Here is a 144,179-nt window from a genome sequence, read left to right as displayed (position 1 = left end):
ATAATAACGCTGTGGCCAGTAGCTGCAACGCAAAAGCAGAATTTGTTGGTATACCATGTCATGGTCCCTTTAATTAAGTCACATGGATATTGATGCGGAGTTGCGTCCTAAAAGTAAAACATCCGCTTAGCATTCAGAAAATTCATAAAGGAGAGGAAAGCCTTAACGTTCTTTGCCAACATTTTGATAACATGACTTGTCTTGGTCTGGGCGAGGCGTTCATAATCGGCGGTGTTTAAAAGGACCTTAACTCAGAGGAGGAAGGCTCGCTGAGGGGAACGAGGGGGCGAAGCCGGAAGAGTGTTAGGATGAGGAGCTTGAGCGTTGTCTAGGCATGATGGTTGCTAAAGAGGATTAACCGTTTGGCCTACAAAAATGTTCAGCAGAAAGGAATCCGGGGTTGTGGAGCGTGCAGAGAAAGCGAACATGGGCTTGAAAGGCTTTGTGTTTATCTGCTACAATTGGCATGGTATGAATGGCTGAGTTCACCTGAAAAACTGCGATAAACAAATTAACCAGCACGGCAGAACGAAATGCGGGGTTGGGGGTCAGAGAAAGAAAATTAAAAAGGAAAATCGAGTGGAGTGCGGAGAAAGCGAGAAAGGAATGGGCTGGCGAAGGGAGTGTGGAAGGCAAAGGTTCCTGAGAAATGTTTGCAGGAAGCGCAGAGCATAAGGTAAAAGATAAAAGTAACTAAAAATTGAAGGAAATCGGAAAAGCCTATTCGAGGGAGAAGATGAGAGACTCAGCACAGTGATGGTGTAGAGGTAGAGCATCCGCCTCGCGTGGGGTTCAGCAGCACGTCTACAACGGGCATCGCTAACACTCCTCACTTGTTCGCTGTTCAGTGGCTCGGAGTCTGGAGGCTTCGCGTCGTGTTTTCCTTCAGTGGACAAGTCGCCAGTCTGGTCCCTGTGATCAGACTGCTGCGCAACGTCCCGCCTGGCGCATGGAGCTCATTGGCGTGCGCTCCAACTTCACGCCCGGACGATCAGTTCCCTCCGCAGATCTACACCTCCTGGACTCTGCTTCATCACCTGCCCTTTGCACATCCCAGTGTGCGCAACCCTATCTCCTGCCTCTGTATGAGCAGCCCTTGCTACATTCGTATCTGGCCACCGCAACAGCGACTACGCTATCAGCAGCACGAAAGGCCCGTATATGCGACTCGCGCAGCGCGGCTAACGCTAACGTACGTACCTCGCTTCTTCGTTGCGCAGGTAACGAACTGTTATTCCCTCTTTTCTAAGCTTACTAGCAGCTGTTGTTTACTTGTGCTGCCGTGCCCAGCAGCTCCCGTCTGACGACGTATGACTCTGCCTGCACGCTATGTACTTTGCCTTTGCTAGCTGTGGACGTAGAGGCCAGCCCTGGCCCTCCCGATGAGTCTTGCTCAAATGGTACAGGGGATACGCGAAACCAAGCGCGTACTTGCAGCCATCTGTTCGCTGCACTTGAACAGAACACGAAATAACCTTCAATGAACTGAAACCGCGACTAAGGAAAACTCAAATGGATTAAGAGTGCTTCAATGCTAGAAAATGCGAAGTAGAAAGCCCAAGGTTGTGGGGATACACATGAATACCCTGCCCCATTGTAACGGCCGCGCGTAATTATCACGCGATGCTATGCGCGCGCCGTTCGGGAGGTTTTGCGACGGAGGGCACTCACGCCACCCCCGCTTCCTTTCGCTCCCCGCTGCGACGCCGCCGCGGAGCCTTTCCCTCTTTCCCCTCTTACAACGGAGAGACCTCCTCTCCACAGCCCGGGAGGAGACGCGTTTCTCCCGAGGCTCGCTTGTCTTCTGTCGGGAGCCGTGCACACGCACGGATCAGAGATCTGCCACGGAGACCGCTGCCCTTATCGCCCGGCCACCGTGTGTGACTTGACCGCCGCGGGCCGTGAGCGAGGAGCCACGCGACGTGAGCGGAACCTTCTTCCCCCACATTTTTGCGTGCGTTCTGCCCTTTGTGTTTTTCACCCCCGTACGCGAGCGGAACACTCTCCCTCGTTACGGCGGTTGTATTGTTGCTGCTGCATTGTATTGCTCGGGAGCAATAAACGCTCCTCCGAGTAGCATACTCGTGTTTGTCCCCTCTGGCCCGAACCCGCCGTGGTTGCGACTCACCGCACCGCGGGTTGGGGGTCACAGCTCTGACTGCTAGGGCTGGCACGCTGGTGCTAGAGAGCGACAACTGCTTCTATCCCTTTGAGCGTTACTACAAGAATAACCCCCATAAGGTCACGAGTAATGAATGTCGGGATTTTGTCTCGACGCTCTTTGCCCGGATCGGCAACGCGGAAAACACATCACGGCGCTATTTTTTGACATTTTATGGCTTGGAAGGTAATGTGTCATGGCTTCGGTGATTACGCCAGGCCATCACCAAGTCATGGCAATGAGGGGGTGGCCGTTCGATGCCCGGCGAAGCCGGTAAGCTAACGTAGTGAATGAGGCAAGAGGCGTATTAAGAGGTAACCACAACAAAACAAGGTTTATAAATTCACTAAAAAGAATACGACCATTCACAGAGGCGTTATGCACATCCCTACAAAAGAAACGCGGGAAAACACATCAAATTAAATGCACACTGAATTAAGTTACTCAAATGAAATAAACACTAGTCTACGCAGGTGAAAACAAAAGCGAGAGGCCAACTAGCTACAGTCGATGAAAGTTGAGAAGGGGAAGAGACATACAGTTAACCGTGGAGCACGGCTGCAGTCCATCCACAAACACGCAGTCAGTGCGGCCCCCGAAGGCGACGGTCCTTTGAGAGCAGCTTGCGGTTTCGAGGATGCGGTGCGGCAGCTCGGATTCCCGGGAGTTCGCGGCGGCAGCGTCTCCACCGACGAGCGGACTGAAGTTCGTGCCCATACGGCCCATTTTAAATTCATCGGGCGCTAGCGGACGAGGCATTCGCGGCGCGCACAGAGTCGGTGTCGAAAAAGCAAACACCAAAAAGCGCACCAAGTAGTTCACACACAAACGCGGCAACACGTAGGCACCTCACTTGCACACTGCATGGCCGCCATTTTCGAGAAGGAAAAATTAACGGATAGCTGAAAAGAAGCCCTAGGCTTCGACTCTAAATTAGGTGATCTTGAAGCAGCAGAAAGTAAAACACAACCAAAAAGGGAGTCACGTACGCCCACAACTTCTTTCCAGCTAATGGTCGCCCTGCATACGAGAAAAATTTACGAATACACAAAAGCAGGTCAAGACTTAGGCAGTATCGGGGGCGACCTTGAGCCGGGAAAAATTAAGAGATACACAAAACAAGCAGCACGCACGCCTCCGTTTGCGCAATACGAAAGGGTTGGCTAACTAACCGAACAGCGTGCATGTATTCGTGTTCTTCCGCATACCCAAACAGGCTACATAGACACACAGACATAAAGAAACGCGGACGCATCAGTTTTATGTAAATGTAAGCCATTCACAGCATACCGCCCCTTCTCTGACATAATGGCGATGAAAAATGGGAAGAATTTGAGAAACAGGTTGTCGATCTTCGTAATGAGCGGTTGGACGAGTATGTGCAACCTAAAGATATCCAGCGCACTCATCGGCAAGGTGCCCTTCATGACGGCAAGATTACGCCCATCACAGTTAAATTCGCGCTTTTTGAGGACAAACAGCTAGTAATCTTGGCGTCTGGCGAACTGAGGAACAGTGTTTCAGTACTGTCGAGAATTTCTAGCCCAAACATGCTTTGCTCGCAAACGCCTCGTAGTGTTTGGAATATAGGTATATACCAATTTTAAATTTTGTTCCGACAGGCTTCTCGTGGGAAACAATATTTATGTATTTGAGCATGTTTGTGACGATGTTTTTGAGCTGAAGAAAAAATGGAACCAGTTGCGCCTCACCGCCAAATGAGCCCGTGTACCGTGCGCTGTGTAGAGGCCCGTGTACCGTGCGCTGTCAGTGCACGTTAAAGAACCACAGGTGGTCGAAATTTCCGGAGCCCTCCACTACGGCGTCCCGCATAGCCAGAGTCGCTTGAGGACATTAAACTGCCATAAATCTGTATTGCATTGTGCTCGCGTAGGTGTTCCATCTCCGCTTGAAATGTTATGGCTTCTTGGCACGGCAACTTACCCAAACGTCTTTTTTCGTGTTCGCTATCATCCGCCCAGGAACGAGAGTACGTTTGTACTCCTCTTTCATGAAGCACTTAGTACCATAACAAATACATGCCAAAACTCACATATCATGCTTTTTTGCGATTGTCAACTTACCATCGATGAACTAGTCCGATACCGCGCCAACGTTAAGCAAATGCACTCCATCAAGCGAGTTCCTAAACAAGTGCTCTGCCTTCGGTTTAACGCAGATAGCTGCCACTCCTTATAGTGTCACAGATCACACTGCCATAATTTTCCTTGTTACCTTGTTCCAACTACTCATCTTGACAACTTCGACAACTTCTATTCATGACCTCCGCGATCGCCTGCCAGTTCACTCTACTTTTTGATGCATCTAGCTGCATCACAATATAATTAAAAAGAGAATTGCCCTTTGTGATAACGGTGTTTATGCAAGCATAAATAGCAGACTAATTACTTCAGGCTTTTTCGATAACTTCGGGCCAAGTTTTCCGCTTCGCTACGTATAATGACACTATCCAACAGGATAGCTAAGCGGGCGAGTTGGTGATGCATTATGCAAAAAATAGCGCGAACAAACTTTTTGGCAGGCCGAAAACTTCTTCAGCGCTTGTTCCTGTGTATTCTTCCTTTCGTACCCGTTTGTTCGCGGTGTTGTTTGCATAATGACACTATCCTGACCTGAAAGCAACCACACATTCTACTGAGTATCTTCATCATTAGCCTCACTACACTCACTGTAGGGCAAATACCACTCCCGTATCTCTTCAAATAACCCTGTCCTGTTACAGATGGGTTCACCGTATCCCCGAGAACTTCTTGATCTCATCCATCTCATCCACACATCCAACTTTCTGCCACCCACAGCTACGCTTGCGTTCTCTTGGTATCCAGTCCGTTTCCCTTAAGGACTATCCGTTATCTTGCCTTCGCACTGCATGCCCAGACCAAGCCCATTTTTTTCTATTTATTTTGACTAAGAAGTCATTAACGCGAGTTTGAGCCCTGGAACACTTTGTCCTCTTCCTGGCCTTTGACGTTACGCCTATCATTTCGCTTCCATAGCACATTGCGATGTCTTTACCTTATGTTGAGCCCATTTGAGATCACGCGACGTTGTACGAAAGGGCACTGGCCAGCGAACGCCCAGAAGCCGCAACTTGCCCCCCCCCCCCCCCCCTTTACCCCCTCTCCGTTTTTTTGAAGGTTTTTGTCGGGGTTCCTCTAGCGGCCGCCACCTCGGCGCCATTCAAAGCGGTTTGTTTCAAAAGAAATGTGGTAAAGTGCATGCGAGAATGGCAGTTAGCCGACTGCGTTCGGGCAGCAAGACGCAGCAGACGAGCGAACAGCTGGGGCCTCGAAGAGCTGCGTGTAAATTTATTGGTTTCGACGGCACAGAGCACGACAGAGCGCATGTCCCAGAGGCGAGAAGGGAAGAGTGGGAGCGCGAGGAGCAGTGCGAGTTGTTCGCACTATTTCTTCACCTTCCCTTTCTTTGGCTGTTTGTTTTTGTGTGCTTGGTGGTGGTGGTGGAAACTTTTATTGCCAATGATGTAAATCGTGGGGGCGAAGCCACCTACATGGCACTTGGATGCCTCCTCAATGTGAGGAGGAGGCACCCTTACAACGCGAAGGATAGCCCCTGGAGCGCAATCCTTCTGTGAGCGCTGGAGATGATCCGGCGCTGGTCTTGAGCGGACGAGCTGGTCAGAAGAGACTCCCAGTAAGACTCCGCCGCGGTTGGTGATGGGGGATGAGGGAAGGTGGGGCATGTGAGGAGGGTGTGTAAGAAGTCTCCTGGTTTGCCGCAAAGTTTGCATGATGACGGGAATTGGTCTGGGTATCGGGCATGCAGCAGTATTGGGTATGGAGCAGTTCGGGTTTGTAGTCGTCGCCAATGTGCAGCCTGCGGTATGGTGAGGGATGGAGCTGGGGGTGCGTATTCCCTTCGTTTGTCTCGGTAGTACGAGAGAATATCACGGAAGGAGAGCAGGCGCTCCGAGGCTCGTAGAGGGGGCTCGACTCCTGCCCGGAATGTGAGACCTCGGGCTAGGGAATGAGCCTCCTCGTTGCCAGGGAGGCCAGCATGTGCTGGCGTCCAGATGAGGGTGATGAGGCGCCGGGGCTGCCAGAAACGTAGTAAACGAGCAGCGGTGCTGGATATGTAGCCCTTCGCATAATTTAAAATTGCAGATTTGGAATCGGAGATGATTTTTGTGGCAGATGTAGAAATGAGAGCAAGCGCGATGGCTGCCTCTTCTGCCTCTGTGGTCGAATTGGTAATGATTGAGCTGGAGGTTAGAAGCTTTGCATTATTGTCGGCTACCGCCAGGGCCATACGGGAGCCTGTCGTAAAATCCGCTGCGTCCACGTAGACCACCTCATGGTCCTCGCTATACTGTTTGTGAAGGACCCGAGCCCTTGCTACTCTGCGTTCCCTGTCTCGCTCAGGGTGCATGTTCTTGGGGATGGGGGTTACGTTGAGGTTAGAGCGGAGGGTAGCAGAAAGGGGGACCCCCTCGGTAGGCTCTGTAATTGGGGTCAGGCTCAACTGGGACAACAAAGTACGACCAGCCTCTGAGCTGGATAGACGGGAGAGTTGTGCCATAAAGGTAGCTTCTTTCAGCTCCTCAAAGGTGTTGTGTACACCGAGTTTGAGGAGTCGGTCGTTGGATGTGCTGGGGGGGAACACGTAGAGCCGTTCTCGTGCAACTACGTAGGAGCGCATTAACCCGGTCTCTCTCCTTCTGTTTGAGGGGTAAGTATGGAAGGGCATATGTTGTGCGGCTTAAGATGTAAGCCTGGGTGAGGCGAGTCGTGTTTCGCTCGCGTAGGCCAGCCCTGCGGTTCGCTATGCGGCGAATCAGTCGAGTGGTGTGTTGAGCGTGTGTTTGAAGTGTCTTTATGACTTCTCCGTGCGCACCGTGGGAGTGGAGAACCAGTCCTAGCACGCGGATTTTGTGTACTAGTGGGATGGGATGGGTACCTATAGCGAGGGAGATGGGTGCATTGACTGAATCGTGTTGCTTGGGCCGGTAGAGGAAAAGCTCCGATTTTGAAGGGGAGCAGGTCAGGCCACGCTCCCGTACATATGCGTCGATGGTGGTTAGTGCCAATTGTAGGTGTTCTTCTATTTCGGCATCGCTGCCATGGTTTGCCCAGACAGTGATGTCGTCGGCGTAGAGGCTGAAATGGATGTCAGGAATTTGAGCTAGCTGTTGTGGTAGGTGAAGAAGTGCTATGTTGAATAAAATAGGGGAGAGCACGGCTCAATGGGGCGTACCTCGTGCTCCCAGCGTGATCCCTGGTAGGCTGTGATCGCCGAAGGTAAGCGTGGCTGTGCGGTGGCTGAGGAAGTCTCGGATGTAGTTGTACATCCTGGCGCCGACTCCCAGGGTCGTAAGGTTTTCTAGGATAGCTGAGTGTGTAACGTTATCAAATGCCTTAGTGAGATCCACCCCTAGGATAGCTTTAGTGTCGGCGGCCTGTGAGTCGAGAATGTGATCTTTTAGCTGCAAGAAGGTGTCGTGTGTAAAGCCCTGGTCGAAATCCAAACATGCTAGTGGGCATGAGATTGTTGCTTTCTAGGTATTGGCAAAGCCTGCGCTGGAGTACATGCTCCATGAGTTTGCCAACAGAAGATGTGAGGGAGATGGGTCTGAGGTTAGAAGTAAGCAGTGGTTTGCCAGGTTTGGGTATGAAAATGACTCTCGCCTCTTTCCATTGTGGTGGGAGGGTGCCCAGTCGCCAGCACTCATTAAAGTATGCTGTAAGTGCAGCAATGGATTGTGCGTCGAGATTCCTGAGAGCCTTGTTATGTATCCCGTCTGGGCCGGGGGCTGAGGACGTGTTAAGCTTCTGGAGTTCAGCCTGGACCTCTGCTTCTGTAATGGGTTGGTCAAGCTGGTCGTTAAGGGGACCTGCATAATCAGGGCGGTGTGCAGGAGGGTATGTGGGGAAGTATTGATTTCGAAGGTCTTGGAGGAGGTCTGGTGGAGGTATATCTGAAGTATGTATGAGTTTGGTGAGGGCGTGTCTCTGTGCAGTCTTAGAGTGAGTGGAGTCTATTAAGTGCCGAAAAAGGTTCCAGGTCTGAGGCACACTCATATTGCCATCAAGCTTGTTGCAGATAGATTCCCAGTTCTGACGTGAAAGATTCGCTCCGTGTGCTTCTATCTCTTTGTTAAGGCGGGCGAGGCGACGCTTAAGTGTCCGATTCCATCGCTGCCTTTGCCAGCGGCGCTCTAGGCCTGTTTTAGCCTCCCATAAATGTAGGAGGCGGGAGTCAATTGTGTCGCTTGGGCACTCTTCGGGTAGAGTACAAGTTACGGATCGGACATCGCTTTTAAGCTGCTCGGTCCATGCGGTGATGTCCGTGATGGGAACGAAAGTGCGTGCTGTTCTACATGAGCGGAAAGAGTCCCACTTTGTAAGAGTGGAGCCTCTGGGAGGCCTGCGATGTAGTTGAATGTGTAAGAGAATCTCGATGATGAAATGGTCGCTACCAAGATTCTCTTGTGTGTTGCACCATGTGGCGTGAGGGAGGCGATGTGCGAACGTAAGGTCTGGCGTAGTGTCTTTACAGACACTGTTTCCCGTGCGTGTAGGAGAGGTGGGGTCTGTGAGAAGGGAGAGACCGGCTTGTTGCGCGGCTAACCATACCCGACGTCCTTTCGGTGTGTCGTGTGGGTAACCCCAGGCTGTATGTGGGGCGTTAAAGTCTCCCACGACGAGTAAGGGGCACTTGTTGGCTATGCGCTTCGCGAGGGTAAAGAGGCGCTCGAAGTTACCTTGAAGGCACTTAGGGTGGCTATATACATTTAGGATGAAGACACTGTTCGCTCGAGTGTGTTGCGGCACAAGCTCAATAAGAAGGTAATCAATGTCTTCAACCACTATGGAATGGGAGATGGTGGTGAGTGAACGACGAACCAGAAATGCTACCCGAGGGGGTGTGGGGGATATGGGAAGAACAGGAGCATAGCCGGGTAGGGTGAGTGGGTTTGAGGGTTCCTGCAGGGCAAGGATGTCGGGTCCTGTAGCGCAGGACAGCAGTTGGTGGATTACGTGACGCTTGTGACCAAATCCCCGGCAGTTCCACTGCCAGAGTGTAAGATTACGGAGTGGAACTGCCATCATGACAATCTATAGAGGAGGGAGCTGTAACGGGGGGTTGGGAGCCCTGAACTATGGTAGGGATAGGGTTGGCCTGTTCCTCCGGTGCTTTGGGCTTCTTGCGTCTGTTTGGTGTGGGGTCACGCTTTGGGAGTCGCGACTCAAGATCGTTACAGCGTTCAGAGAATCCTTGAGTTAGCACATCGAATCGGTGGTTAAGAGTAGCGTTGTCTTGTGTTATGCGGATTACTGCGTCTTTGATGGGTGTGTATTCCTCGTTGATGCGAGTTAAAGCGTCCTGCAGTTTTGCCTGAAAGCGAGCTGTAAATGATTCAAGCAGGGCAACCCTGCTTGTGTGCTTGTGTCGGTGTGCCTAACTACAAATGGAAATGTGCAATGTCTTTACGGAATTCACGCGGTGCTTGAGAATCACTAGCTCTGTGAGCACCGACGTGCTATTGGCTCCTTCGGTTTGAACGAAATGCTCCTGATTGGCTCGAGCAAGCGAATCTCCAAAGGGAAGTTTTCACGAGCCGCTACTTTTCAACTTGTTTTTTAATGAACTTTCCTTTTCTCCTTTTGAATCCTTTTCTCAAAAATCAAAATTTGTAACGTACCCAAAAGGACACAAGCATTTTCTTCTTGTCTTAGAATTACAGAAATTATGGGAATGCCAAATCAAATCAAATCAAATTTATTCATTTTCATTTAGTACATGAGTTTTCCCGTCCAACCTAAGCACAGCGTGCTTGTTGGTTGTTCAGGCAGTACAGTGAATCACCGAATGTGTACAAAAAATTATGCACAAAACAATAAATTTGAGAACACTAATGCATGCATATTATACAAAAATTATGTATGCATATTGAGCAAATAGGAATGCAACTCGAGAAAAACGAAAACAAACATGAACAGACGTCATCACAACTTGAAATGAGCCATCTAAACAACTGAACAAATCTAAAAATATCTAAACAACTCTAAAATCTGAAGCAAAAGGGAAAGTAGATTATAGCAAAAACAGAGAAAGTAGATTATAACATGTAAGAGGCCATCAGTGATTTATCTGCAAGGATATGCACCATTTTCTTATTGCTTTAGTCATTTTACGTTTTGTTTTGAAATTGTAAAATTCTTCACCAAGTGTATTGAATACCTGTGGCACGTAATATCTCCGTATCTTTTTCCCATAATGCGTGAAGCAGCGCGGCTTAATATAAGCTTCTGTCTTTCTTAAGGCAGCGTTTTTCTTGACGGGTATTTTGAAAGCATTTGTAAAGTAATGACGTGTGAGCACTGTGTAATAAAATAGTTCCCGCATTTCCAGTACACCTAGTATACTGTATTTTTCCTCCTTATCAACCTCCTGCAGCATAGTACCATAAGTTATACTGTTTACAATTCTTTTAATTATGCGATTTATGGATCCCATTTTGTGATCAGAGCAGGTGCCATATAATGTAATGCCGTAGGTTATAATAGATTCAGCTAGTGCCTTGAATATGACGCGCCTTAAGTGCATCGAAGTCTTACCTCTGAGGTTGTACATCATCGCGGACACGGCTCTAAGCCTGTTACATATATACTGCACATGATTAGTCCATGCCATATGCTCATCAAATATTATTCCGAGATATTTTACTGAAGGTTCAAATGGTATGACATTACATGTGCACGAATCACAATGCGAGCCATGTAAAAAAAGTGACTCATTTAGGAGTACTCGCTTGTGCGGGTTTCTAAAACAGAGAAGTTTCGTTTTTTGCTGGTTTAAATAAATTGAGTTTTGAGCAAGCCAGTCTATTACCTTGCATATATCCTGCTGAAAGCTTTTGCTTGCAAAATGAAGATCAGTGAATTCTAGTGCTAGTGCTGTGTCGTCTGCATACTGAAAGATTCTCGACGTTAATTTCAAAAAACCGAGTTCAGAGACGTACATATTGAATAGTAATGGGCCCAGTGTACTTCCTTGTGGAACACCAAATTTGATCGCCCTAAATTCACTGTATTTATCATCAATTCTAACGCACTGTGCTCTGTCTGTGAAATAGCCCTGAAAGAATTGATGAAATCGTCCCCGGAAACCCATGTTTTCTAACTTTTGCAACATTAATGCGTGATCAATAGTGTCAAAGGCTTTCGATAGGTCTAAAAATAGTGCTAATGTAAGATGATTGTTTTCAATGGCGGTGTTAACGTAATCCGAGAATTCTTCTAAGAGCGTAGTTGTGTTCCGGTCCTTTGTAAAGCCGTATTGTGCCGGGTTATTTAAAGAAAACTTCTCGCAAAAAGACTGCATAACTAATCCCACGTGTTTTTCCAAAATATGCGCAAGAGCAGATATAATAGAAATCGGTCTGTAGTTTGCGCAGTCATTTCTTTTTCCGCTTTTATACACAGGCCTCACTATCGATATTTTCAATTGTCTGGGCATTATTCCGGTTTCTAATATGCCGTTTAGTATTTTGAGGATCACACCTTTTAATATGTTAAAGTTGCAGTACAGATCGCGCACACGGATCTTATCAAAACCTGGCGGCTTGAACATCTTCATTCTACGTATGATGTTCCACAACTCAGTCTCTGTTAACTCGGGAAGGTACGCTGTTTGTGCGCATGTAAGTATTGGCTTGTATTCTAGACGTTTTGTTCCATGAGCGACGCGCAGCTTATCTGTTGCGTGAATGAATGTGTCGTTAAACAGTTCACACAATGACTGTGTTTCTTCCTTCGGAAAGTTTTCTTCGATCGTCTCCTCAATCGTAGACTGTTTGACCCGGCCCATTAAACTGTTTGCTAATTTCCATGTCTTTTTTCCGTCGTTCTTGTTCAGTGCAAACTGCTGGGATAGGTATCTTCTTTTAGCCAGTCGCGTTTTGGCTGTTACAAGATTTCGCAATGTGCGAAATTGCTGTCTAAGTGCAGTGTTTTCAGGGTCCTTCCTACAGTTTTGCCAGGCTTTATCCTTTAAGTAACACAACTCCATAATTTCCTGCGTTATCCAGTGGTTGTCTGGTTTTCTTTGTTTAATTTTGACAGATTTGTATGATGTCGAGTATATTAGGTGCAACTTTGCAAGAAATGTATTATACAAAGTCATGTGATCCAGAGATAACATCGCATCCCAGTTTGTTTGCTGAATTGCATTGTCTACACTCCTGTCGTCTAAAATTTTCCTAGCTATAGGTCTTATGTTCGCACTACCTTCGTAGTTGGAAGTTTCTGTCATGGTTACTAGTGCCACAAAGTAGTGATCTGCGAGTTTCAGCTTAATTACTCCTGAAGAGCAGTGTTTGTCTGCCATGCGAACAACTATATGGTCGATGCACGATGTCGTTATCTTGGAACCTAAAAATTCCTCTCTAGTACATTTATTAATAAGGTTAGCTAAGCCAAACTCTGCCAGTAGATCAAGATAGTCCCTGACTACCCTCTTTGACTCTTGCATTATATCTATATTTATATCTCCGGCTAAAATAAAATGCTTCTCGTTCATATATGTTTTTACTAGTGAGCTAAGTTCTTCCAGGAATAAAGTGGTGTTCTTGCTGGGTGGTCTGTATATTGCACACACAGTGTAAGTTACATTCAATTTGTTAAGAGAAACAACAACCATTTCTGCGTTGTCTATGGATACCTGAATTTCGTATGACAGCCAGGTATCATTAACAAACACGATCACACCTCCTCCTTTTCTGTTTTCTCGACACCAAGTGTAATGAGAGTAACCAACAAGGCTGTAAATGTTTTGTTGTGTTGCGTCTAGATTAACCTCGGTTAGGACAATTACATCTTCTTTCTTCTGCCGGCTATTCACATAAGCACATAGCTGATCCCAGTTTTTTTTTATGCTACGTATGTTTACATGCAATAAACTTAGTTCCTGAATCAACCCTTCTTCTTTTGCAACCTGTTTTACATGAGAATCCCACTCAAAAAAAGACATGAACTCAGCCATTAATTCATTTTTTCCAAATCACTTTCCGTTGCAATGTTGATAGCAGTACTTCCTTCTTCCCGCCTTGCAAAGATTTTGCCATTGCGCATCCAGACAAACTTGTAGCCCTGCTGTTTGCCCCTCTGTTTACTCTGCCAAAATAACTTCTTTTGTGCTCGTGTCAGATTTTCATTTATGTAAATGTCATCAGACTTCAGTGCATACTTCTTCGAAATCCAAAGGTCACGATCAGCCAAGTCCTTAAATCTGACAATGATTGGGGGTATCTTATCTTTCTGCTCTTTTAACCTGTGAACGGCTTCTAGTGAGTGACGCTCGACTGTCGCTATTTCTAGCTTTGCGCTCAGTTCCGCTAGAACTTTGTACAGATCTTCGCCCTGCTTATAGGGAACGCCATGCAGCTCGACGTTTTTCCGCCTTGAGTACTGTTCAGCACTCTCAACGTTTTCCTTCAGTCGTGCGATTTCAGTGTCCTTTTCTGAAATCCTTTGCATCAGCTCTGCTGAAGTGGTTTTTAGTTCAGCAATATCCTTTTCTTGCCTTGCCATGGTGGCGATAACTTCGTCATATTTATGCGACAGGAGTTCCATCGATGCTTCTATTCCTGCTGTTGTCGTGCACTGGCTGTCTACCTTTGTTTCCAGCGCTTCCAGCCGAACCAAGACTGCAGCCATCTTTTGGCTAATCTCCTCAATCAGTTTTGCTACATGCCTCATTCGACTTTTCTTTTCTCCCCTTCGTTCTGTACTTAGTTCTGTGTCACTGGTTTCTGATGTTTCTTCCTCTGTGTCCTTCTTTTTACAGCTCTCACACATCCAGCGGTCGATTTCGCGTGCTGTCATGTTTTTGAAAGTTTTTTTAGTCATTCCCGCACATTTACCTGCATGGTATACTTTTTTGCATTTAGCACATGATACACTCTCTTGACCGTTTTCAAGCAACTTTGAACATTTCATGCAATCTCGCGGCGGCATGGTTCAATACAGGAATGCAGTCCAGTGGAGCAAAGAAAGACGTCTGAACTCAGCTGAAAGGCCTCTTACCTAGAAGTAAGCAGCAAGATCAGCACGTAGCTCGGTGCTCCACCGGACTGCACCCCAGCATCGTTTGGCTCTTCCTTTTGTAGGCTTCAGCTCCTTCCAGGCCCCTGACGTCACCGCTGCCGTTGAACATCAAGCGATGATGTTATCGCTGGCCCGCCCACGCTCTTGGCTTAGATGTTGCGCCGTGCGTATTCCGTTGCTCGCTCGTTGATCAGCCGGCAAGTAGCCGGCAGGCGGCAAAGTGAACGGGGGCAGCAGGCGATCGCAAAAACAGGACCTAGAAGTAAGCAGCAAGATCAGCACGTAGCTCGGTGCTCCACCGGACTGCACCCCAGCATCGTTTGGCTCTTCCTTTTGTAGGCTTCAGCTCCTTCCAGGCCCCTGACGTCACCGCTGCCGTTGAACATCAAGCGATGATGTTATCGCTGGCCCGCCCACGCTCTTGGCTTAGATGTTGCGCCGTGCGTATTCCGTTGCTCGCTCGTTGATCAGCCGGCAAGTAGCCGGCAGGCGGCAAAGTGAACGGGGGCAGCAGGCGATCGCAAAAACAGGACCTAGAAGTAAGCAGCAAGATCAGCACGTAGCTCGGTGCTACTCGGGTGGCTTTCTATTTGTACAAAAAAAAATTAGTGCAACCTACTTCACCAACTTACAACGCGATGACCACAAAGGCTCAGTCCTCAAGAACCTCAGCAGAACAGTTGGTATTTTAATCCGCAATAGACATATTTCTGCTACTTCTGTAAAAATACTACTATATAATGCTTTTTTGCCTCACCCATTAATCACGTTAATTTAGTATGAGGAACAGAGCAACCAAATCTTAATTATTAGACATGCAGAAAACGGCGCTACATATTATTTATTGCCAATGCATCCTACACTGAACACAATGACCATCTCTTCTAGAGGTACTACATCAGAGAAATCATGACCTGCACATATATCGACTAATACGGGAGTTTTGCTTTAGTACAAATAAACATAATTTTCCTTTTAGTGAAAATCGCCAATTTACACCACACTGCATCCGCTTCCAGTACACGTCCAACAGAAATGTGCAACATTATAAATCATAGCAAAAACTATAGCAAAAAATTCTAGACAATTATTTGCCGATGTATTAAATTCATTAAATAAAATAGACGCTGATACCCGAAATACCGGCCCTTAAAAATTTAAGATTTTCAGCAGTTCCTGAAAGTATAACTGTATCAAATACACTGTATTTTCTGTTCATTATCGCTTCTATATGTTTCTATTATCTTTTCTGGCAAAGGCACCCTGGGCACACCTCAAGTTGTTTGCTTTTTCAACTTATCTGGGCGTGGCATTTGTCTGCGAAATTGCCACAGATACTTTGTTTGCCATGTTTTTCCCAGCTGCCACATGCAAACGGGGCCGAGGGCCTCTCGAGCTGCGTACTAGAGGCTTTTATCTCTGTTTACTCTAATATTTTAATAGAACTAGATAAAGAAAGAAAGAAAAGCAATGCGCCACTGTCCTGCGATGGCAGGTGCTGCCACCGGTGGGACTTGTGCGACCCAGGCGCCTTTTCCAGAGCAACCTCTAGCGACCAGAAATAATTTAACTCTCACCTGCCGCGGTGTGCAGCTTGCTCACAATCCGGTGGGCAGGTCATGATGACGCCGCAAGGTTACGTCACCTAGGTGGTCCTCTTGCCTCCTAGGTTGCTCTTCTGTAGATTTTTCTCATGGTTAACGGCGACGCTGGCGACGACGCCGGCATTTCTGTAGCACGAGCTCCTTAATGCTGACGCGTTAAAAACCGCAACGCCGTTCGTAGATGAAGGCGGCAAAAATGGCGGCGAGCACGACGTCCTGGAGACTGCGGCGCGCAGCATACTTCCAATACTGCTCTCTATTGAGTCGTGGCTGGGCAGCAATAAAAAAAAAAAAACAACCAAGCCAGGTGGCGCATTCGTGGGCGGAAAGTAGCCCTGAAGTGTAACCTTGAATTGCTCTGTTCACTTTGGCTTGCGAGTTGGGAGAGAAATCAGGAGGATCGTTTTTATACGGCGATATCTTCCTTTTCTTCCCTGTCTTCTTGCGCGCCGTCTCCGGGCCCTGGCGGTAGCCCGAGCGTTAGGCAGTACTGCCTGCTAAGAGTTGCCGCAGTTCTTAGCAGGAGTGTTTTTGGATGGGCCTTTCTGGGTCGGAGACGGAAGACAGTTGATTGCACCGGAGGCTTAAAATCCATCAGACGAGTCAACTCCTTGGGCCGCCACTCCGCACTGCGGACGTTTGCGGCACTGCGAAGTGCGCTGGGTCGTTGCTATTAGCGCTTTTCCGCGAAGATATGCGCTAATGATTGCGCTAGCTGATTACCATCAGCGACCACTAGTATAGCATAGATATGCGCTAGCTGATTGCTATTAGCGATCACTAGGTCACTAATGGTAATCAGCTTTTGGTAATAACTGCTCTAAGCAACTGTGCTTATTTCAGCGATTTTTTTTGTGATTTGGAAACATACACAAATGAAGGTGAAACGATGTTGTTCCCCAGAAAAGCTTCAAGACGCAAGAAGATTAATGTTCGTTTTTACCTCCAAAAGTGCGACCGCCACGGCTTGAATAGCACACCGAGACCATGGGTAAGCAGCAGAAATTCGAAGACAGAGAGCCACGCCGGCGGGTCAAGAGTTGGATGCGTTTCACCGCATTCAATGCCGCAGCATATCACTCTAGCTTCGCGAGCGTTTTCTGCTATAAGCCCTGCCGTGTAAAACAGCATAGAATGAATATGGATCACGTGTTTAACAAGAATGATCAATCGCTTGTACCAGCAAGAAATCACAGAGGGATTGAAAAAAGAGATTATTTGAAAATGTCGGTCGTTTCCACCGTGGTAGTCGGTTGGACAGCCCACAGGCGACCGGGGCTAAAATTTTGTAACGGTGGAGTCGACCCGGATAGCCTGCGCCCAAGGCCAGAAGTGTTGACCGACCTGCGTCAGAAGAAAGAGACTATGTTCCACTCTGGAAATGCCCCTAAGGCGGCCTGTTTCAACTGCGCGCAACACTGAAAACAAGACAACCTTACTATACTTCCCAGCACTTCCTAGTTCAAGTCCAATTGCCCTAACGAGATGTACCTCTCAAGCTAAGACAAAGCTCGCCAGGTTCGACTTTCTAAACCTGTGAACATTGACACTGACAGGGACATTGTACCTGACACGAACGCTTTCGGACAGAAAGTCGATAAAACTATTCTTTAAATTTGGGCGGTCACAGACTGATGAAGCAGGCACACAGACAGCACCCTTCCGTGCACTTAACGCACTTGGAACCAGTACAGCGAGCATGTACATGACCCACAACTGACTAGAAAAAAGTGCTGTGAAAGCAAAAGAAAAGTGCGCGTACGTGATGTGGCTCCCAAGCCTGCCGTCAGATAAATAGTCTCAACTCCAGAAAGCTTTGCACCGTTCAAAATTATCGTTCAGAAGGAAATGCATGCCGCTATTGAATATTTGCGGTTCATAAACGGAAACCAGTGATCTTATAATATGTAGCACACTAAAAGCAATGGTACGTATTTATTATTACAAAGCCATTTCATTCTGCAATTGTCCGCGACAAAATCTCCACTGACGTTTCGCACATACGACCATACGTCGGACTTGTTTCCTTCAGCCGAAGCAGGGGTCGTATGTATTTTGTTCATACAGCAGTAAACTCGCTGATTCGCAATCATCATTGTCATATTAAGCCTGACTGCAAACACTGCAAGGCAAAGACATCTTCCACGTCTCTCGAATTAATTCTGTCCTTCGCCAGCTGCGGCCAACGGACCCCCACAAACTCCCTAATCTCATCCGGCCACCTTACTTTGCTTTTTGCCGCCCCCTGCTACGATTTCGTTTTCGTGAAATCCACTCCGTTACCCTTAAAGACCAGCTCTTATCTTGCCTACGCATTAGAACCCCTACCCAAGCCTATTTCTTCCTCTTATTTTGACCAGAATATCATCAACCCGCGTTTGTTCCCTTATCCCCTCTGGCCTCTTCCAGTCTCTTAACGTTAAACCTATAATTTTTGTTTTCATAGCTCACTGCATTGTCTCTAAATTGAGCTGAACCCTGTTTCGTTAGCCTCCACGTTTCTGCCCTATACGAGAGCAGCGGTAAGATACATGTGTTTTATACTTTTCTCTTGGTGGATGTTGGTAAATTGCCCTTCATGATCTGAAAGAGCCTGCCATATGCGCTCCGCCCCATCTTACTCTTCCGGATACTTCCGTCTCATGAAACAGATCAGCGGTCTCTACTTGCCCTCAGTAGACATATATGACTACTTTGAGCACCTCGCTGCCAATTGTGAACTACTGTTGCCTTGCGAGACTGTTCAGCATTACTTTTCTTTTCTACATGTTAATTTTTAGACTTCCTTCCTGACTAACTTATTGATCATGCTTTGCAGTTCACCTCCTTAGTGACTTAGGAAGGCAATGCCATCAGCGAATTGCAGATTACTTGGTCTTCTGTATAAACTCTTTCCCCAAAAAGTTCCCCATCTAGGCCTCGGAGTACCTCCAGCAAACAGGCGGTGAACATCATTGGGGAGATCGTGTCCCTCTGCCTTACACTCTTTCTTATTGGAATTTTATTGCTCAATTCATGGAGGACTACGGCAGCCGTGCGGTCCTTATAGATATCTTCCAGCATTTTCACACAACACTCTTATGCTCACTTATTGCGCAGTGCCTGGAACAGTGCTGAGGTTTCCACTGAGTCAAATGCGTTCTCGTAATCAATGAAAGTTCTATATAGGGATTGGTCATATTCTGAACATTTATATATCACCTGAATGATAGCCTGAATATGGTCCATTGTCGAGTACACTTTACGAAGACATAACTGAATGTTTGGTCGATGAAAAGCTAAGAATCTCCTGACTCTATTCGCAATTACCTCTGCAGATACCTTGTAGATAACGGACCGTACTCTGATCGGTCTGTAATTTTTCAACTCCTTCAGGCCTGCTTTCTCATGAACTTAGATAATGTTAGTGTTCTTCCAAGCTTCTGATACCTTGAGGTCACATGGCATTCTGTCTGTGAACAGATCTGTCCTTCAACACAGCTGTTGAAGGACAGATCAGGTAACAGCAGATCAGGTAACAGCAGCAGATAACAGCAGCTGCTGTTACCTGATCCACACCAGAGTATTTCGTAATAGAAATACGGAAATATGAATCAGGCTCCTGAAGGGCGTGAAAACGCAGAAAACATGTTTAGGGGCGCTATGCCGGAAGGCCCGAGTTTGGCGCTCGCCCGAGTTTCATCCGAGTTTGCGATGACGGCAGTCAGTGAACGAAGATAGCGCGGAACGTGCGCAGGCAGCGGACAATAAAATGTAGAGATAAAGCCACGTAAAGGCGATACAAGCACACCCTGCGTGCCTGTTTCACACTTCAAACACAATACACTGTGCAATACCAGGCCGCAGCGCTACCTGAAGTTATCAGCGCCATATCAGCAATCGCGAAATCGTGACTTCTCTGCTATCTATCTGCACACTCGCCGCTAGCTGTTTGAAACGCCTTTTAGGGCGCGTCAAAGGCGTGTCTTCTCTTTCAGGCTCTATCTGTCTCTCCATTTCCGAAGACGAACAGTGCGCACTAGGTGCACTCTTGTATCAACCCTTTCTCTTCTCTGGAATACGTTAAAAGGCAACAGATAATATTATGAACATTTTGTTCATTTCCAAAAGTATTTTAAAATCTGAATCCAATGAAGCGTTGTTGAAAAGCATAGCTTTAGGCAATTAAGAAAGATTTGACACTTTCTGCCGCTAGAGGCGATAGTGAGGCCATTGCTTGCAGCGTGGCTTGCATACAAACTAGAGCGGCAGCCCACCGTGCCGAAAACGAGAGAGCTCCTGCGCTGATACGCCGCCGGTAGCGCTGTCTTCGACTGGAAAGACTGGGCAACTACTACACGCTGAATCATTCTTATTTTTCGGCCATTGCGATAATATATTTATTGTGTCGTACATCAAAATATAACAGTCATACATCTTCTGGCTTGCATAATAAACAAAAGCAAAAAACTGAACTTCAGTACACCCCCGCGTCACTGCTGCTCTCTGCAGTGACCTCAGGTGGAGCTCTCCGCTGCTACGGCCGCTGCCGCACCCCGCTATGGCCAACCATTGCTTTCAGTACGCTCTTGCCCAATCTCAGCGGTATTAATTGGCCGTGCGAGCGGTTGTGATGCGGTGTGAGAAAAAAAATTGCTGTTTGGCTGTATTCAATGATTCATTACGTATGCCGGTTGTGTGTGACGCCTCTTGCGAATGCGGATGCGAAGAGCGTGCTACCCAGCGACACAACTCATCCTATGTCATCAGACGCTGACTAAAAGCTGTGAAGGGGGTGGCGCGCGTATCTGCGTAGTATTTGTTAACGTCACGATCTTCAAGGTATTGCGGACTGGTTTGGTCCCTAACGTCGATAGCCGTTGTATACCGCAGGGACATCGCATTATTATCATTCGGGCAGGTGAGGGAACCTGTTTGTAATTAAGGAAATCGGTCTTATAACAGAGAAAGGTGTTACGGTTGTGAAGTACGCAGTGCTTGCGTGCTGGAAATTACAAACACTTTATTGCACTGGGTCTGGAGCAGCGATCGTTTGTCGATCTCAGATGTGTTTGACACGTTGATGCTGAGCTTTATCACCGATGAAAGGACGGCCAAGCCAAACACCTGTAATGCGATGTTATTGTAGTAGGACGTGTTCCAAGCACCGGTTCGTCGTCGTGCTCCGTGTTTGACGCCGTGCAAGCAGGTGTGACGCGCCTTCACCGTTGTGCTGTGTCTTACGTGGTTGCAACAGGCTATAGTGTTGTGCAATATTGGTATGCGAGCGAAGAAATCGGCGGCTTTCGCCACGTTGCGTGTCCTTCGCAGAGGTGCTTAGATTTATCAGCGATGACGTCCGTTTTGCCTGTTATATTTCGATGGTCAACATCGTCGATGTCTGTCAGCAATCAGCACAGCCGCGCAGCATACCTGTAGCCGGGAGGGATGTTGGGAGTGGCCCACCCATAGCGCGTACGCTTATATTTTATGTACGGCACACCGGGGGCGTGACCAATGGTTTTGACTGACAGGTGAACTCGGAGCTAAACTCGTGAACGGTGAAGTGCCCCGAATTCATCTCGGGACTGTCATGGCGGCAGCAGCAGCAGCCTGGGTAATCGCTTCCTCCGACGGCAAATGTCAGTACGGCCGGCTGGACCCGTTTACTGCCTTGGCCGACGACGAATTCCAGCGACATTTTCGCCTCTCCAAAAAATCGGTACGATGGTTGTGTAAATAGTTAGGCGACGACCCACGCCTGCGGAGAGTGCGTACGGGCTTCATTCGCTTTCGGTCGAAGAGCAAGTCCTCTGCACCCTCCGGTTCTTCGCGACCGCGAGCTTCCAGGGGAGCGTCGGCGCAGACCGCTTTATTGAACGCCAATAAAGCACTGTGAGCCGCAGTGTGAGGGACGTCTCCAACGCGCTCATCGACGCGGCTGTGCAGAAGCGGTGGCTCGCTTTGCCCACGACTGCGGCCGAGCGTGCGTATGTTGAGGAGCGTTTCCTTCTGCGCGGCGGCATCACAGACGTCGTGGGATGCGTCCACAGGACCTACATTGGCGTAAAGGCCCCTTCGAAGTCCAGCCCTGACATGGTGAAGGCCAACTATTTCACGAGGAAGGCACATTATGCATTGAACATTGCAATCAGTAAAAAATAATTGTTCTCGCCAAGTCCTTTGGGCTACTCTACAGCACAGTGCCAAAGTCGGTCCCAGACTCTTTTGGCGAAGACTGGATCAGCCGCTAACCGGTTCCACAGAACAATTCATAACATGCCAGGTACCTTAAAAGAGGCCCACAAAAAAAAAGTGGGCTCCTCGGCAACGGCGAAATCGAAAGTTGCAGATGGCCACTTGTTAATCGGGCCACTGCAGAGCACTCACCACTGTGCTAATTAATTAAACCCGACGAATGAATGTCATCTTTCACACAAACCTCTTACTTGCATCTAAAAAGTATAGTCACAATGCTGCAGAATCGGGAAGATAACCGCCACTGCTGACCAAAAGCCGGAGCGAGCTCATTGACAACGAATTTAGGACAGCTCACATTAACGCGGTATGCATGGAATGAACAGATGCATGCAGTTCATTTCAGAACACGGCATAATATTCAAGCGATTCTGAACAAAAGTTTTCTCATTCAAGTGACGCGAAATTCAACTTGCGATGAAAAAAAATATGTTAGATAAAAAAGTTTCACCGTGCGGGATTTGAACCCACGCGATCCCATTGCCTGTCGACTCTCCGGAGCAACGCGTTAGACCACACGGCCACAGAACCGCGCGGAGTGACACACCTCTATTTTTTTTTTGCGGACCACTTCCGTAGCCTTCACAGCGTTGCACATGTACCTCGTCGCCATTGGCGGTCAGCTGATGACGGGCGTTGGTAGCGTTCCCTCGCGGTACAAAGCAAAATTTAATAATGCATAAATCACTCCAAAGCGCTTTAAATCCAAATCTTGCACACTATAAAATGCTTATGAAGGTGTATTAAGGGCATTATAAAATTCAACAAACCTCGTTTGTCTAATTGCACACGCAGTGCACTTGGTGGAGCGACACACAAATGAAAAGTGCACCGGCGGTTGGCTCACGTGACCCGTTCTTTGTAGACCGCCCAAGAAGCCGATGCGGTGGCGCCGATGTGATGATAAAGCACGGAATATACCCAGATAACCCAATGAAGTTTGAAGCGTGGCGAGGGTGGGATTTTGTCTTGCTACCATTAGTTCACTCATCTGAGGGCGTCGCCAGAGCTCGGGAAGATTCCGAGTTTCAGCAAACTCGGGCCTTCCAGCATAGCGCCCTAGGTCGGTAAATTCGCCATAATATTCCCAGAAAGCCAAAAGAGCTACTACTAGGGCAGTTGGAAATACATACTTGAAGGAATTGGTGAGCGCTGAAAAAAAAAAACACGGAAAAGGGACGAACACATAGGACGAAGCGCTTTCTAACAACAAGAAGAACTAAGAAAGCGCAGAAACCAGCAGACACGTGCGCTCAAACTTTGATACGCTTTTGTATGCCGTCATTGAACGGCACTTACTCTGTGCGTCCGCTAGGCACTTACGGCACTTACTCTGTGCGCATAACGATAACGTATAGTTTTGGTTGCTCACCGCCAAGGCTGGCGGTGAGCAACCAAAACTGTACGCTATCATTATTGTTAATAATAAACTAAACCAACAAATCACATTTTTATTGATGCATATGAAGAATGGATAATATATCTGATATGTTACATAGGTGATTAAGCTGCTATTACGGCGAAGACTGTTCTCAATCCTGCCGTAGCAGTCGCGTCACGACCTTTAAGCCCCGCAGATTCCATCTGAGGAACAAGGTGCTGTATAGCGCTCAAAGTGGAGAACCTGCTAGTCAAAAAAGGTGGTTCAGAGGACGCTTCTTGTTGACTCACGACCACAGTGGAGACATCTATCACATAATGCTGCCTCCTTTGGAGTAGACAATCTCAAAGCCTATGCGTGCTGTGAGAAGGTGCGAATGAAGGTCATTTCATTTAATTCATTTAAGCCTTAAGGGCGCGGTGACTTTCCATAAGGTAAATTCTTGAGTCCAAAGCCTTGTTTTCATTTCTTTCCCATCATTGTGCCAATGTCCATTGCTCAATGTCAGAATGTAGAGAAGGCAAAGATACATTGAACTTACTGAAGAATAAGTTCCGATAGAAGCAACTCGCCTGCAGGCGCCCAATCATCCTCGACGCCGGTCGAAGTGTGGTCGGGGTGGCGGCCCCAAATGCAGGGCCTGCTGCATAATTTCCGGCAGCTGGGGCGCCGGGAAAATCATATCTGCCAGCATCAGGCCTAAGAGAACGAGCCATAGGACAGCAACGACCACGTCGGACGCGAACTTGAATGACAGCTGGCAGCACTCACGGACCCGTGCCTGCAAACAGGGTTATCCTAGTTATCACATGACTGAGTTGTAAATAACTTTCGTACCTGTGCTCTAATAAGTTTTTGGCATAGTCCACTACCCCTGACTGCTTCATCGAAGACAAAAGGTGGTTCTCCGGACCGGCACAGGCGTCTGTGCTTGATCCTTCAAACTCCGACACCGCAGTAGGGGGCATAACAAAGCTGATAGGGAACACTAGTTCTATGCTAGCTCGTTTATTTGTGCGCCTCAAACATTGAATTGCTGAAAACATGCTGTTACCTTTCTATATTTCTGTCGCATGTCATCAGAATGCAAAGCAAAGCGAGCTATGAAGTGTTGATGAGCATTGCGCCGTGGTTTTCATTAAACAGAACTCTTTGTACATGCCCATGAACAGTTTGAGTTCATTGCTTCCCTCGAACTAAACGTATAACCTGCCAGCGCGGTGGCCACTTGGGTGCTGTTAAGTCCAGTGGAGAAGCAACGGGTTTCGCCTTCAGGGCCTGGTCTTTACCCTGTTCTTCGCCGTCCCGGAAGAAGGTGTCAGGCAGTAGGCTTGCACCACGATGGCGTTGTCCAGGGTCCTGTTGTCCAGTGAGCAGCTCAGCTGCGTGTCGTTCGAGTACCGGCACTGGCCAGATGTCAGGTGGCGGCACCCTGTCTCCGGCTACACATAAAAATTGAAGGGCGCTTCTTTTCGTTTAACAGGTTATAAGGTTTTCGTTGTCTTTAATCTCGAACAGATGAAGAAAGATGACAGCCAAGGTGATAATCTCTTGTTTAGTGCACTCGACGCACCAAAGTTCACTTTTGCCATGCAGTTTTGCTGTTTTCCATTCGCCATTTTAAAAACCGCCTTTTTCTTTTATTTATCTGCATACAATCAGAACCATGCAGCCTTAAAAGGCGGTAGAAGGGGCTGTGAACGCAGTAGGCAAGACCTCCAGGTCATGCGTGAACGTACGCAACAAAAGGAAAAAAAAAATGTGGGGACAGTTAAGCTCGGCTTTATTGATATCACGCGATACCGTTAATGGGTTCCTTCAGCGGCTTGGGGTCCTCGTTTCGTATCACATCGCCGACACACACACTGTTCTTTCTTGCACTATCTCTTAACTATGAACCTACGCGTACAAGAGCACAATGCCATCGCACTGTGCTCTCACTCTCACTCGCACATGACCATATATGCGGAATTGGTCATTCTCTGCTTTATATTCGTAGATCGCGGCAGTCGGCGCATTGGTGCTGCTGTCAAATGATGGGTCACTGTCTCACCGACTGGCTGTTTCCTGCAGCCACCGGTGGGCTTTGTGAGATCCACGTTGGTCTTCGCGAGCAACTTCTCGCGGCGGTTCATTAATTATACTGGCCCCTGCCACAGTGGCCAGCTTGCTCACCATCAGCAGATTGGCACCTGCCGCGGTGGACATATTGTGATGACGTAACTAGGTGAGATGACCTAGGCAGCCGGTGGGCCACCTGTTTTTCCATACACGCCGACGACACCGGGGTTGCTACTCGACAGAACCCTTAATGATATCGCGTTCAAAAGTGCACAGCAGGGATACTGATAGAAAGATATGTAATCATACTAAGAGCATCATGATTAGGTCGGCGTGACAAAAAAGAAAAATTCACCTCTGCAAACAGTGTAATCGTATCTTAAAAGAATTGAAATCGCTACCATGAAAATTTTTCTTACAAAATTTACATTTCTGAATATATCACTAATGTAGCCTTGCTGCAGCAAATTCGCAATAACACCTAAATTTGCTCAGCGTACCATCCATTAATTTTATGATATACGAGAATTTGACAGCCCGCCATGACGGCACGGAAGGGAAGAGTAGTTTACGAATGACATACGTTGGCACATATGGTCTCCAGGCTCGGAAGTCGGCCACAGAAGGTCGCGTCGAACATTGTAGTCCCCACCGTCAAGAGTGTGTCAGTGAAGAGCATGGCGACCAGGATCCTAGCTGGCACCAGGTACGCCACCGACCCCATGAGTACGACGTAAAGAAGACCATACGCTAACAGCAGCGCCATTCATTCAAATAGCGTTGGCTGGGCAGCCGACTTTGTTGAAAGTGCGTCTTTTCTGTCCGCTGGGAGCTGATGCCAGCTCCTGTCGAGAAAAAAAGGCTTGTTTTGAGTATAAAGCATCAGTACGTCAAGAACGAGAGGAAAACAAGAATGTAGATGAGTAGGAAGTACGAGTGTCCCAACTTACGGAAAGTGCTGCTTTTGAGGTCGTCGGTGCGCTGATGTGCGTGGAAACGGTTGGTTACCTTCTTCATTTCCCTCTTCTTCGATTATGCTGTTAGTAAGGCTGCGATGTATATTTCGGTGATACCCCAATTTCATCGCAAATCACAGAGCCACACCTGTTTCAAGAAGCTTTGTGTTAGCAGCAGCCAAGGTAGATTTTGTTTCTCATATGGGCTTGAAGAAGGGAAGGATATCGATGTGAACAACGGGCTCAGTTCTCCCGAAAGGTAGACAAAGTTATTGTTGCAAAGTTATGATCACGATGATGATGCATTTTATTGGCGCGAGTGCAGCTGTGGCCAAAAAGTGCCAATGCATTAAGCAGGATCAAAAATTCATTTTCTAAGCATTTCACTTTAGTGAAGTCGAGCACCAGGCCAGAGAAAAGCTTATACCCATTGCATCATCCGCTGGAACGCGGGGACACTGGGGATAGAACCGCGCATCTTCTGCAGACGAGACAGATGCTCAAACTATAGGTTTAGTTTGGTTAATGGGGTTTAGCGTCCCAAATTGACCCAGGCTATGAGCACGCCGTAGTGGAGGGCTCCGGAAATTTCGACCACCTGGGGTTCTAAACGTGCACTGACATCGCACAGAACACGGGCCTATAGAATTTTGCCGCCACCGAAATTCGACAGCCGCGGCCGGGAGCGAACCCGGGTAAAAATATTATGCCACAGCTAAGGTATGTTGCAAAGATACGAAGGAGCATAGGCAGCTTGCATCGCGCGCTTCCTACCGGGAAGTACTGTGAAAAAATTGTTTCGAGAGCCACGGCAATTACAATTACGATTAGATACAGCTGGTTTTTGAATAAAGGAAATGACGCAGTAATTGTCCCGGATTTCTGTGGACACCAAAACGGCGCCGTGAGGAAAAGGAGGAAGGTGGAAGTGAAAGAAAAAAAGAGAAGTAGGTGCTGTGTCTTGGCTACTCCCCCGTAGTGGGTATGTGCGATTTTATTTGAGGTCAACCAACCAATTAACACCATCTAGAGACCTTCAGCGTGCACTGATATCGCACAGCACACGGGTGCCTTTTGCCTTTCGCCTCCAACGAAACGCGGCCGCCGCGGCCGGATTCGGACCCACGAACTCCAGCTGAGTGGCCGAGTGCTCTAACCACTAAGCCACTGTGGCCGGTTGGCGTTTTTTTCTGTTTAGATTTAGATACTCACCTTGTAAAGCACTTTACTTCACAACTATTTATTTGACCTAATTTGTTTTGTTGCATTCCTAGGGCTGTGCACTGCAGGTATTGAAGTTTTGTTTTTCAAACGGGTAATTTTAAATTTTTTTGATGAAATTTTCTCCTCACTGTTAATAAGTCAATGGACACTGCATTACAAAAATTCAAAACTAAACTTTCTGGTTTGCCAAAATAAATCTGAATATGTTTTGACCTGTACCGCTCCTGAACAAATTTCGCAATGAATAATGAACCGGCCTTCAGTGGTATTTTATTAAGAAGGCTCAAACGAAAATACATCTTACGAAGAATTTTTCTGGTGATTAAGAGCGAAATTTCGCGAGAGTAGTCATTCAATTATTCTTCATATGATCAAAGCGTTTCATGTCAATGCACCCAGAAATGAAAAAAAGCTGCGTACCGGTCTAATTGTGTGATGTGTGAAGGTAGTGGTGTTGAAAATATTTTATTGACGCGTTTAGGAGGACCATTTGACGTGGTCGGATTTTTAGTCCGGGAGTCCATTGCCAGATGCTGCCGCCATTGCTCGGTCGAGGAGTCTGACTTGGTCCTCCAGCTCCGAGCCCCCTCTCAGCCGCCGGTAGTTGGCTGACAAATGCGCAATGACCAGACCCCGGCCTTATGATATCAAAAGATCAACTTGCCACAGAAGCGTCAGTCTCGATTATAGGAGCTCGGGTCTATGTGAAGATTTAAAAAAAAAAACACGCAAACTGACACAATTTTCTGTCTGGTTCATAACTCGCAGTAAACTGCGAGACATCTCCATCGAAACTCTTTTTAAATTTATAAGTCCTGACGTTTCGGACTCACCTCAGCTCCTTCCTCAGGGGCGACAGCGGGCCGATGTCTTGGGCCTTAAAGGGAAACTGCATAAGTTTTAGAAATCAAAGAAGGTCAAATGCGTGAAACTGGCAGGTAAAGCAAGCGAAGTCTTTTTGGCCTAGCACTTAAAATAGTGAAGTAATCGCCCATTCAATTCCGGACGCCCTTCAAGCTTCTCCGCAGAGCACAACGCCAAGCGGGGGGCGCATGACGACGTCATCGAAGATATCGGTCCATTTACAACGCACAAACGCCTGCTTTGAAGGAAAAAGCCAACGCCACCGAAGGCAAACCCTGCCGACAGTTGTTTGACACTGTCTAACGACAGTTTGACTGTCTAACGAGTCAGGGCACGATGCGGCTGACGACAGCGGTAGTGTGAAATCATACCTTCCGTGACGTCCCGCTGAATTTATCTGCACTCCTCTGGTGCATTGAGAAGAAGCGCAACATTCAAGTGTTGATTACATCACTATTTTAAATGCTAGCGCAAAAACACTTGGCATGCTTTACCTACAGCCTATATTGATTTGAGTCCTTCAATACCGTGAAATTCGCAAAAAAGTGCTGCAGTTGCCCTTTAAAGGGCAACTGCAGTATCATTTCACTGTAAGTAGAGCGCCCCCTATGAACAAGCTTGCACTCATAAAACTGGTGCATCCACAACGGTGCTGAGATTCAAGCCCTGCTAATGTTTTCCGCGTCCAAGGCGCACGCTCCGGTGATCGCCTAGTTTTAACTCAGCGGCACTGGAGACCTGAACTCCAGTACCGTCAGCAACAATGTGTTTCGATTAAGAGTAAACATTCGTTAGCCAAATGTTTTACTTTGCAAGGTGTGAAAGAGGTGAATGGCAAGGCAGGGACATTAACCTGAGATTAAGAGTAAACATTTGTTGGCCAAATATTCTACTTTACAAAGTGAGAAAGAGGTGAATGGCAAGGCAGGGACATTAACCTGACAGTGTCGGGCTGGACACCCTACACCTCGAGCGGGAGACAATGGAAGCAAAACAGAAGACAGGAAATTAAGTTCCTTGGACAGATTGAACGTATCCGTCGCTTTTGGTCTTTCGTGATCAGTAAAATCAAAAAGCATCAGCACTGTGTCACTCACGGTCGCTGAAGCTTCTTGCTCTTTGATGCCTAAACATCGAACTGACGTTCTTCTTTACAGGTTAAATTCGAAGCCTCAGGCCCTAAACGTCAATTTACATTATTGGACGGGAGTCCAAAAGAGCACTGCGCTGCATTTTTTCAGAAAGGGGGCAGTGACAGTGATATTCCGCAATATTTTCTACACATCTACAGTGCTACGTAACGACTAACATATTCCAGTGAAGGAGAATTGTGTGTTCGTTTATGCTACCCCCAACAGAGGCGACATCGCCCAGTTATTTAGCAGTGATATAGAGAAGGTGGCAACGATAGCTCCCTAAAGTTTGGATTGATGGAGGGCAGACATTTCACGAGCCCCTCATGAAGCTGCAGTTTTGTTGCGTGTGTTTCCATGAAGCTCCTCTGCTGCCTCGACAGCTGACATTGGAATGCGCTCGTTTTGCTTTAGCATGGGCAGACCGAACAGCTGTCTCAGCAATGTAATCACTACTATGCCCCTGCCTCCTGTGAACAAATGTAATATTATGCTTGACCTTCGCAATAAATGCACGATATTTAAAATGTTTGGCCTCTGCCAGCAATGGCTCAAGATCCTTCTGTTGGTATAGTGTTTTCTAAGATTTCTAAGATTTGGAGTCAAAGAATACCACCCATATTTGGCATGATTCCTACATATAATAAGCAGCTACTCAAAGTGTCCCGAGTCAGGATCCGGTGGTGATTCTAACGTGTGAAAGTTCCAGTCTAATCCTGACTTGATTTCAAGGGCGACCCCGACATCTCAGGTAGCAAGGAAACGTTAAGAGAATGTAGCTTTCTTGTTTTAGTTGAATGTTCACTCCATTGTTGTGTACATGCTTTTGTTCAAGAATTTCAAAAACATTAGATGCGCTTCACAATAAAAATTTTCTTGCCTCAATTAAAACCTTAAACACCGTATAACAGAGTGCCAGTGCGTTGCTGGTGAATTCGCTTGTATGTGACTCGAGGCCGGACTGAAAAACTTGTATTACTAGTACGTAGGACCGTGGAATCATCTATCCAACTGCGACAAGAGGCACTGAGAGGTCAACTTTGCTGATTTCTTCGTAACAAATCACACCTCTTCCTCAATAACCAGAGATGCGTTGGCTGCTGATATAAGTTATTTGTTGCCTGCTTGTACGATAGCAAAAGCGACTCCTTCAAAAGAAAGAAAACTGAAGATTTCAGGACTTGAAACGTAAATCTAGACTGCTTTAAAAACTCCTTCCAGGACCTTACATGGGAACACATATATGCATACACTGACACTGTTGAGGCAAACTAACCTTTTCTAACTACACTAAAAGCTGCTAATACCGAGATTTTTCGTCTGAAAGCTGCCAAAAAGGTAAACCTAATTCGAAAGCATCGGATAAGGAAATATAGAAGAACGGCAGATTGGGCGAGTTGGTGTTCCATGGCGACAAGTACATATAAACAGCGCTAAAGAACAGGAGGAGATAGAGGAGTAGACAAACACGGCGCTGAACTTACAACTGAATTTATTGGAAGGAAAAAATTCAATATATACATACAAAAATGCGCACACGTGCGCACAGTCATACATCAATGTGGAGATAAAATCAACAAGCCACAATGGTCACACGTGTTGTACCTGCCTTGTACCTGCCGAAAGGCAAAAAAAGAACACCAGCAGAAGGAAAGCTGTTGGTCCTCGGGGACGTTGTTTTGGACTCGAGGCACGAGAAGACCTTGAGCCTGGACCTAAGTTCTTCCTCGACCCTGGCCTGAGAACCGTTGAAAAGTTGGCCTTCGCCCATAACGTGTCATCCAAGGCTCAGGCTGAGGACAGACCAAGGTGTGTATCGGAGTGTGCTGATGCCGTAGCCAGTAGCAAGTGCCTTAAAAAGCGTGACCATAGGTTACGTTCGTTGGTGGATTTCTTGTGTGAGAGGCGCTTGCGCGTCGTCCAGTCCGACAAAGAAGGCTTCTTTGTTGTACTTTCTGCGAAGCAATTTTCAGGTAAAGCATGTGATGCCATAAGGAAACATTTTAGAGGGACTAGAAAGGATCCGGTTCAGAATAAGAAAAATGCCGTTTCATTATTGAAAGGCTTTGGGCTTCAAAGTTTGGCAAATAAAGTTAAGGTTGCAGAGTGTTCTATGCTTGAAATCTTTTTTTCGGCTAAAACGCATAAGCCTGACGTTCCGTTTCGAGCAATAGTCTCAGAGCGTCAAACTTGGCAAGTAGAGGTTTCGTCATACCTTAATAAGCATTTGTCATCACTCTCCGTTCTTGACCCGTTTGTTGTTCTTAATTCGGAGGAAATTGTGAACTTTCTCATGAAAGAGAACCCGGCTTCGTGCTCTGGTTTAAGCATAGACGTGGTTGATTTATTTTATTCTCTTCCCCATAATCAACTTTTGCAATGTGTTCAGAATTGCATCTCAGAACAGATTGATGAGTGCGTATTTCAAAATGATTGTGGCATTTCCGTTGGGTCCTTCCTGGAACTTTTATCCTTTTATTTAGAGAATACCTATGTAACGTGGGAAGGAAAAGTTTTTAAGCAAAAGTCGGGAGTGTGTATTGGCGCCAAAATTGCGCCAATTCTTAGCAGCATTTTTCTCAGTTATGTTGACAGAGCAATAGAACGTGACTTAAATGGAAAGTGCATTAGAATTTTTCGGTATGTGGATGACTTCCTGGTTCTAGTTAGGTCTTTGGGTACTGAGTGTGTGTCTGAGGTACTTGATGTTTTTTCACAGCATGGGTCCGGACTGCGGTTTACGCATGAGATCCCCCAGGGGAACGCCTTGCAGTTCCTAGATCTGAGCTTGTCCTTCTTTCCGAACCATGTATGCTGGCGCTATGCTCCCAGGAGTGAAAAGCCTCTTGTTAATTACGCGTGTTTCCATTCCAAGCTTGTGAAATTCGGAATTGTGACAGGATGTATTGGTATGTCCGTGAAAAAATCTTGTATGTATCAAATGTTTGCTAGTCTTGCAGTCCAAGCCCAGAGATGTAGGGAGGCTGGGTACCCTGATTCCGTACTAGTGGCTTGTGCAGACAAGGTTCTTAGAACACTGAAATGTTCGGGTCAGCCTAAAGAAAATGCTGAGGGGAAGAAAATAGTTGTCATGCCTTAGGTGCACGCGTTGTCACATCGTTTTAAAAGGGTAGGGGCCAAGTATGGCGTGAGGGTGGTGTTTTCTGCTCCTAATAAGCTGGGTAAGTTAGGAGCAGCAGTTCAGAGAAAGCAGGAAGGTGCCAAACGTAAGTCTGTCTGCAAAGTGAACCATGTGAACAAGTTCGTTAATTGCAAGATGGGGGTAGTTTACCAGATTCCATTATCATGTGGTCGCACTTACATAGGCCAGACAGGCCGGTGCATTAATGTTAGGCTTATGGAGCATGCCAATTCGTTGCGGAAAAAAAGATACTAACTTGGCAAGTCATTGCAGTGTATGTAAATGCGTGCCGTTCTTTGACGACACAGAATTGTTATTTTTTCATACTGACAAGATTACAAGAGAAGTCGCCGAAGCATTCTATATCACTAGAAAATCAAAAGGTTGCGTTAGTAATACTTCTTTAGCTTTGTCAAAGAAAGAAATGACATTGCTGCACAAAGGGTAGCTTGAAGGCAGGTACAACACGCGTGACCATCGTGGCTTGTTGATTTTATCTCCACATTGATGTATGACTGTGCGCACGTGTGCCCATTTTTGTAAGTATATATTGAAATTTTTTCCTTCCAATAAATTCAGTTGTAAGTTCAGCGCCGTGTTTGTCTACTCCTCTATCTCGTCCTGTTGTTTAGCGCTGTTTATTTGTACTTGTCGCTAAGGAAATATATCTTATAAATAAAGCGTATCAGCCTCGGTTTTGAAAAATTTTTCGAAACAAAAGGTGAAAATGTGTTTACTGAATTTAAAAGGCATCGAAGCGAGCTTGTCCACATTTCCCCAATCTGAATCAGCCTACTAATCGAATCTCTTTTCGCATAATGCAAAAGGGATCTTACTAAACCTGGAAGAAATTGAATGCTGTGCTGCGTCGTTGTCATGGCTGTAATGAAAGTCGGTCAGTGTCTCATGACGGGATAGGAGTTCCAGAAAGCAGCCTAGCCAACCTATTTAAAGACTTCTTGGGAAACATTTTTGATTTCCTTTGAGATATTTTCTTTAAAGATGCAGACCTAGGAATGTTATATATTTCGCTAAACGAAAGCACCAAGTTATTTTCTTATTCTCTTATTCTAACTTCTGTTTCTCCGTTACTGCTACTCACTTCATCGACAAAACAAGGCTCGTTATTTATAAATACAGAAGAAAGAAAAGCAATCCTTTTCAAGCCCCAAAAAATTAGTTTCCTCGCTTAAAGTTGCGCTCACCGAAGCCCAATTTAAATTGTTCAGAGCGTGAAGCTGAAGAACCTACAGGTTTGCACAGCTACTCGCATAACAAATGTAAGGCATGTGTTGCCTGAGAATATTACACTACTGCTGTCCAACGTGTGTAAATTTGGTATTGAAATTTACCAAAACAAGCTGAGATCAGTTATAGTTGTCACTAGAGAATTAATAAGAATAATAGGCAACGTAACGTGCGGTTCCCAATCTCAACTTTCTAGAATATTTGTAGTTATCAAGGTTGGTCATTGGTAAAATTACCACTTTACTCTTTCAAACTGCGCCGACGTAAAAAAAAATAATGCTTGTTTTAACACCGCTCCGATTTGAAGAAAACCGTTTTCACATAAACACGTCTCCCAGATGTGCGCCACATAGCACAACGAATGCCCTTCAATTATTAACCGACAGTCTTCCATTTCTCAATAACTATAGCCATGAGTCTTGATATATCTGAGCTGCAGAAATTTTTTATAAATGTGTTCTAGTGATGTCAATAATATGGCAGTATAAATATATAGTGAGGCAACATTTTTGCATTCGGTGTGTTGCTTTCCATTCTGTAGTGTAAACCTGTCATTGCCTTTTCTTCCTTGTTACACGCATTTAAGCTTTTGGTTTGTCGTCTTGTGAATGAGGCCGTTTGAATTTTGCCAGCGCTGCTTTCATATGTCGGTGCAGTCGCTTCGCCTAGCTGCTGGTAGCAGCAGCTTTTGGCAACTTTTCCATCCCTGTACCTTGTCTAAGGCAAAATAAGACTAGATTGAAGTGGACTGTGTAATTTACGGTCGTCATATTGCGGTCATGTGCTCAGAGCAAGTAAGGGGTCTGGGCTCAGTTCGAGTTTGCACTACCTTGAACACACGTCAGTGATGAGGCTTAAATGCAGATATCGCCGGCGAGTACGGACATGTTGCCGCCTTCACATTAAGCATTGTACGGATGAGAGCCCCAACATGCCAAATTTAAAAGCAAAACACTTAAAACAACATATCAGTAGCATTTTACCAAAATTTAGCCTCTTTAAACACACAATTTTAAGCCGCTTTCTCTACTATGGAGCCTACTCCAACCTTCTGTGCTTCGTTGAATACCCGACATCAGGGATAAGGTCGTTTATCGTCGAACGAATTAAGACAAGTCACGCTTGAACATTTCCATGAACACCATGCAAACCGGCTGCATGCGTACATCGATGGCTGAGTGAACCTCATCAGTTCTTCAGGCGCTGCGGTCATCTCCGCAAGGACTACAGATACCAGACTTAGGACATCTCACCAGACTTCTTCGACTGGTGCAGAACCAAAGGCTCTCCGTGTCGCCGTTGTGCATATCAGTCACCACAGTCTTAGCACTGGCCTATTTTCACTGCTTTCAAACCAGCCCTCCAAGGCTTACAAGCTGCTCTTCACACTGGAGCCCATGAACAATTAGTCGCGCAAATCTATAGCAATATATTATCTGGTTTGGTTTGGTTTGGTTTATGGGGTTTAACGTCCCAAAGCGACTCAGGCTATGACAGACGCCGTAGTGAAAGGCTCCGGAAATTTCGACCACCTGGGGTTTTTTAACGTGCACTGACATAGCACAGTACACGGGCCTCTAGAATTTCTCCTCCAAAGAAATTCTAGCAGCCGCGGCCGGGATCGAACCCGCGTCTTTTGGGTCAGCAGCCGAGCACCATAACGACTGAGCCACCGCGGCGGCAAATATATTATCTATCAATGTCTATCAGGGCGCAGCAGCAGAGCAGGCAATGAACGCGCAGACGAGGCCTATACGAGGGGGTACCCAAAAGAAACCGGACTAATTTTTTGAATCGGCACAGCTTCTGTGGTACCGCGTTTTGCCGCTAGGAGTGCATAGAACGAACATTCCAGAGTCAGTAAGCCGAATGCCGTCGCTGAAGGAGGTCAGACTAGTTTAGGCAGAGTTTTAGAGTGACGACTGTTTTGTGTGAGTGTCGTTTTTGCAATGGCTGATTTTCGTGAACAGCGTGCGCCGGTGAAATTCTGATTTTTTCTCGGAAAAAGTGGAACGGAAACTCTTGAAATATTCAGAAAGACGTTCAAGGACGATGCTATGGGGACAACTCAAGTGTTCCTGAATTAAATCCTGAATCAAAGCAACAGTCATGTAAATGGAAAACTTCAAATTCATCCCGCCTCAAGAAAGATCGTCAGGTGAAACCAAACCTCAAAACAATGCTGATTTGTTTTTTCGACTTGAGACGAGTCGTCCATTCAGAAATTGTTCCGCAGAATAAGGCAGTTAACCAGGCTTTCTGCTTGGATGTTTTGAAAAGATTGGGCAACAGTGTTCGGTGCAAGCGGCCTGATTTGTGGCAGACGGGTGACTGGTTTTTCCACTATGGCAATGCCCCTGCTCACACAGCCCTGTCTCTGCGACAAATTCGAACCAAAAAATGGCATGACCTCTGTTCCTCAACCCTCATACTCACCCGACCTTGCCACGTGCTACTTTCTTTATTTCGTAGAATGAAAAGACAGGTGAATGGAAAGCGTTTTGCTGATGTTGCTGAGGTGAAGAAAAAAACGACGGAGGGACTGTCAAGTATCACAAAAGATGAATTTAAACAATGTTTTGAAAAATGGAATGAAAGATTCGACAAACGTACCATTGTAAGTGGAGAGTGCTTTGAAGGATATTGAAGGTCTGTGCTGAAAATGTGAACAAGTAAGTTCAAACAAAAATAAGTCCGGTTTCTTTTGGGTACCCCCTCGTATAAGGCCTGTTCACTTGACGCAGCGACGTGGGTACGGGGAAGGTACCTTAGCCTTTGGAATAACATATCGGCCAGTCAGATTAAAACCATTCTCATGGATTAGGGCAAGGCGTCAAGACGAGAAAGGAGACAGAGATTCTGAGCGATAATTTCTTTACGAGATTCAGACTTCGTGCTGGCTGCCGTTCTAATAATCCAATATCACCACGCGGTGGTCCAACGGCTTCCACTGTAAAAGCACCAAAAAGATTACATAGGCATGATATAGTACCAAATACATCGAGCTTTCTCCTTTCTATTTACATATTTAAAAGACATTGGACATCTTGATAAGCTCTAAATTCACTTGCAGGTTACCTTCATGCATTCTTCATGCAGTGAACTTCGTCGGCCCATTTGTCGGACTATGCACTCCATCATTCCATAGGTTACATCAATGGTCGCCGTTGCATCCTTAATACCCATTTCATGGCTGGATTTTATCTTCGTTTTTTCTAGCCTCTTCCACACTGCTCTTCTTTTGTCTTTATCTCCCAAATTCCCCTCCATACGCAGAGTAGCATGCCAGCGATTTTTAAACGCCGGCTAAATTCTCTGTATTTCTTTAAAGAGTCTCTCTCTCTCCCTCATAGGTCGCCCTTCTGCTGCATGTACAGGTCTTCATTAGGGCGTCCACCCACCTAGAGCTCGAAGCATATCAAGCCTTGACTCCTCTTTTTTCCAAAACGGTCCAGGACTGCAGAAATATTCCCACAAGTGCCACCTTCCACACAAACTTGGATTGTTTCAAATTAGCCACGGGGTAGCTATTTTATTAACACGATCCTAAAAACCCACCCCTTATGTAAAGTCCTTCACCCATGGGCTCTTGCCGTTCCTAAAAAAATAAATATAATTTAAAAATGGCCCTAAGCTTCTCTGCTCACGGCCCAGATTAGCATTGGGAATAAAGAAGAAAAAACGGCGGCTTCGCGTGCTGTGCTCGTGCAGTGCCTTGAAAGGCAAGAAGCAGCCTACGGCAGAGCCGAACGGACGCCATGCTTTCACCGTCCTCAGGGAGCAGCGAAGAGAGCGAGAGCCGTGTCACCCGTGACGACAGAGGTTCGGCGTCGACGAGAGACCTCCAGGCGTTGCCGCCGTCGAGGCCAGTGCCGCCCAGGCCGCCGCCTCCCGTCGTCGCGACCTCGGGAAATGGTCCTCCTCTCGCACCGCAGGTCACCGTGGCGCCACCAGTGGACCTGGGAAGAAGGACTGCGAGTCACGGAGTCCGTAAGTGTTCCTTAAATAGTCACCCAACGATAGCGGGCAACCATACTCTTCATTCTGGAGATGACTTGTGGTCAAGGCAGCAAGTGACGCTATAGAATATTGAGCAGCCTTAGACACAGAAGAGGTGAATGCGAATCGTATCTGCCTACGCAGAGGAATGCGCTAGGTTTTCGAGCATGAATGTAACACCGACTGTAGTTCCCATTCGGCCATTGTAAATGCTACACGTCAGCAAGAGCAGAGAAAAAGGAAGACCCTAGCACGTGTTCTTGCTTTCTTCTGTTCTCTACTATACGCCGCCGCGGTGGCTCAGTGGTTATGGTGCTCGGCTGCTGACCCGAAAGACGCGGGTTCGATCCCTGCCGCGGCGGTTGAATTTCTTTGGAGGAGAAATTCTAGAGGCCCGTGTGCTGTGCGATGTCAGTGCACGTTAAAGAACCCCAGGTGGTCGAAATTTCTGGAGCCCTCCACTACGGCGTATCTCATAGCCTTAGTCGCTTTGGGACGTTAAACACCATAAAACCAAACCATCTTTTCTCTACTATGACCACTTATCCCTATTTCTCTTTATGAAATATAAAATAGACGAACTGCGGACCATACTGGTCATGGGGCCGATTCAGTCGTTTTAATCGATTCGTAACTAAAGGGCAAAGTTTCGAACTATATCTTTTTCTCTGTAAAAACAAATGATTAATCTTCCAATGCGTTAATGCTAAGGAAATAGATAGACGCGTTCCTCTTGAAGGTAAACTTTTGAATACAGCTCAAGAGTTTATTTCTGGACGACTAGCGCGAGCAGTGGAAAAACGTGCGAGCGAACTGGAAATAATGTAGGACCGAGGGCGAGGAGAGACGCGGGCTATTTGGTCACGAATCATCAAACGAGAAACGCCTAAGGTTTCCCCGAGCCGAGCAAGAGACTAGCCCTGCTCCGCGTAGCTCATTGAAGCACCGATTACATAACCCAACTAAGTTAACATTCAATAAAACTTTCGTCTGTATGCAACTGTCCTCTCTTATTGACAACCAACGACTGATGCCTGTAGATGTTATTTCTAAAAAAGAGCTCAACGAGAGGTGGTTTAGGATATATTATGAGAAAATAAAAACAGCGCTTGCTGCGACCAGTTTATTGCTACACCTTTATGGCATAATCTGAAGGACTGCATGGATCAAATAATCGCAGCTTTTCGTAGAAGGCAGGTATATCTGATGAATGAATTCAATTTTTCGAAATTTGTTTTCGTGACACAGTTCCCTGTTCTAACCTGCCATGCACACAATGAAAGGAATTTTTAGCTCTGTGTATGGAGTCTACCGCGTCATAAACAGCCCGGTTTGCCGCGTATGTAATACAATATGCGACTTTTAATAAATGTCAGGTTCAAGTCATCAGCTAATTATCACCAGTATATTCCTTATAGCTGTGTGAGCGTCGTGACAGTATTTCTCTCTTTCATTCTCCCAACTACGACCGGGAATACGGCTAAGTTTAGTACAGACCTCAAGAAAGCAGCTCTTCGTGTAAATTCGGCCATTTGTTATTTTTGAGCCCTTAAACTTCTTCTGCAGGATCAAAAAAAGGCAGTTGTAACTAACTGTCGCATGTTTAGAAGATCTTGGAGGCAATTATCATGGTGCCTTCTTTGCCAGAAGTAACCGACAAACAGGATTTTGCTTCTCAACCGTATAACGGGAACTTTAAGCCACTCCTAAAGACAAAAATGTGTCAAAACGTGACGAAAAGGGTTAACTTTTACACTGAATAAGAGCTTAATGACTTACTTTGGTTTTCTCTACGTGGCTAAGAAAGAAACCATCATTGTCCGGTCACTTTTGGCAAAGACGGAACATACTTCTCTACGTCCAAACAAATAACACCTCTTGGTTAACGGACAGATGAATGGACTAACTGAAAAAAAAAAAACATTTTTCGGACTAACAATTGTTCGAGACAAAGGCTGATTGCATTTTAAAATCTATTTAAAAGCGTTCACATGCAAAGCCAAACGTTCTCGTTTTCACAGCTGTACTTGGACCTCATCTAATAGTAATCTTAGGCGTTTTATGGATGTATGGAAGGGAGCGAAGGCATAGTGCTATTGGCAGATCAAAACAGGAAGCCGGGTCCACTTTTGCCGGGCTATCTTGAATGACTTATTGCGCTTTTTTTGCTCCCAAATTTTGTAATGCGCTTGCCAGACTACAATAGGGTAACTTCCTTGTTGTGTCCTTATACTGGTTTTCTTACTGCACTGAATAAATAATTAGGAAACAGAAACGGAACAAGGCTTGTGGCGTGAAATATATCAACGCAATGGTATTGAGTCGAAGGCTACCATGCCACTAGGCCATTCATCTTCCCGATATAGTGCGATTGCTATCTTGCCTGCATGCGTACAAATAAGCATGAAGCTTGCTTGGCGGGTAAGGCACCTGATCGATCAGAGCATCGGGGACAGCGATATCATGCGTTTTCAGATGGCACTCGTAAGTTAACACGGAGATAACAAGCCGGCGCGCTGAACCCTTAAGTTTTGTACCGCAGCGGGCGTGTCATCCTCCCTATTTGACGCTGTGGCTCAGAGTGTCTTCGCATAAAGTATTGAATAGAGGGAAAGAAAGTCTTAATTTTTAGTATCAAAATGGTCCCGCTATCTCTTGTATGTCCTACGCATTACACGAACTACGCGTCTAGCTGAGAACACAACCCTTAACTGAATTTTGCGTTTATCATGTGCAGACCACCCGGATCTCGGCTCGACTGCTGAGCAACACGGGAAGTTCACTTTACCAGCTGTGCCTGACGCAACCGTCGTGAGCCACTCCTTCGTAGACCGCGATGACCAGCCCAGAGACCGAAAAGAGGTTGCATCATCTTTGAAAGCCACGGATGGCGTCATACGGCGAGAGAAGCAGCACAGCCTACCGCCACACGGAGTCTCCGTACCAACTTACGACGCGGAGCGGATGAGTGTGCGGCCTGGTCATCCGGCCGTCGTCGGAGACTACCCGAGCATTGTCAGTGGCGCGCAGTCAACGTCCAAACCGGCTGCCACAATACCAGCGCCTGAACCTCCGCCAATGACTCTGCAACCCGTTGCGATCGACAGTGCGGCCCCGTCGACCGCACCACGACTCCTCCTCACACAGGACAAAGGACTAGTCCCAGCACAGCTCCTTCCACCAGTCAGCAAAGCCGTCAGATCGACCGCCGCACCACCTATTCATGAACAAGGCGGAACGGCAGTGAAACTGCCTTTGCAATCGGGAGCTGCTGTGCTTGTAGGAGCCAAGAAAGAGGAGAAGCTGTCTACCGTTGACACAAGTCGACGGTCCCTTGATGACAGCGCACACTCTACGCTGAGCCGTCCTGTACAGCATGATGAGTCGACATCCTCCGAAAGTGATGACGGCAGCTTGTCTCCCCCTAAACCCTCGCCGGTGCGTGTCAGGCGTCCAAAGAAAGAAGCGAAACCTGTGTCTGAAGAGTCCAAAAGTGCCTCTCTGAGTGGTAGACGTGCGTCGGCGGAGCCCATACATTCGCCGGTAAAAGCCAGACGTGCGACGGATGACTCCAGTCGCTTACCGGTAGATCACAAAGGCCCGTCAGCACATGTCAGACGTGCGTCGGCGGAGTACATACGTTTGCCGGTACAAGCCAGGCGTGCAACGGATGATTCGATTCGTGTACCGGTAGACCACAAAGGCGCGTCAGCGCATGTCAGACGTGCGTCGGCCGAGTTCATATCTTCGCCGGTACAAGCCAAACATGCGACCGATGACTCCATTCACGTACCAATTGATCAGAAAGCCCCGCCAGCACATGTCAGACGTGCGTCGGCGGAGTCGATACGTTTGCCGGTACAAACCAGACGTGCGACGGATGACTCCACTCTCGTACCAGTAGATCACAAAGGCCCTTCAGCACATCTCAGGCATGCGTCGGCGGAGTCCATACGTTCACCGGTAGAAGCCAGACGTACGACGGAAGACACCCTGCGTGTACCTGCAGATGACAAAGGCCCGTCAGTACATGCTAAGCGTAAATCGACAGATTCTGGACACCCGTCAATAACAAGTGCTGAGCCACCCGCTCAGCAAGCCGCTTCGAAGGCAGCAGAACGAGGTGTTGTGGTGCCGTCCGAGAAGGCAGATATAGCAGCCGCCGGCCCCAGCGGAAAGAGGCCGTTGGCCGAAGAAGGACCGCCGCCTACACCGCCGAATGCAGATGCGATCGGGGCGTCCACCAAGGCCGGCACATCTGCAAAGGGAGACATGAAGAGAGCCGGAAGCATTGCTCCGACGCCTCCCGCTCAGGCGCCCGCGCCACCCAAGTCCAGCTGGTGGTCCGCCTTCGCCGTGAGTCAAGAGCATGAAAACTTGGTGCTGCTGATGTGAGCTGCTGCGCTTAATGGCTAAGGAAGTAATTTACTGATTAAATCTGCCAAACTATCATACATGGCTACAAAATGCCAGCAGCTTTTATACGAACCTCGTAGTTGAAGATATAAAATTTTTCAGCACCGCCAGATAGATTTCAAATACAAAGTTTCTGTCAAAGATGTTTAGCCGTCCTTTTTAGCATTCGCTTGGGTCTATACTAACGATTGATTGCTTGACACTGCTCCCTACTTTGGGATTCCACTCGCCGCAGTGGCCAGTGGCTTTGGCGCACGGCTACTACTCAAAGTCGCGGGTTCCACCACGGTCGTGGCCGCCGTATACGATGGAGGCGAAATGCAGAAACGTCCGTGGGTTGCGCGGTGGTAGAGCAGGTTACAAAACCTGGCGGACGGTTTGCTCAGCTTGGACAAATACAAATTGTGCGCTAGTCTTTGGTTTTCACTTCGGTTGTGATGTTCAGATCCAATGTTCACGGATCGAAGTTCGGATAATGAGAATAGGTTAAAGTACTTATATGTCGAACGGGCCATTCTCTATTTGAAATTAATAGATCTCTGGGAGTCCGCACACCGCTCTTGGCGGAGTGATGCAGCGGATAAGTTATGCGCCACTGCACCGCGATGTCAAGTGCTGCCATTGATGGGGCTTGTGAGACCCAGGTTGCTCTTTCCGAGCAACCTCTCGGGACCAATCATGAATTAAAATGACACCTGCCACGAGGGGGGAGGGGGTGATAGTAATATATTGCGCGCAACTAACCACTCAAGTGGCGCCGTCACGCGGCCGAACTGTACTATCTGGCACCTGGCTAGCCTTGGCCATGCTACGTTATAGTGGTTTTTGGCTTCCTCTTCTTGAGCCCAGTGTTGCTCTGATTCTCTGCACGCCCCAGTAAGTATCAGTAAACGTCAACCGTATGTCGGTGACAATATACACGTGAAGTAAGCCAGTAAGCCAACAGTAACAGAAATCAAGAAACACAGAGGAATGTGCATTTTTAGTTCGATAGCACTTCAGTGACTATTTCCCGCATTTAGTCTTTGTCTGATTGCCTGAAGCCTGCTTTTTGCAAGCTGCTATATACGTATATAATGATTGGTCGTGAGAGGCTGCTCGGGGAGAGCATCCAGGGTGTCAAGCTCAATCGATGCAGCACCTGCCATCACAGGGTACCGGCGCATCACTTAATAGCTGCACCACTGCGCCAGTAGGGGTACGAGGACTTTTAGGGATCAATGAATGAAAAGTTTCACATATATGGGCATTAAGCCGTTATCGTTATGTGAATTTCTGTCCCTGAACAATGGATCCTAAGAACGGAACCAAAGTGAAAACCGACGAGCTAGCCCACTTATTTCGCGCTTGAACTAACTGTAGAAATTGACCGTGAATTCTTTAAAATTTTTGTGGTTGACCGATTGGAGAATAATACCGTAACAGAGGTAATTGATTAGAGAACATATATAGTATGTTCAGTTAAGAACGGTAATCGATGCCTCATTCATTTGTTTTTTTTTTGTTTTCAATAAAATTTTCATTTGTGATTGGCAAATGTGTCGACACGGGGGAATAGCATTTGGTTTGAAAGAGCCGGTGCCGTACTTTACGCACAAAAATTGCATATCACACGAAGTGAAAGATATCGCTTTTAAGATTTCGAAAAATCCCGTTTGGATCCCAGTAGAATTTAATCTAACATTTGATGGAGCCTGATTATTTTTTTCAGCAAGTGTATGCAAACCTTTCTGTTAGAACCAATGAAAAAGGACCTTTCGGTTTCTATTAGTTTGCAGCAAAAAATTAACAAGCATTACTGAAAAAAAGTAAGGGATTCCAACAAGGCCGCTTTTAGAAAAATGAGATACGGAGCAACAACTTAAAGATGAAACTTTTGTCAGCATTATTAATCCGTTCATTTTTTACTATAGTCGGAGAAACTTCAAACTTGTAGAGCGGGCAGATGATTTTTAATTAGTCTTTGAAATCTATTAGGATCCAAAAATATCGAATAAAGATGAATTTTGACGGAGGTCTAAAAAACACTCTTTCCGATTTTCTTCAAAGATTTTCCTGACAGACCTTTAGTACCCGGTAACAGTGTTGCATAATAATGTTTTGAACTATGAAATTAAAGGCTTAATACAGACTGAAAGGGGGTTCACGTACTAGTGAACTCAGCAATACAGTTCACCAAACAGCTGAGCGGATGGCAGCAAAATCACAGTCAGTCTACACAGCCAGAGGGCTGGAGCCGCGCGCCGGCACACTTCGTCGTCAACTTCTTCGTCTGCCATCGAGGCAACCTGAGGCGCATTCATAATAGTTCAGGCGCGTTCATTGTAATTCACTACAATGGCCCCGGGATGGAAGAGGAGCCATCCTGGCGACCTATGGTGATGGCAAGAGGAGCGGGTCGTAATAAGTCTTGAGGCGACTGACATGGACAAGCTCACGGCCGCGACGACGCAAGTCCGAAGACGGTGTAAGCGGCTCTGCAATATAATTAACAGGGGACGTTGATTCGACGACGCGGTAAGGGCCATGATGTTCTCGGCGAAATTTCGAAGACTGTCCTGGTGTAGTGGAGGGGACCCAAAGCAAAACTAATGAACCTGGAGAGAAAGCGTGCGCGGTTTAATGGGCATCGTGTTCATGCTTTCGGCGACCTTGGGAGTCCGAGGTGAAAGAACGGGCCAGTTGGCGACATTCCTCGGCGTGCTTGGCGAGTTCGGAAAGGGGCGTGCATTCGGAGGCGTCCGGAGTGTACGGCAAAACCGTGTCCATTGTGGAGGACGGCTCACGGCCATACAAAAGGTAGAAAGGGGAAAATCCGGTGGTTGACTGAGTGGCGGTATTGTATGCGTACGTCACAAAACGCAGGACAGCGTCCCAGTTAGACTGATCTGACGAGACGTACATGGTGAGCATATCGCCGAGAGTGCGATTAGAGCGCTCAGTCAGCCCGTTAGTTTGAGGGTGGTAGGCAGTGGTGGTCCGATGAATGATGCGACACTCTCTGAGGAGGGCTTCCACAACGTCCGAAAGAAAGACACGGCCTCGATCACTGAGCAACTCGCGCGGCGCACCATGGCGAAGAACAAAATTGTGCAGCAGGAAGCGGGCAACGTCACGAGCAGTCGCAGCGGGTAGTGCGGCGGTCTGGGCATACCGGGTTAGGTGGTCGACGCCAACAATTATCCAGCGTTTCCCAGATAACGTGTACGGCAGCGGGCCGTAGAGGTCGACGCCAACACGATCGAATGGGCGAGCCGGGCACGGCAATGGCTGCAAGGGGCCGCTCGTACGGGGCGCGGGAGACTTGCGTCACTGACAGGCGATGCAGGAGCGGACGTATTGGCGAATGTACCCGTACATGCCCCGCCAATAATAACGTTGAGATATTCTTTGAAACGTCTTCAACACACCGGCGTGGGCACATTGTGAGTAAGCGTGAAACGAGGCACCGATCTCAGACCGTAAATGGCGAGGTATCGCGAGGAGCCACCGTCGACCATCTTGCGTGTAGTTACGGCGGTAGAGCAGGCCATCACGGAAGGCAAAATGGGGTGCCTGGCGGCGGAGAGTGCGCGAAGGCACAGCAGTGTGAGCGTTGGTCACGACGTCGATGATCGACGCAAGCCACGGGTCTTTGCGCTGTTCCGCAAGCATATCAGAGGTGGTAAGAGGCGAGAGGACGGGTTCTGGCACGGATGAGCATGCAGCGGCGGTGGGCAGAGGAGATCGAGATAGAGCGTCGGCGTCCATGTGCCTGCGGCCAGAGCGATATACAACGCGGATGTCGAACTCCTGAAGGCGGAGAGCCCATCTGGCGAGGCGGCCGGCCGGGTCTTTAAGAGACGACAACCAGTAAAGCGCGTGATGGTCCGTGACGACACCAAACTGGCGGCCGTACAGATAGGGTCGAAATTTCATGAGTGCCCAGACGATCGCTAAACATTCCTTCTCCGTAACGGAATAGTTGCATTCAGCCTTGCTGAGCACCCGACTCGCATACGCCACGACGTATTCCTCATAACCATCTTTCCGCTGAGTCAGGACAGCTCCGAGGTCGACGCCACTTGCATCAGTGTGCACCTCGGTAGGGGCTCTCGGATCGTAGTGGCGAAGTATGGGCGGCGAGGTAAGAAGACGGCGCAGTGTTGTGAACGCGTCGTCGCAGTCGGGGGACCAAGCGGACAGGTGGTTGTCGGTTCCAAGCAGTTTCGTGAGTGGCGCAATGATCGACGCAAAATTGCGGACGAAGCGCCGAAAATAGGAGCACAGGCCGATAAAGCTCCGAAGCTGCTTCATTGTTGTCGGCTTGGGAAACTCCGCAACAGCGCGAAGTTTGGCCGGGTCGGGGAGAACGCCTTCCTTAGATACAATGTGACCCAAGATGGTTAGCTGCCGGGCGCCGAAGTGGCACTTCTTCAGATTAAGCTGTAGGCCAGCGTCGGTGAGGCAAGTCAGAACCTGCTGCAGGCGCGTGAGGTGAGTGGAAAAATCTACCGAAAAGACAACGATATCGTCCAAGTAACAGAGGCACGTATGCCACTTCAGCGTGCGTAAGACGTTATCCATCATTCTTTCGAATGTAGCTGGCGCGTTGCACAGGCCGAATGGCATAACGGTGAACTCGTAAAGGCCGTCGGGGGTAACGAATGCGGTCTTCTCACGGTCAGCGGCAGCCATCGGGACCTGCCAGTAGCCCGAACGAAAGTCAAGAGAGGAGAAGTATTCGGCGCCTTGGAGACAGTCAAGGGCGTCATCGATGCGGGGAAGCGGATAATTGTCTTTGTGGGTAATTTTGTTCAGTCGCCGGTAATCGACACACAATCTGATAGAACCGTCTTTCTTCTTGACCAGCACCACCGGAGAAGACCAAGGGCTGTGAGAGGGACGGATGACGCCACGGTGCAGCATGTCAACGTGCTCACTTATCACTTGACGCTCAGCCGCAGACACGCGATAGGGGCGCTGCCGAAAAGGCGGGTGGGAGCCGGTCTCAATGCGAGGAGCCACGGTTGATGTACGGCCTAAAGGCTGATGGGCTGCATCGAAAGCGAAGCGGAAAGTGTGGAGAAGGGCTGAAAGCTGCTGACGGTAGGTGGACGGAAGAGTATCGTCGATGGCGGCGCGGAAAAGTTCGTCAGGCTCAGGTTCAGTAGCGAGCTCGGAATACATGGCGTTTAGAGAGGGACCGCTGGCTGCCTCGTGGACATTAAGGGCAGAGAGAAGGCAAACAGGTTGAATGCAGCCAGGGGACTCACCAGGTAGCAGGGTAAAGGCACACGGGGATGGATTGTAGAGCAGCATCTTCGTGACACCCCACCGGACATCGAGGACAGCAGAAGGTAGCGGCAGGTTCTTCCGGCGTACAAAGGAAGCAGACGGCGTAAATAAAACGGTGTCATCTGACGCGGCACGGCACGACAGAGAAACAAGGGCAGATGCTCCCGGCGCTACTTCAACATCTTCAGCGATGGTGACCTTGAGTGGCAAGGGGGCAGAGGTTTCAGTAGTAAGCTCATCAAACAAAGGAGAAAATTCAACTTCAGCGCGGGCGCAATCGATGACGGCGTTGTTGTGTGACAAAGTCCCACCCGAGAATTATGTCATGTGAGCATGAGGACAGCACCAACAATTCGACTGGATACAATATATCGTCAATGATGACTAGCGCTGTGCACGAGGCGAGAGGGGCAATGCACTGTTCACTAGCGGTGCGGAGCGAGAGACCCGTAAATGACGTCGTGACTTTGCGCAAGCGGCGGCAGAGTTTTTCGTGAATCACTGATACTGAGGCACCCGTGTCGATAAGCGCATGTACCGGCAGTCCGTTGACGATGACCTGAAGAACGTTGCGTGGGGAAAACGGAGGCCTTGAGCTTTTCGAACAGAGCGCAGTTCTTGCCTCCGGAACTGCGGATCTTAGTTTCCCTCTTCAGCGAGGGAGGGCGACGGCGCATTGGTGACAGTGAGCGGCGGCGCGGTGATGTAGAACGTCGGGTCTCGTAAGCGTAAGCACGACGGTCGGGGGCGTACGCGTCTAGCGGCGAGGATGGACAAGCCGAATAAAACATCTGGGATAGATGCACAGGGGTTGAGATAGTTGGCGATGCCACCATGCGACGGCGACATTGGCGGGCGACATGTCCCGGGTACCCACAGGAGTAACAGATGGGACGGTTATCCGATGTGCGCCAAGGGTTGTAAAGCCGCTGCGGTGACGGCGAAGAAACCGGGGCTGGTCGTAGAGACGGGGCCGGGCGCAGGACGGGCTGACGAGGTGGAACAGTCAGGGGCACGGAGCGCGCAGCTGCTTCTGCGTAGGTCATCCGGGCGGGTATAGGAGATGGTTGGGGATACTGAGCCTCGGCGTAGGTTAAGGGAGCAACCGAAGGGTCTGGATGTGCAGTAGGAATAGCCTCGGCAACTTCATGGCGGATGACCTCCTGGAATGGCGCCACCAGAGGAGTCGCAGCGTCGTGACTGGAGGGCATCAACGAGAGCTGACGCGCGACTTCCTCCCGAACAAACTGCTTTATCTGCGGTGACAGTTGCGCCGGGTCGGTGTCAGATGTGAGGGAAGCAAGCGATTCTTGCTGCGAGAGCGCAGAACGGGTGAGGATGCGTCGCTTCCGAAGTTCGTCAAAGTTCTGGCAATGGGTAATGACGTCGGCGACTGTGGTGGGATTGCGTGCCAGAAGCATCTGGAACGCATCGTCGTCGATTCCTTTCAAAATGTTCTCAATCTTGGCGCGCTCAGACAAAGAGGCATCGACTCGTGTGCACAGGTTCACAACGTCCTCTATGTAGCTGGTGAAATTTTCACCAGGCAGCTGCGCCCGACTTCGCAGGCGTTGTTCCGCGCGCAGCTTGCGCACCGCAGGCCTGCCAAATACATCAGAAAAATTGGACTTGAAGGCTGACCACGTGGGGATGTCGGCTTCTTGGTTTCTGAACCATAGGTTCGCAACGTCCGAAAGGTAGAAGATGACGTTGTTGAGTTTCAGTGCATCGTCCCACTTGTTATGGGTGCTCACCCGTTCGTACCATGCCAGCCAATCCTCGACGTCATCGTCGCCGGTGCCACTGAAGAAAGCGGGATCACGCTGCCGCAGCGCTCCAGCGCACAGAACGGTCGGGGTGGGTGGGGCAGGACTGGGCACGGAGTCCTTAGGCATTGTGAGCGGCGGGAGAAGACGGCTGCGAAGGTCCATGGCGTCAGACGACCGCAACCTCCACCAAATGAAAGGGGGTTCACGTACTAGTGAACTCAGCAATACAGTTCACCAAACAGCTGAGCGGATGGCAGCAAAATCACAGTCAGTCTACACAGCCAGAGAGCTGGAGCCGCGCGCCGGCACACTTCGTCGTCAACTTCTTCGTCTGCCATCGAGGCAACCTGAGGCGCATTCATAATAGTTCAGGCGCGTTCATTGTACTTCACTACAAGACTATAATTCGTCCGGTTACCATTGCCGAGAATTGCCTCTTAAAGAGAGCAAAAGGCAATGAATGCAACACGAAACTAAAGGCATGTAGTTGCGTTTTTGTTAGCACAATGGAAAATCTTAGAAAATAGCTTGGAAGCATGGTATTGTTCGTAAGCGTTTTTTAATAAGCGAAACATGAATACATATGCTCCTTCACATGCATTGTATACGTTTGGCTAGTGGGATTCAAATTTTTGTCGTACTTCGAAAGTACTTCATGGCAATTTGGCTTGTAGTGAGATTTATAAAACCCTTAGTTCAAATTTTGATAGCGTTTGCGCCAAATATATCTCCAGTAATAACCTTAAATTAAAGGTGCGCGAAAAGGTGTAGTTGTGCTTCTGGTACTCCAAAATGAGGGAGGAAACACTATTATCCCAGAGACAAGAATATTGTCTGCATTTGCCGGCAAGCTAGTGCCGCAGTCACCTTCGGTACTGGCAAGGGTTGGCTAAATTATGTAACTTTCGCCAAAAGTACTGCATTTTGTTGCGAGGGCGAAAACCTAACTGCAACTTGAGAGGCTAATGAGATAGTTAAATTGCTGAGTCTTCTTTATTGCTCTTAAATTGCTTTCGAGTAAAGCCACTGAATAATTCCCCCCAAGTACGCAGGATCTATTCCAACAGGATTTATGCATGAAGAAGGGCAGAACTATAAGTGGGAAATATAGCTTTGCATTTTCGGTTTGTCTATTTATAAACAGCTGGGTTCGCAGACGCACAACAAGCGTACCATTTCAAAAAAAGTAGTTATCGTTTTCACATGCGTTTCCACCCCAGAAAATCTGGACGCCGATATACGCCATTATTTCCTGCGAAATGTAGCTAGCGCATGTGAGGCCGGCTCTGGTGAAAACCAAGGCGCCGCATGCATCAGTGCACCGTGTCCATTTACGTATATACCAAGACAACTCTTGCCATTGAGAGGACTCCCTGATGCTGTAAGATGTAAGAGCAAAAGTTAGTGTGATGGTTCAGAAGAGCAAGGTTCCGGGCTAGTTGGTAATGCATTTAAAGGAAGAAACAGCGCGACGAAACACGGACACACGAAGAAATGACACACACACGAGCGCTGACTCACAACTGAAAGTTTATTCTGGTGGAAAGACCCTTAAATAGAAAACATGAGGGGGTGGGTAACAGGGCTGCTCAACGATAATGTGATGTACTCACAAACAAGGGATATAAAAAGCAGTTGTTTCCGGCCACTGGGCACATCAAAGTGTGTGAAACGGCCATGATGGCCTAGTTAACAAAGGCTACACATCTTGGTCCCTATTAGAAATGAGTGGACTCGTAAGCGTACTCAGAAAAAAGCTTAATGATGTTAGCGTTCAGGCCCTTCGATATAGTGAGCTGTGTGACTTTTGAGATAGGTTGGAAGAGAGGTGAGAAAGTAGGCCATAACCACGTGTATTGAGTGCAGAGATGTTGAATACAATTTAGGCAATGATTAGGTGGCCTACACCAGTATTTCGGGGAGGAATCACTTCTGTACTATTTTACTCTCTTGTGCGTTGCGGGGCAACTCCTTTTGGGGATAGCGACATGCACGGTTCCCCTTCATTTGGTAATACAGTTTTAGGAAACGAAGTCATGCGCCTGGAAAAGCTTTTTATTTCAAGTTCGCGCCTCATCTGAGGGATTAAGATTTAAAAGATTACTGCAGTGCAGGATGCTTTTTGTCGGCAGACTTTGGCATGTAGGACCATCATTACCTTATAGCGCTGTACATGCGAGAGACGAGAGAGCTATTGCATTAATGGGGGCTGCCAACGTCCTCTGGAAAGAAAATCAAAGGAGTAGCTAAACCCGCTCTGGCTTGAACAGCAGCCTAAATTAAGCGGCCAGTTAAAATTTTCACATCAACGCTGCGATATTTACATTTGAAAAGTCGCCTTTCTTAAAAAAAACGCACATATAATTTCTATGGAAAATCACCTGTTGTAAAAAGTTTATCAAAGTACAATCAATAAAAATAACCAACGAGAACACCGCAAATCTTTGTACCGTTTGTTTCGTGATTCTTCGAAGTTGCCCGCGCGCAGCTTTATCGCTTTGTTTCCTCTGCAAGACTCGACCAGGTTTATCTCAATTGATCGTATATTGGTGGAGCCGATTCTACTCTGTTCCAGTTACTGAGGTAACTTTGCACGCCTGACCTGGAAAGTTACACTATCAGCTTTAAATTGTGCCTGATCAAGACCAGCGGCGATTCTGTTTCGATGACCGCCGAGTAGGCTTGTCGCTACGCCGCCGCCGAGCTATTCAGTTCATTGCGGGCGCTGGTCAGCTCCAATAAGCACTTTCTTTTGGAAGCCTTTCGCTGTATACCTCACTGCCTGGACTGCCGTCACTACTACGTTACAATACGCAATAGCTAAGCAATAATTTAACACGATTATAGTCAGGAAGGACGGAATATTTGTTCTTGCTGGCATTAGCGAGACCCAGATAGATTACGCGAAAAATTACTTTAACGCTGAAGGTGAATAAGACTTTGGTCACCAAGGAAAACAATGCTTACAACGTGATTTTAATGGCCATGCCAATATTCCAACTAAAATGCAGCATTGTGCTCTGAGTTTCTAGTCAAATTAGTGACCGTTAGTATTCCGTTTAACAACGAATATCCAGTAATAGTAAGCAATGAAAGTATGGCCTGTTTAAGGCCATTAATTTTATTGTTTAAACAGTAGCAGGTAAATATTTTTAATTGGTCTAGAATTACTAGGTACTAAAAATCTCTGAAGGAAATTGTAAAGATAATTGGAGAGGTTTTGTAGATGCCTTCAACGCTTATTTAATAATCAGCAGCCGGTTCTAGAAGTACATGTTTTGTACGACAGTATTTAAGGGGCAGATTAATATTGAGAAAAAAATTCAGCCTCAGGTTCTTACTCTTCCTTGTCTCGTTGTGGTCCTAAAAGCTGCCCTTATTGGAATGCCGTAATTTTTATAAATTTGTGCGTTTTTTTCATGCGTAACTATAGGAGAGAAAAATATTTTTTCATTGATTCCAACATAAAAGTTTCAATAGAATTAGTGCAGGATTAACAGGTTCTGCTAAATTTTAGTTTAAATTTTACGGGGATGCAAACTATCTATTTGACGCAATTGGAAAAGCGGCGCTTTCCAACGTGTGTGATATACAAATTTTTGTCATAAGAACTACTGCGTTTTTCACAAATGTGAGTACTATTCCCTTGTGTCGACAAATTTGTCCATAACACATAATATATAACTGATAACTGTTCTTAGCTGCATATTCATGCATATAACGGATATGAAATTGTCCAAGACAACTGGTTAAAAATATAGTAAGGTGAGGAAGGGGCACTGAAAAATTTACGCATTTATTCATCGTTTCGACCGGGGGCCAGATTTCATCAAGATTGAGCGTACAATGAATATACGCGTCTTATAGCATTGAACTGGGGTCACAGACGGCTTAAAAAAGAAGATAAAAAAATTGAGATATAAAGACTGCAGGGACTTCGACGCAAAGGTTGACGTGTCTGCGTCGCCGCTTCCCTGCCACCTTTTAAGTGACAACACACTCTGCTAAATGATCTTGTCGTTTGTGGGCGGAACGTTGAGAGCATTGCAATTGCGGGGAAATTCATGTGGTATTTTTGTTTCTATTTCACGGTTATCTGCCGTGAGCGAAGAAAACTAGTGCATAATAGAGTTAGGAACTGTTCAACCGGATGCTTAGTAAACGGCTCTACAATTTTTGTGCGAAGCATATTAACGTAGGTTTCGGGCCTTCGCGCGACGCCCGGCGGTGGCCACCATTGACCTTCAAGTGACCTTCAAGTAGGTCACGTGACATGACGTCACGTGTTGACGTCACAGCGGCTGCAGATGGGGCCTCATATCGCGCCGTCGGTCGCCTCCCGGCGGTGGCCACCATTGACCTTGAAGTGAGATCACATGATGTGACATCACGTGACCACGTGTCCGTTACTTAGCCCCATCCACACTGAGGCAGCTGCTTAACATGCTTCGCATCCACTGGGCTTAACCTTGATAAGCCTCCAATTTTTTTTATTGGAGCTGAGCCGTGAGCGTGGCCGTTGCCTAGCAACCGCCGGAGCTGGCAGCGCCGATCACCGCGCCATCTCGAATGACGTCAGAGGAGGAACCAGTGAAACCGCCTTACAACAACAGGGGAGGAGCCGGCGTTGCATGGTATATATAGAAGGGGCGGCTCTGTGAGATTCGTCGCCAGATATGGAAGGTTAGTCGTAGAGACTGAAAAAAGCCAGGCTTGGTCGTCGGAACGAAACCAAGAGCAGGCAGCTAGCCGAGGAGATGGAGGAAGAACGAGCCGCACGCCTCGAGAAGCGTCGGAAGCACGAAGCCGCCAGGCGAGTGCATTCAGATGAGAATGGCTCGTCGTGTAATTCGCCATCTCGTGCCAGGGCCGCGAACTGGTTTATCAGAGACAAACCTTGGCCTCAAAGTACTGTGTCGGAGCCATTGAGGCGGCTGCTTGCTGCTTCAACGACCATCGGGCCGTCTTTGTGGCAATTGAGAAACAACAAGGTGAACACTTTGAAAATAAATGCGCTACACTTTAAAAATGTCCAGTCTTTAATGTAACCATAACTTAACGATAGGTAACAACAAAACCTAAACACTGAGACGTACCAAGCTAAACGGTAAAGATGTAACCGTAAAGACAACCAAGCTAAACAATAAGATTAACCGCACCACTCGCTACGAACATCCAAGCATAACTGAGTTCTGTGTTCTGAGTTCTGGGCGTCGTCTTTCTCGTTTGTTGTCTGCCAGCGCTGTTTCAAAAAAATGCTCTACCAACTCGCCCAGCATCATACCTGGCTTGAGTTAAGCCACAGCCAATTTTTTCGCCTAAATTCGTTGCTTGCGAATTTGGTTAATTATGCAATTAAGTAGAATACAATAGTCACCGACTTGCATTTGGTCCCGTCGTCTCAGAGTGCCTTGGGATACTTTTAAGCCCTAGCTCAAGTGAGCTGAGACACGCCGTATTTACACATACACCTGGCAGGTTGGCCGAAAACCGAAGTGCTAGCGGACCTAATTTGCATTTGTCCTTAGTGCACTTAATTTTCCGTCATTTTTATTTACCTTATCTATGGACGTGGTCCCACGCAGAACCCCTTCTCAGTGGCGGCTGCGGAAGCCGCCCCACCGGCCGTCGGACACGAGGAAGTGGCCGGTCCGTCGCACCAACACCGCCACTCTATTGCGGCCACCGAGCACCAACGCGCACTGGGTCGCACCAACCTGAGGGTGAAGCGGGCTCCGGTCGTACCCGAAGAGCTCAAGGAGTACGCCGCCGCTCTCGATACTGGTGCGTTGGTCTCTGGCCACAGTAACGGCAGCGTGCCTAGGGGAGCTCTGCTCCGGCCCACTTTTTCAGCACCAGCAGTGCAGATAAAAGGCAGTAGAAAACATGAACCGTGGTAAAAATACCGCGTTCCACCATTTCGAGCTAGGTCAAGTCCACTTGCAGGCAGACTCCTACCACTGATCCAGATTAGCGTTAATTTTTGGCGTCCGTAATTTCTCATCCAATTTGCCCTTGGCCGGCCTCAACTAATCCTGTGCGTTGGTTATGAACAATTTACCACACAATACCTGCTTGTCAGTTACATTTCTCACCCCAGTTCATTTCCATTTCTTGATTTTTGGACTGCTATCATTAACTCGGCGTGATTTGTTTTTTCCCTGACGGTGCAAGTTTGCAACCACGATTTACATTTGTTTATCCCGCAAAGCATCGTCATTTAATTTCTACACGGTTAATCCCATCCCACGTATCTTACAGATAGTAATTTTTAATTTAGGTGGAAATTAGTTTTAAAAAATCTCTACAACAGGAAGTCCAGCTCTGGTTGAATGAATAAAGCGTTTCCATGAAGATTTAAGTTAAATTTGCCCGCCGCAGTGGCTTGGTAGCTGTGGTATTCAGCTGCAGAGCTAAAGTTTGTGAAAACGATGCCGGCCGAGGCGGGCGCATTTCAGTCGGGGAGAATGCAAACATGCCCGTGTTCTACGCATTGTCGGAGCACGTTCGAAAATTCCAGGAGGTTGAAATGAACCTGGAGCCCACTTCGGTGTCTTCTCTTGTAGCCCACGTGCAGCCTCGTCTTGTTAAATCTATAGAACATTCTTCGCGGAACACCTTTCTACGTACGCGGAGCTGGAGCATTGTTTTGCTTAAACTCTTTCGTTTTTTCATGCAAACGTGTTCTACATATATGCTACCTAAAGGGACACTCCGAATAACTCCGTCCAGTTAGCGCTCTCAATAACAATTGATTGTGTCGCTCTTTCAGGCTATGCTTACACGTGGCAACGCCTGATAACAAGATAATTTCCATCGCCGAGATTACTGGATTTAAAGCTCTCCGCACAGGGCGATTAAAACGTCCGCCGCGCTGAAAAGGACAGGTTGCACGTTGGATGCCGGTGTTGTGTAGCCTCCAGGATCGGCGTCCCCTAATCGAAGTCGACGCCCGCATTGCACTTGCGAAATCGGCCGGTGGTGGCGACGGCTATATTTCGTTCGCAAGCTTTTTTTGCTTCTCTGTTTTGAGTGAGTGTGATAAATTGGTAAAATTGATTTTTTAGGAAAGGAAATGGCGCAGTATCAGTCTCGCATTTCTCGGCGGATGCCTGCACCGCGCCGTAAGGGAAGGGAGGAAGGTAGGAGTGAAAGAAGAAAGAGAGAAAGAGGTGCCGTAGTGGAGGTCTCCGGAATAATTTCGACCACCTGGTGACGCCTTTGTGATCAGAAACCGGTACCCTATATCTATATAGCCCAACTTCTATTAGTCCTCCGTGTTCTTTAAGGGCTTCAACCTTTTTCAAGTTTTACTGCCTTGCACTGATGCTCATTCCGAAGAAGAAAACAGAACCAAAATTTACGTGCGCTTCTAAGGCCGCCATTAGTTTGTTGGAAGTTGCCAGACAGTTACGAATAACTACCGGAATTTTTCCGCCGAACACAGGAGTCTCTATGCCACGGCACGGCGCTCGGCTGAGAGAAAATTTGACAGACGATTACAAAAGTCGGCAATGCGAGGTTTGAGCGCAGCTCTTCACGCACCACTTGCCACCGCTGGCAGGTGGCGTGTTACACTGCTAGCCACCTTGTATATGGCGTTCCGCTCTGCTGTTCGGACAACCGGTTACGATGACAACGGCGACGCTGACGAGTAACGCAGCAACAGACATCTAAGAACTGCGGTGTAAAATTCATTACTAAGAGCAAGCTTATCAGAAACCCTGCTTCGAGAAGGCGGCTTCTTTCAATTCTCCCCCTGATCACAGGCATAAAACTTTGCTATTACGGTCCGAGGCGGCACAGTAGCTGTCGGGATCGACTACAGATTCCAATGGACCGGGTTTGAGCCCTGGTGCAATGCCCGTATTTCCATGGAGGCAAAATGAAAAAACGCCCATGTGCTGTGCGATATCAACGCACGTCAAAGACCCTCTGGATGATGTCATGAGCGGTATTCTATGCCTTCCCTCAAAGCCCGTGCCATTGTTCGGGATAACTCCACATGTCAGATTTCCTATTATTGGTTGCCAGATAACAAGCCCAAAGGCCGACGCAAAAAGAAAAATTTCTTCTTGTCTCGGAACTTTTTTAAAGCGAAAGCTTTACTACTTGCACTTTCAGCCTTTGGCGTGGCGCGGCGGTGCCACCACCACCGGCGCCTAACGCCTGCGCTCTCCGCTAGGAGCGCAACAGGTGCTTTGTGACGTCACGCTGAAGAGAAGGGCGACCGACTCGCGCCGTCGCAAGCCGCGGCGGTGCCACCATGGCGTGGCATCTGCGATCGAAGCGCGCTTCTAAGGCGGAAGCCTTTAATGCCTCATCGTTGTAAGCAGGAGCTCTCGATAGAAATGTCACGCTTTTCAATTGGTCGAAACGGTCGTGACGTCACAGTGCGCGAATTTCAAACGGGGCCAATTGCACTTAGGCTACTAACCATGCAACCAATTAAAGGGATCGTTTAGTGATGCTCCAAGTAAGTTTGACTGAGTTTAATTAATTCCCTACTTAACCAATTAGCCAAACCTTTCTAGTCAGACCAGATAAATAAATAAAACACAGTAAGAAATTTGCCGAACCCCGGTCTCCGGAGTGCGAGTCGAGCACGCTACCACTCCGCCATGCCAGCTCGATGGTTTGGAATGAACAAAGGTGCGTCTAGTGAATACGGTGTCTTCGTTCACTCCCATCTTCCTCCCTTCCCGTTACGGCGAGGTTTAGGTGTCCACCCAAATATGAGAGACAGATACATTTCCTTTCCTCAAAAACTAATTCACCGACGAGCAAGGCGTGTTTGTCCGCGTTTCAGATTGACCCAAGTTGTCGTGACGTCACCGCGCGCGAAATTTGACGGGTGTCCACCGAAATATGTGAGACAGTTACTGCGCAACTTCCTTTCCTCAAATACAATTTTCGACTAGCGTCTACTGAGATATGTGAGACAGTTAATGAGTAATTTCCTTTCCTCAAATACAATTTTCATTTTGTTCATTACGGCCCCTCTTTCTTCTTTCACTCACACTTCCTCCCTTCCTGTAGGGTGCGGCTCAGGTGTCCACCGAGATGACAGAGAATTACAGACCATTTCCTTTCCTCAAAAAGCGTTGCGTTCGAAGGGTAACGCACCGCGCCTAACAGGTGGTGGCGTTCTTTGGACTCCGTGGCAGCGCCGCAACACGCTGTCGCGTTCCACTCCTAAAGGCGAAGCTTAAGCGTCATTAATTGGCAGTTAATTAATGTACCAACAAAATGTTCAGTGAACAATCGCGTAGCAGAATGCAGCACTCAGGCTTTCGCCTTTCAACTGGGATTTACCAGGACACTTACCATGAGTACCAAGCATGCCGTTGTAGCCAGTGCAGGAACAGCAGTTCTACAGTCTGCATTAACATCACCAGCAACCAAGTATATCCTCACAGCGCAGCGATTATAGTTTCACTACTAGCTGTACATAGAATAGCCAAGTGATCACCACAGCAGCAAGGTATACAACAAGTTTCACACAAGCACCACAACAGCACGACTATCATGTGAGCGAGGGCGTAGCCATGGGTATTGCTTTCGCGATTTCCCGGCTTAGCCAAGTTCAGCCACAGCCATTTTTTCTTCTTTATCTTCGGTATTCATTTGAAACACTTTTCAGCATTAACTGATACAGATGGAGCTATCATTAACCCCAAAAAAAGTGAGAGGGTGCTAATTAAAATGTGCATGTTCAGGTTAAAAGTAGCAAAAAGGGCTCCGCACAAGCTCTTGAACGATATAAAAAGGTTGACCTATCTCCAGTCACGATTCATTCCAGCTGAAGTACTCCGTTTATAGTAGTGCTCTACGCCTCATTACAAGGAACAAAACACAAATCCAAAAGTTAGGTGTGTACTTTAAAGCATTGTCTTGTGTGTCGGCGCTCAGGATGACTTTTGGTTATCTGGAGTTATGTAAACTATCTTCATCTCCCCGGACATTCGAAACAGGAGTGTACTAGGTTAAGGGCTGCCCCCACTGACCCGTGGCAGGGTCACTCTGCGGATAACCTGAAGCGCGCATACTTTACGCAGGCGGAGGAGCGTGGACTGGAACCACCGGAGCGGCTGCCCCGCAGCAGAATGTATTGATTGAGGACTACCTGGACTACGACCATGGTCCCCAACTGCAGCACAGCCTGGACAGCGAAGTGGTGAGCGCGGCGCGTTAAAGGGACCCTGAGAAGATTAAACTTTAAAGACTATAGTTTAATTAAAGACAGTATTGTTACTTACACTGCAAAGTACACTGCAAGTTCGCCACTGCCGGCCTTTTTTGCAAGCAAATTGCGTGTACAAGGAGAGAGACTGTTATCTGGCCGCATGGAGCGTCGAGGCTATTCCGATTCATCATTCACTTGAAAACGGTGATCACAGAGACCCTTTCGGTCTTGATGTGACAAGTTGGAATCGACGGGAAGAGGGGGGGGGGATTTTAAATGCAATTTTTCGGTTAATCAATGCACATCTACTGCCGGAGTTTTAGTTAGACCAAACGTTGGGTGCAGTCGCCTTCAGTGTGTGCTGCCTGAGGGCCGTTTCACATGCATGCGATTTTCGCTTGCGACGCTGCGAATTCTGTAGGTCTGCGACTAGAGAGCGCCGTTGGTCTAGCCGCAGACGGCTTGCGATCGAGTTCCGTCCGGTTGGAATTCAGTCGCAGCGTCGGTGTGTTCGCTCTGCGACTGACCAATGGGGAATGCCAAGATGACGTGTCACGTGGGGTCACGTGGGAGCTGTGGCCGCGGCATAAAAAAAACTGTTTATTGTAATCAAAACATGCGAAATATTGCCTTGCTTCTACAAACACGCTGGTCATAACACAATCAGCCCGTTCCGTGCAGCCTTTCTGTCGCGTTTAATCGTGGGTTACCTATGCGGACATCGAGCAACCTTGCGCGTCCCTCCGACCGGATTCGCTGGGTACGCGTTGCATGTGAAAGCACTTACCGAAAACCGCACTGCGGCGTCATCGACCAGGCCATGAATATTTTCGTTCCAGTCGCATCATGTGAAACGACACTTAGTGGTCGTTTCTTTCCGCAGTAGCGACTATACGTAAAGAGTTCTTTTGACGAGGCAGAAGACGTCACCATTGCTGTCATGTGTCCCAATACAAGTTACGCCCGAGGACAGGAGCAATTAAATAATAAGCGTGGATGGTTCTATGCTTTATGGTTTATGAGGGTCTGGCGTTTGTGGGCAATTCCTCTGCGCGGGGGCGCACAGGCAGTCACTCGAGGCAGGACTTTGTACAAAGGGTTTATTCTCACATCAGGGGGGCCGGTCGTCGTCGTGGCAGCTGGGTCAGGTGGTCCTTTCGCGGGGCTGGTCCAAGAGCGAGAGCCCGCGAGCCTCTCCGGTCTCGCCTTATAAAGGCTTTCTCCCAGCCTCGCCCTCCCCCGCCCCCCCACTCGGGAAGAAGGGGTCCGAGGCTACCCGCGGTGAGCGGCGCGAGATTTGACTTGCCCGCGAGCAGACCCTACATCTCCCCCCCCCTCAAACGTCCGTCCCGGGGTCCGCCAGTAGGCGTTCGACGACCTCCGGGTCCGGGTCCATAGAGTCGTCGCAGGGGGGAGGGGTGCTCGCCGGGGGGCCGCTCACCGCTGGCTGGACCGGCTCCTCACGAGCCGCCTGGGAGAGCGAGGCGCCTGGCTCCGCTGGGGGCCCTGCCGGCAGCGCCCTCCAAAGCTCCTCGGCCGCCGGGGACAGCAGGTCTCTCTCCTCCAGGGTCAGGCCGCGGAAAGGCAGCGCCACTTCCTGGAGGTCACCGCCGCGAAGGGGCTGCGCCTGGTCCCGCCACCTGGACCGCGCGCAGTAAGAGATGGCCGCTCCGTTGGCGACCGTGGTCCAGGTGGCCACGTGCCGCAGGACCCTGGGCCGCTTGGGTTGCGGCTGCTCGGCGGCCGAAGCGCCGGCTGGGTGCTGAGGGGGGCCCTGCGCCTGGTCGTCTCTGGCCCTCTTGCGTTGGCCTGCACCACTGGGAGGTGCTCTCCAGTGGTTAGGCATGTGGTTTGGCGGGCGGTGGGGGCCACCGCGGCCGTGAAATCTGCGCCACTCGCGCGGCTCCTGCCGCCAGCCGGGTGGCGCGCCTTGATGGCGGCCACCGTTCGACGGTGGTCTGCCTTGCCTTCTGGAGTCCGAGCCACGGGCGTCGGTCCGCTGGAGCTTCCTAGAAGACATACTGAGAGGGCGAGAGCACTGCGAGTGATAATTGATCGAGAGACACGGGTGCTACCTGGTCCTCAGGTTGTAGCGTCGGTTGCAAACCGCACCGCTACCTGCTCGTCCTCCCGGGGGTGAGATCGCCGCATCGCGCTGATTTCCCACCGCTTCGCAGCCATCGTCCTTGCGAAGGTGGAAAGCCTTTAAATCAGCGACATGCACCGGACCGGCGGTTTCGCCGTTTGTCAACAACCGCAACTGGTAGGTGAGCGGCGTAGTCCGTGCCGTAACTTCGTACGGCCCAGCCCACTTGTGCGCTAGCGACGCGGCGAAACCGCGCGCTGCGTTACTAAGTGGGTGCGTTCTCTTGAGTACTAAGTCGCCCGTGTTGAAAACGACGTGACGGCGACCTTTGTTGTACTGATCCGCCTGCTCCATGCGCGCCACATCGAGGTTTTCGCGGGCTGCTCGCTGCGCTGCCTCCAGGCGCTCCCGGAGCCTTGCCGCGTACTGCGAAAGCGGAGGGGGCGCAGGCCCCGCCGCGTCGAGTAGGGCATTCTCTAGCGGAAAAGCGATCTCTCTCCCAAAATTCAAGTAAGCGGGTGTAATACCCACTGACCTGTTCACGGTTGTCCTTGTAGCGAACGCCAGTTCGGACAGCCGCGCGTCCCAATCTCTGTGCTGCTCGGTCGTCGCGACCAGCATGCTCTTCAGATTTCAATTCACCCGCTCGGTTATGTTGCTCTGAGCGTGGTAGGGACTCGTTCTCCTGTGGCGGATTTGAAGCGCCCGACAGGAGTCTACAAAGACCTTGCTTGTGAAATACGAAGCATTGTCTGTAATCAGGACGGAAGGGAAACCGAAACGAGTGAAAGTCTCCAACAGTTTTTCCCAAATTCGTTCCGACACAAGCTTCCTAAGGGGGAAAACCTCAACCCACTTGGAATAGTGGTCCGTTATTACCAGGATGAATTGGTTTCCGCGCGCGGACCGAGGGAGGGGTCCCATGATATCGCACGCGACCAGTTGCCACGGGTAGTTGCTAACTACCGCCTTCATCATGCCAGCGGGCTTGCCCGCCCGAGGCTTGGCTACCTGGCATACCGGGCAGGTACGGGCGTATCCCAGCACATCCTTTCTCATGCCTGGCCAGGTCGCGACACGGCATAACTTGTCGTAAGTCTTACTGCCGCTGCCATGGCCTGCCAGCGCTGAGTCATGGAAGTACTGCAGGAACCGTTTCCGCAACCTTCTCGGGACCACGACTCGGAAAGGGGATGCTATCGCCGCTTCCTCGTCAAGTTGGGGAATATAGCGGAGCAGCAAGCCATCATCGCCCAGCAGATACGCGTCGTACTTGCCCTCAGCGTTCCCGGTGCAAGCTGCGCTGCTCGCAAGCTCCTTCAGCACCCGCTGGCAAAGACCGTCTGCTTTCTGGGCCTCGATCAGCTCTTCTCTACTGACCGCTACTCCCCAAGACAGATTTCTTTCTGCCTCGCTCCTAGGCAGGCGAGCGGTCGCCGCCACGAGCTGCTGTGTTTCCCTTCCGTCACAGCAACGTGCGGGACCTTTGTCCGTCTCCTCTCTTTCCAAACCGGGCGCGACACTCCCGTCCGCCCTCTCCTCCTCTCCAACAGCGGTGACGCCGCTTTTTACAAAGCTGGGCTGCGCCTCTGAAGCGCTTTCGCCAGCATTCCATGGTGCGCGCGATAAAGCATCGGCCACCTTGTTCAAGCTGCCCCGGCGGTACTCGATGGCGTACGCGTAACGTTGCAACGTCAGCGCCCATCTCGCGAGTCTGCCTGCGGGGTTCTTGAGCCTCTTTAACCAAGACAATGCCTGATGATCTGTCTGCACGGTGAAGACCGCTCCGTCTAGGTACATGTCGAACTTCGACAATGCGAACATGATCGCCAGACATTCCTTTTCGGTCACGGAGTAATTCCGCTCCGCCGATGTGAGCGTGCGACTAGCGAACGCGACAGGGCGCAGTTTGCCCTCGTGTTCCTGCAACAAAACAGCTCCAACACCGTAGTCACTAGCGTCTGTCTGCAAGACAAAATGCTTGTTCAGGTCGGGGAGCCGCAGACTAGCGGTATTCGCTATCGCGCGAGCCAAGGCAACAAATGCGTCACTCTGTTCCTTGCCCCAGACCCACTTCGAGCCTTTACGCAACAGCAGGTTCAGCGGCCTTGCAAGCTCCGAACAGCGCGGGATGAACTGCCTGTAGAACGCAACCATTCCCAAAAACCTCTGCAAGCTTTTCACATCCATGGGGCAGGGGTAGTTCAGAATTGCCTGCAGTTTGTCATCATTTGGTCTCAGTGTGCCATCATCCACGACAAAGCCCAAGAGGTTCACTCTCTTCGATGCCAACTGCACTTTCTTTGGATTGATGGTTAGACCGGCACGTCTCATTCTACCGAGAACGGAATTCAGGTGAATGAGGTGCTCCTCGAATGACTGTGAGAATATCACAACGTCGTCGAGGTACGCCATGGCGTAGTTGAACCTTGCATCGCCCAGCACGATGTCCATCAGTCGCATGAACGTGCTCGAGGCGTTAGACAAACCAAACGGGAGTCGAGTAAATTCGAAGAGCCCGCGGTGGCAGGTGAATGCGGTTTTCTCAATGTCACCTTCGGCCACCTCAATCTGCAGGTACCCTCTGCTTGCATCTAGGACTGTGAAGAACCTCACGTTCCCTAACGCGTACATCACAGCCTCGATCGACTGAAAAGGGTACGCAACCGTAGGCGTCAGTGAGTTGAGCTTACGATAATCAACACACAGCCTGACCGATCCATCTTTCTTCGGCGCTAGAACCACTGGTGACGCCCAGGGACTTTGTGAGGGTCTCACCGCACCGGTATCAATCATCTCGTCAAGGGCACAGTCGAGAAGCTGCCTCTTATGCGCACTTAACGGCCTCGGGTTACACCTGAAAGGGCGCGTATCACCCGTCTGAATCTCGTGCTGAAGCAGGTCGGTTCTGCCCGGTTTCTCCGTGAAGCAATCCGAAAACGGGAGTAAAGTTTCCGCGAGCCTTCGGCGCTGACTACTGGGTCCTGAGAAAGACGCAATAATCGCTTCTAACGGGCCACCGTCTCTCAGCGTCTCGAGGGAGCTCACCTGCCTTCCTGTCGCACAGGTGTGGACACCCACCTTTTGTGCAGGACAGCCGGGCAAGGATGCGCTTTCGAAGGGAATGGGGGGGCGAGCTGGCTGTAACGATAGCCATTCTCCCCCATGTCGAGCACAATGCCTTCGCTCGAGAGAAAATCCCTTCCCAGAATTACTGGTATCGACAAGCCAGGCAGATAGACGAAGCGATGTCTCCGCTTTCTGCCGTCAAAACGCATCGTAAGACGCACTGCTCCCTTTGCCTTTGCCGCCCCAGCTGCTAAGCTTAACGGGGTTTCGGCCGGTCTGACACGGATGTTACCTATCCGGCAGGCCTCGTACACCTCGTCACCGACCAGTGACAGCGTTGAGCCCGTGTCTACGAGTGCAGAGTAGCATCGACCCGCTAACTGCACTAGCATAAAAGGGCTTGAGCGCGGAACGACTCCCTGAGCTCTACAGGCGAGCGGGACAAAGGCCTCCCCGTCGCCGGCGCGGGAGTTCTTTTCCTGACTAGCGCCTTGACAACCATGAAATTCTCCCGCTGACGGTGAAATGTCGGTGCCACCAGACATCACCGCCAGCGCCTGGCGTTTCCCTGCATACGCCTAGCTTGGCATTCGCGTGCCACGTGGCCGGGCTGGTTGCAATTCCAGCAAAGCCGGTCATTCACCCGCCGCGTGGACGGAGGACCCCTCGTTCCACGAAGCGGTTGGGGACGACTCTCCCCTTTCTCCGCGCATTCCTGACGCTCGCTCGGCGCGTGGCCTGTGAGGCCGGCACGGCGCCGCTGCTCGAATGCGTACGGGTCCAGCGCACGAGGGACAACAGGGGGTTCCGCCTGCCTTTCCACGGCCATTACCTCGGCGCGCCGAGCCCTCATCGCGCATTCTCGGCCTCCATCCCATGCGCATCCCGGTTCTAGCGATTCGGCCGGCCTGGGGGGCGGCTGGTAGCGCAGTTCGGCGAGTAAATCCGCCTGCACGGTCTTGGCCTCCTGCGCTAGGGCCTCGAGGTTAGTAAAACTGCGGCCCCGCAGATACGGCTTGAAGCGTGGATGGCACTGCCTGATCACACGCGCAACCTGATCTCGGTCGGTTGCCGTCGGGTCTGCCCTCTTGTACAGCTCTTGCATTGCGCGTACGTACTCGAGGAGGCTTTCCTCTGGGTGTTGGGTGCGCAACGCGAGCTCCTCCAGCATCCGGCGCTCATAATCAGGCGGCAAGAACTCGGCGCGGAAACGATCTTTGAAATCCGCCATCGACTGGAAAGTCGGCTGGCAGCGCCTCCATCGCGCCGCGCTCTCGACGAGTGCTACAGGCAGGACCTGCCCTAGCATTACGTCATCTGGGGCGCCCAGAGCCGTCTGGTAGTCCTCGAGTTGTTCCAAAAACTCGTGGACTGATTTAGCGTCCGTGTACCCGGAAAAGGAGGGGACCTCCATATTTATCCGCGGGCGCGATGATGTCGCCGATGCTACCGATGCTGCGGCCTGGTTGGCGCCAGCCACCGAACCGAGCTGACGGGCTAATGCGGCAAACAACTCAGTCACCTGCCCCATTACGGCCGCCGCGTCGGCCGTCTCACTACCGGCTGCCCCGCCATCCAAAGCCGTGGCCGAAACATCCTTTCTGGGAGGCATAGTTCGCGCTAACTGTCCGGCCGCACCGGCTAACTGCTCATGGCAACAAGAACATTCACATACACAACAATCTGTCTACAAACACGCGGAAATACACAACAGAAAACGCCCGAAAACTACATAAATAACACAAAACCCCTAACAAATTTACAACACTGCACAAGTCGCTACCCCGCGAACATTCCGCCCGACCCGCTCCTTAACCCTATCGGTCCGGCGTGGCCCCGAACAAAGAGGGCCTGCCACGAGTCTGGCTGCACGTCCCAAAATCGGCAGAGAAATCGTCCACAAGGTGTTAATTAAAGCCCCACGTTGGGCGCCATTATTTGTGGGCAATTCCTCTGCGCGGGGGCGCACAGGCAGTCACTCGAGGCAGGACTTTGTACAAAGGGTTTATTCTCACATCAGGGGGGCCGGTCGTCGTCGTGGCAGCTGGGTCAGGTGGTCCTTTCGCGGGGCTGGTCCAAGAGCGAGAGTCCGCGAGCCTCTCCGGTCTCGCCTTATAAAGGCTTTCTCCCAGCCTCGCCCCCCCCCCGCCCCCCCACTCGGGAAGAAGGGGTCCGAGGCTACCCGCGGTGAGGGGCGCGAGATTTGACTTGCCCGCGAGCAGACCCTACACGTTCCAAAGCGACTCAGGCTATGATGGACGCCGTAGTTAACGGCTGCGAAAATTTCCACCTCCTGGAATTCTTCAACGTGCACTGATATCGCACAGTACAAGGGCCTTTAGAATTTCGCCTCCATCAAAATTGAACCGCTGCGGCCAGGATCCAGCGTCTTTCGGGACAGCAGCCGAGCGCCATATCTACTGAGCCACAGGGGTGGCGTTCCAATGCGTCTCAGTCTATGATGGACGCCTGCGCGGATGGATGGATGGATGGACGGACGGACGGACGGACGGACGGACGGACGGACGGATGGATGGATGGATGGACGGTCGGATGGACGGATGGACGGACGAACGGACGGACGGACGGACCCTTTTAAACTGGGCCACCATGATGGGCTTTTGTTTCGTTTCTATTTATTTATGCGTGCAATTATTGGTATATAAATTCGCCATTCGCTTCAAATACATTTTAAGCCTACGCTTGCATCTTACCAAACGTCTCTGCTTTTGAGCCACCAGTTTTCCATTCGCTTTTTCCAAACTTCCACCACAGATTAATTCACATAACAATTGTTACCTGTAAACTAGATTTGCCACAGACTGCATATGTGTTATCTGCTTGGATAAATTTATTTTTGTAACTTCGCAATCTAAGAAACCCTGATGTAGCTTTGGAAAGTAGCGCACTGCCTCTTGGGTTATCAAAGGACGATTCCTTCCTGCTCTCCCTTTTCCAACTTCGATAGAGTTCTACACTCTGCTTCTTTTCCTTTGATTTAATCCAGTTTTTACGCTGTGTTTTTTATTGGTCGTTCAAAGTTCTTTATTTCTCCGTCCTTGTGTCCTGAATAATTACTGGCTAGTTTCCAAATCCTTTTCCGCCTATGTGAGTCAACGCACTTTCTGTATAAGTATTTGAATCCTTACTTGCCCACCTGTCGTCCTCACTCGACACGTAGGACAATAGCAACACAAGCAGCCTTAGGCAGGGAGCACCTGCCCCGTCATCTTAATAGTCGGGACCGTGACCTTTGTGTGCAGCTTTGTTTGGTCCGTTAATTAGCAACTAGGAGGAAAGAAATGGTAGATCTGTAAAGCGCTACTGGGGGATGTCTGGCTACGTCTATGATAGTTGTCGACATTTTTCTACGTGAATGGGGTCATGAGATTGCTACAACCATGCCACCGATATGTGTGGACACTCAGGAGAATTAATATCATTGAAAAGCTAGCACAGTTTGGTGTGTTTTGTTCTGTATACCTCCTACTTGCACGCAAAAGTCTCGGTCAACTTTCCACAACACTTGTGCACCTTCCAGCAAAAGTTTTTGGCGCGATGTTTGCATCTACGCTGTGTAGTGAGGATTGTGCATTATCCGTAAAAAATCTTGTTTTAGAGGAGTTAGGACGAGAGCTCCTTATGCTTTCTAGGAACTTGTGCCGGCAGCGATGCGTAAGGAGCCGCGCAGCATTGTACAGAACGAAATCCCGTTCTGTTTACTTTTGCTGTTTACTTTTCACGCAAGCTGTATATTCCGTCTTGAAGCGGTCGGGGTGGCACACCGCTGGAGAGCGTTAGACACACACTGAAGACGACCTCATATTACTCTTATTGTTATTAAACCTTAAGCCACGTTTTGACTATGCCGGTGCCTTTCTTGCCAACGAAATTGGATTTAAAGTTTTTTTCCACCACTCGATTCCCACTGCTGATCTTTCAGACTGCTGAGGTCACAACTAAACTTGACTCTGGGATCACCGTTTGGAACTGAATGGGGGACTACAGTAGCCTGGCGGATTCGCTCAAAAATTTCCCTTGACGCACCGTAGTTTGCTTACAAGAACGGCCGGTGGAGGTGACACCTGTATTGCAGTTATTTAAGCATCTTGAAGCTTGTAAGAGTTCAGGTTTCAGTAAAAGTGGCGTCTATGTCGTTACAGCGTGGTAGTCTAGTTATGCAGGACAAATTACATACGTCCACAGTGTATGTTTAAAGTACTGGTTGGGGGGTGGGGGGGCGGGGGGGGGGGGGGGTTAGCGTGCCAAAGAGACTCAGGCTATGAGGGAAGGCATCCGGAAATTGCGACCACCTGGGGGTGTTTAGGAAAGTTCTGTGCCAATCATCACGCTCCGCAGTGAAATGGCGCTACTGGGGAATGTTGTGGGCACTCAAGTTGTAATACGTGTTCAGTCGTCCACAGACCTGTCTAGAGCTCTAGAACTCCGTGCCCTCTGCGCTGCAAGGATGGAAGAATGGACCGCCCCTTTAAAACGGGGCAGTTTCTATGTAACTGTGTCGCAGATTGTTACAAAAATTCGCTATTTTCTTTCAGTACGGTTTCCCAAACTTCTAGTCTTACGTCTCCTCTTTGTTTATGAGCGACGAATCTTCCAATCGCTTTTTACTTAATTCCACCGCAGATTTATTTACATGACCATTGCATCTCTGAGCACTAAGGCGTCAGGAAGAGTGACTGTGCCTGCACGGACATCCGGATGGATACAATCACTTTTGAGAGTAAGACGTTCAATTGTTCCTACAGATTGTGTCATCTTCGTTAAAGTTCTTCCCGGGACGCCGGGCGACGCCTAGCGGCAGCGCCTGTTTGGAGATCGTGCATGTCTTATCCTCAGACGACACTCAAAGACGCGCAATCTCGAACCAGGCGCTGCCGATAGACGTCGCTCTGCGAGCTCTGGAGCGCAGACGGCACGGAGTTGGAGCAGTATAGGCAGGTCTGTGGACGACTGTAGAACAGCAACCCGACTGTCGCTGTCGAATGAATCCAGCCCCACTATAAACCTCGGCAGGATGGAAATCCATTCGCCTGATACGCCTCGCAGAGCATCTACGATTCTTCCCGGCGCCGGCGTAAGCGTCGCACCTGTGCGAGCCTCCTGGCCAGGTGCCTGCTCCTGTTGATCCTGGTCATGGTGCCCTGCACGTTGCTCTTCTTCACCTTCCGCCTGGGGCAGCTCCTGTACAAGACCACGACGCAATATCACGTGGCCCCGTCGACGACCGCCGAGGCCACTACCAACGCAAGAACATCCGAGGCCAACACCACCTTGAGCACTGAGTAGGCACCTCAATGCAGGAAGCCGTAGTAGGACTACGTTTTCAATTTGCCCCATCCCGGTAACAATGGAGCCAGCCCGCACAGCAGTAGATGCCTTAGATAAAAGCTTAATTTGCGTTCCCACGCCACTTTCTTGTTATCAATAAAACGACGTATAATAAATTTTGAGGAGTGGAAATGGCACAGTAACTTTCTCAATTATCGGTGGGCGCCTCGACCACGCCGTGAGGGAAGGACGGAAGGTGGGAGTGAAAGAAGAAAGGGGTGCTGTGTGGGAGAGATACGCAATAATTTAGGCAACCTGGAGGTCTTAAGTGTGCACTGATATCGCACAGCAACTGGGCGTCTCTTGCGTTTCACCTACATCTCATAGCAACTGGGCGTCTCTTGCGTTTCACCTCCATCTAAAAGTGGCCGCCGCTGTCTGGCTAGAACTCGGATGCTTCGGCTCAGTAGCCGAATGCTCTAACCACTGAATCACTTCGGCTAGTAAACTGGGGTAAGGTGCTCCAGTTGTACGTTACTGCTTCGCTTCTAGATACAGCATTGTGAGAGTAAGGACGTTGGCATATTTTACCTCATCACGTGCGCCCCGGTCGACTTGAGGTTCTTGGATTGACGCTCTATCTAACAAGGCGGGGCCCGGCTGCCGTTACAAACCCTCTCTTGCCACTGATATGTTAAGAGGCAGCGCCTTGTGCTGTGTCGAACGCTGGGGGAGTTCACGTCGCACGTACCACTCATGTGTGGCACCATTAACAATGCGGCAAAGCCTTTATAACAAACCCATAAGAAACACGGATGACGACGATGTATTTTAGGTATTAGGCATCGCCATCTTGTGAATCGAAAACGCTGTAATAGTGTAATAGTCAACAAATATATTGAGCCTCAAGCAACCCTGAATACGGCAGAGTTGCATTCCTTAATCACTTCTAATTATGCGGAATATTTATTTTGCCGAAAAAGGTGCAACGGCGATTGAACACCAATGACGTTCGCTTTAGTTGCCTTTCGGGATAGGTGGTTTTTAGTTGTTAAGTGGCGGCTATGGAACGGATACATTCGCACACTGAACCTAATTTTCGGTTCCTGATCGCAGGTCGCTGAGCACTGCCTCGACTTCGGCGAGTACCTCGGCTTCTACGATTGCCTCCACAACGACGCCTAGCACTACCACCATTTTTCCTCCCGTGGTAATGGTTTTTTTTTCTGCCTTGCGCCATTTCGCTGATGATGAAAAAGAAAAAAATCCTTCGGCCCAGAGCAGAACTTTTTTCAGTCAGTCGGTCATTTATTCAACAAAACACAAAAATTACCCCGCCGCGGTGGCTCAGTGGTTACGGCGCTCGGCTGCTGACCCGAAAGACGCGGGTTCGATCCCGGCCGCGGCAGTCAAATTTCGGTGGACGCGAAATTCTGGAGGCCCGTGTGCTGTGCGACGTCAGTGCCCGTTAAAGATGCTCAGGTGGTCGAAATTTCCGGAGCCCTTCACTACGGCGCCCCTCATAGCCTGAGTTTCTTCGGGATATGTTAAACCCCCATAAACCAAACCAAACCAAAATACATAAATTATACATCAGAATCTGTTGGGCCCATAGCCATAGCTAGTGTAGGTCCATAGTTACACACACTTGGTATCTCAAGTGCAAACAGTCGAAATGCATCCCAGACATCGTACACAAAATAAAAAAAACAAAATTGGAAACACTGCATGTAATTACTACATAGTGCTAAGATCAAATATTTTTACTGAGTATTCAAACTTCGTGGATATTTCACCTCCAGCGAGATATCATTACAAATTTTTGCACCATAAAACTGCAGTAGTCGCTGACCATAAATGTTTCTTGTTACAGGAAGATTGAAGTTGAGATGGTTGGCATTCCTGGTGTTACTGGTAGGCATAGTAAAAATATGAATTGAAGTGGGTAGTTGTTCGATATAATGTTCTGCACTGAACATGACACCTTAACCAGAAACACAAGCATGAACGGAAGTATTTTAAGTTCTTGATAAAGCGGACGGCTTGGTTGGTGTCGGTTGGAGAATGTCACAATATGTATCGCCCGTTTTTGAAGGCTTATAACGGGATCCAAGCAGGTTTTAAAGGTAGAGCCCCATGAGTTGCAACAATAAGTGAGGTGACAATGAAATATGGAGTGATTTTCAGGACAGTTTTGCCAAAGTGGGCTTTACTTCTGAGTAGAGTATAATATGATGACGCAATTTGGAACACACATTCGCAATGTGTGGTTTCCAGTTCTGGTTGTAATCCAAAACAATGCCTAGATATTGCCACGCGCCTAACGCGCCGCGCAGCCTCCGCGCTGAGTCGAAGACGACGACGAAGCGGCGGTGGGCTCTCGTGGCGCGCTGTTCTGTTCTGTGTCGTGGAAGCTGGCTCCATAATTAAAAGAAGGCTCCCGGTCTTGGGTTCTTCCCGACGTCTACCTTCGCGGCTCCTCTGGTCGTGCCAACTTCTTCCAAGAGAGAATTTTCGAAAGAAATTTTTAGAAAATCCATGTCAATATGCCTGTACGCTGAGCGCCACACTATGTACTTTGTTTTAAAGGTGTTAAGTGTTAAACTATTTGCCCTTAGCCACACTGACAAGTTTATCAGATCTTCGTTCATGAGTTTGACTATCTGTTGCACTGTTTTCCCAGAAAAAACGAGTATAAGAATACTCGTATAAGAATCATAGGAATAATGCTAGAAACATGAAGGCTCGAGGAATTTACAGCACATTGCCTTATAATAGTATTACCACGAGATGAAGATCAGTTAAAATAGTCACCGCTCTCTTAAGCTTCCAAGTCGCATCAGGCTTGTAGAAAGTTAACACTTTGGTGGTTTGTAATTACTAGGAGGCGTTACAAAACGTGTTCGGACCTTAGCAAAGGTAGACGCACTCCTAGCCGGCCCCTGCAGCACGCATGAGCTATCACTTCAGAGGAAGGCACAGGTGCTGATTCAGAGGCAAGTGTCATTAGCGAAATAAATTCGCAATTGCAGCCGTGTTATTACGAAGGATCAGCGCCAGCTTGTCTACATAGCGCTTCTGCAGTTCTTGAGTTTGCTTAGGAAAAATGTTTTCGCTGATAAAAAGGGGTAAATGGGTCTAGAACTCACTTGGAGGTGCCGTGCACCCTCGCACATTCAACTATTTTCAAAAGGTCAAAATCAGAGGCAATAACCAAGGGTGCAGCAGTTGACGTATATGTGGCTTACCGTGAAACATAGAGGACCAGCTTACATTTGGCCGACTGTTCTATTGCATCGATCACCGATCCGATCACTGGCCTTCACATGTGTGCTCATGTATTTCATTACACTAGAACCGTGGTGCTAGACGTAAGAGTTATGCACATTGAGCCTAACGTTTACCTAATATTAAAATGAGAAAGCATGAAAACGGCCCATTCAGTTTTGGGCATATTGCACATTTATTAGAATATCTAGAAACCTATTTAAAAGTATACATACACCAACAGCTTTTGTGACGCAGACTTTTCTGAAGAGTAAAAACAGGTAAAACAAATTTGATGTGCTATATTGCATTGATCAACCACGTTTCCGTGAGAATAGAAATGTCTGGCTTGTGTAAATGCAGTAGTACCACCAGCTTAGCAGCCTTCTTAGCAACACTTCTACAGTAAATAATCAATTTGAATGGAACGATGGTTTATACTGCGCAGCCCGTTCTTTACATTCAGCCGCTAAGGACAACCACTACCCTCATCCCGTCGGTACATGACGTGAACACCGCTTAACTTATGATAAAGAAGCTTAACTTTCGCGCGTTCAGGATTTTCCTCCATTCAACGTATCTATTACTGTTTGCGTGCTTCGCGCACTGTTTAACAAATCCCCAGACACAAAGGCTCGCTGTTCCATAACTGCTCTTCTCATGACAGTCCATAAATTTTGTAACTTTCGACGAAGTCTATGCATCCTTTTGATACTAGTGACATTCCCATTCATTTTCTAGTTGCATATTTCTTCTTCAGGGCTAACTTATGTTATGACTTATCAGTTCTATTGAGCTGGCACAGTTCACGTGTTCTTTCTCAGGTGCCACTGTTTTTTTTTATGATATATGGTGGTTTAACGTCCCAAAGCGACTCAGGCTATGAGGGACGCCGTAGAGAAGGGCTCCAGAAATTTCGACCACCTGGTGTTCTTTAACGTGTATTGACATCACACAGTACACACGGGCCTCTAGAATTCCGCCACCATAGAAATTTGACCGCCGCAGCCGGGATCGAACCCTCGTCTTTAGAGACAGAAGCCGAGCGCCATAACCACTGAGCCACCGCGGCAGCCCCAGGTTCCACAGGTGTCGCATGTACCCCCTTAGCACCTCTCATCAAAAGCTCCACTTTGTTCTAGTCGTTCATGGCAGGATCAGCGCGTCGGAAAAGGCGATTCATTTCTTCTACGTAGGCAGTCACTTTTGCTCCCTCAAAGAAAGAAAAAACTCGATGGGGGCGACAGCAAAAAGCATGCTCTTTGGTCGTCAAAGTACGGAATGGCCGGCGCTCTCGGTCATGCTCTTTCAAACCCGACGAAGTTTTGCGAAAAGGGGCGGTTTCGTCCACGAGAATCTCAAACAACTTTTAAGCAACTGTACGCGACTAGGAACATTCCACGTAACTCTGGTAGCATCCCCGTCGGGAACAAAAGGAAGCCGCGTGCCGGCGGCTTAGATCGTGAGCAAATACACATGCAAAAGCCTCGCCGCAAAATGAGCGCGCCCGAGAGCAGAGGGAATTCTGTACTTCGACGACGACAGCGCTAACTTGTTGCTATCTGCGCTGCCTAGTTGTTCCTTTCCTTATGGGCGCAAGTGAAGAAAATACTATTCGCTGTGCCCCTCAGTGCTTTAGTACCGCCGCCATAACGCGACAATGCCGTACCATACCAAACCAACCCACCACCCAATGCCAAACCATGTCACTGCGCGGCGCAGAGCAGCGCACACCACCACGCCACATAGCACCACAACACACCATATATCGCACCACACGGTAGGACATCCAGAACACACCAGACATAACAGCCATAACACACCAAACCATACCATGTCAATGCCTTCGCTGCGTCCCCTGCAAGCTAGCTAGTCTGGCCTAACCTGACTTTTACGGGACATTTCCTTTTCCTTCGTCTTCACTGCGAACCTGCACTGTGTCTGCGATGTCTTGCCACTGCAAGTTTGCGGCGCCCACTCTGTCACGTCTGATGCCGATACTGCAGGAGGAGCTCTACGACGACTCCTCGGATCGGGACCCGAGTTGCGCAGAGCCGGTTTACACCGCGGGCGCAAACCTGACAGACGTGGTCGACATAGGCAGCCGCAGTTACACCAACACGACCGCCACCCAGTACCGGAAGCTGCTCTGCGTCTTGGATAGCAAGTACGTAGGCGACAAACTTCATGGGCTTCATTCTTGTTCATTTTAAGGCGAAAAAAAAAGCATCATTGCAAACAGTATGGCGATCTGAGAGCTGCTGCTCTGAGCCAGATTGGTTGCACTTGATGTCGTCACCTTTAATTTTAGTTCACCTGATCGTACACTCTAGCACTCAGTGGCGTATATGGAGCACACATCAGCATACACAGCCACCTAAGTCAACATCTTTGTCCTTAGGCGATTTTGACACTTGTAGCTTCACGAAGCATGGGCGCAATACGAAGGTGGTGTCCTACGCTGAGGTAATTGCTGAAAGACTTGCCTCGCCAGTAGTGACGCGCGTTGGCGAAACCATCGCCCTTCGAGCGGGGCGTTGCCAGGGCAATGAACCGTGAGGCGCCTGCAGTGTAAATCAGCACTGCTTCAACGACGGCCTCCTCAACCTTGCAGTTTTTATTGGAATACAAGGGGTATAACTGGTGCTGCATCCGCGTTGTTGCCAAGGAAATCATGCAAGTACCGTCACTTTCGCCATATACTGCGTGGGCTGTGCACGCTTAAATGTTATGTTTTACTCCATCCGGACTGTAGTGATGAAAATTATACCTACACAGTGTTTTTGAGTTTAAAAATTGCCTATTATAATTTGCCATGCCTGATCGAATCCCCAATACCACGAGATCTCTTATGGTCATACTTGCGCTTTTTGCGACATCATCAGACTACGCGTAATTACTGGGACGGCCAGCTATATCTCCAATGAACTGATACCATGCTTCTACCTACAATCGACATAAAAAAATAATAGATGACAAAAAAGTACCATGCGGCGGTGCATGCGTTACCATTAGCGACCCGATTTTGCAACTGATTTGTATGGGCGGAATAGAATCACGGACACCAACCCTACCCAATTTAATTTTTGGCTCACGAAATCATTTTGCAATTTTTGAATTCCTTCCGAATCATTTGTACGGCATATCCGATGTCGAATCATTTGTTCAACATATGCGATCAATATTGCTGATCGGGTGAGTTGGGTGGGACATGATTCGAAATGGCCATCGCGAAACCAGACAGAGACAAGAGAAGAAACACTGACTTATCCGATGTCTAGTAGTTATCAATTTTGTCTTCTGGCGATGGGATTTCACTCAAGGTCACCACCCCCAATTTTGATCTGAGAAATGACTACTTGCATAATTCGCATTTGTGATTGCTCAACAACACGCCGGGCTCCTTCACTCTTGATCTTAAGGACAGGATCCATCACTGGTCCCCTTGTAAAGAACTCAGGGGCCCTACAATGCCTGGCGAAATCTGCAGCTAGCTGACAAACACGGCAGCTCTTCTGAGCAGCCTAGAACGCTTTGTCTGATAGCGTTGATCACTCCTTCGTATTCCAAACGCTGGCACGAGTAGTGGTACTACTTAAATCACATCACTGCTGCTTTAAATTTGCACCGATAAGTGGACACGAGTTCAAGCGCTTGAGAGATGTTAGTTGAAATCGCAGTACATATCCAACCACTTCAAAGAGTGCAGAACTCAAGCAACGGGCGCGGCGCTGCGCTGACATGCACAGGGCTTTCCTCCTGTCCACTCCTCATCTTTTCATTTCTTTCATTAGCCGCCACGAACCTTTTTTTTTCACCCTCCGTACCACTCTTCTCATCTCTCCTCACCCTCCGTACCCCTCTCCGCTTTCACGCCGCAGAGGAAAACGGATGAGGACGACGACGTGCAAGCCACAGCGCGAAAGTGTCCTTTAGCTTAACACGAAGCATGATCTGCTGTGGCGATACCAAAGCTAGTGCTTTTTGTGCACTCGTCAGCCAAGCTCATTTGTTCACGCTGCCGCGGTTTCGAATCCCAGTTGCGGGTGTTTATTTGTTTTATTTTTCCTGTATATTTCACTTCGCACGAAACCACAAACATCTCAAGATACTTGAAACGAATACCAAAACATCGGAAGGTGTTTTTCGGGGTTAACACATGGGAATCCTGCTTGTGCGCCGAGAAAGTGGTAGGGGTTTAACGTATTTAAACCGAGTCGACGTGTCAAAAAATGTTTTCATTGAAGAATCAGTGCCCTGATACCACTCCCAGCGCAGTGGTGCAGCAGTACAGCGTTGCTCCACTGTCTTCCGGTTGGAGGTGCACCAACCGTTGGGGATTGTGCGACCCATGTTGCTAATTACGAAGAACCTCTCACAACAAATCATTAAAGGCCACCTGCCACGGTGTTCAGGTTTCTCGGAATCCGTTTGGCAGGTTCTGATGACGCCGCAAGGTTACGTGAGCGCTGCGGCACGACGCCCTCCTCCGCACAAGAAAATACAAGATTCTTGCCCAGGTTTTCTATGTCTGGAGTAGTGACTTCGTACTAAAAGCAAAATGCAGGTGTCGCCATCACCAGCTCCTTTCGGAAGTAAACTAAATCGGTTGACACACAATTTTTATGCTCGGATCCCGGAGATTGTGCTACACCGCTATTGTTAAAAAAAACAACGGAAACCACCGTTTCTCGGTGTTAACATCATTGATTTGAATCGAATGGCGAGAAAAGTTGCAAATTGAATTTCATCAGTCATTACCGGTTCTTTTTGGCTTTCCGAAAGACATTAGCACAGTTCGAAACATCCAACGAATTATTTTTACTGAAAACAATAGTTGAATGAAGTTGTTTTCATTAGATGTTTAAGGTGAATTAAGATTAGCGTACCGGATCAGGGTTGCTCCGGAGGTCAGGATGTAAATAAAGACGCGTAGCTTGTTGGGCCATTTGGTGCATGGTAAATGGAAAACCAGCGGAAAGGACGCGTTCACATGCAGTAGAAGTTCCAGTCCTGTATGCTTCTCCTGCTTGTGAGCGCGTCCTTTCCGCTGGTTTTCCACCTGTCAGGATGTAACGTCGAAATGCATCCCACAGCCCTCCGGGATGTCGCACATCAACGCCGCGCACCACAGCGAACCATCTGTGCGTCGTCTTCATATTTACATGATGGCATTGCTTGCGAGGCTCCGAAAGCTTTGTCACCCAGATGCTCAACATGAATGCGAAAGTGTTGACGAGCCGCATTGGCTGGGGTACTTGAAGCATTCGAGGGCGATAAGAAAGTCCTCGCGGCGAATAAACGATCATATTGGGCGAAGCCGTGAATGTAATACGATGTTATGGGTGTCCAGCACTTGCTGCACAAGGAGCTGTAAAAAACATACCCAGCAGAAAACAAGCACCCGCGGCTGAAGCCGCACAACCTGCGCTGTAGTAAACGGGACCTCTTCGTCGCTGAGCGGCTTTTTCGTTTTAAGAGCATTCACGTGTTAGCGAAAACGATCAAAGTTCGCAATAGAAAGTTAATACTTCTTATTTGTGAGCATAGAATTCAAAAGCTAAATATGTAGAAGAGCACAAGGTAGTTGAATAGATCAGTGTTCCCCTTGTTCATTATACTCTCGCGCCCAGTGACTGCGAACCCAGTGCTAGGTACATTTATGGGTGGTTCCTCTATCACGCCACCTGGAGTTCCGGTGCACAGTATTCTGCGCATGTTGACGTAGAATGATGACGGCAGGCTCTGCCAAGGGTCGAACGCTGGCGGGCGGAAAGCCTGATCCACATGTCCAAGCAATGCATGGCGGTCACGCGGAGATGCGTTGACCACGATGACGCGGCACCGAAGTGAAATTCGATGAAGTTGTTTATTGTCCTTCGAATTTCGAATCACAGACGGCGACAGACGGCGAATGGCGGCTTTTGTGCTAATCGTACGTCGGTAACTATGATTTACTCAGGAAAGTTGTTAGTTCTTAGTTCTGAAAGTGTTGTTTATTGAATGACAGCGTGAACGTTTCATTAAAATGATGTGGCCGTGCTCATTCGTTTAAAAACTAATCTCAGCCGTCTGGGGGACTAGAGAATGGACGCGATAGCATCAAGAGCCGCGTGTCGCTGAAAAGCGGCGTCGCCATTCCTCACCGTGTGAGAAAAATCCACGAAAAGTCCCGAGAGAAGCAACCTACGGGCCACCTAGGAGAAGGGCCACCTAGGTCACGTGACCCTGTGAAGCCATCTCATCCTGCCCACTGGTTTGTGAGCTAAGTGCCCACTGTGCGAGGTGGCACTTCTATAAATGATTGGTCTCGAGAGATTGCTCGGGGAGAGTAAACTGGCTATCGCAAGCCCCACCGCTTGCAGCACCTGCCATTGCAGGGCATTGTCACGTCGCTTAACTGCTGCGCCACTGCACCAGGAGTGGTAACAGGAGTCCTAGGGATCTATGAATGTAAAGTACGGAATGTCCATTTCCGCATATACAGGCATTAACCCATTAACGCTATAACGCTGTACTCTGAAGGCGCAGCTTGTATATCGCCTGCAGTTTCTTCTTGACTTGTGCATACTCGACTCCTGGGAGCTCATTCAGGCGAACAGCTTCTAGTAGACCTATACGCTATACAAGTAATATTCAAGGCCTTCGTAAGGGTGAGGGACTTGAAGCTGCGTCGCATACTCTTTCTGGACTCTGAACTTTGAGGCCTCTGATACTTTCCGCTTCTTCCTTTCTCAAGAAGTTATAGCGATAGCGATAGAGGCAACGGCCACAAAGAGTAGGGCACCACTGATCACCAACGACTCCATCAAGCAGAGGAAAAGAATGGCCTGCTAGTCTTGATACTTCTTTTTCATGCAGGTACTTTTCCCCTCGGCGCCTGTACGTCCTGGAGCGGCTGCCAATCGCCTACTGCTCGGAGCTCATCTACTACGCCCTGTACGTGACCAGGACGGTGACCATGAAGCGTCGCACCCTGGATAACGAAATATTTGCCGCCATCGTCAGCCTTCGGGAGAGGCGACTCCACCGGGGCAAGAAGATGCGTCTCCACGTCGCCTTGGGAGGGTCGCGCCGGGACTCACCCACGCTGGTGCGCCTCATGGAGAATTACGAAGTCCGCGAAGCCGCCATCAAAGATCTTCAATCGCTCAGACAAGACTTCGACGTACGTGCATGGCAGCACTCTATCGCTGCTTGGAGAGGGCCAGCTTTTGCTCGCGATGGTTATGCAAGGTGTTTTCTCGAGCCGCTTAAGAAGAGAAAATGAGCAAAAGGAAATGACCACGGTACATGAATGGGACAAGCTTCACCACTTATTCCTTATGACATAATTGTTATTCAGTGCGAAGAGTAACTGTGGCTGACATCTATTTGTAGTCTGTGAGGGGGTAATGTTTGCTTTCCATGGATTGAGTCATCGCAATGCGGTTAGAACCAAAGAATTAACGCTCAGACGCTTTTATTGCTTTCTAGCTCCGAGTGCCCAGACCACCCAACGCTCCTAAGTGTGCTAACGACGTCAAGCGCAATGAAGATTTGAAAAACATTAAGGCAGTAATCAACAGAAAAGGTGACGTCGAAAACTACAAAAAGCGAAATTCATAAATGTTATCTTTGTCTTGATAAGATAACTATACAGCCACTAAACAGTGAACATCCAACCCTTGTGACCATAAAAGAAATGAGCATGCATTGAGCAGGGTTCTCAGCTGCAGAATAAGTTGTTGCCGTCAGTCATAACACAGAGCAAACATCGTGGCTTTATTTGGCACTTTGCAGAATACCAATACATCCAAGAATTTCGAGAAAAAAGTTGAATTGTGCTTCCTTATCTAATGTCTGTTTCTTCTGTATCATGTGGTTTTATTCTCTATAAGGTGCCGTTCTCTTTTAGCTTTTCTCCACCCTCTAGCAGCAACTAAAAAAAAAAACTACAAAGACTTCGATATAATGGACTTTTAGATGTCGAAAGCTGTAAATTAGGCGGAACGGTGGGGACTCATGCATACACTTTGCAATGTGACGCGTACTGGTAACGCATATAAATGCTTCGAAAAACACATATAGGGCGAGCAATGCCCCGTTCGTTTTTGAGAGGAAGGCGAAGGCAGCAAACAGTAACGGTGTCAGATGAACAAAACCAATCAGATCACTGCTGTTCACTGCATCTCGTGAAAAGTGATCAGGAGGCAGGCTTTGAGCACGCGCTGTGAGAGGTTGCATCTGTGTAAAAGCTGCACTAAAAACTAATGAGCTGTATTGATCGTATTGAAAGATAATTGACGTCTCTGGCAGTAAAAGCGGTGCCTGTCCTGAGTGCTTTTTTGTCAAAGCATGCATTGCGCCATAAAAGTTTGTCTTTTCAGACGGCTGCATTCAGCACTGCCCAACAAATATTCAAAATAATAGTAACTCACTGTATGGACAAGAGCGTTTTACCCGTTTTGGATGTGAATGTATATGCACAGCAATAAGCTTAAAACCTCAATGAAGGAAACCGATGTAATCAATAGCAAAAGCGTACGAATGGCCTATAGGCACTAGAAACTGACCGTGTTGTTTGGCTCTGCCTCGTCCACAGCGTTCGTTTACCCGCCTCGCACGTTATTATGTATTATATCTGTGTATTATATCTGCATTTATTCAATGCCCATTGTTATCTGATGTCTTTTTGTGTTCTTTCTATTGCTCTTATGTTTTGCTATTTTATGCCTTTTTTGTTAAATTATGCCCGCTAACTATTGTATAACTTATTCATTGCCGCAAATTACACTAATAGGTTTTAACTTGATTGTATACTTTTATAGCATCTCTGCAAAACTTATGCACTTTCCTTATGTATTCCTGATGGGAGGTCCCCCAGACAGTTTTCACTTTGGGACCTCCTACTGTACTAACTTTTTTATGAAACTCACAACTCATTTGTATTTCGTTTTAATAAACCTAAACCTAAACCTAAACGTTATAGGCAGAGTAAACTGTCGTCCTGCATTAAGCCACATACTGTATCGAGAAGAATTGTGCAGAATAGAACGAACCCCTGCCTAGAGCCTTCACAGATTAGAGAAAGTGTTTGAATCATTCAAAACCTCAGCAGTCATGCAAGCATTGCGGAATCACGGTGCAGGAGAGGTTTGTGTAAATATATTGGAAGATATCTGCAAAGGACGCAGAGCTAACGTAGTCGTCCTACATAGTCAGCAATACAATTCCTGTAACGAAGGGCGTCAGGCAGAGAGACAGGACCTCACGAATGCTCATTGGCGGCTGTTTACAGGAGCTTTTCAGAGGCCTGGATTGGGAACAGTTTGGTATAAGAGTCAATAGAGAATACCTATATTAGCGATTCACTGGTGACATATTCCCTTGCTAAGTCACCCCGCAAATGAACTGCAAAACATTATCAGTCACCTAGAGAGGCAGAGCAGAACGGTGGGTCTAAAATTGATACGCAGAAAACTAAGTAGTAGTTTCAACAGCTTCGGAAGGGAATGACAGTTTACAATATAAAGCGAATTGCTATAAGTGGTATAATCTGGTATAATTCTTTGTTACCCTTAGCGAAAAAGAGGATGTGCTAAAAATGCATTTCAAACGTATTGTATTAATTTCATATTTATTTCGCATTTTTTTGTCCTTATGCTTAAACTGCAATACGAATGCTTTCTAAGTATACTAGGAATAATATTTTAAACGTTCTTAAAAATACGTGAAAAGTACATTTTTGCCCGCTTAGCATATTTATAATGCATTAAAAATATAATGAAAATATACATTAGAAATATACTAAAAATATACATTTAATACATTAAAAATTTGTTTACTCGGGCTTAAAAAAAGTCTACTGGGCGGCTCCATGGAATGACACGGGTTAATTCATCAACTGGAGAACAAATCGTACACGGGTATTTATCATTAATCAACAGGAGTCTGATATTATAAGGTCACGTGATTGAATGGGAACGGCAGATACCTACATACAGCATACTAAGACGACAGCGACACAGCAAACAACAAATCCTACGACAAGCGCTATACTTGGCTTGCCGTATATATACCCAGCGAAAGCGACGCACTATTTTGCACGGTGATGCCTTTTTTTGCGCAAATACTGTGGGCTTCCAAATTATCGCAGAAGTACCCTACTGGTCGCGTTCGAATCTGGGATTAATTGAGAACGGAATTGCTATTTGAAACTTGCGTCAGGCACAGGTCAGGAGTCGAACTGTCAACCAACAGATACATGGGCGTGTAAGGGAGCCGGTCTGCCCTGCCACACGGGGTCCTTTCCGCTGGCTTATTCGGACCCAGAAGTACCCAAGGCGCTTTTGCTGGTATAATGATATCACGTTCTCACACGGAAATGTTCGAATGACATTGAGTGGAATGGCCTTCGAGAATAGGAATGACATTCGGAATTCGGACTCGATGGACTGCCGCGGTGCTGCACGACACTTTCGAAACGCATTCGAAAGCCTCAGCTCGTTTTCAGTGTACAGCGACGACGACGACGGCGGTCACACTAGTCCGACAACGACAGTATATATCACGCTGAACAACAGCATGTAATTATAGTGAAATATCTAGTTTACTATAATATGATTCTAGAGGGACACGTTTTTCAGGCCAACGACACCGACGAATCCGGTCGGCGGACGGTCAGCCTTGTCGGCGGCTGAGCGTGTGGGGATACACATGAATCCCCTGCCCCATTGTAACGGCCGCGCGTAATTATCACGCGATGCTATGCGCGCGCCGTTCGGGAGGTTTTGCGAGGGAGGGCACTCTCGCCACCCCCGCTTCCTTTCGCTCCCCGCCGCGGAGACTTTCCCTCTTTCCCCTCTTACAACGGAGAGACCTCCTCTCCACAGCCCGGGAGGAGACGCGATTCTCCCGAGGTTCGCTCGTCTTCTGGCGGGAGCCGTGCACACGCACGGATCATAGATCTGCCACGGAGACCGCTGCCCTTATCGCCCGGCCACCGTGTGTGACTTGACCGCCGCGGGCCGTGAGCGAGGAACCACGCGAGGTGAGCGGAACCTTCTTCCCCTACATTTTTGCGTGCGTTCTGCCCTTTGTGTTTTTCACCCCCGTACGCGAGCGGAACACTCGCCCTCGTTACGGCGGTTGTATTGTTGCTGCTGCATTGTATTGCTCGGGAGCAATAAACGCTCCTCCGAGTAGCATACTCGTGTTTGTCCCCTCTGGCCCGAACCCGCCGTGGTTGCGACTCACCGCACCGCGGGTTGGGGGTCACAGCTCTGACTGCTAGGGCTGGCACGCTGGTGCTAGAGAGCGACAACTGCTTCTAGCCCTTTGAGCGTTACTACAGGAATAACCCCCATATTCTTGGCGCCCAACGTGGGGCCAGAGGTGTGACAAACCGAGTGTCTGTGTGACCGACTGCCGACATACAGACTAGCCATGGCGGCGAGCGGGATTGACATCCAGTCCCTGCTGTGGTTGTCCAATACGGCTTCTCAGCAGCAACATCCTGGTCACGGCACTCACTTGGCTGAGACGCCTAGGCGAGCCGTCCGGACGCCTAGCGCGATGGACGCTACCCCTCCAGCGTTACGACTTTACCGTGCGCTACAGGAGGGGCAAGAACAACGTGGTGGCGGACGCACTTTCGCGCGCGCCCGTTGACGGCTTGGGAAGTAACAACACTGCCCACTCCGCCGCGCCCGACAGCCAGAGCAGCGCGACTGCCGCGCAGCTCACACAACGCCCCGAGGGAAGGAACACCCCACGTTCCCAGGGCGAAAGCGTGAACCACTTGGAAGGCGTCAGTTCCGTGGTGAGCGTTTTCAGCAGAAGGGAGCTATTGGAGGCACAGCGGGAGGATCCATTTTGTCGAAAAGTGTTCGACGGGCTCAGGGAGCCGGGCGGCGCGGCCGCGGCGCACATGGAGGCAACTGGTATTGTTGTCCGTGCGGGGCGCTCGAACACAGCTGGTAATGCTGTGAGCGCGATGGATTCCTATCTGCTCGAGTCCGATGGCATCCTGCTGAGATATATCCCCTCCGAGAAGGATACACACGAGTCCTTCAAGGTGGTGATTCCACGCACGTTGAGAGGAGAACTTTTACGCTACTTTCATGACACGTGCATCGCTGGGCATGCGAGTGGCCCTAAGACTTACCTCAAGTTGTGCCGCCTCGCTACCTGGCCTGGCATGAAGCGGCTTGCGATACGCTACGCCCGCTCGTGCGACGTGTGCCAGAGGGAACGAGTGGCCTGTGGAGAACACCCTCCCCCGCCAGCAGGCAGCCGCACCGAGACGCAAGGCTCGACAACAGAGCCCGGCGCCTCGTTACAACTTGCGCCCACGGCAGAAACAACTCTGACCAACGCGCAGGGAGTAATTTCTCCTGCTTAATATGGACGGAACACCCCTTCCATATTTCGCACCGTGGCTTCCGGAGCAAGCACACGCTTTCTCTTCGGAAAAGACCGAGCGGGGTTAGACTAACTGAAAGAAAAAAAATAAGAAATGTGTGTAAATCGTTAAAAGTAACTAAAAAGAAAAGACAGCTTTGCAGCCGCAGGCCAGCCTTCACAGCGTGCCCGGAGGAGAGCCAGCGGACGCCGCAACGACCGTTGCTGCTTCTAACAGCGAGAGCTAGGCCGCTTGGAAGGCGGCCGCATTCCGGAGCCAAGAGCCCGCTGTCGCCACCAAGTTGCGCAGAAGAAAAACAGCTTCCGGTCGGCCGCAGGACGAGCGAACGGGAATTTGGGGAAACCGGGGCCTGTGTCTGCCGCGGCGAAAACTGCGGCAGAGAAGCCGTCTTGGAGTCCCCCTGTCCCCGCGGCAGCGGCTTCGCCCACGAGGGAAGCTTGGTGCCCCGCTGGGCCCGCCTCGCAAGTTCTCTGTGGCAGAGGGAAAATGGGTCGGCGCGCCTTTGTCACCCCCCAACCAGAGGAAAAGAGGGCGAGCCAAGAGCAAGCGGTTCATCCAGCTGAGTGGGGGCTTGCCGTACGCTACGACACGGTGCGTAATTGCCCTGAGCCTGCCTGCCGCCCGCGCGTCCCGGCAAAGCTGCCCTGGCCGACTCACGGGACCTGCGGTCATCGACCCCCTTCAACCCTGGGCTCCACGGTCGTCCATGGCGGTCGTCTACACTGCCTTACTGCCCTGGCGTCCACGGCCTTCGACGGCGGCACTGCTGGCTGTGAGCTGAATCTTTTCTTAATTCGTTTTAAAGTTAAACGGCGTTTCGCCGGCCCCACTCGGTATACCCTTTTGTGTGAACGCGGTCACTTTTCAGCCGTAGAGCAGTTTTAAGGAGGGGGGGATGTGGGGATGCACATGAATCCCCTGCCCCATTGTAACGGCCGCGCGTAATTATCACGCGATGCTATGCGCGCGCCGTTCGGGAGGTTTTGCGAGGGAGGGCACTCTCGCCACCCCCGCTTCCTTTCGCTCCCCGCCGCGGAGACTTTCCCTCTTTCCCCTCTTACAACGGAGAGACCTCCTCTCCACAGCCCGGGAGGAGATGCGATTCTCCCGAGGTTCGCTCGTCTTCTGGCGGGAGCCGTGCACACGCACGGATCATAGATCTGCCACGGAGACCGCTGCCCTTATCGCCCGGCCACCGTGTGTGACTTGACCGCCGCGGGCCGTGAGCGAGGAACCACGCGAGGTGAGCGGAACCTTCTTCCCCTACATTTTTGCGTGCGTTCTGCCCTTTGTGTTTTTCACCCCCGTACGCGAGCGGAACACTCGCCCTCGTTACGGCGGTTGTATTGTTGCTGCTGCATTGTATTGCTCGGGAGCAATAAACGCTCCTCCGAGTAGCATACTCGTGTTTGTCCCCTCTGGCCCGAACCCGCCGTGGTTGCGACTCACCGCACCGCGGGTTGGGGGTCACAGCTCTGACTGCTAGGGCTGGCACGCTGGTGCTAGAGAGCGACAACTGCTTCTAGCCCTTTGAGCGTTACGACAAGAATAGACCCCATAAGCGAGAGCACGGTGATGAGGCGGCGGTGTGTGTATGCTCGCGCTTCTAAATGAGCGAAACGAACTGCTATATTTCACGTGTGCATACCTGAACACTCACCAGCGATAAGCGCTTGCCAAATCAGTTTCAATCGACGACGGCTCTGTTCCCTTCCGCGACGACTAGGCCCAGCGAGTTCGCAGGGTTGGATCTGTGATTTCGGCGGTTGTGAAGAGCGAATCACAAGCTTTAGCGAATGCAAATGGTCACCAGGTGTAGTTTTGGCAACAGTGACCTGAAATCAACTATTGCTTACATCGCAGGGCACGCGTACGATGAACGGGAATCGCCGGTGTGACCCAGACTGCCGAGCCGTGCTTTACGGCCAGCAGCAGTCGTCGCCGTCGCTAGCTTGTGGATAACAAGTTAGGCCGTTTCAGTTAAAGCGAACAGTCGCCATACATACTTCTGGATAAAGTAGTTTAAAAAAAAGTACTGGTCACGTCGGAGAAAGCCGGGACAAGAAGCGAGAAGCGCCAGTCCTGCGCGATGCCAACAACCCGGCTTTCTCAGGCGTGCGATCGCATCATCGCTTCCCACGCATTGTAGCACTGCGTAAACAATCACGAGTACAACCAGTAAAAAAGAAAACAGATTGTTTATTAGAACCAAAGCGCAGATTGCGTTTTATGTTATGTAAACAAGCGATGTAAACAACAGTATGAGTGCAGTCGTCCTCATCGGCGCACTCCCGGGGAAATTTCATGCTGACGCGGTTAATATTCATTGGCGTAATATTATCTTCAAGCACTCCCTCAGACAGAACACGTGTAGCATCGTTAGATGACATTCGGCTGGAAGGCATTCGAAGCGCCCGTGTAGCAGGGGTATAAGTGGTGATCACCTTCCTGCTAGAAGTTACTATAAACGAAAGGATGACGAGAAAGGGAAAGTTTTCACTCTTCGCTGAAACGTCATTTCGAGCCCTAGATTGTTCCACGGTAGCTTGAAGTGTAATGCAAATATGTTTACGCGGACAACCCATTTGTTAGAATTTAAATATACTTCAGACGGATTAATTGCGTATTTACGAAAGTACACTTTAAATAGATGGCCAGCACCAAAATGCGATGTCCCGAAACTCGATTTTGAGCATTAGATTGTTCAACGACAGCTTGTAGTGCGCTGCAAATATGCTAATGCGGACTGCCAATTTGCTAGAATTTCAGTGTTCTTTGGACGAATTAATTACGTATTTACGGAAGTACACTTCAAATACATTGACGACACGCAAATGCCATTTCCCGAAACACGATTTCGAGCACTCGACTGTTCATGGCAGCTAGAAGTGTGCAAAGACGTTTAAAAGGACTGCCCGTTTGTTAGGATTGAAATATATTTCGGATGAATTAATTTCATATTTACGAAAGTTCACTTTTAATACATTGACAAGATGCTAAAACTGCATACATATACGTTTACAAGGGCTGCCCGTTTTCTAGAATTGAAGTATACTTTCGATGAATTAATTTCATATTTCCGAAAATACACTTTTAATACACTGACAAGATGCTAAAACTGCATGCATATTTTTTCATGTATTTGAAAAGTGCTCGAAGTATGCTTTAAGTGAGGTATTTTTCGCACATTTTAAAAATATATTTCGAATACCAAGCATGAAATTTCAGAAACGTATTTCCTACATATTTTTAGTGCATTCATGAATACAAAATATGTTTAAAATACATTTTAAATAGACCTCCGTATATTCCAAACGTATTAGTTTTTGCTAAGGGTACCAATGCTGCAAATTTTTTTTCTGGTACCCACCCCTGTTACAATCCCTCTGGGGATTGACAGTATATTTAAATAAATATTAAATAAATTAGGAAATATTTCAACTACCTAATCTCGAGAACGAAATAACTAGAAGAACAAGAATGGGGTGGAGCATATTTGGCAGGTTCTCTCAGACCATGAATGATAGTTAACAAATATCCCTTCAAATCAAAGTATATGACAGCTGAATCTTACCGGTACACACCTATGTGGTGAAACGTGGCGGATAACGAAAAGGGTTCAACTTAAGGACGGCCCAGCGAAATATGTAAAGGGATGATAGGTGTAACGTTAAGACACAGGAGGATGGCAGACTGGGTGACGAAACAAACGCGGGTTAATGACATCCTAGTCTAAACCAAGAGGAAGAAATGGGCTTCGGCAGGGCATTTAATGCGAAGGCAAGATAACCGCTGGCCCAAGAAGGCAAGCGTAGCAGGGGACGGCAGAAAGTTAGGTGGGCGGATGAGATTAAGAAATTTGCGGGCAAAGGTTGGCCAAAGCTGGCACAGGACACGGTTATGATAGTTGGCTTAGTCGCGCTGATGATGGTGTTAATTATGTTAATTTGTGAGGTTTTATCAGCCCACTGGTGGGATGCGGAACTTGTTTCTGGATAGATTCTTCAAAATTCCAGACTGTGGGGCGGGATCCTGATACTGTCACCTCGAAAGGCGGAAAGAACACCCACACTAAAAACACCGCTTAGTGGTGTCGTCTGTTCGTGTCGCCTTTTCCGCGCCTTTAAAATTTGGAACATATTCATGTTGAGGGCGCTAGCTACGTGCAGTGTTGAAAAAAGTAAAATGGAAAAATGCGGCTTCAAAGTAGAGAACAGGCAGGGAACGTCGTGACAGAGTAGAGCAACCTGGTGTCTTCTGCCTTCTACGACTTCTACGCGCCTTTAACATTTAGTAGCTAGATTCATGTGGTGGTTGGTAGGTAAGTGCACTGTCGAGAAAAGTATAGAAGAAAAATGCAGCTTCACATTGCCAGTAATACAGCGAATGTCGCAGCAGACTACAAACGACCTGGTGGTTTCTGGCTTGCGTCATTTTCGCGCCTTTCGCGTTTGGAACATCAATTAACATTGGGGGAAGTAGCTAATTGCACTGCGGACAAAGGTATAGAGGGTAATTGCGGCTTCATATTGGAAAGAATACAGCGAGTTCCGAGACAGAGTAGAGCAACCTCGTGTCTCCTGACTTGTGTCGCCTTTTCGCGCATTTAACATTTAAGACACAGATTCATGTTGGGACGGTAGCTAAGAGCACTATGTAGAAATTGCAGAGAGAAATGCGACTTCACAATAGAAAAAAAAGACAGCGAATGTCGTGAGAGACCACAGCGACCATATTGAGTGTGGGAACGCGTTTTCCACACTTCGCGCAAAATTTTCCTATTTTACAGGACATCCTAACCAATGTCTTTACATTGACATCTTTTGCCGCTTAAGTCCGGGCACTGACCATGGTTGTCAGGGCAGAGTTAGGCTGCACTGCTGGCCAAGGCGGGCTGGACGCATAGTCTGAGCGGATGTCGCACTTAACAGGGCGTGACCATCCACTGGGACCGGCCGGGAGACTCATGTGACAAGGAGTTCACGAGGTCCTTCTTCCGAGCCCTGATCGAGGAACTGCGCAGGCACAGATTCGCCGTGATTCTCACGGTGCCGCCTGTGGTCGAGCTGGTGCGCAGGTATTGGCTCATCAACCTCATGCGCTACCTCGAATACGTCATCGTCCTGACTCACACGCTACGCAGGAAGGTAAATATGCCATAGACGCCGGCCTTCACGGGGCAGCGCTGCTTGGTCGCAGTGAGACTGCAATGGAAACACCTGATCATGTTTCTGATTCATGGCAGCGATATGATCCGGTGCATCTCAATTATTTTCCCGGTTTGTTCAGTACCCAAAACTGGGTATTGAGCCCTCAAACTAGCAGTTGAATGGAGTTATGTCGTCAGCGAGAATTTGACTTCCTAAAATTTTTTTTTGACATTTCTCCTGTTAGCAACAGTTTTAAAATCAGTTCGCTTTTTGCTGAGGTTCTGTCGGCCCCAATTATAACGAAGCTGGAGGTCATGCGCATTCCGTTCGTTGTATCCGAAGTTCGTAGTAAAGCGACGTTTTATGTTAGGGCTAAAAATACAAATAGCGACAACACTACTGTTTACTTGTCCAAGAAGTCGCTTATACCAGACTTCTTCGAAACACCATCCTCCTAGAATGCTGTACAAGCTCTCCAGCGTGGTCATGTAGTCGAGACTCTTGCTGCCAATTAGCTGCTTCAGTGGCAGGTGGGTAACTGAGATCGCTTGAAGTGTTGATGGAAGCGGCTGGCAGGTCGGCCTCCTCGAGTCACTAGAGCGAGCAGCACTCCTTTTAATGATCCGGGGGTCCTGCTTCCTCACATCTAGTTATGGACCTTCACCCTATCTTGGTAGTGAACCCGGTGTGGTGCGCACCACCAGCGCAAAAGCAGAGGCACCTCTGTTTCCCCGCCTCCAATTCTCGTCAAGGTTGTGAAGATCCACGACGAAGCTAGCGCAGCCTACGAGAGCACAGAAGGTATTGCCTGCTGTCTGCGCGGTGCAATGCCTGTTGCAGCGGCGTCGAGGCCGGAGAGTCGAATGGCCAGTTGACCGAAGCCACTTGACAGGTTTGGCCAGCAAGGCATTCCATGTGGCTGCGGTTCAAGCTGAAGAGAAATAGGTGCCATTGGTTGACCGCCGAATCGCTCTCAGCGTTGGCCCTCTCTCACGCACATCACGCTTCTGCTTTGACCAGCCGGAACACGCACACGCAATAACTGACTTTGAAGCCCGTCGTCGCGCGCTTCGTTCGCGGTTATCTGGAGATTCAGTGCGAAGATTGCTATTGTTTTTGTGGTGGTAGCCGCGTTCCTGAGAGGGGGCGGGGGGTCACTGGTGATTAGTGGTTTTCTATAGACTCTGGTCTGGCAAGAAGCGTGCTTTTTTTAATTAATTGGAGGGCGACGTGCAGGCGCTCCCTTGTTCACTCTTATCCAGTTGTGCGGCCAGTGTTCTATCTCAGAAGCGCTTCTATTGCCCTAATGCATATTTTTAGGGTAGCACCACTCTCGTTCAAAATGAACGGGTATTCGTTATAACTGCTGCCGCTATATAAGGCCTTGGCTGTAATTTAGAGTTAATTTTAGCTGACATTTAGGTTGTGAAAAAATTTGAAAAGGTAGAAATGGTACGTCGCTAGTTCGACGAAACAATTTGCTTTTTACGGACGGAGATGGGAAGTTGCACAAATTTGGCCGTCGCGATTGCAACGAACGTGTGTGAAGACACCACTGCGATATCTTATTTTATTCATGCCCTTTTGATTCTTTTCGTGGTTCTTGCTTCGCTCTTAAAGCGTGCTTTTGGGTTTGCAGTTTCGCTCGCTGTGCCTTTATCTATAGTAAGTTGACGGGCTATTTGGCAGGACGCTGGCGGCCAGTTATTCATTCGCACACTGCTAACGCTACATATTTCCTAGTTGGTGTTAACTTATTTCTTTATTTACCACCAAAGCCTATGAGGTGTTACAGAGTGCGTAGGTACAGGGGTTGAACGAAAACAAATCCTGAAGATTGAAGAAATCAAAGGGGATAACAGAGCACACGCGTACACTGAACATATGATGTAAAGCTTAAAACTAAATGGAATTGGCAGAGCATCAATAAAACACAAACCAATTATCGAGCTAGGCAGACAGGAAAAATTTTACCGCGTATTTGAATGCTATAGGATCTAATATCCAGGCAATGGAGGGTGGCAGGTGGCTGCAATTTCTGATAGTTTTTCGACAAGGAAGAATAAAAAAAAACTGCTTTGCGCGGAAACGTGAGGCGCCAACTAGATATGTATCATCGACACGTGCTAAGTAAGCTGGTTCAAAAACGAATTCACTTTTCAGTAAGGGGCTGGGGAAATAAATTTTGCGGGACGCCCGAACGCGAAACCTTCCTCGACCTCGAATATTTGAGTTCAGCAGACCTAGTTGTAAGTTTATTAGGGAAGCACTCCCAGTGCGCTCACAAATAGGGAGAATGAAGCGCACTGATCGATGCTGGATTGCTTCAATGTCGTGAGTTTGTGTACAATGACTTGACATCCCGTAGCGCTCAGGCATACTCTGGTTTAGGTCGAATTGATGTTTGATACAAAATGAGCTTGGGGTCTTGAGTTATTAGCTTGGAATTAGTGAATTAATCCATTCCGGATTATTTAAGACAAGCTATCCAGTGACCCTTGAAAAATATGCTACTAACATCAGTGCTAGCTAAGACGTCAGTCATGAATGATTCGTTTAAGCGCCACTGAAATCCAAAGCATATTTGATAGTCTCTCATAACAAGAACACACAATGTGCATCGTAATGGTTTTGAAAGGACTCTCACACTTCTGAGAGTCAGCATTGCGTTCTTGTTGTCTCCTGCTTCTGGCGACATTGCCTGCGTGAGCTCGCTATTGATTCTGGCTGCATCATCTCATCTAAGCAGTGAAAGCTCTCACAACACAATTTCCCGTGCTGCATCGCTTCAAGATCGAGCGGCTCCGTAACTACACGTAGTTGTTTCTTCAGTTAGAGTTCACGCCGAAGTTCTCCAAGTTCTTCTACCGGTATTACATCTAGCTACAAATAATTGGTGCCATGATCTAAGCAGCACGAGCCACGCCACGCTTGAGCCAGGAATTATGCTCCAGCTGTTGTAGCGCGTGCTTACGCCACTATGTAGACAGCTTCACTTTTCCAGCAGGACGACGAGGTGCTTGTAGCCTGATATCTCACTAAAGTATATGGGTCGTGAAATGCTGGACAATTAAGTGTGCGGTGTCTTTGCTGGGTGTCTTATATGGCTAGGTGAATGCAATGTAATTCAACAAGGGGAAGCTTTGGGCCAGTTGGTCAGACATGTTGGGGAGGAGAGATGACCGCAAACTTGACAGGACTGAAGATCGAGAAGAGGACAGGACGAGCGGTACCGCTCGTGCTGTCCTCTTCTCGATCTTCAGTCCTGTCAAGTTTGCGGTTATCCCTCCTCCCCAGCAATGTAATTCTTATCCGACAATATTGCCAGGAATTATATTCTTCCCAAAGTTTTCGCATTCTTTCCCCGGTCCCCACTCATCTGGACCACGTGACCCCGCGGACAAAATTCTTTAACCAACCTTCTTCCCGACAAACCTGAAGCTAATTTTTTGGTCAGCGAGTGAACGCAACACCTTTTGGTTATAGCGTCTTACGCCTATGTTATATAGCTGCTGTAAAAGGAGATCTCGTGTTCACGCTGAGAGGGCAAACATTTGCTGCAGGGATTGTTGGATTGTCCAGGAAGGCGACAATTCGCGGCAGCTTCCTACCATGCCGTCCGGGAGCACGTCTTTAAGGAGACGTCGAATCCCCTGCATGCCGCGAAGATCGTCTACTCCATATCGGTAAGTGATCCCGACTGCCAGTGTGCGTCCGCAATGGCTTAGCGTGCGCAAGGAGCTTCCGGAGATGGCAGTGTGCGTGCACAGAACGCAAGCGCGAGCCCCGCGTCTTGCGTACGTACGCAAACCAGCGGACTTTGCGTTGCGGTGCTTGCGTCGCTTTCGTTGTTAACGTTGACAGCATGGCGGCGCCCTGCCCGCCCGCTTTGAGCCAAATACTTTGGGAATTTGGGTAATTGGATTTTGAGGAAAATAAATGGCGCAGTCTCTGTCTCACATATCTAGGTGGACACCTGAACCACGCAGTACTGGAAAGGAGGAAGGTAGGAGTGAGAGAAGAGAGAAAGAGGTGCCGTAGTGGAGGTCTCCGGAATAACTGCGATCACCTGGGGATCTACGTGCGCTGACATCACACAGCACACGGGCACCGTTTTGCGTTCCGCCTCCATCGAAACGCGGCCGCCGAGGTCGGGTTTGAACCCGGGTACTCCGGCTCGGTAGCCGAGTACCTTAACTACTCAGCCTCCGCGGAGGGTTCGGGGAATTTTTAGATTTTGTTCTTTGCAAACTAGGGCAAAGCGCGACTAAGTTGTCCACCGACCCAAGGATCCACTTACACGCTTTTCGTTTCCTCAAAAGCAAAGGAGGCTTTAGACTTTGTACGCGCCGCGGTGGCGCAGTGGCTAAGGCGCTCGGCTACTGAGCCGGAGTACCCGAATTCGAAACAGACCGCGGCGGCCGCGTTTCGATCGATGCGAAACGCAAAAGGCGCCCGTGTGCTGTGCGATGTCAGTGCACGTCGAAGATCCCTATACTCCGTTTCATACATCATGTGCAACGCGGTGAAGGCTACGGAAGTAGTCCGCAGAAAAAAATAAAGAGAGGTGCATCCCTCCGCGCTGTTTTGTGGCCGTGTGGTCTAACGCGTCGCTCCATCTTCCTCCCTTCCCGTTACGGCGAGATTTAGGTGTCCACCGAGATATGACAGATACATTTCCTTTCCTCAAAAACCAATTTACCTACGAGCAAGGCGTATTTGTCCGCGTTTCAGATTGGTCCAAATTGTCGTCACACCGCTGAGCTGGACGCCATTTTCTCAAAAGTAAAAGGGAGGCGGACAGAAAGAGTAAACACGGCGGCCAGCGGGGACAGCGAAAATGAGAAATGGAAAAAGACGACACACGCAAAATACAAAATCACAGATCTCGACCGATTAATTCGCAATATCGGTTTTTGTCACGCTGATGACAAATGTATTCCCACGAAGCCTGTCGGCAATGCATTTGTTATTTTTCGCTCACCACAAGCAACGCACTATTTTCTGTCACGGATGCAGGCTGCGCAAAAAAGAGCGCTAGCTTTGACAGCGTTGCACCTGATGTATGAAAGGGAGTATAGGTGATCGAAATTATTCCGGAGCCCTCCACTACGGCACCTCTTTCTTCGTTTCTTCTTTCACTCCCTCCTTTATCGCTTCCCTTAGAGCGCGGTTCAAGTGTCGCGTTCACCACCACCTATTCAACCGAAGAAAGCAGGCGGAAGAAGCCTAAATATGCAAGTCAGCGTTTAGACCCCAAAATCTGGCCTGCCAGACGCCAAACAAGGTATTTATGTGCAGATTGATAAATTGGTTTTTGCGGAAAGGAAATGGCACAGTATCTGTCTCGCATATCTCGGCGTACACCTGAACCGCGCAGTAAGTGAAGGGAGGAAGGTGGGAGTGAAAGAAGAAATAGAGAAAGAGTGAAATGTGGAAATGGGTCTGCCACTACTGACCAGTCGGCTGCTAATGCCAGTCAGCTTTCGGTCATGAATGCGCTAAGACGGAAGGCGTAAGTACAGTATTTTTTAATTGCAGTCGAGCTGAGCTCGGGAAAAATTTCAACCACCTTCGGACTTTTAAAGTTAACAGTACACGGGCCGCATTGCGTTTCGCCTCCATCCAAACGCGGCAGCCGTAGGGGGGGGGGGGGGGGGCTAAGTAGCCGAGCGCGCTAACCGCTGGGCCACCACGGCGGGTAAAGAAGCTCTGCGTTCGTTTCGAGAAAAAGGACGGGAGCATAACTGCCTGAAGTTACAGGTGGACAATACCGCCACCTCAAAAAACGACTGAGGTGCCCCCAGACCGAGTGCGCGAGTTATGCGCCCTTCCTTTCCTCAAAATCAAACGAAGGGCTTAGGCTGCTAGTTGGCTGTTTTTTTTTTTTCAAGAAAGAAAATCGCGCATTAACTGCCTCACTTCATGGTGGGCACCTCGTCAGCGCCGTAAGAGAAGGGAGGATGATGAGAATAAAAAAAGAAAGAACAGAGGTGCCGTGTAGGGGGTGAAAAACTGTTATCATCCGTTAAATTGTTGCAGAGAGGTAATCTCAGTGGTAAGGTGCTCGTCTACCGAGCCGGAGTACCCGGGTTCGAACCCGACCGCGGCGGCCGCGTTTCGATGGAGGCGAAACGCGAGAGGCGCCCTTGTGCTGTGCAATGTCAGTGCACGTTAAAGATGCCCAGGTGGTCAAAATTATTCCGGAGACCTCCGCTACCTCACCTCTTTCTCTCTTTCTTATTTCACTCCCACCTCCCTCCCTTCCCTAACGGCGCGGTTCAGGTGGCCGCCGATATATGTGAGACAGATACTGCGCCATTTCCTTTCCTCAAAAACCAATTTACTAATTTAGAGGTAATTGGGGTAGGGCCCGATTGACCTCTTTCCCTCACAATTCTAGGTGGAGCCCCTATTACGGGGCCCCATTGGCAAGCAACGCCGCCCGCGTCCATTGAACCAAGGACTTTTGAGCCTTGAGGTTTTGACAGCCTAGCGGACCGCCTTCGAATGCTCTCTGGTGCGGTTGGGTTTGGGGGGTGGGTGGGGATGGGGGGAGAGAATAGAAAGGTTTGATTGGCCCGCCCAAACCAGGTGGAAGGTGTCAGCCACCCTACAAAACTGGCGCTCCATCAAAGGATGTGTTGAAATGCTTAAGCACCAACCAGGTATAGAACAGGGTTGGTGAGCATTTGATGAGGAGGCGCTCATCAATGCGATCCAGTCCCTTACAAGGGGCCGGGTAGTGCCGGTGCTCCTCCTTGTAGTAATCGGTGATGTGTTTGAATGTAAGGATCAGATTGTCTGAGTGGGAGTGGGCTTCCAAGGACAGGTAGGTAATCCTGGGAGAGATTTCGAGGGCGACCTCATCGTCCTGTTCGTTTCCCTGGAGTCCCTGGTGACTGGGGGCAAAAATCAAGTCATGTGGAGTTGGAGCTTCCTATCGGCAGGTAGACTGCAGTATGCGCTGGGCAAGCGGTGGAGCCCATCTCAGCTCATAGTTCCGAGAGGCTCCTCGCGCGTCGATGGTGATGTGTTTCTACTTGGGTTTAGTGATAGCCAGAGCCATGGCAAACTCCTCCGCGTGTGTTGTGCTGTAGGTTTTGAAAGTGAGCCCGTTAACGGTGTTTATGCTGTGTACGACTGCAGCCATATACCACTCCCCGTATTGTGGGCCGGCAACGTCCACGTAATTCACATTTCTTAGTGGCCGTAGTAACGCGCCAGCGGTTCCGCGCGCGCCTGGTGACGACCGCTATGGTCTTCTCTGGACATGTTGCGGAGAAGGTGGGACCCTTACATGGCACTTGTATGCCTCCTAAATGTGAGGAGGAGACACCATTACAACGCGAAGGATAACCCCTGGAGCGCAATCCTACTTTGAGCGCTGGATATGATCCGGCGCTCGCCTTGAGCGGACGAGCTGGTCTGAAAAGATCCCAGTAAGACTGGGAGCATGCGAGGAGTGTGTGTAAGAAGTCTCCTGGTTTGCCGCAAAGTTTGCATGATGACGGGAACTGGCCTGGGTATCGGGCATGCAGCAGTATTGGGTATGAAGCAGTCCGGATTTGTAGTCACCAATGTGCAGCCTGCGCTATGGTGAGGGATGGAGTATGGGGCCGTATTCCCTTCGTTTGTCTTTGTAGTACGAGAGAATGTCACGGATGGAGAGCAGGCGCTCCGAGGCTCGTATAGGGGGCTCGACTCGTGCCCAGAATGTGAGACCTCGGGCTAGGCGATGAGCCTCCTTGTTGCCAGGGAGACCAGCATGTGCTGGCGTCCAGATGAGGGTTATGAGGAGCCGGGGCTGCCAGAAACGCAGTAAATGAGCAGCGGTGTTTGATATGTAGCCCTTGGCATAATTTAAAATGACAGATTTTGAATCGGAGACAATTTTTGTGGCAGATGTAGAAATGAGAGCAAGCGCGATGGCTGCCTCTTCTGCCTCTGTGGACGAATTGGTAATGATTGAGGTGGAGGTTAGAAGCTTTCCATTATTGTCGGCTACCGCCAGGGCTATACGGGAGCCTGTCGTATATTTCGCTGCGTCCACATACACCACCTCATGGTCCTCGCTATGCTGTTTGTGGAGGGTCCGAGCGCTTGCTACTTTGCGTTCCCTGTCTCGCTCAGTGTGCATGTTCTTGGAGATGGGGGTTACGTTGAGGTTAGAGCAGAGAGTGGCAGAAAACTAGCAGAGCCGTTAGAGAAAGAGCCGTTAGAGGCCGTTAGAGAAATTTTGAAGGGGAGCAGGTCAGGCCACGCTCCCGTACATATGCGTCGATGGTGGTTAGTGCCAATTGTAGGTGTTCTTCTATTTTGGCATCACTGCCATAGTTTGGCCAGACAGTGATGTGGTCTGCGTAGAGGCTGAGATGGATGACAGGAACTTGAGCGAGCTGTTGAGGTAGGTGAAGTGCTATGTTTAATGAAACAGGTGAGAAGACGGCTCCCTGGGGCGTACCTCGTGCTCCCAGCGTGAGCCCTGGTAGGCTGTGGTCGCCGAAGGTAAGCGTGGCTGTACGGTGGCTGAGGAAGTCTCGGATGTAGTTGTACATCCTGGTGCCGACTCCCGGGGTCGTAAGGTTTTCTAGGATAGTTGTGTGTGTAAAGGTATCAAATGCCTTACTGAGCTCCACCCCTAGGATAACTTTAGTGTCGGAGGTCTGCGAGTCGAGAATGTGACGTTTTAGCTGCAGGAAAACGTCCTGTGTGGAAAGCCCTGGTCGAACTTCAAACATGCTAGTGGGCATGAGATTGTTGCTTTCTAGGTGTTGGCAAAGCCTGCTCTGGAGTACATGCTCCATGAGTTTGCCAACAGAAGATGTGAGGGAGATGGGTCTGAGGTTAGAACTGAGCAGAGGTTAGCCAGGTTTGGGTATGAAGATGACTCTCGCCTCTTTGCATTGTGGTGGGAGGGTGCCCAGTTGCCAGCACTCATTAAAGTATTCTGTAAGTGCAGCAATGGATTGTGCGTCGAGATTCCTGAGAGCCTTGTTTATCCCCCTTCTGGGCCGGGGGCTGAGGACGTGTCAAGTGTCTGGAGTTGAGCCTGGACCTCTGCTTCTGTGATGGGTTGGTCAAGCTGGTTGTTAAGGCGGCCTGCATAATCACGGTGGTTTGCAGGAGGGTATGTGGGGAAGTATTCATTTCGAAGTTCTTGGAGGAGGTCTAGTGGAGGTATATCGGAAGTATGGATGAGTTTGGTGAGGGCGTGTCTTTGGGTAGTCTTAGACTGAGTGGAGTCTATTAATTGCCTAAAGAGGTTCCAGGTCTGAGGCAGACTCATATTGCCATCAAGCTTGTTGCACATAGATTCCCAGTTTTGACGTGAAAGTTTCGCTGCGTGTGTTTCTATCTCTTTGTTAAGCTGGGCAAGCCGAGTGTCCGGTTCCATCGCTGCCTTTGCCAGCGTCGCTCTAGGCCTGTTTTAGCCTCCCATAAATGTAGGAGGCGGGAGTCAATTGTGTCGCTTGGGCAGTCTTCGGGTAGAGTACGAGTTACGGATCGGACATCGCTTTTAGCTGCTCGGTCCATTCGGTGATGTCCGTGATGGGGGCGAAGGTGCGCGCTGTTCTACATGAGCGGAAATAGTCCCACATTGCGAGAGTGGAGCCTCTTGGAGGCCTGCGGTGTAGTTAAATGTGTAATAGAATCTCGATGATGAAATAGTCGCTACCTAGATTCTCTTGTGTGTTGCACCACGTGGCGTGAAGAAGGCGATGTGCGAAAGTGAGGTCTGGCGTAGTGTCTTTACAGAGACTGTTTCCCGGGCGTGTAGGAAAGGTGGGGTCCGTGAGCTGGGAGAGACCGGCTTGCTGCGCGGCTAACCATACCCGACGTCCTTTCGGTGTGTCGTGTGGGTAACCTAAGGCTGTATGTGGGGCGTTAAAGTCTCCCACGACGAGTAAGGGGCACTTGTTGGCTATACGCTTCGCGAGGGTAAAGAGGCGTTCGAAGTTACCTTGAAGGCACTTAGGGTGGCTATATACGTTTAGGATGAAGATACTGTTCGCTCGAGCGTGTTGCGGCACAAGCTCAATTAGAAGGGGATAAATGTCTTCAATCACTATGGAATGGGAGATGGTGGTGATTGAACGACGAACTGAGAAATGCTTACCGGGGGATGTGGGGATGTAGGCAGAACTGGAGCATAGCAGGGAAGGGTGAGTGGGTTTGAGGGTTCGTGCAGGGCAAGGATGTCGGGTCCTGTAGCGCAGGACAGCATTTGGTGGATCACGTGACACTTCTGGCCAAATCCCCGGCAGTTCCACTGCCAGAGTGTAAGATTACGGATTGAAACTGCCATCATGACAATCTATAGAGGAGGTAGCTGTAACGGGGGGTTGGGAGCCCTGAACTATGGTAGGGATAGGGTTGGCTTGTTCCTCCGGTGCGTTGGGCTTCTTGCGTCTGTTTGGTGTCGGGTCACGCTTTGAGAGCCGGGGTCAGAGAATCCTCGCGTTAGCACGTCGAATGGGTGGTTAATAATAGCGTTGCCTTGTGTTATGCGGATTACTGCGTCTTGTAGCGGTGCGCATTCCTCGTTGATGCGAGTTAAAGCATTCGATTTTGCTGTAATTTTGCCTCAAAGCGAACTGCAAATGATTAAAGCAGGGTTTGGTATGTTTAGTGAGATAGGTGTGAAGGGAGGGGGCGTTGTACACGGAGGTGAATTCGTCAAGGGTTCAGTGTCAGCCTCCATTGCTAGCAAATCAGGAGAGGAATTGGGCTCGGAGTGGGTGGACGAGGTATAGGCGGTAGGCGGGTTGGGAGGCGGAGTTTGGGATGTGGTAGGAGTGGGGACAAGTGGAATGGTAGAACCTTGGCAAGAGCACTTATCTGGGCCTCCAGCTTGGCGATATGTTCACGAAGGGCGGCGTCTTCTGCTCGGGCTGCTGTAGCTTCTGCTTTAGCCGCTGCTGCCTGCTCCTGAGATTTTGCCAGGGCTTTTTGTACTCTGGGATGTGCTGTCACGGATGTCATGTGCCTGTGTGAAGAGGAGGATGTGTCCCAGACTTGTTTCAACGGCACTGTCCAAGTTTGTTTGTTTTGGTTGGGCTAAGTGAGTCCGGACGACAACTGGGGAAAATTGTCTCTGGATAGGACCAAGTCTTGCTGCTGCGTTCGGGGGTGGTTTGGCTGTTTCCGTGGCTGGTGGAGGTCTCGTCCCTTGTAGGATGCCGTGCCTGTCAGGTGTGGGCCCTCGCACAGAATCCACTGGGGAGTGCAAAGAGTGTCTTGCTCGGAGTGTTGTGTTCCACAACGGGGCAGATATTTGTCTTGGGGCTCGGGCATACGTCGTGGTGGTAACCCGGCTGCCTGCTTTTAGTACAGGCATACGGACTGCCACGGTATGGGGTGCAGCGATGGATGGCTCCCATGTATTTGATGGAGTGAGGGACTGTGCTTTCGTCGCAGGTGATCAGGATGGAGTGTGTCTTCCCCATCCGTCGGGCTGCTAGTATTGTGTATTGTGGGTTTCTTTTGACCAGACCTTGGTAGAGTTGCTTTGGCGTCTCGTCGTCGTAGACGTTCGAGATGACTCTTCTGGTAGCCCCCGGTGGTGGTGCCACGTATGCCGCGCACGGATATGTTTTGTCTTTGATGGGGAGGGAGGTCAGCGTCTTGAGAGTCTCGACAGTTGGGAAATGTGTTGTTGCCATGGTGAAAGTATTGTTGCTCGGGTGGATGCGCAGGCAGAAGTCCTCCGGTTGAATGATATTTATTTATTTATTTATTTACAATACTGCTGGTCTTATTGCAAGACCGTAGCAGGGGCAATTAGTACAGTGCAAAAAAACAAATATAAACATATTATTCAAAGGCAGCAAACATGGCATCAAAACAAAGGTAGGGAAAAGTGAATTGGCCATAGCAAAAGGATATACAGAACAGATCTTCGACAATGGTAGGCACAATTTCAAAATGCACTCAAAATCGCATACATGACAAGTTAGAAGGGGTTGTCTTCTTGCCTAGATTTGCAGTCACGGTTGCTGCATCGCCACTGTGCATTACGAAAAATGCTCTATCTGTGACACGAATGATGATAAGGATTGAGTGCAGGTGATGGCACGATCCAAGCGATTCCATTCACTAATGGAGAGAGGGAAAAAGGAATGCCTAAACGTGTCATTATGGCACATATACTCGGTTAGTGTGTTCGTATGTTTGTGCCGTGAAGGTGTCTATTGTGAGTACGTCACGTATTTTTTCACATCTATCCTGTACTGCTCGTGTAATAATTGAAACAAAAATTTTAAGCGCGCTTGTTTTGCTCTTGCGGATAATGTTTGGAGACCGGATGAAGCTGCAAGCAATGTTGGGGAATCTGTGCGCTTGTATTTATTGTGAATTATTCGTAGGGCTTTGCGTTGTATGGCCTCAAGTTTTGTGATGTTAGTTATTGATTGGGGGAACCAGACTGTGTTCGCGTATTCTAAGACTGGCCTTACAAGGGTTTTGTAGGCAAGGAGTTTAGAAGATACTGGTGCGGACCGCAAGCGTCTCCTGATAAATAGAAGTTTCCGTAAAGCAGTAGACGTGATGTTAGCAATGTGAGAGTCCCACCTCAGGTCAGAAGACAGCGTAATACCTAGATATTTATGGTGTTTAGTTTTCGCTAATGGAACGCCGTTTACAGAGTAAGAAAAGCAAAACGGGAATGTTTTTCTTGTTACTGTCATACAAACGGATTTTTTAGTGTTTATTGTCATTTGCCACGTGTTACACCATTCTGTTATTTTTTTTAGAGAACTGTTTAACGACAGATGGTCTTCGCGGTTGTTAATAGTTTTGTAAAGAATGCAGTCATCTGCGAAGAGCTTAATGTTGCAATCAATGTCATTAGTTATGTCATTGATGAAGAGCAGAAATAACAATGGACCAAGGACTGATCCCTGAGGAACGCCCGACGTTACTGGAACTGTTTTGGATGAAACATACTCAAAAACCACAAACTGAGACCGATTTGACAAAAAATCTTCTAACCAAGATAGTAAGTCGCCTTCCCCGATAACAGTTTTCAGTTTTCCTAGCAACTTATTGTGTGATACAGAGTCGAATGCCTTTGAAAAATCGAGCAATATTATGTCTGTCTGGCTACAGTTATTAATATTAAGTGCTAGATCGTGTACAACCTCTGTTAGTTGAGTAACGGTTGATAACCCGCGTCGGAATCCATGCTGATGGGGTGTCAATATACTATTGCGCTCCAGGAATGCGGTTATGTGCTTCGAAATTATGTGTTCCAAAATTTTACATGATGTACTTGTAAGAGAGATTGGCCTATAGTTTGAGGGTGAGGTAGTGTCCCCTGATTTATGAATAGGTATGATCTTTGCCGTTTTCCAGTCTCTGGGCAGCCTTGATGATGAAATAGACTTGCGAAAGATAATACCAAGGTACTTGCTACACCATTCGGCATATCTTTTTAAAAACTCATTTGGAATATCATCCGGACCTGTTGACTTTTTTTGGATCTAGGTTCAGCAGAAGATTGAAAATCCCGTCATCGGTAATTCTGAGAGGTTCAATATTTAGCAGGGGCAAATTGCAGGAGTCGGGGATGATGCCGTTATCTTTAGTAAAGACTGAAAAGAAGAAATCGTTGTACATATTAGCAGTATTGGCCTTATCTTCTACAGAGAGACCGGACTGCACCGTTTTATGGCCACGAAAATGGCTCCAAAACCTGTGTGGATTATTTCTCAAAAAACTTGGGAAAGTTACGTTGAAGTAGTAGTCTTTCGCTTGTTTCGTGACCTGCTTGAGCTTTTTAACGGCACTGCTTAATTTAGATTTCCTCAAATGACTACCACCTTTGGTCTTGATAGCTTTGCGTAACCTCTTTACATGACGCTGCGCGTGAATGACGTCTCTAGTGATCCAAGGGTTATTTTTAGCGATGCGCTTGATCTTGAGCGGGACAATTCTGAACGGTGGGGCTAAGAATTAACATGCAGAAAACCAAAGTAATGTTCAACAGCCTAGCAAGGGAACAGCAGTTCGCAATTGGTAGCGAGGTGCTGGAAGTAGTAAGAAAATATGTCTACTTAGGGCAGGTAGTGACCGCAGATCCGGATCATGAGAGGGAAATAACTAGACGAATACGAATGGGGTGGAGCGCATATGGTAGGTTCTCTCAGATCATGAATGGTAGCTTACCAATATCCCTGAAGAGAAAAGTATACAACAGCTGTATCCTACCGGTACTCACCTATGGGGCAGAAACGTGGAGGCTAACAAAGAGGGTTCAGCTTAAGTTAAGAACAACGCAGCGAGCTATGGAAAGGAAAATGATAGGTGTAACGTTAAGAGATCGGAAGAGGGCGGAGTGGGTGAGGGAACAAACGCGGGTTAATGACATCTTAGTTGAAATCAAGAGGAAGAAATGGGCTTGTGCAGGGCATGTAATGCGAAGGCAAGATAACCGCTGGTCCTTAAGGGTAACGGAGTGGATTCCAAGAGAAAGCAAACGTAGCAGGGGACGGCAGAAAGTTAGGTGGGCGGATGAGATTAAGAAGTTTGCAGGGATACAGTGGCGGCAACTGACAAAGGACAGGGTTAATTGGAGAGACATGGGAGAGGCCTTTGCCCTGCAGTGGGTGTAGTCAGGCTGATGATGATGATGATGATGGGACAAAGTTAGTCGTACAGTACTGTACAGCGCGTTTAAAGATAAGCCATGTAGTGTCTATGTTTGTAGATCTATCTGATGCGCTCTCGGCAAAGCTGTCGAATTCATGGGCGAGATAAGTTAGGATAGCTGCGTCGTCTGCCTTTGCAAAGTTTTTTATGGTGGTGGTTGGACAGTGGCATGTCATGGTGCATTGTAGCGGTAATTCACAAACTGGGATTTTATGGTCTGAGATGCCTTCGATGACGTGGGTTGCAACACGATGGACGGGGAAATGTTCACTGATTAAAATCAAGTCAAGAATGTTTTTTGTTGAGCCTTGTACGCGTGTAGGATCGAGAACTATTTGATGGAGGTTAAAGTTTATCATCAAATTAATTACAGCGTCGGAGATAATTGAAGTGTGATGCATGGTAGTCCAGTCGACATCTGGTAGGTTAAAATCGCCCATTAGAATGATTCGCGAGTTACAACAGTATTGCTGGAGGAAATCTTGAATTACCGATATGCATTCGTGTCCAGAAGAAGGGCTCCTGTAGAAGCTGCCAATTATAATGTTAGTGTTGTTGCAAATAACTTTGCAGAAAACAGCTTCAGCGCCGGTTACTTCAGGAAGCATGACAAATGGGATGCGCTTTTGTATCATAAGTGCCACGCCACCACCGCGGGAGGCGCGATCCTTTCTGACAAGTTCGTAGTTCGGTGGAGCAATTTCATCGTTGCTGACATCTTGGGAGAGCCAGGTTTCAGTAATCGCAACTATATCTGGTTCGTGCTCAAGCAGAACAGTCTCTAGGGATTCGACTTTATTTATAACGCTTCTCGCATTGATATTGATAACCGTTAATTCTTTGACCGTGCTCCCCGTCGAGTCATTGGTGGGCTTAGATCGGTAGAGTTTTTTTCCAGAGGTGGTTGTTTGGTCTTCCCATCATGTTCCTTCAGAGGTACTCGATTATTCTTCTCATAGTCCCAGACATATGCACGGCCGTTGATGAATAACTTGTCGAAGGCCAAGGACACCTTTTCTTTTCTTTCGCGTTCTTCTTTCGCGCTCGCCCAAAGATTTTTCCTGATTTCACGAATTCTGGTTGAAAAATCTTCGCCAATACAGAATCTTGTGTCCTTTAGCCTCCGACCGTTCTTCAATATAGCTGTCTTCTGTCTCGAATCTAATAGTTTAAAGATAACCGGGCGGATCTTGTTGCTCTCTGGTCGTCCTAATCTATGAATTCGTTCGATGGCGACCTGGTCAAGACGCAGAGTATCTTGAATAATATTTGTGTTAACAGCCTGCTCTAGAGTTTCACTGTTCTCTTCATCCTCCTCTTCTAAGCCATACACTATTAGATTCGATCTTCTGCTCCGGTTTTCCAAATCGTCAATCCGTCTTTCTAGTTTATCAATAATTTTAGTCATGCGGGAAACTTCATTCTGGCAAGACGTAATCTTGGTTTCTAACACTGACAATGCATCCAGTTTCTTATCTATTTCTGTGAGTCGTTTTTCTTTTATGTCTTTTATGTCGCAAGCAATGTCCTTTAGTTGTTTTGCAATCTGCGCAAGTTCAGGGCCAGGGTTAGTTTCCACATCACCTCCTAAAAGCAACAATTTTCCAAGAAACACTGCAGTATCGTGCACTATACTCTGAAGCTGGGTCTGCACTGTCTTCAAGAGCCGGGATGCTGGGACATCTTGGAGTCGTAGTTGACCTCGCGGACAAACGACTACTCGAATAGCGTTAGACGGGAGTGGTGGCAGCCGCTTGCTACGCTGCACTGCGAGGCGAGCCTCCTTAGCCGCAGGTGGTAGACGGGCTGGCCTCTTGCCGCTGCCGGTTACGGCTGCTGCGTCGCACGACACGTCGTTGGCGTTCGGGTGGGCTGCATCTGAGGTAGCGTTGTCGGAGAGGAAAGGTGTCGGCGAACTGGCTGGTCGGGAGGCGTAAGCCTTATACAGCACCGGTGTCCAGTCGCTTGAATTTTGCTCTTCCGCGGTGATGGTGCGGCCTTCAACCGTTACCTCCATGACAACGGCTGTCGTCCCCGACGGAGTCGGCGGAAGGGAGGAATTCGAGTGGGGTCGGACCAGGAGAGCGCACCTCGATGGTTGCGGCACTCTTTCTTAAATGTGGTAGTCGTGTTCGATATGTAGCTTTTTCAAGAGGCGGCGACCGGATGTGGTCTGTGCACGACGCATGTATTAGTTGACTTAATGGGTTTCTCGAACCTCCCAAAAGGAATTCAACACGCTCAAGACCAGCACTCTAGTTGGACGCGGCGACCGGGAGGTCGAGAGCCCGCTTGATGACTTTCCTTTGGATGAACTCCAGTTGGTCATCATCGTGTTTGCGCAAGTGCACGAGGGGGTCGAATAGAGCATTCTACTCATTGCGAAAGCATGGCCAAGCCGCAGTGCATCCTTGCTTCGCAATCCGGCCGGCTTGTTGGAGACCCGGCGTACCATGCGGCCCACCTGGACTCCGTCCATTCGAAGTTTGGCCAGGGTGGTGTCGACCTTGTGTTGGTGGTGTACGAAGAGGCCAAGGACGCGGACCTCCTTGGCCTCCCGGATCGGTCCCGAGGGAAGACTAATGCGAAGCGGAGTTGTGGCCTGAGGGGAGGGACGTGCGTACACAAATTCAGGTTTCCGTAGGGCGCACTGAAGTCAGCAGTAGGTTGCGTAGACTTCGACTGTGGTCGCTGCTACTTGCAGGCGGCCCAGGTTACCTTGCATGACCCAGAGTAGGGCTCAGGAATAATTACCACAGCCTAGGAATCTTTAAATTGCCCTGTCAACCAATAACTATAACTTTACACTGCGAATAAGACACTACTGGGAAGGGGAGTATTTGCTTCGTGTAATCGGCCCTGGAGTTTGTGAAGTGTGCCAGGAACGCGATCGAACCAAAGACCGCAAGTGGACGAAGGCCGAACATGCACACGACCCTACAGGCGTCTAAACGGGCGTGTGGATGTCCAACCGGGCATTTCATTGATTGAAAAACTTTTATTTACCTCAGAAGTGACTGCTCCCCGCCGCCGGCACGAAAGCCTGGGAGGTGAGGAGGTGCACGTCCGCGGTGTGAGGCTGGCTGGCAGTCGTTGACTAGTAGCGGCCTCTTCTGCAAGATGGGTGATGGTGCGCTGGAGCTCAGGGTCCGGGCTCTAGCAGGCAGTCACCTATGCAAAGTCAAAATTGGTCTGCCATTCCGGACTTCTCGGCAGCTAATGCCAATGAACTTTCGCTGATTAGTGCGCTAAGTCGGTAAGCTTGGGCCGTATTTGTTTTTTCAGGAGGGAACCATTACAAATTATGCTATGGGTTTACAGCAAACCATTTCACGCTCTCTCTTGCTTTTGTCGACGAGATAGAATGACATGTTTCAGTTCTGGCCTTTTCTAGCTAGTTGAGGTTTCAGCACACGTTGCCGCTCTCTGATTAGAACACGGCAATCTATAGATACAAGCCTACATAAGTAAGCCGTCAGCGTCCCTTTAGCCACACGATGGACTGCAGCCTTTTACTCTAGTTTGAGCACGCTTGGTGGTTGGCGCAGTTGGGTGCAGACGTGTTCAAGGCGACGTTGCCGCTCAACTACCCTCGGCTTCTGGACGCCGCAACACCCTCCAGTGTCTTCAACGGCCCCACGGTGCAGACAAACAAGACCAGCTATGCTCACGTCTGCCGACTGCCGAAGCACGCCTTCGACAACGACGGCGAGTGCGTCTGGACCCTCGGTGCGAGCAGCGCCGCCGGAACCGAGGTACACAGCCCAGTGCCTTCAAATCTTTTATGTTCCACGTGTGAGGTGTCGCCATCGCTGTGCAGCTCGGGTCAAAAATCTCTATTTTTTCAGCGCCTGTCGCTCGAGCCAAATATATGGAATCCAGCGCTTAACCACCCTTCTCTTCTTCTCTTCACTATACGCTAGAATTTCTGCCCATTAGGCTTAGGCTTGTAACGGCGGGTGCCGTCGGACCATGTCGCCTCGCGGAAGCTGTAGGAAGCGCCGCGAGATGCCGCCGATTACGCGACGGCAGACTAGACTCAGGCAGAGCAGGGCCACATCACGAATGACCGGTGAACGGTGCACCAGCTCGGTTCCTACCTGAATAGAAGTGGGCAAAAAGGAAAAGAATTTAACTTATAGAATGAGTTTTAATTCGCTAAGTAAGGCGACGCAGCAGCTGCCGTTACGATGATATTTCATGCCTTTTAAATTAAAATTCCATATCTTATCTGTCACTGAAGCAAGCTGAGCAGAACACAGCACGATCAATGTTCTCGGTACTATAATTCTGCGTGAGTAAAAATACGTGCACAAATATTTAATCGAGCGAAGAGACGTCGTGAGCATTAAACCTTGAAATTTTTATTGGCCGTTGCGCACATGATTATCGCTGACGGCACGCGTCAGGAACCCCTGTCCACCCGTCCTTTTGAATCTCTTCTTAATTCGCGTAGTCGTAGTGGGGTCTGTCATTCAATCCTTATAGACCTGGGCAACCTGGGCGCCCCCATATTAGCTTTGTGCTCACGGCACTACCAAGCAGTTTTTGGGCACCGCCTTTTTGCTCGCTACACTCCCTTTATCCACTTGGCTTAGGCAAGGTGGAAGTGGTACAATGAGAAGCTCACAGCACTGACAATGATGGCGACTACTTGGAGTGAAAAAGAGCACTGGTGCTCTGTTTGCTGAGCGCTCGAGGTGAGACAGATCAGCTCCCTGACAGGGCCCGGTGAAAACAATGGCGCATCTGAACGTGGTGGTAATCGGCAGGTCTATACGGCAGGTCACCTAAGCTTAAAGTTCAAGCGCTGGTGCCTTGAGCCAGCGCTGCGCACCAGGCCCTTCTCTGAGTTACTGTGGACAGTGCGCACAACAGTCTGGCTGATGCAGTGGGAGTGTTGTCGGGCGATGACCACCGACCGGGCTGCCAGTGTTATTGACCTTAGAAACATAAACACTCGAGTGCAGTAGGGTCATGCGGAGACCCTGGAGCGTGCCCCGAATTCCTCTTACAATAAAATTTCTAATAAGGGAGTAATTACTCATAAAAAAATTTCTCTCTCTCTCTCTTGTAGGGCGATGAGGCATGATGTAGCTGCATTGGGCACACTACAGGCACCAATCATAGACTTTTATGTGCACACTTTAGATGTTCTGTGCTGGCCCTTCTTTCCTTATCTTCCTTCCGTTATTCCTTTTCAGAAGGACAAGTGAACTAAGCGGAAAAAAACTGCTTAGCCACTGTCCCACTTCCTTTTCTATTGTTCGTGAGCAAAATAGCGTTTTTCAACATTATATCCATACAGCTGCTGGTTTAGCAGTGCTATACCCTTGCAAATTGCGTAGGTTTTGAAAACCTAAAAAACAAAATTAACGGAGCTTACCTTCGCCAGTTATGCGGGGCTAGGATTTAGCGCGGCGTTTCTTAAGCGCAGAAGACAACAATACGGTTCCCATCTTCAAGAACGTTGTCTTCTTTTTTGTCACAGCAAATTATAATGCAACGGAAATCAATAACCGTCCCTCCTGACTGTACGTTACTTTTTGGGTTCTATTTTTAGAAAATGTTGATCCAAAATCGCCGTTTAAAAAGCTGTTCTACAGTCCGGGTGGCGAAGCTTGATGCTGGGGTACTGCACTGTCGAGAGAACAGAAATGCGCACTTTCCTCCTCTCTCTCTCTCTCTGAAGGACTAATGCGCTAATAGGAGCTGAAGTAAAGCACAGCAGCGCTCAAGGGCCTTCACAGGCGCTAGGCAGGTGTTGCCCAAAATATTTGGCTGCGCAAAAGAGCTTGAGTTCCAATGGCCTGGCACAGGGTCACTCTAAATATTTCGTTATTAACACCAGCGCGATGCCACGAAGGCGCTACTAAAAGAAATGTTTAGGGAAGGTAAGAGTACCGCCTTTGTTAACAATAAAGAGCATAACACATTGACTTTTAATTAGGTTACGTTTTGTGGCTCATCATGGATCGCTGCCTTGAATATATTTCTAATGAAAAAGACGCCGTCACCCTCGCACTTTAAGATTTAGGATTTGAACGGATATCACCAGAGCCACGCAAGACCGCTCAGAAGCAAAGGTTTCGGTCTCTCTACATTGGACAAGGGCTGTACAGTCAGGCCGGAATGAAACGCGAACAGAGTATGTTAAGAAAACAAAATATTTCACCTGCGTACTGTCAGCTGAAGTGTACAACTATCCTGATTCATGTGTCTGGGTAAAGGGCCTACTGAAATGCATAATCGAAAATAGGTTGTAAAGGAGTATCTCGCTGCAAAGCAGAAATGTATGACATATGCGTGTTCGCGTTTCATTTCGGCCTGACTGTACAAGCAAGGGAACAGCAGTTCGCAACTGGAAGTGAGGTGCTGGAAGTAGTAAGGAATATGTCAATGTAGGGTAGGTAGTGACCACTGACCCAGATCATAAGAGCGAAATAACTAGAAGATAAAGAATGGGGTGCAGCGCATATGGCAACTTCTCTCAGATAATGAGTATCATGAATATACGAATATCCCTCAAGAGAAAAGTATACAGCAGCTGTATCTTACCGGTACTCAATTATGGGGCAGAAACGTGGAAGCTAACGATGAAGGTTCAGTTTAAGGACAACGCAGCGAGCTATGGAAAGAAAAATGATGGTTGTTAAGAGATCGGAAGCGGGCGGAGTGGGTAAGGGAACAAACGCGGGTTAATGACATCCCGGACAAAATCATGTGGAAGAAATGGGCTTGGGCAGGGCATGTAATGCGAAGGCAAAATAACGGCTGGTCCTTAAAGGTAACTGAGTGGATTCGAAGAGAAGGCAAGCGTAGCAGCGGGCGGTAGAAAGTTAGGTGGGCGGATGAGATTCAAAAGTTTGTGGAGACAGGGCGTCCTCAACTGACAAAGTTCAGGATTAATTTGACAGACATGGCAGAGGCCTTTGCCCTGCAGTGGGCGTAGTCACGCTGATGATGATGATGATGATGATGATGATATACTTCTACCAACAAGAAATCTGCTGTGTGGCAGTGCACTGAAAGCAGAGATTTGGTTTTGGAACTGCAAAACGTTAAGCCCATGTTGGCTGCGAGAAGGCTATGATGCCGTCATAACCTGGTTAGCATTATCCCGAAAGGAGCGCATCGAGTTAGGCGCCGGCCTAACTAAAGTCATCTTTGGTCAAATGCTTAGGAGAATCCCCCGGGGTGGAGTAGATTTGTAATAAGGAAGTAATTACTCACTGACATCCACCCGAGCGCAGCCATAGGGCTACTTCTCCGGTGAAGTGGTGGTACCGGGTTGGAACCGCGGACCAGGACGAATTTTTCTTTAACTACGAAGTTTCTGAAGCACCTTCGTCTGGGCGAGTTGGTTCATAACAGCGAATAAAGGAATAAAATTGCGAAAAGGGATTGAAGCAGGAAAAGACTTTGTCGTGAGGATTGCGCTCTTTTCTGTCCTCACGCCTTTTGCGTTTTTGTGCTTCAATCCCTTTGCGCAATTTATTCCTTTAAGAGAAGTTTCTGAGAAAGCTGTCTAGCTTTCCTTTGTAGCCGTATGGCTGCGCTTGGGTGGATGTCAATGGGTAATCACTTCGTTATTATAAAGTCATCTTTACTCTGTTATGCCAGCTCTGGAAGAGCAGGAGCCGCGCAGAGCGCAGTCACAACAGGCATGTGGACTGGTTTTACATTGCGTTACTCTATATCATGCTCTGAAGACGCGTATATATGTCTACCTTCTATATGCACAGATCGCCCTGTACTCCGGACCAGAGGAGCTGACGGTGCGCATGCGCCGCTCGTACGCGGACCGTATCGGCGACGCCACAGTGGCTGTGTACGACCTGTTCTTGGACGACTTCGACGGCCACTGCAACCGTCCAGGACAGCAGGTGGCGGACTCGCCCCTGGTGGCGGCCATCGCCGAGTCCTCCCTGCCGCCCTGAGGCCATTCAGATACGACCAGGTCTTTGCCGTGGATGCTGGATGCTGATATTCCTTATGTGGAACTAGCGGTGAAGGAAGCATTGATTAGAATTTTATTTTGCGTTGTAATATTTTTGATAAGTACGTTGGCCAATGAACGCTTACTCGTTTGTGAAGAGCGGGACAAACGCTTATCCTTACCAAGAGCACAATACGTAGGAGAGGTAATGAACGTTTCCGCATTGAATAGGTGACTGAAGAAAGGACAAATTGCAAGATTTGTGCCGTTTTCTGTTTTCTTCCTTTGTGGGTACCGCTTTCTCTTCTAGAGACTCGTTCTAGGCTTATTTGGCGCCTTCATCATTGATTTTTTTTTGCTTAATTTGCTATTGCATAATTTCGCACCGCTATTTCACCCTTATGCTCTTGTTCTGCGTTGGAACTTCAAGGCTTCCGCCTATGCTCTTGCGGGTGCTATTGTAATCGAAATAGTTCCTTGTCAATAAATGTAATGTGTACTGCTTGTGTTGTGTGAACTTTTTTCTTTCTGCTGTACGTTGCATTGCTTTAACATTATTTTGCTCGGGCTTGCCCAAATTTTGGTACTTACCTGCCCCAGCAAGGAACCTTTGACGCATCATTAAACGAATGAATAAATAAATGACGGTTGAAATGGGTTTGGTTTGGTTTGGTTTATGGGGTTTAACGTCCCAAAGCGACTGAGGCTATGAGAGACGCCGTAGTGAAGGGCTCCGGAAATTTCGACCGCCTGGGGTTCTTTAACGTGCACTGACATCGCACAGTACACGGGCCTCTAGAATTTCTCCTTCTAGCCTCCGCGGCCGGGATTGAACCCGCGTCTTTTGGGTCAGCAGCCGAGCACCATAACTGCTGAGCCACCGCGGCGGCGAAATGGGTTGAGTGACTGAAATTACTGGAGAACATGACGGTTTATGGGTGTTTAACGACCGCAAGCGACTCCGGCTATGAGGGACGCCGTAGTGAAGGCCTCCGAAAATTTCGACCACATGAGGTTCTTTAACGTGCGCTGACATCGCACACTACACGGGCCTCTAGAATTTAGCCACCATCGAAAATCTATCGCCGCAGCCGCGATCGAACCAGTGCCTTTTGGGTCAGCAGCCGGGCGCCATAACCCTAAGCCACCACGGCGGACTGATAACGGTGAAGCAATTCCTCGCTGTTGGTTGGGCTTTTGACACTAAAGAAGCCTTATAAATGCATATAACCTTCAGTAACTGGCCGTCTGTGCGTTACGCCATCACTGGTAGTTCAGCAGATGCAGTGATACTTTTTAGCTGCTGGGAACAAAGGGAGAGAAAAATGATGTGCAGTGCACAGTTGTGTCTAGGGCATGGCCCGTCTTGAGGGAGCACTCGGACAATGCTTGCTGGCCATGGTGGAGAAAAAAACTAGGAGGCAGCATGACGTCACGCACTCAGCCTCTGTAAACCATCCTCATCTGACGCCCCTGCCGAGGACCCTTTTGCGCACTGACTCATGGGAAATAGGCTCGCCATAGTTACCAGACTGCCAACCAAAGGTGCTTTTTAGTCAATAGTCAACGTCCGTGCTCCGATCACTGATCTCCGCTCCGGTGTAGCGCAGAAGCGCAGCGCCCGTCTTGCAGCTTTGGCGGAATGCGTACCGAGCTCGAGGTTGTCTGAAGGCTCCGCGTCTCAACACTTCTGTTGATTACACTCGAGTTTTGGGGTGCACTGTAGAAAACTGCAGGTAAATTTTTCATCAAAGGGTTCGTCGGTGGGCACTGCGCATTTGAACTAACGTTGCTGTACGCTATACGTGTACGGTACGGTACTCCAGTACCGACGTGTAGAGGCGTGTTTTTGATGGTCTTGCTAGAAATAAAAATTGCTCATGCCCGCTTTGAATGTCGCTAGAATTAAGAATTTTTCACAGTGGCGTGCGACCACGACCTCGTCCCTGTTAAACTGTGGTTGTTAAAGAGAATGTAAGGGAATTCCTTTCGTTGTTATACACACATACGGAACGTCTATTTCGGCGCATGCTATAAGCGGAGAACTCGAGAATAGGCGAAGAAAAAACTGCAAGCAGTATTGCTTTCGCAATAAATGAGCCTCTAAAAAAGAGCGCAGTGGCTTCCAGAGCGCTCACGGTGGACGGACGTGTTTAACGAGCGCTCCGGCGCGCTGCTCAAGATTCTATTTCCCGGGCAGGCGGACTTCGGGCCGCCCATGGGCCCGCCGTTCTCCGCTATTCTCGAGGCACAAGTCGCACCGAATACGCTCGCGCACATACGCGCAATTCCGACGTTAAATGCAGCAGTAAAGTATTTCCCTCTCTTGCTGTCGAGAGGGAGTGCCGGCGGCTTTACGTCTGCCCATGCGCGGGATCTCCCGGCTCTCGGCGTTGGCTTGTTTGTCGGTTTCGGAGCCGATACTTGGAGTTGACGCGGTGCTGTGGGCTCACGCCGTTGCTCGAGAACTGGCTACCCTTGTCGAAAGACGATGGCAGATACCGTCCTATAGAATAATGCAGCTTCTGTTGCTGCGACCTGACAGGCGCTGCCATTAGTGACAGTAGCAAGTTTTCTGTTTGTGATTGTGATGGGGCCCCCTAAGACGGCGTTCTTCCGTACGTATCGAGCGGCATCCCGGCACTCAGCATTTGAATGCGCAGCTCAGACGACCCAGCCGCACTTCGCGAAACACACGGGCGCACTCAGGCACTGGCCTCTTGGCACATACAAATCTTCAAGTTCCATGGCCTGTGTGCGTTTCTCAAATTTCGAGCGCAGCCGTGTTGGTCGTGACACAACACAGCGAGAGAGCAAAACCGAAACCGATATCCGGCTAAGAGCTACCGCTGCCTTGTCACGTGAGGGCCTATTTCCCATAATGCTTGCCATTATATTTTTTATGACTAGGCTTCACGAATCTGACGTCACGCTCCCTCCTATTTTTTCCCCTCCATGTTGCTGGCAGCCGAGAAGAAACACGCCAAAGTGTTTATTACAACCTTACGTGTACACCGGCATGCTCTTGTGCCGCATTGCCACGGTTGCGCGCAATTGTGTGCGCACAGAGACGAGCGACATGCACGAAGCTGCCTTTCTAACAATGGGAGCTGAAGGGTTCACAAGCGAAAAATTTGTACGGATTTTTATTGCTTTCACGCTGCAATTGGTTTCACCCGCATAATGTTATTTGTGGGCTATATTACAAAGATGTGGTAAGTTTTAATTCCCTGCAACTGGCTGAGATTGCAAATTATTTGTCCTTTGAAGAAGACGTTTGGTATGTTCCCTGATGAGTTTATTTGAATGGACTACCATGCAATTATCTCCTCCCTCCATGTCGGACTCCTTGTACATGCTTATATCACCACTTTTCTCGCCCACCGCACAGCCGAAATCTCGTACGGCCCACTTTTTTCTTCCTTTCTCCCTTTGCAACAAGGGTACCCCTTAAGGTTCCGTCTTGTCCCCGCTTCTGTTCACCATAACGCTCTTCCCGCTGGCACGTGCTCTGCGCACTATTCCGGCTCTATCTTACGCTTTCTACGCCGATGACAACACCATCTAGGTGGCAACCCCGCAATCTTGGCGATATGGAGGCCACTGTCCAAACGGGCGTAGACGCGGTGGAGACTCAAGCTCTGGCTATCCGGTTGAGTTGCTACCCGTCTAAATCGGAGCTTTTGCTCCTTCTGCCTCGGGGGTGGCCCCCATGTCTCCTCCTCCTCTCACCGTCTACCTGGACGGCACACCCAATCCTCTTGTCTCTACCCTCCGCATCTTTGCACTATTTCTTCAGTCTAATGGTACGCAAACCACCCTCATCACTCGACTCAAAAACACTGTACACCAGACCATCCGCCTATTCCTCTTGTCTCTACCCTCCGCATCTTCGCACAATTTCTTCAGTCTAATGGCACGCAAACCACCCTCATCACTCGACTCACAAACACTGTACACCAGACCATCCGCTTATTCCTCTTCTCTCTACCCTTCGCATCTTTCCATTATTTCTTCAGTCTAATGGCACGCACACCACATACGTAGCACTGCCAACCGCCACCACGGCATGCGCTAAAACGGCCTCCGCCACTTGGTCCAGGCCTTTGTTTTAAGCCGTTTCATTATACACATCCTTATCTCTTCCTTTCTCGCACCAAGGAGGACAATGTCAACAGCCTCACTCGCCAGGCATATAAGTCAGCCCTACTTCTTCCCACATCTACCTTGACGGCTCGACTACTGTCCATGGGCGCCAACAACTCCCCTGCGGAGGTGACGGAGGCCCACCGTACGGCCCAGCTCCTCCGTATCTCCCGCACCCGCCCGGGTCGCGCACTTCTCTCCCTCTTAAGCTTTCCCCTCTTATCCCCCTTCCCACCTCACTGCCCATGCCTTCCCACGTCTCCTCTCTCCTAACTGTTCATTCCGTCTCTAGGAATATGCATCCGGAACACCACACCTCCCGCACAGCCGCGCGAGCCTCTGCGCTCAGGTGCGAGTACGGACGGGAACCTGCCGTGGCTTATGTGGATGCCGCCTCGTAGAGCCGCACCCTTGTAGTCACTGACAACTCTCTCCAACCCACTCTTACTGCCTTAGATTACACTTCTACCTCTGTAAACGCCTAGGAGGCAGCTATTGTCCTTGCCGTCAAGCAGACCTCCGCAGAATGCATTTTCAGTGACTGGAAGCCTTCGGTTATAACTACGCGGTTGGGTGGGTGGCACCCGCGGCCATCGGCATCTTACGTTCAGGCCGCATTCCCTCTCGGCCCATTCAAATCATCTGGGTGCCCACTCACGCGACCCATCCTGGCAACGAGGCAGCTAATTATATCGCTCGAGATTCGACTGACCCAGCAAGCCCGCCCCCGCCGGCAATGGATGCGCGCGACGCACTCCTCACGTACAGTCTGTCAAAAGTAATAGGCTGCATGGTTTGCTTCTAGGTTGTACAGTGGAGCAATTACAGCTTTCTTGAAGTTGAAATGGTCGTTAAAGGTAAGGCCTGCGGGCCTTCTTACCTTCTAATAACTTTTGATCTTTAGGAAAGTCACAAGGGCTGCACTATGCGAGCTGGAAGCAAACCATGAAGCCTGGTTACTTTTGACAAAGACGGTACCATGATATTAAGGCGGAAGCCTTTAATGGCTCATTGTCAAGGTGATATGTTAGCAGAACCTGCCCAGTCTTTCACGCCTCCTGATTGGTCTCCTATAAGCCGTGTCTTCACTGTCGTTAGGCGCATGTGCTCGCCTCCTGATTGGCACGCGTGTGTGACGTCACTGTTGTCGGGCGCGGGTGTCGGAGCGGCTCGGCGCTGCGCGAGCTGACTCATCGCATCGGCACACGCGGCGACCGTGTGCTCGGTGGCGTGCCCGGACGTCGCTGTCGCCAGACGCTTGTGGCGGCCGTGTGCTTGGGCGCGGCTGCAGTGTGATTTGCGGTATCGTGCGGGAAGGATGGCTCGTCCCGCAAAACCAGTGTCGCCCAACGCTAAGCGTGCGAGGGCCGCCGAGTGGAGGCGGCGCTCAAGGGAGGCCGAGCGTATACGCCGCATGCATCAGGGCGGCTTGGCTCGTCCGGCACCGCAGAGTCCCGGGCCAGGCTTCCGCCGTTTCACACTTCACACTGGACAAAGTGTCTTCCGTAATTTGTACTTTGCACTACCGCCTCTCTCGTCTCATTTTGCCCCCTCCACACAAATCCCTTTACCAGCACCCCCAACGCTTGTGGCGCCACCTTCAGGCCTACACCTTTCTCACCCCCGCACGTCTTGCCCTCCTCCACCCGGAGCGTACTCACCGGCCTGCCGCTTACGTGACAGCCCAAGAGCCGACTACGCCTCATATCCTATTCTCCTGCGCAGCACGCTTGGCCCGTGATCTTCACACATAAACAGTCCACAGCAGTGCGAAGCTGCTTTTTCCAGCACCGAGCCGAATTTCAAACTTCGGCTGGTGACCGGGGCAGAAGACATCGCGACTAGGCACGGCCTGCACGCCGCAACCGGCGTCCTGAAGGTCGCCCGCAACGCTGCTGCATAATTTTCCTTTTTTGAGGCCTTCAAATAAATAAAAGTTTTTCGCTACCACCACCATGCAATTATGACATGTATTGTGGATTGGCTTGATATATTTTGTGGTTGCAAGCGCCTGTGTCATTCGTGAAGGGCTGCATTCTAACATTTGATAGTCAGCTATGTACAGTAATGCAGGAATTAATCGCGAACACGCATATGGTGTGCTTTTCTACTTTTCGCCTAGATATTAATTTGGAAAGGGTTTATATATGTGTACTTCGGTAGATCCTGTGCCTTGAAACATGAACCAGGCTAGTTACATGCTGCAAATCAAAGCATACAGATAAAATATTTTTTCTTCAAAGGCGCTGTTCGCGTTTCATTTTGGCCTACTCTACATATGTTCTATTACTGTATTTTATGAATACCCGTTTTCATCTCAAACAGAGCCGGACACATTTTGTACAGCAGTGCTTTATACTCACTACACCTATTGCTCGCGACTGCATTTTGCCTCGCTTCTCTTCCAGATGATCTGGTGGACACTTCTTTCTGGTCGTTCACAGATGCCCTTAGCCCTTTACTCCGTGGTGTTCATCCCTGAAAATTTTTTTCCTTCCCCAAAGCCTTCGGCAAGAAAGCACAACTCTTTTTGAACACTTTTATCGCAAATGTGTTGCAGGAAGTTTCTTCGAGCAGTAGAAAGTTAAAGCCATCGTAATATGTCTCCTCCCCCATCTTCACTCTCAGCCTCGACTTTCCTCCCCTCCCCCAAAACTGAGTAGCGTACGTGAAAGTATATTTTTTTCAGCCGACCTCTTCACCTTTCCTAACTTAAAACTTTCGGTTTTACAAGGAGTCCTGCTGCATTGAAGGGAGCTGCTTGGTGCTGCTATACATCGTGACTATTGTCCTACACCAACGAAATAGTAGGGCTATGCATGTGAAATTTTGTTTCACCACTCACATTCTGGTGCGTAGTTCCACCATACGAACGGTGCAGCTGCGTATATGCTTTTGGTAAGTGCTATGTGCTCACGTCAGCCAAAATTAATTACATCGGGGGCGTTTCCAAATAGTGAAAAGCAAGTAATCTTATTCAGAGCATTTTTTTTATTTGCAATGATGAACCTGCCACTGGACACAGTGCATACGTGACATGCCTTCATGCACAGTTTTTGTGAAGTAGGCACACTGCACATTTAATGCTCACAAAGCAAAACATGAGTACTTCGAAGCATGCTAAAGAAATATGACCTGTTATGAATAAGCGAAATGCCAGCACTGTTAAATATATGCTGCTGTTGTCAGTGCACTTTTAGCTGTGTTTGTTTTGTTGCTTTTTATTACAGCAACGAAATAATGTCTCCCTATTTTGCTTTTACATTTCACGCTATTGACAGTAAGACATTACACTCGTTCGGAGCGTTGCGCTTAACGCGATGCGAAGTCGCTTTCCGTGTGTGGCCGCTTTCAACGTGACCAAGGTGTTATCGTACAATCTTATGCAGCTGGATTCCTAAAATGTGTACCTGAATGCTGTACTAATCATCGTATTTTAGCAGCCAACACTCGCTGTGAAAGGCCCCGCTTGTGGAGATCTATCTACCGCACACACTAGAGCGCTCCCACCCACGCGCTACGCCACTCAAGCCGACACGTCGCGTCGATTTTAATGCTTGCCAACGCAATGATGCATTGAGGTTGCGATCGACAGCCGATGGATAGCCGATTCTCCGCCATTTTCTTTCACCTTGACTCTGATCACATCTCAAAGGTAGGGAGTCGACACATGTGGCGATAATTTGACGGGATGTGCCGCGAGATGCATGGCTTCGGGCGATGAGCTGAAGGCGGTTTCCTTGAAGCTGCCGAAACACGCTCTATCCATATCCATGGATCTAAATAGCTGAGCGAAAGCCTGGAAGGAGCTGCAGAAGAGAAAATGGCGTTGTATAGTGCGTTCCTTTGTTGTGCTTCATGCTGTCGAAAGTTTCAAGAAGGGAAGGCTACCGCAAGCCTACTGTCTTATAACGGGACGTGACTGTACACAGAAGCGACCACAACTGAGCAACGCTGCTGAAACGCGCCGCCCTGCCGCCAGGTCTCATCGCATCATGCGGATGTATATACCAGCCGCACCGTCATGAAGAAGATCGCTTCATGCAGTATAATTACCGCTAAACCCTTCTCGCAGACTGCTTCGCTTCGCGTTCGGCACCAGCGCCCAGAGAATGCGTGTGGCGTGAACGCCGGGACCGCCACCGCAACCCACATCCCCGTCTCTCTCTCCGGCGCTACAGCGGAACGCGTACGCACCTAAGCGCTGCAACTGCTCGGCTTCAGGCACGGTTTTAGGGCATCGATGTTTTAGAAACGTTAGCTCTTATCACGTTTCGAGATTTTGTGGGGTCTTCTACCGCCGTGAGATCACAGCGCTATCTGTGGTAGCAACTACTTATCACGTTTCGAGATTTCGTGGGGCCTACTACTACCTTGGGACCACAGCGTCACCTGTGGCAGCAACCAGAAAACAGCGCATCTCGCATTGAGACTTGTAGCGCCATCTAGAAGAGCATTGTAGAAACAAACACCTGTCCCGTGCCAATGATGACGTCATGGTACATAATGGCGGATAGAGGTGGAACTTTGAAAGTATGACGTATGAATTTCATTCATATTAATTCTAGTGAACCAAACAGGTAACGCTCGTTACTTCGTATTTCACACGGTGGCGGCCTTTTTTGGTGCTTGGAGCCAAGTAGAAGTGGACAGTATTTTTCACAATTTTCTTCATTTCGGGTCTCTCATAGTCTGAGTCGCTTTGGGACGTTAAACCCCATAAACCAAACCAAACCAAACCAATTTTCTTTATTTCAAATTTCGCTCTCCGATTCTGTCTTTAGTTTACCTGGCGGCGCCCCGGTCTTATACGTCACGGGTACGTCACTCTCTTGGCGGATTGGCAAACATCGAGAATCGAGCTGATACAATGTAAATATCTGCCAGATGGGAACACCACCTCTTCAATGCAGACACCACGGATACCTTCAGCATTCATCACCGATAAGGAGTGCTGCGACTGAAGCCCTGAGTTAAGATAGCCGGGCTGTGGTGCCTCGTGGTACTTCCCCAACCACGGTGACGCGGCGTAGTCGAGCTGCATCGTACTTCCGAAGGCTAGGCATTGATAGGCAGGAAAGCTAGGAAGCCCGGAACGGTAAGAGACTGGCAGGTAAAGGCCGATTCACACGACGGACCGTTCGTCCGCGGCCCGCGCAGTACGTGTGCATACGTCAGCACTTTGAGAGGCGCGCTAGATGCATGGATGGATGGCGGCCGACAGCGCGCCTCTCAAAGTGCTGACGTATGCACACGTACTGCGCGGGCCGCGGACGAACGGTCCGTTGTGTGAATCGGCCTTAACGGGATTGATTCGCCATTCACGAGTGATATGACAGACGTTGATAATGCGGAACGTGTGGGGAAGAATACGACATCGTCACACTACCGGTTTGCTCTTATCACGCGCCGATGAGGCGGCAGCTGCGATCACATGAGCATACCGACGTGATAATAGCCCACACCCCCTGCCTCGGTGGCGCACGGGAAAAAGTTCTGAAGAGTTTCCGTGGTGTCCACAGGAATGTTCAGCGCGAGCACTGCTGGGGCACTGCTGCGCTGCGCGGGAACTTCGCGGCTCTGGTGGCCTAAGTTAGTTAGCAGCGGCGACATTATTATACAGTGCCTGGCAGCGACGAGATGCCCTACTCCAGATCCACAGTCCACAAGACGGCAAGCATCGAAACGACAAGCTGTAAGTGGCGTGAGTGGCTACGGCGGTCTGCCACTTGTACGGCGTCGAGTTGACTCCAACAAAACAAGGCTTTGTTGGATTCACCGTAGCCTAACCCTCCTTGTAACTAAGTGCTATGTGCTGGACGAGCTCGGCTGTTAGCGCAGAATTATTCTGTGAGGTGTGTTCCTAATACTGACGCCATTTTTACTGCTTTACGCCTGTAAGCGTTAACGGTTCTTGTTTTTCGTTCGTGCGTGGTGTATACTCCTCGGTCAGACCTTGGCTTGAGAGCCAAAACGCCTAGCAAGCGTGAACTTCACTTTTCAGACCTGCTACGCGATGCGTGCGATTTTCTTGCGCGCACTGCAACGGGAACAAAGCTGCAAACGGGAGGGCGTAAGGCATTCAAGAACGTTCTTGGTTGTTGCCCGCCGTACGTAACATGACGCCGCAGCACACGTACTGTACCTTCTTAAATACGTGCTGTGAAGAAATCAAAACATTATAGTGAAGGTATGCGCCACTTGTGGTTCTTCTCCTTATTCTTCTACCAAAAAGTTTCACGAAAAGTGGCTATCTCGTCGTCGAGACTAGTTGTAATCATAAATTGAAGGTAAGGCGGTAATTGCACTGCACGGAAGGGTTACCGTATTCTGGACGGCTCATAGATCCTGATGTCCGCGCAAGCCTTGGGGGAGGGGGGCGTCATTCACCGGCCGCTTTTCATTAAGTTCATTAATTTGCCTCTTTTCACGGGCGACTGCGCACACGGCTTTCTTTGCAGCTTTCTCTGTATAGCTAGAAACGCTCTACATGTGCCGCAGTGGTGGCTCAGTGGTTATGGCGCCCGGCTGCTGACCCAAAAGACGCGTGTTCGATCCCAGCCACGCGGTCGCGTTTCGATGTAGGCGAAATTCTACAAGCAGTAGCACTGTGCATTGTCGGTGCGCATTAAAGAACCCCAAGTGGTCGCGATTTCTAGACCTTCACTAAGGCGTCCCTCATATCCTGAGTCGCTTTGGGACACAAAACCCATAAACCTAAACCAACAGTCGACATGTGCCCAAGTGGAGGGTATCGTGCCAGGAAATCCTAGAAAAAAACTCCAGGACTCGTCTCGGCCGGCCGCCGTCTGTGTTCAGTTCACCTCCATTGAACAAATTATAAATGGTTACTAGCAATGCTGATGCCTGACGCCGCGGGACCTATTTCGTCGGCTCGTGCATTACGTAGTGGTGGCAACTGTCGCAGCGCTGACACCTCGCTCATCAAGTGCGAGCAGGACTGCGCGTACATAGGAAAACGCTTGTCTAGAACGCCCGAACTGCGTGCTCTGAGTCGCTTTGGGCTACGTGCGGGACGCCTTGCGATACCGCCTGGTTTCAGAAATGTCGGGCTTGAGCCTGAGTGGACAAACAGGTACCATTGCCCGTCTTCTCGCGTGGCTTGGTCACCTGCTCTTTTGGTCGGAAGTGCTGTCTGCGATGCCGGCTGAGGCACAAAAACTAAGCGAGGGCACGCTGTGCTTCGTTTTTTTTTTGTGTCTATGCGGAAGTTTTGGATTGCAAGGTTTCATTGCGTCATGGTTCTGCCATCCGTATTGCGCACACCACTGATTTTTTTGCTGGGAAGCTTCACTCCCATTCAGGAGTGCCACGTAAAGTTCCTCTACGGCAGAAAAGTAGTTCCTTGTTAAACTATTTCTTATTACATGAACAAGCAGCTAATCGAAAGCAAAAAACAGCTAATTTTGATACCTGGCGAAGTTTAATAGTCACTCATTGAAAAGCTGATTTCGTTTACTGTGATTGGCTAGCGGAGGGAGTGGACGCCGCGGACCATAGCCCAGTGCTACCGACTACTCTTTTCTTCGGTTATATCCACCTGTAGTTGAACTTCAAAGCATGATCAATTAGTTAGACGTACTGTTCTGCTCTGCTTTGTCAAAAAATTATGTAAAAAAAGAACAAATTAATGTTCAACAGCTTCGAAAGAGAACGGCAGTTTGCAATCGTTAGCCAGGCGCTGGAAGCGCGAAGAGAATGCCGCTACTTCGGGCAGGTAGCTACAGTATATTCGGATCACCAGTCTGCAACAGAGAATAACAATGGGGTGGAGCGCCTTGGGCAGGTTCTCCCGGATCATGGCTTGCAGTTTAACAATATCTTTGAAGAAAAAATATAACAATTCTATCTCATCTGTACTCACTGATGGGGCAGAAACGTGGAGGATATCGAATAGGGTTCAACTTAAGGACAACGCAACAGAGCTACGGAAAGGAGAATGATGGGTGCAACGTGAAGAAGGAAGAGGGCAGAGTGGGTCGGGGAATAAACGAAGGTTGATGAGTAGTCAAAATTGAGAGGAAGAAATCGACTTGGGCAGGGCACCCAATGAGAAAAAAAAAGCGGGTTTTTAAGGGCAACGGAGTGGATTCCGAGAAAAAGCAAGCCGCAGCAGGGGACGGCAGAAAGTTCGGTTGATGGATGAGATTAAGAAGTCTGCGGTGATATGGTGGCCGCAGCTAGTAAAATAAAGGGCTAATTGAAGATATACGGGGAGGCGTTTTCCCTGCAGTGGGCGTTGTCAGGCTGATGACTACGACGACGATAGCAGAAGAGCTAGACGCTTGAGAAGCAAAGCTTTGCTTGTGCGCGCATTGCCATGCGTCATGGCGCTGCTATGAATTATGGATTCTTAAAGCCTTCAATTCATTAAAGTAGCACTGCAGAAGCGTATCGTGTTGGGCCAGTCGGTGCATGGTAAGCAGAAAACCAGCGGAAAGGACGTGCTCACAAGCTGGAGAAGTACACATGACAACGCTGGAAACACAACTGAAATATTCTTTACTTGGTGAATCGCCAACAACAAAAAAGGGGCGCACAGGCGCGAGAACACCACAAGCAGCATCAAAACAAGAACAAAACTGATAAAGTGGCGGAAGATTGCATATGGCAACCTATGTCCCATTCATGAACCTGTACTCTCTTTGCCGCGAACCTGACACAGCTGTCACTGACGCATTCAATTCCGTACTGTTTGAATTTCAAGGCTTCTAAGATTTCTAGATCAATATGCGTTTTACCGCGGCCGATGATTCTGACATAATGGAACGGGGGGGGCAGTATTTGCAATGGATGAATTTTTTTTTTTCACAATTTGCTCTGGCCTGGCTGCAGAGAAGTGTGGTGCTGCCTCATACGCTCGTTGATGCATTGATCAGTTTGAACTACGTAGGCCTTACCACAGGACAGTGGAACTGAGTAAACATCGGTTGTGCATTTGAAATAATTCTTGCTAGCGCTAAGTAAACACACGAGCCAAAGAACACAAATACACAGGACAGACGCTAGTCTTCAACTGCTGTTCATTTGAAAAACAATATAAGACATCTCAAATACTGACTCACACACGCGCAGTAGCAACGCCTCGCTTCAGGAACATCTTTTTTTGATAGATTGACAGACGGGGTGCTGACGCATTTCGAATTTTTGCGTTTTTAACATGCTCTGGTGCTTGACATTACATTTCTTTTCTGGGCCCGAAAACGCTCGCTCGGGGATACCCTGAAAGCAGACCACTAACAGTATTTGTGCTACACGCAGGAGAGCTAATCGCGCCCATGCTGCTTGATCAGTGTTCCGCTGTCAGCGAACATAACGGTTCTGGTGACTTGTGTCAGCCGCCACGACGTTTTTGGACAGTACTTGGGTAGCACGTCGCGTCTGGTTCTGCAGGAACAGTCCTCCGGCGACAGGGACTGGTATGAGTGGCTTGGACGGCCTGTCGATTGTGCGGCCTTTAACTTATACCAAAACATCGTTTTTGTTTTTTTTTTGTTGGACTCGCCGTGACATTTCAACAGCTCTAGCGTTTCGTTTTGTACACGAGGTCGGCGGATGGTGCAGAATTCCGCTATTGGGCGCGCAGTGGTGTTCTTCTAAGAAAAGAACAGTAGCGCAACCAAGACGAACACAACAGAAGACCACACGCGTGTTCTTATTACTGTCGCAGTATTTCTTTGTACCTGGTAGCGTTAACGGTCTGTTTTGAAGTGAAAGCTTTCTTGGCCTGGTCAAGCCGAGGTCATCTCCGCCGCAATTTGACCTTGAAGTGGATGAGCGGTGGACATGTGCCAGCCGCGTGACGTACCGCGTCACTCGCCGCAGCTGCAACCTCTTGCCGCCGCCATGCCGACCGTTGAGCCGACCGCCGCCTTGGCGGCACTGGCCACGTGAGCAACCACGTGACTTGCTGTTTGCTGGAAAAAGAGTAGGCGCCGCTCTCGCCGCATTCGCATTGCAGTTCTCGCTACGGACGGAGCTATTCGTCCGGCGCGGTCGCCGTCATCGGTACGATTGCGCTAAACCACTCTTGGCTAGTTGGTGCTTAGGCACCAACTAGCCTGCAAAAACATACTCGCCCTCTTAGCTCAGCTGAACTGCAACCACTGTTTACACTTGTATGGGGATCGTGTCATCCACCGGCTAAACCGTCATTCGAGATCCACATTAACGTGAAGGCGCCGACTTTACTTTAGAGATGTCGTCCGCTGCGCGCACGATTTTGTTACGTGCCCGATGGTAGCAGAGCAGCAGTCTCAGGGACGCAAGGCACGCACGAGAGTTCTTGGTTTTTGCCCGTCGTACCCACCAGGATGCCGCTGCCGACGTAGCTGAAGTGAATCTCAGTGTCGTGGTGCATTCCTGGCCCACGTTGCTGCATTTCGGTGAAGTCAAAATGCAAAATTACGCGTGTGTTGTGCAATGTCTGAAAATTCTGAACAACACCGGGTGGTTCATAAATTTAGACTTCTCCGCTAAGGTGTCTTCCATAGGCCATGTGTCGCTTCGGGACGCTACACTAGACACACAAATATCGCGAGCACTGCTTTAAGGGACTAAGCCACTGCAGGGAAGAGTTTGTTTTATCTCGTTTTCTTTTCGGAAACTCTGGGCGTTTTCTGTTCTTCAAAACTGTACACCCTTATTGCACGAGCTCGATGCATAACGAAACGAACAAAGCCTTGCGCATGCTCTTCATTTCATGCGTCATCGCGTTGGCATAAAATTTGCATCACGTTAACCGCTTATTAGTGCTTTTTTATTTGCGACGCACTGTGGATTTGCATGCCGCAAGATTTGAAAGCTTATCAGATTGGCGATATGTTTGCACTCACCCGATGAGCGCGCGCGTTGTCATGCGTGTGAACTTGCTCGTGCGTGCCGACTGCGTGCTCGTGGGCGGCTCTATCTGAAGCGGACTTCGTCCGCTGATGAGTGAACGAGATTTAGCGTGCGCGCCGTCCTCGTTTGACAATAGTGAAACGCGGATACAAGCGTGTACAGGCTGCGAACTCTTTCAGTAGCGTGCGAACATAGATTGGCCAGGGTGTTAGCGCCTTACAACAGCGCGTACCGTCGAACCCAGCTGGTAAAATTGCGCGCACATCGCGTACATATTTGTTTTCGAAGTCTTTCCAAAGAGCGTGACACAGCCCTTGTGAGGGTAAACTCGGTATTCGCGATGGATGGATGGATGGATGGATGGATGGATAGGAGCGCCCCTTCGAAACGGGGTGCCACAATGCCCAGCTTTTTTTTCTATATTTTTGTTCAACTGTGTTGTTAATTCTGGTGAAGATTCGCCATCTTCTTTCACTACGGTTTCCTACACTTCGAATCTGATGTCACCTCTCTGCTTTTCAGCCAGCAATTCTCCAAACGCTATTTGCTAACTTCCACTGTAGATTTGTTTACATCACCATTGTCATCTTTAAAGCCTAGGGCCTCAGGAAGAGTGACTTTTTCTGCATAGACATCAGGATGTATACCACCACATTTCAGTATGAGGTGTTCAATTTAACAACTTCTGTTTGGGCTAGATGGTGCATAGCTTATTTTGAAACTAATTCAAGCGCACAACAACACGCACACAAGAGAGGAAAGACACAGGACAGGCGCTAACTTCATCTGATTTATTCGCAGGTAAGAGAGCAGATTATCTACATAAATGGAGACATGCGCAGTAAAGAAACACATCGTCAGTTCACAATGCGTGCTCGAGATACCTGTACTCTGCGTGCAAAAGATTAACAGACGTGTCACTCATTCATGCCCCCTCTTCCTTGTGTGAACGGCTTCTAATAGTTCACGTGCCGTCTTATCACCGCCTCTGCCAAGTATCTTTATCTCTTTCAGCCGCGGCTCGCACGCTCTGAAGTTCGCACAATGCTCTGCCAAATGTCTCCCTCCGCCCCTTAACGCCCGCAAATGCTCTCTTACCTGCGAATAAATCAGACGAAGTTAGCGCCTGTCCTGTGTCTTTCCTCTCTTGTGTGCGTGTTGTTGTGCGCTTGAATTCGTTTCAAAATAAGGTGTTCAATTGTTTCTACAGAGCCACCGCACACAACACGTCTCACCATCTTCGTTAAATTTATTTTTGTAGCTGTGCGTTCTAAGACACCCTGACCTAGCTTCAGAGAGAAGGGCACTGCATCTTCAGTTATCATAGGAAAATTCTTTCCTGATCTGCCTTTTCCAGTATGGATATAGTTCTACACTATGCTTTTCCATTGAATGAATTCAATTTTTAACCTGTCATTTAATGCTTTCTTTTTTCGCCCTCGTGTCTGGCATACTGATTAGTTTCCTAGTTCTGTTCCACCACTGTGATTTAACGCTCTTTCTGTATAAGTATTTCAATACCTTAGCTGCCCACCTGTTATCGTCCAATTTCCTCAGGCGTTCTTCATATAGTATTTTACTCTTAGCTTAACGTGCTTCGAACGATGCCCAGCCCCTATCCCCTTGTACTGCCTCGTTTGTGGTTTTGCCGTGGGAACATAGTGCTAATCTTCCAACAGCTCTGACTGACGTGTAATCTCGACTGAACTTCTGCCCTTAAGCACAGAACCGCATTGCCGAAAGTAAGTCCGGGCACCATTATTCCTTTCCAAATACCTGCTAGTACTTCATATTTGTTGTACCCCCGAAATGCCCTATGTTTCATTATCCCGGCATCTCTTCGTCCTTTTGCCCTAAGAGCCTGTTCATGCTTTTCCGTGTATATCTGCCCTTCGTTTAGCCATATCCCGAGGTATTTGTATTCGGCCACTTTGGGTATTTCGTGGCCTTGTATTGTAAGCACCTGATCAGTTGTATCGTTAAAAATCATCACACCTGATTTAGTTGCGCTAAAACTGAATCCTAGAGCGTCTCCTTCGTCTCCACAGCAATTAACCAAAGTTTGTAAATCTTCCTGGCTATCTGCTAACAGTACAGTATCGTCCGCATAAATTAAACCCGGGAGCCGCTGCTCAACTACATTTCCGCCTACTCTGTACGACATTGTACCCTAGGTTACTTTCTTGTAGTATTCTTTACATATTTGTCACATAAAGCATTAACATCAGCGGTGCTAGAAGACAACGTTGCCTTGATCCTTTGTGTACCCCCCCAGTTGTGGTACTTTTTATCCCTTCACATGTAATTTCAACTTTATTACCTCGGTAGATATCCTGTAGAAATTCAGTTATATCTTAACGGGTAATTACATCTTTTAATATGTTCCCTGTTCACGTTGTCGTAGGCACCGCTTATGTCCGTTTTCCGCTTAGGTCTGTTTTCCGCCTTTGCTATTTCTATGCATTGGCTAGGCACGAACAGGCTATCAAGTCAATAGTCAATAAGTTTATTTTCCAGTTTCAACTGGAGAGTTTCCTGGCTAAAAGCTGCCAGGGTAGCTTGACTGGGTCCAGGAAACCCCTACAAGCAGTAGCACATGAGCGGCACAAGAAATTTACAAAACCCAGTCACACATAGAGTAGTAGATTAAATAAAGAAAACACTCGACAGATATATACACTGACTCGAATAATAAAAAAAAATGAGAACACTTAAATTGGTCATACATATGGTGAGGGGAAAAGTAGATTAACATTCAATAAAACGTTCAAAAATCAAGTGGAGGTGTGGAGGCCAGTGTTGAGGTCGCCCAGGAGGCGACCACGGCCACGTTTATTTCAGGCTGCCTGAGAAGAGGTAGCGACAGAGCAGCGGCGGCAGCGTCCGGCGAGGCCGAAGTCCAGAGCGTTCTCTCCTGCGCGAGCCGGCGTTCTCCTGCCCGTGCCCACCGCTTCGTCGTCTTCCGCGTGCCGAAGCCGTGGCGCTACAGAGGCCCCCACCCAGCACGAACGTCCGGTTTGTGCGAAAGGGACAGAGAATACGAGAGGAGAGGGTGGAACAAAAGAAAAATATAAACTGGGAACGAAAGGCCGGTGAGTTCAGGTCGGTAGTCCGGGAAGGCAGTCAGGCTGGAGAACAAAGCTCAGGCGGTCGTGCCTGGCTGCTTCGCAACGGGCGAGGGAGGCAGAAAGCGGAAAGTGAGGACAGGGGCAGCAGACATGAAAAGTAATCAAAGATACGTCCACGGGATTGCCGGGAACAAGTCTTGGGGGCAAGTGGTAGGGCTGACAGCGCGCTCGATGATGGCATGAAGATACACCAGCGTCCAGATTTGCAAGCGTGTTTAGTGCGTCGCCCCAGCGGGTGTGGTAGATGATGCCGCCTGTGGCAACAGCAGTGGTAGTAGCGGAGGCGATGACGCAGGCGCTCGAGGAGGCGAAGAAACGGGCGGCTGCCATCTGATTGGAAAGCCGGGACTGCTTGGGTAGTGGCAGCGGTGGATGGAGGAGTAGGGCGCAAATCCGGCACGTGAGCGTCGGAAGGAACAGGGTGCGCTGCTGCTACGACAGGCGGTGCCGAAGGGGGCCCGCTGAGGCGCGGCCATGTCGCATGCATGCCACCTTCGGCGACTGTCTCGTTTGTCGCAGAGGCAGTCACTTGCGAAGCCGCCAGATGACCAGGGAGCCGTGTGAAGCATTGAGGGTTGCGCATTAGCAGCGACAGGGTCCTGGTGTGGCGTGCATGCGTGCTCCGCGACAGGAAGGACAGATGGGCTCACCGGAGAGAGGCATGAGGGGACAGGCGAACATGTGACGAGGAGCGGGGCTCCGGCGCAGGTCGGGTTACTTTCCGAAGAGGTGGGGCACGTGTCGAGAGAGACCTCTTCTGGTGGCGGTCCCAAGGCAGGCACCACAGCTGGCAAGCAGGGCTGAGCAGGAGCCGTCGGACGGGTGCTCGCACGTGGATCGGCGTCTAGAGCCGAAGTTTGTTGTACCGTGTGGGATGCAGGGCGGAGAAGGTTTGCGCCGAAAAACTTGAAGGCGTCCTTCAAGTCATCGTAAGGGTGTTCACCCGGCGGCGAAAGGTCAAGCTGGTTAAAGAGATCGGCGGGCAACTCCCTTTTTACGAGGAGGTACCGCCAGATCTGTGATCGGACGCCGTTCACGTGTAGCTGGGCGTCCACTTGCAGAAACCAAACGACAGGGCTGTGCGGGCGGAACGGCCACAGCTGCAGACGTGAAGGGTCGAGAAGCTCGGGCGGCTGCCACTCGTCTTGAGCGAGGTCCTTGGCGAGAGGGCAGGAATTCGAGGGTGCGGTCGTTGTTAAAGCAACCGGGCCGGAGACGCTGGACTGGGGCGACGCTGGACTAGCCAGTGACGGTTGCGGCGTGCTGTTTCTCGAGGATGCAGCCGAAGACGAGTGCGATGCTGGTGCGGGCGCAGGCGCTGGCGGTGGCGAAAGCGAGTCCGCCTCATCATGGAGCGGCAGCGGGTAGTATGATGCGCCGTAGTAGGCGAGGACGGCAGCGCGCAACTCGTCGTAGGGCCGGCATCCCGAGGCAGGGCAGGCGAGTCGGCAGAGGAGGTCAGGCGGGAGAATGTCGCAAATGACTGCGTGTTTAAACGGCTGGATGGTAATGCCGTTCAAGTACATCGCAGCCTCCAGTTGAGCGAACCACCCGCCGACGCCTGCAGGCCGGAACGCTGGAAGCGGGGGGTTGAAATCCAGGTCTTGCCAGCCTGCCATGCTGGGACGCCGCTGGGATAGAAGGCGCGGCACTCCGGGTCACCACGATGTGGAGGCCAGTGTTGAGGTCGCCCAGGAGGCGACCACGGCCACGTTTATTTGAGGCTGCCTGATAAGAGGTAGCGACAGAGCAGCGGCGGCAGCGTCCGGCGAGGCCGAAGTCCAGAGCGTTCTCTCCTGCGCGAGCCGGCGTTCTCCCGCCCGTGCCCACCGCTTCGTCGTCTTCCGCGTGCCGAAGCGGTGGCGCTACAGAGGCATGGAATGACATATGAACAAAATATTTCTTCAGCTCAGCTTTTTATATCCCGTTGTATGTTGATATGTGTTTAAAACATGGGGTAGATTATAAGACATTTGTATTTTATAATTGTTGCGAAAACGTAGTATGTTCCATGAGTTAGTACTTCCTGTATGTATGGTAGCACGACGCGTGTCCAAAGTTGATAGGGCCGAGTAAAAATTGACAATTGATTCCGCGGAAAAATACATTTTTTTGCAATAACTTAAAATTTTATAAAAAATCAACGCGAACAATATTATGTGCTTGGAAGGCGTATTTGGTGGTATTCATGTTATCAATATTGGCGATTATTCGAACAATTTTCTTTTGCAATACTAAAAGCTTATTTATGTTATTTTTAGTCATTGTGGCCCATACTAAGCTACAGTAGTTAAGGTGAGAAAAAAATAATGCATAATAAATTTGTAATTTACATTTCAAAGGTAGGGTGTCACGGCATCGCGAAAGGCCCCCCCCCCCCACCCGCAAACAGAAGAGTTTTTTGCAGAGGTGCTCGACGTGGGCATCCAAGTTTAAATGACGCGAAAAATACTCTAAGGATCTTGTGGTCTTCAATTTCTATTTGTTGGTTTTCAAAGTTGAGCATGCAGATGGGTGCTATCGGTTTGTTTCTAGCACGAAATATTATAGCCTTGGACTTTGTAGGATTTATCTTTAATTTATTCATCACTGACCACCTAGATAAGTTATTAGTGTGTCATTACATTTCACAACTAAATCGTTAAGGTTAGGGCCTGAAAGAAGTATTGTGCTATTATCGGCGTATATTACAAAATCAATGGAAGCATCTATACTAACAATATCATTTATGTACGCATTAAACAAAAGAGGTCCCAGTACGCTTCCTTGTGGGACACCATAGCTGATAGGCAAAAGGAAAGAAAATTCATTATCTACAGACACCGACTGACTTCTGTTTTGGAGGTAGCTTTCAAGCAAACTGTGGTTTACCACGGATACCGTACCTTTGAAGTTTGGTAGCAAAAATCGTATGGTTTAAGCAATCAAACGCCTTACTGAATTCAAGAAAAATACATATCGTATACAAGTTCTCATTAATGTTGCTCAAAATAATTTCTTTCAATGTTAGAAAGGCTGTTTCTGTGGATTTACCAGTTCTGAAACCAAATTGTGACTCAGTTATTGCCCTATGTTTGTCGAAAAACTTTGTGATTCTTGAAGAAATACCTTTTTCCAGTCCCTTGGAAAACACGGAGCACTGAAATGGGCGTGTAATTTGCTGGTACATTTCGGTCGCCCCCTTTATAGATTACACTTTTGCAGTTTTCATTCCGTTTGGGAAAACCCCGCATTCCAGTGCAAGATTATAGATGTGAGAAAGCAAGGGACAAATTTTGTGCAAGACATATTTCAGTGGTTTCATCTGCATTGTATATATATCTAAGGCATTGCTGTTACTAATTCCCATGTACACATTATAAACCTCATTTTCATCAGTAGGCTCGAAAAATAGTCTCGCTAGCCTGGCTAGGGTAAGCGGCGACATCACTGTCCGTAGGATGTTGAGATGAAGAAATTTTATTGACAAAATGTTTGTTACAATATTCTGCGAGTTCTCCCTTTTATTTCCTTGCCACTTAGTAGCAGTTTTTGCAATATGGTTATCTACGTAGCGTCCGATGACATCGTTCAAAGCCTTCCAAGCAATATCTTTGAGCTTACGGTAGAAAGGACCTGCTGATAATATGAATTCTTTACTTTCCTTAGCTCCGAGTTTAAACGGTTTCTTAACTTCTTAAAGGAAAGAAGTGCATCTTCTACACGTGTTAGAAGGAACATGTGAAAGAAACGATTTTTTTTCCTTTATCATTTTGAACAGTTCTTGTGTAATCCATGGTTTTCTTATCTTTTTGGAAGGGGTGTACTTTTCGAGTGGAAAGTGAAAATGGTGAAAAAATAAGTCGTAGGCATCATTGACGTCCGTTCTTTGCAGCACACAAAACCAGTCGAAGTTTGTAACATCGTGCTTAAATGCTTCCAATGAGGCATCTGTCATGCGCTGTACACTAATGGTCTCGTTCACATTGTTTCGCTTAGCAAACTTATTTTGAAAGACTGCAAACACCGGACAGTGATCACTCACATCAGAAGCAATTGTACCACAAGAGATTAAACTACTATCCCTTCTGAACCATTCTGAAGTTCTCAGAGTATCCTATTACCTTCTACCCATGACTGTATTTTTAATTTCACCGCCTTCATTGCTAGCCTTTATACAACAGATGTTATCGTAATCGGTCGGAAGGATTTTATGGTCATCGTTACCCCTTTACCTTTGTAAATCAATAATTTTACTGTCTCCAGCTGTGCGGAATTTGATTATTTGTTATGAGTCTCTCTAATGTTTTTATCAACGTTTCCTTGCTCCTTGGGCCAAGTTCATTAATCATCTAAATTGGAATTTCGTCAATCCCTGCGAATCTGGTTTTAGGAATATTTGCTTCCGCCTTTTTTCAGTTAGGACTAGTCAGTTCTAAGCTGTTCTCTATTCTGCTGTCCTGTGTTGCTCCCTCACTCTGGAAGGTTACCCTATTGTCGCTGCTACATGACGCAGCGATAACTCACGTAATGTAGTTCACAGCATCGTCTCCCTCTAAACATTTTCCCTCAGAATCTTTAATCTGTTTCTGCTTTGCTTGATTTGTTTTACCCAACCAGCTTATGATTCCACAATTTTCTTGCCTCCCCCCCGCCCCCCCCCCCTTATTTGCATCGCGAACTTCAGCCTGCCATTGGTCAGAGGACTGCTTTATATTATCCTGGGCGAGTACCTGAGCTTGCTGTTTCTTTTGTCGATAAGATTCCCATTTTTGGCCTATTTCCTTTTCAGATAACTGCGCCCTCTTTGCTTCTCTTCGGAGTCGTGGCCTAGTGGTTTCAGCGCCCGTCTCGGCTGCGGGAGGTGGGTGGTTCGAAACCAACCCACCGCCGGGCACCCACCGGTCAAAAGGGTACAAGCGTCCCCCGGCCTGGCGCTCGGCTTCCTTTAGGGGTGTACGTTTGGGAGAAGTGAAAAAAGGGCCACAAATTGGGCTTATGCCGCACGAGGCGGACTTATGGTTGCTTGGCGGGGGAACTTATCACTCATCCGTCAAGGCAACTGTTTGGTCTAAGACCCTTTTCCCAAGCATTTCACCCTAGAAGAGCCGAGCACCAGGCCAGGGGAAATCTTGTACCCATTAAAGAAACCGGTGGGTACCCGGCGGCACTGGGGATCGAACCCAGCACCTCCCGAATGCGAGGCGGATGCTCTACCACAAGGCCACGCTTCGGTGCCTTCGTGGCCTAGTGGTTTGAGCGCCCGTCTCGGCTGCGGGAGGTGGGTGGTTCGAAACCAACCCACCGCCGGGCACCCACCGGTCAAAAGGGTACAAGCGTCCCCCGGCCTGGCGCTCGGCTTCCTTTAGGGGTGTACGTTTGGGAGAAGGGAAAAAAAAGGGCCACAAATTGGGCTTATGCCGCACGAGGCGGACTTATGGTTGCTTGGCGGGGGAACTTATCACTCATCCGTCAAGGCAACTGTTTGGTCTAAGACCCTTTTCCCAAGCATTTGACCCTAGAAGAGCCGAGCACCAGGCCAGGGGAAATCTTGTACCCATTAAAGAAACCGGTGGGTACCCGGCGGCACTGGGGATCGAACCCAGCACCTCCCGAATGCGAGGCGGATGCTCTACCACAAGGCCACGCTTCGGTTCAAGAAGTTTTCGGCCTGCCAAAACAGCTTCCCCCGGCCATACACAGACTAAGCCAGGGCCAGGCCACTTCCCAAGTGCAAGTCTCTTGCACAAAGTGCTTGGTGCGCCCCCTCACCAGAGACTGCTCTTGTACCAATTTAGGTTTGGTCATCCTCGGGCTCGAAAGCCCTCCCATCGAGCGTGGCGGACTGGCGAACTACTGCCACCCCGATGGTCGTGTGTGGGTCCAACCCACGAGCTTCGGACAGGCGGGGTCGCTACTCCCCGTGGTGCACCTCTGTGATGTGCACCCCTGCCAGACGCCGAAGCGCCCTCGACTTCGGGTAATCCCTTCGCGCCGCACTGCAAGCGGGAGCCCGATTCTACCAACTTTTATTAAGCGTCTTGGATTTGACGCCGGCCCTGCAAGCAGGACCTACCGCCTACGTACCCGCAGTGCGAGTGTGGGCTTCATCCCACACCCGTCCGGTCTCACGACGGTACTACTCACAGACTCTCAAGGGACGCAAGCGCCAGTTCTGCTTTCGCTTTGCCCTCGCTCTCTTAGCCTACTGAGACGCCCGAAGGCCTCAGCGTTTCCCAGAGGTGGCCCTGGTTTCCCGGAGGGGGAACGAGGGCAGACCCCAGCAGCGCTCCCGAGTGGTCTTTGGACACGGGTTACACAGGGATGCCCCTACCCCTGATGACTTTAGTCAGCGGGGATTTCCCTGCAGCGAATCTGCTGGAGACTTAGCCACAGCAGCCTATCCCTAGACTGCCGCAGCGTATGAACTCTCTCGCTTTAGTACTGGGATAGGATCACCACAGACCCTTCCCAGGATCAAGGTCCTGGGATGCATTAGCATCGCCTCCTATTTCACTGGATTACAGGAGTACGCAACCACTCCCAGCGTTTCGCCTCAGGACCTTCATCGCCAGTGCCATCACACCCCGCTAGGTAACAGGAGGACGCTATCCCTCCCAGTGTTAGCCGGCCTGGGAGCAACCCTAGTACACCACAGCCCCAGTCACAGCTTTTCAACTGCGGCCAGGTAGCCAACCCTCCGGTTGACAGCCGACAGCAAGCGGTGGTGTTGTGATAGACACAACACCCCAGTCAATCCAGCCCTGACACGAGGCTGCTAACGTTTTGGGTGGGGCTGCGGCTCACCACACACCGAGCACCGCCAGCCCCGAGGCGCCGTACACCCTTTAGGGAGCACAGATTAGCCCTATTTTAATAGGGCCGCCTCGGGTGAGAGTTCACCCATGCGCTTAGGAACCCAACCTCAGCCAGCCTTTGGCTTGCTTTACAGGCTCACGCCAACCGAGCCCGGCTGAAGAGACAGAGAACTTATGCAGCACAAAACTCCATCTCCAAGAAGTTTTCGGCCTGCCAAAACAGCTTCCCCCGGCCATACACAGACTAAGCCAGGGCCAGGCCACTTCCCAAGTGCAAGTCTCTTGCACAAAGTGCTTGGTGCGCCCCCTCACCAGAGACTGCTCTTGTACCAATTTAGGTTTGGTCATCCTCGGGCTCGAAAGCCCTCCCATCGAGCGTGGCGGACTGGCGAACTACTGCCACCCCGATGGTCGTGTGTGGGTCCAACCCACGAGCTTCGGACAGGCGGGGTCGCTACTCCCCGTGGTGCACCTCTGTGATGTGCACCCCTGCCAGACGCCGAAGCGCCCTCGACTTCGGGTAATCCCTTCGCGCCGCACTGCAAGCGGGAGCCCGATTCTACCAACTTTTATTAAGCGTCTTGGATTTGACGCCGGCCCTGCAAGCAGGACCTACCGCCTACGTACCCGCAGTGCGAGTGTGGGCTTCATCCCACACCCGTCCGGTCTCACGACGGTACTACTCACAGACTCTCAAGGGACGCAAGCGCCAGTTCTGCTTTCGCTTTGCCCTCGCTCTCTTAGCCTACTGAGACGCCCGAAGGCCTCAGCGTTTCCCAGAGATGGCCCTGGTTTCCCGGAGGGGGAACGAGGGCAGACCCCAGCAGCGCTCCCGAGTGGTCTTTGGACACGGGTTACACAGGGATGCCCCTACCCCTGATGACTTTAGTCAGCGGGGATTTCCCTGCAGCGAATCTGCTGGAGACTTAGCCACAGCAGCCTATCCCTAGACTGCCGCAGCGTATGAACTCTCTCGCTTTAGTACTGGGATAGGATCACCACAGACCCTTCCCAGGATCAAGGTCCTGGGATGCATTAGCATCGCCTCCTATTTCACTGGATTACAGGAGTACGCAACCACTCCCAGCGTTTCGCCTCAGGACCTTCATCGCCAGTGCCATCACACCCGGCTAGGTAACAGGAGGACGCTATCCCTCCCAGTGTTAGCCGGCCTGGGAGCAACCCTAGTACACCACAGCCCCAGTCACAGCTTTTCAACTGCAGCCAGGTAGCCAACCCTCCGGTTGACAGCCGACAGCAGGCGGTGGTGTTGTGATAGACACAACACCCCAGTCAATCCAGCCCTGACACGAGGCTGCTAACGTTTTGGGTGGGGCTGCGGCTCACCACACACCGAGCACCGCCAGCCCCGAGGCGCTGTACACCCTTTAGGGAGCACAGATTAGCCCTATTTTAATAGGGCCGCCTCGGGTGAGAGTTCACCCATGCGCTTAGGAACCCAACCTCAGCCAGCCTTTGGCTTGCTTTACAGGCTCACGCCAACCGAGCCCGGCTGAAGAGACAGAGAACTTATGCAACACAAAACTCCATCTCCTTGCACCGAAGCGTGGCCTTGTGGTAGAGCATCCGCCTCGCCTTCGGGAGGTGCTGGGTTCGATCCCCAGTGCCGCCGGGTACCCACCGGTTTCTTTAATGGGTACAAGATTTCCCCTGGCCTGGTGCTCGGCTCTTCTAGGGTGAAATGCTTGGGAAAAGGGTCTTAGACCAAACAGTTGCCTTGGCGGATGAGTGATAAGTTCCCCTGCCAAGCAACCATAAGTCCGCCTCGTGCGGCATAAGCCCAATTTGTGGCCCTTTTTTTTAGAGAAATATTGCTTTCTGCGCCTGATCTAGGCCTTCATTCGCGGTGCAAACATTCGACAAATTTTTCCAGTCAATGGATTCGTATACGCTTGGTACGCGGCTCTTTGTAGTAAACTGAACTGTGTCATTGATTCCACTGACATATTGCAAAGCTTTCGCAAATGCGTACGTGTCGCTATTGGTATGCTAAACAAGACTTCGACTGGTTACGGGTCTTGCAGGAAAGAGCCATTCAGATGATATGCCGCCTGTTGAGTGTCAGGTGGAATTTTGCGCCTGTGGTCCTTCAGCCGCTCCATGTTCAGCAGAAAACTGCAGTGAGTATTCATTCAGGAAAGCGTTGCGCGGTTTGTTCTCTTGAATCTTGGCCACTGAGCATGCATAAACTGCTTAAGCTGTGCCTTATCTTGTTTGCAACTACGCCATCGGCAATGGTGCACAATGCCGAAAACTTGGTTTCATGCTGAGAGGCGACAGTTTTGAACATGACATACACAGGACATGCCACCTGAAATTCATTCCAATTCTGTGCAGTCGGTAAACAAGTGCATATGCTTCTCTTATGAAACTCTTAATGTGTGCGTGTCTTGTCTATGTACCACAGATCGGCCACTCCAATTACGGTTTACTGCGATATCCTGTTGTCCAAGTTCCAATGTAGTAAATGAAGAATCGCGAACACGTAAGTTTACCACAATTGTAACAGAAGGCGTATCAAGCACACTTCATAACATCCACAGCAGCATTACTTTGCCCGTGTTACAAAGCTGCATCCTCTTAGCCTATCAATCCTGCCTCCTTCGCCCAATTCCGACAAATATTTTCTCCACCACGGAATCTTTTTTCTCTACGACTTCCGTTTCGATCCATCTTGCCCCAGTTGTCTTTTCCTCTGTGCTAACCTGTAACACCGCCTCTTCCGTTTACCTGTTGCTATCCAATCACCCTTACCCCGGCCTTTTCCCACCTACCTCTTGCCAATCCTCACCGGAACTGGCCTGGATGCGTCAACCCACCGACTTCCTGGGTGCTTAATTCGTGGTTGCTGCGGTCCAGAGACCGTGCCCGCATGGGGGTGCTCGGCATAGAACTTGGCTGGCTGACATCGTGCCTCTCTCTGAGCTTTGCCTCCAGTTCGGCAACCTTGTTCTGGAGTTCCCGATAGCCAGGGGTTGCCGGAGTGTCCCCGTAGCCACACCGCTGAAACCTGCTTCGACCAACGGGGGTGCTCGGAAAGGCGGTTTCCAAGTGTGTCTGGCTGGTGGACGCCTTCGGCTGGCCATCCAGCTGCCGGAGCTGTGCCTCCTTTGTTGCCAGCTCCTGCTGCAGCTTGCTGTGCTTGGCCGTCAGCTCAGCCAGCTCACTTTCCAGGGCGCGCATGTCTCGCATGAGCCCACCGCTGGCTCCCTTCTCCTCCTCATTCTTGCGCTTTTCTTTGTCAAGCTGCTGCTGCAGGTAGTCAATCTGGGTCTGCTTCTGCTGGCAGTCCTTCTGCAACCGAGTGACCTGCTGCTCGAAGGCACATTGTTTCATGAATCTTCTCCCTACTGTAATGATCGGCTCCAGAAAATGTGGCGTATTGCGATTCTCCGCGGATCTGGAAAAAGTGACACCGACGGTACCATTTTCACCAGTTGTGGTGGTACGATTTAGTCTCTCCTAGTATCTAATTCCTACTGCTGCTAAGGTCACTAAGCTGCGAAACTCATACGCAGCTCTTGTGTTCGTACTCGCCTTTGCTATCACAATGTCGGTACGAATAAACAACTGCAAGAGTTGAAGTCAGAGCTCACTTCGAGATCGTGGTATTAAGTTAAAGCTATCACTATACTGGTATAGGACAGCAATCTACTATTGTCGCCTTATTTCGCTGCCAGTGGCACCAGGCTCAATACACCGCGGTTCTTACTGCGACAAGGGTCAGTTGAGCGATCGTCCGCCTATTCGACACCGCTCGCCAGACTAAATACATGCACTTGAAGCATCAATCCGTGCGTGAACCCACGATGCTGAGACGACCGGCCGATACGGCAACATTTGCACAAGTGCCTATGCTCCAAATAAGGTTTGCGAAGAGCGCAAGCCTAGGAGCCAAGTCCACACATACAGCAGCGGGTAGGCAGACACGCGCGTTAGCAGGTGTGCGTTGTTCGCTCGCAAGGAGGAGCTCCTTACAGATTTGGTGTGCGTCCACGTATACCATCCACATGCAGAGGAGGATTATTATTCGTACCCTGACGTGCTTGGTCTTACATTCCGCTGATCATTAAATGAGTCACAAAGTCTCAGCAGTCGGGTAACTGAGAAGGGTGTAGGGAATTCCCTTCAGTAGGTTTTCGTAGCTAGGCTCTGATGTTCCATTGTCCCCGTGATGGGGACGTGCTGCACACAGTTATGCTCCTGGATCATACTTCTCTTTATATTGCATCTTCCACTACTCTCACGTTAATTCACTCCTCCCCAAGGCTTATTAGGCAACAGAAGCAAGTGTAGCAATGTTCAAGTTTTTCAGAATGAAATTGTATGATCAGGGAAACACAAGATACAGGTGCACTGCGGCATAACTCACGACCATGTGTTATGGCTTGCTCTGCAGTGGAGCTTATATCTAATGCAAACTTAACCGCAAAGGCAGTGTTATTAACGTAGCTAATGGCTGCTATGCACCCATATATTCCACACAGCCACTGCAGCTGCACTTCATGTCTTATGCCGTCACTTCGAGTTGCTGTACAAGTGAATATTTTTGAATTTTCAATTTTTACAGCACTGTTGTCCCGCCTAAATAATAGCATCATTATAATGAGCATGCACTGAGAAGGAATTGTGCTGTTTTTCCAATAGTAAGCGTACTCAAATACATTATGCACGGAATATTTTTGTTATGAACCACAAAAGAATGACACCAGTTTTCAGTTAAAACAGCCCCATCGAACGCATCATCGCCCTCTTCTAGTTTTCAGCAGGAAGCGAACAGTATCATTCCGTGTTAGTGATGTCATTAACTTAAAACACCAGAGTGAATAAATAGATAAATTACACTATGTTCACGCTAATGAATGTTCACGCTAAGTGCGAAGTGGTATTTATTGTTCCAAAACGTCACTACCGTATTGTGGCATTCACCTGTCTCAAACATCCAAATCACTACTTGACCGAAACCAAACGCATTCACTTGCAAAATATTATCGGCCTTATTAAAGCCCGGTGTAAGGATGCACACCGGTAACAACCAGAAGTATCCACGCTACACAGGTGTACATCAACGCACAGTGAAACCAGAGTGAATCAAGGAGCGCCTACGCAAAAAACATTGTTCGTACGGATCCTTGCACAGCTACAGAGTGCATGTAGCGAGTGGTTTGGAAGCAATAAGTTAAATATCTGAAAGATGCAAAAAATTGGGCGGCAGAATGCTACGGGCTTTCATAAAGCCGCATGAAGCCTTCTTAACAGCTTAAGTCAATGCATGGTGGACATAATGTTCCAAAAATTCTTTAACAGACAAATTGGCGTACATTCTGGTAGTGTTTCGTTGTATGTTGCAAAAATTGAACTTTTGACGTGAATTTGGTTCTAATTTACAATTTACGTACATTAGGTCAAATATATGTAGCATTTAGTACTATGAATGCACGCTTACTAAGCTGCAGGATGGTGGCAATTTAATAGTTTATGAACTACCTGTGTAAGCCAGTCAACTAGTACTGCGCAAGGCCTTACCTTCTGAAGGAACTGAGATTAACTGTGCGATGTACATTTCATTAATGAAGTCTTTCAATGCCCAGAATGCAGGGGCGTCGTAATGCACACTAA

The 144,179-nt window shown here is 49.0% G+C and overlaps 2 protein-coding genes across 2 annotated transcripts; one reads left to right on the top strand and one right to left on the bottom strand.

Moving 5' to 3' along the window:
- Positions 1-24,058: 24,058 nt before the first annotated feature.
- LOC149333340 (uncharacterized) lies at positions 24,059-26,299 on the bottom strand. The gene is made up of 3 exons (XM_089556197.1): positions 26,117-26,299; positions 24,762-24,914; positions 24,059-24,253 (listed from the first exon to the last, which is right to left on the bottom strand). Exons 1-3 carry the CDS (start codon positions 26,297-26,299, stop codon positions 24,059-24,061), a joined length of 531 nt encoding a protein of 176 aa, XP_089412323.1.
- An 11,559-nt stretch (positions 26,300-37,858) lies between these two features.
- LOC149333339 (uncharacterized) lies at positions 37,859-113,907 on the top strand. The gene is made up of 13 exons (XM_089557707.1): positions 37,859-38,090; positions 40,837-41,758; positions 42,074-42,455; positions 55,147-55,345; positions 59,620-59,738; positions 69,970-70,205; positions 71,308-71,401; positions 75,465-75,625; positions 80,320-80,626; positions 90,796-91,011; positions 94,578-94,700; positions 109,215-109,421; positions 113,412-113,907. Exons 1-13 carry the CDS (start codon positions 37,859-37,861, stop codon positions 113,604-113,606), a joined length of 3,393 nt encoding a protein of 1,130 aa, XP_089413833.1. The 3' UTR covers positions 113,607-113,907.
- The last annotated feature ends 30,272 nt before the right edge of the window (positions 113,908-144,179 follow it).

This window comes from Amblyomma mixtum, chromosome 8, assembly GCF_055824585.1.
Source record: "Amblyomma mixtum isolate Tamu chromosome 8, ASM5582458v1, whole genome shotgun sequence".
Lineage (NCBI taxonomy): Eukaryota > Metazoa > Arthropoda > Arachnida > Ixodida > Ixodidae > Amblyomma > Amblyomma mixtum.
Note: the sequence above shows the minus strand (reverse complement) of the source record. Positions and strands in the feature narration are given on the sequence as shown.

What these genes read in the sequence shown, in the direction of transcription:
- LOC149333339 (XM_089557707.1), top strand. Translation starts at nt 37,859, where the DNA reads ATGCTTTCACCGTCCTCAGGGAGCAGCGAAGAGAGCGAGAGCCGTGTC. An exon ending in CGTTTGCCGGTACAAGCCAG is followed by an intron (nt 41,759 to 42,073) that starts GCGTGCAACGGA and finishes GGTAGAAGCCAG; the next exon opens with ACGTACGACGGAAGACACCC. An exon ending in CCACCATTTTTCCTCCCGTG is followed by an intron (nt 71,402 to 75,464) that starts GTAATGGTTTTT and finishes CCGATACTGCAG; the next exon opens with GAGGAGCTCTACGACGACTC.
- LOC149333340 (XM_089556197.1), bottom strand. Translation starts at nt 26,299, where the DNA reads ATGGCGCTGCTGTTAGCGTATGGTCTTCTTTACGTCGTACTCATGGGG. An exon ending in TGGAGACCATATGTGCCAAC is followed by an intron (nt 24,915 to 26,116) that starts GTATGTCATTCG and finishes TTTTATGTGTAG; the next exon opens with CCGGAGACAGGGTGCCGCCA. An exon ending in CCGGGACGGCGAAGAACAGG is followed by an intron (nt 24,254 to 24,761) that starts GTAAAGACCAGG and finishes CCCTGTTTGCAG; the next exon opens with GCACGGGTCCGTGAGTGCTG.